General features: G+C 34.1%; 15 protein-coding genes, 1 non-coding gene and 2 pseudogenes across 24 annotated transcripts in view; 8 read left to right on the top strand and 10 right to left on the bottom strand.

Moving 5' to 3' along the window:
* LOC112700056 (uncharacterized) overlaps nucleotides 1-1619 on the top strand; it is a 2433-nt gene extending 814 nt beyond the window's left edge. The window contains exons 2-3 of the mRNA XM_025751753.3: nucleotides 1-111; nucleotides 1175-1619. The exon at nucleotides 1-111 is cut by the window's left edge and continues 438 nt beyond it. Of these exons, the coding sequence (XP_025607538.1) occupies nucleotides 1-111; nucleotides 1175-1432 (369 nt within the window). The 3' untranslated portion in view covers nucleotides 1433-1619. The remainder of the gene's footprint in view (nucleotides 112-1174) is intronic.
* A 10333-nt stretch (nucleotides 1620-11952) lies between these two features.
* LOC112700024 (serine carboxypeptidase 24) lies at nucleotides 11953-15931 on the top strand. Of its 2 annotated transcripts, XM_072200229.1 has the most exons (10): nucleotides 11953-12028; nucleotides 12180-12435; nucleotides 13494-13601; nucleotides 14069-14164; nucleotides 14252-14344; nucleotides 14454-14536; nucleotides 14611-15008; nucleotides 15102-15197; nucleotides 15358-15466; nucleotides 15587-15931. In XM_072200229.1, exons 2-10 carry the CDS (start codon nucleotides 12180-12182, stop codon nucleotides 15728-15730), a joined length of 1383 nt encoding a protein of 460 aa, XP_072056330.1. In that variant the 5' UTR covers nucleotides 11953-12028; the 3' UTR covers nucleotides 15731-15931. The 2 variants fall into 2 exon arrangements, with proteins under 2 accessions (XP_072056330.1, XP_025607535.1); XM_025751750.3 differs by lacking the exon at nucleotides 11953-12028 and having other exon boundaries at nucleotides 12116-12435.
* A 130-nt stretch (nucleotides 15932-16061) lies between these two features.
* Nucleotides 16062-20649, bottom strand: LOC112700040 (nucleoid-associated protein At4g30620, chloroplastic). The gene is made up of 7 exons (XM_025751751.3): nucleotides 20277-20649; nucleotides 19565-19719; nucleotides 17185-17285; nucleotides 17046-17085; nucleotides 16834-16905; nucleotides 16466-16522; nucleotides 16062-16369 (listed from the first exon to the last, which is right to left on the bottom strand). The coding sequence occupies exons 1-7, from the start codon at nucleotides 20365-20367 to the stop codon at nucleotides 16295-16297; spliced, it is 591 nt and encodes a 196-aa protein (XP_025607536.1). The 5' UTR covers nucleotides 20368-20649; the 3' UTR covers nucleotides 16062-16294.
* A 5870-nt stretch (nucleotides 20650-26519) lies between these two features.
* LOC112700008 (uncharacterized) lies at nucleotides 26520-30250 on the top strand. The gene is made up of 4 exons (XM_025751749.3): nucleotides 26520-28391; nucleotides 29184-29254; nucleotides 29346-29742; nucleotides 29852-30250. The coding sequence occupies exons 1-4, from the start codon at nucleotides 28272-28274 to the stop codon at nucleotides 30044-30046; spliced, it is 783 nt and encodes a 260-aa protein (XP_025607534.1). The 5' UTR covers nucleotides 26520-28271; the 3' UTR covers nucleotides 30047-30250.
* Nucleotides 30251-30888: 638 nt separating this feature from the next.
* LOC112699991 (uncharacterized) lies at nucleotides 30889-33293 on the bottom strand. The gene is made up of 3 exons (XM_025751748.3): nucleotides 32928-33293; nucleotides 32346-32764; nucleotides 30889-31790 (listed from the first exon to the last, which is right to left on the bottom strand). The coding sequence occupies exons 1-3, from the start codon at nucleotides 33055-33057 to the stop codon at nucleotides 31155-31157; spliced, it is 1185 nt and encodes a 394-aa protein (XP_025607533.1). The 5' UTR covers nucleotides 33058-33293; the 3' UTR covers nucleotides 30889-31154.
* Nucleotides 33294-34956: 1663 nt separating this feature from the next.
* Nucleotides 34957-36072, top strand: LOC112752371 (putative F-box protein At2g04810). Its single transcript, XM_025801543.1, has one exon. It carries the CDS (start codon nucleotides 34957-34959, stop codon nucleotides 36070-36072), a length of 1116 nt encoding a protein of 371 aa, XP_025657328.1.
* Nucleotides 36073-37196: 1124 nt separating this feature from the next.
* Nucleotides 37197-37979, bottom strand: LOC112699975 (UPF0057 membrane protein At4g30660). The gene is made up of 2 exons (XM_025751747.3): nucleotides 37801-37979; nucleotides 37197-37489 (listed from the first exon to the last, which is right to left on the bottom strand). The coding sequence occupies exons 1-2, from the start codon at nucleotides 37888-37890 to the stop codon at nucleotides 37352-37354; spliced, it is 228 nt and encodes a 75-aa protein (XP_025607532.1). The 5' UTR covers nucleotides 37891-37979; the 3' UTR covers nucleotides 37197-37351.
* Nucleotides 37980-40877: 2898 nt separating this feature from the next.
* On the top strand, nucleotides 40878-42420 carry LOC112699959 (F-box protein SKIP1-like; annotated as a pseudogene).
* A 1991-nt stretch (nucleotides 42421-44411) lies between these two features.
* On the bottom strand, nucleotides 44412-47477 carry LOC112699913 (protein MULTIPOLAR SPINDLE 1). Of its 3 annotated transcripts, none has more exons than XM_029287498.2 (10): nucleotides 47233-47477; nucleotides 47088-47145; nucleotides 46869-47015; nucleotides 46715-46780; nucleotides 46499-46569; nucleotides 46347-46401; nucleotides 45744-45857; nucleotides 45434-45613; nucleotides 45203-45273; nucleotides 44412-44864 (listed from the first exon to the last, which is right to left on the bottom strand). In XM_029287498.2, the coding sequence occupies exons 1-9, from the start codon at nucleotides 47371-47373 to the stop codon at nucleotides 45233-45235; spliced, it is 873 nt and encodes a 290-aa protein (XP_029143331.1). In that variant the 5' UTR covers nucleotides 47374-47477; the 3' UTR covers nucleotides 44412-44864; nucleotides 45203-45232. The 3 variants fall into 3 exon arrangements, with proteins under 3 accessions (XP_029143331.1, XP_025607531.1, XP_025607529.1); XM_025751746.3 differs by having other exon boundaries at nucleotides 45421-45613; nucleotides 46736-46780; nucleotides 47233-47468; XM_025751744.2 differs by having other exon boundaries at nucleotides 45421-45613; nucleotides 47233-47466.
* Nucleotides 47478-50683: 3206 nt separating this feature from the next.
* Nucleotides 50684-56171, bottom strand: LOC112699897 (eukaryotic translation initiation factor). The gene is made up of 9 exons (XM_025751742.2): nucleotides 55633-56171; nucleotides 54707-54778; nucleotides 54151-54252; nucleotides 53629-53841; nucleotides 53435-53532; nucleotides 52982-53069; nucleotides 52546-52896; nucleotides 52201-52446; nucleotides 50684-52121 (listed from the first exon to the last, which is right to left on the bottom strand). Exons 1-9 carry the CDS (start codon nucleotides 55831-55833, stop codon nucleotides 51087-51089), a joined length of 2406 nt encoding a protein of 801 aa, XP_025607527.1. The 5' UTR covers nucleotides 55834-56171; the 3' UTR covers nucleotides 50684-51086.
* LOC112714738 (small nucleolar RNA snoR103) lies at nucleotides 55009-55113 on the bottom strand. The gene has a single exon (XR_003159342.1). It is a non-coding gene; the product is annotated as a small nucleolar RNA snoR103 (small nucleolar RNA).
* A 19952-nt stretch (nucleotides 56172-76123) lies between the features above and the next one.
* Nucleotides 76124-77514, bottom strand: LOC140183741 (serine/threonine-protein phosphatase 7 long form homolog). Its single transcript, XM_072232609.1, has 4 exons — nucleotides 76928-77514; nucleotides 76744-76825; nucleotides 76343-76623; nucleotides 76124-76223 (listed from the first exon to the last, which is right to left on the bottom strand). The coding sequence occupies exons 1-4, from the start codon at nucleotides 77512-77514 to the stop codon at nucleotides 76124-76126; spliced, it is 1050 nt and encodes a 349-aa protein (XP_072088710.1).
* A 4504-nt stretch (nucleotides 77515-82018) lies between these two features.
* LOC112699881 (heat shock 70 kDa protein) lies at nucleotides 82019-84372 on the top strand. The gene has a single exon (XM_025751740.3). The coding sequence runs from the start codon at nucleotides 82245-82247 to the stop codon at nucleotides 84201-84203; it is 1959 nt and encodes a 652-aa protein (XP_025607525.1). The 5' UTR covers nucleotides 82019-82244; the 3' UTR covers nucleotides 84204-84372.
* Nucleotides 84373-95353: 10981 nt separating this feature from the next.
* Nucleotides 95354-96255, bottom strand: LOC112752009 (probable ribose-5-phosphate isomerase 3, chloroplastic; annotated as a pseudogene).
* A 745-nt stretch (nucleotides 96256-97000) lies between these two features.
* On the top strand, nucleotides 97001-101073 carry LOC112699865 (translation initiation factor IF3-2, chloroplastic). Of its 2 annotated transcripts, none has more exons than XM_025751739.2 (9): nucleotides 97001-97465; nucleotides 97585-97624; nucleotides 97781-97840; nucleotides 98536-98588; nucleotides 99258-99313; nucleotides 99412-99445; nucleotides 99926-99998; nucleotides 100101-100193; nucleotides 100387-101073. In XM_025751739.2, the coding sequence occupies exons 1-9, from the start codon at nucleotides 97194-97196 to the stop codon at nucleotides 100528-100530; spliced, it is 825 nt and encodes a 274-aa protein (XP_025607524.1). In that variant the 5' UTR covers nucleotides 97001-97193; the 3' UTR covers nucleotides 100531-101073. The 2 variants fall into 2 exon arrangements, with proteins under 2 accessions (XP_025607524.1, XP_072056293.1); XM_072200192.1 differs by having other exon boundaries at nucleotides 97011-97465; nucleotides 97585-97628; nucleotides 97785-97840.
* Nucleotides 101074-102350: 1277 nt separating this feature from the next.
* On the top strand, nucleotides 102351-107541 carry LOC112699822 (cellulose synthase A catalytic subunit 7 [UDP-forming]). 2 transcript variants are annotated; one of them, XM_025751737.3, is made up of 13 exons: nucleotides 102351-102665; nucleotides 102781-102976; nucleotides 103204-103403; nucleotides 103505-103604; nucleotides 103688-103799; nucleotides 103883-104149; nucleotides 104252-104597; nucleotides 104760-105023; nucleotides 105132-105344; nucleotides 105452-105662; nucleotides 105768-105964; nucleotides 106131-106484; nucleotides 106717-107541. In XM_025751737.3, exons 1-13 carry the CDS (start codon nucleotides 102591-102593, stop codon nucleotides 107296-107298), a joined length of 3117 nt encoding a protein of 1038 aa, XP_025607522.1. In that variant the 5' UTR covers nucleotides 102351-102590; the 3' UTR covers nucleotides 107299-107541. The 2 variants fall into 2 exon arrangements, with proteins under 2 accessions (XP_025607522.1, XP_025607521.1); XM_025751736.3 differs by having other exon boundaries at nucleotides 102465-102665; nucleotides 105452-105964.
* A 436-nt stretch (nucleotides 107542-107977) lies between these two features.
* On the bottom strand, nucleotides 107978-110823 carry LOC112699849 (pentatricopeptide repeat-containing protein At4g30700). The gene has a single exon (XM_025751738.3). It carries the CDS (start codon nucleotides 110754-110756, stop codon nucleotides 108390-108392), a length of 2367 nt encoding a protein of 788 aa, XP_025607523.1. The 5' UTR covers nucleotides 110757-110823; the 3' UTR covers nucleotides 107978-108389.
* A 1773-nt stretch (nucleotides 110824-112596) lies between these two features.
* Nucleotides 112597-118100, bottom strand: LOC112699776 (AUGMIN subunit 8). Of its 4 annotated transcripts, none has more exons than XM_025751731.3 (7): nucleotides 117652-118100; nucleotides 114556-116060; nucleotides 114310-114429; nucleotides 113850-113966; nucleotides 113658-113747; nucleotides 113339-113446; nucleotides 112597-112993 (listed from the first exon to the last, which is right to left on the bottom strand). In XM_025751731.3, exons 2-7 carry the CDS (start codon nucleotides 115924-115926, stop codon nucleotides 112928-112930), a joined length of 1872 nt encoding a protein of 623 aa, XP_025607516.1. In that variant the 5' UTR covers nucleotides 115927-116060; nucleotides 117652-118100; the 3' UTR covers nucleotides 112597-112927. The 4 variants fall into 4 exon arrangements, with proteins under 4 accessions (XP_025607516.1, XP_025607519.1, XP_025607517.1 ...); XM_025751734.3 differs by having other exon boundaries at nucleotides 117813-117992; XM_025751732.3 differs by having other exon boundaries at nucleotides 116150-117969.
* Between the last annotated feature and the right edge of the window lie 24640 nt (nucleotides 118101-142740).

Genomic DNA, 142740 nt, shown 5'->3' with positions numbered 1-142740 from the left:
CCTTGTACAAGCAAAATGTTCACAAGTTCTGCCAAAACTAAAGAAGTGAAATGGCGCGCTGAAATACAATATCCTTCCAAGCACCACATCGATGAGGACAACATGGCTAAGGTCAGGGACGGATTTATATTGGCAAGTGCCCCCACTGAATTTTAAAAATTTTATATATAGTATATAGTAAAAATATTTTTTTCCCCCACAAAATAAATAAATTTGATCCCATCTACTTTATTTATTTTTTTGGTTCACAATATCTATAGACAAATAAAAAGATAACAGATTAAATGGCTTTTTTATATTATAAAATATTATATTTATTATTTAATAAAATAATTAAATAAATAATATAAAAAACTAATACTAATAACCAATTCAATTCAAATCATTTTTATTTCTCAAAGCGTTGTTTCAAGTCAGCTTTTTTTTCTTTCTGCTCTCTAACTCTCTTTTTTATGGTTTAAAAGTTGTTCAAATAATAATGTTGTCATATGTTCTTCTCCTGAATATTGCTTTGCTTCACTAACGTATGAATGCGTGATTGTTGTCTCTATTTCTAAGAGTAATATTTTCCGTTCAAATATATTAAGATGAAAATTTAAGTACAATTTATTTTATGTCAGACAAAAATTTGATCAAATGAGTTAAATCATTTAACTGCTCTCACCTATCAACTTCAGGCGAAGTTGACTACACCTAAATTTTTACCGTATATTAATTTCATTCTACCAACTCTGATTTATCTTTTTATATGATTCTATTTAAGATCTTCTCGAAAGTTAGTTCATATATAAATGTGAAAAAGATTAAACTTTTATGTTCTATTGTATGTTTTTTTTTTTTATTCATGCAATTAATTTTATCACAACAAAAAAAATTATAGCCAAAGCAACAGTAGTAGTGTATATATGGTTTCATTGCTACTTTCACGAGGAATTTTTTTTATTCTGTTTCATGAATTGATTTTAAAATTGTATTTGATTAGTGAATTTGATTTTAATTTTAATTTTGTGATGTTGAATTATTAACATATTATTATTTAAATAATTATTTTATTATTTTAATTTATTTGTGAGATAATTTGAAAATTAATTATAATAATAAATATAATTATAAAAATAATTATCATGTTAGACTGATAAATTTGTTTGGATCGGTTAACGTTGAGAATGAACAGCCACGAAGAGGCCGAGGCCGGCCGAGAAAAACAGAGAAAGCAGCACCAAAGACACCATCTGGCAAAACTAGGTGCCCTGAAATAGACTATCCTTCCAAGGACAACATGGTTAAGGTTGAGAATGAACCGCCAAGAAGAGGCCGAGGCCGAGGCCGGCTGAGGAAAAAATTGAAAGCAGCAGCAGAAGTATCATCTCCTTCTACAAGTAAAATATTGAGTAGTTCTGTCAAGAATGAAGAAGCTAGTCAATCTGAATGAAGAATGCAGTGTTGCAGTGTTGAAAGCAGCGTATTGCATTTCATGTAATAAATATCTTATTGTTCTTAGGCTGTCTTTAAATTTCGTTCAAATGTTTGAAGCTTCAACTTAGCTACAAGTAACTTTTATGCAAATTTACCTATTATTCCAATACAATGAATTAAAAAAAGTTATACACTCATTAAAAGTTATTTACTGAAACTCTGTAAATAATTAGTAACTTTCTAAAAAGTGACAAGTATAATAAATGAAGGAGAATGAGTGAAATAGGATCCAAACCATAAATTGCTTTGAAAATAAGTAGTTGGGCAACTTTTGATTAAGTACTTTGTCCAAATAACATCTTATACTACCAACAATATAAAATTCTACATGCATGGATCACTGATATATATTTCTAGTTATGGTACTAAGGAAATAACACTGCAATGCAACCATTTAGTATGATGAAAACTATGACTCTGTTACAACTCTTGATCCCTGAACATACTCCATTGATCTGCAACACAAGTAAGCAAAGCCATTGGCTAATCATGGCTTCGACGAATATGAACCTTAAGTTCTGGATCTTGTCTGTTAATGAGCTCAAAGATGTATGACTCATTTATTTATTTCATTTCATGAAATAATTTAGAAAACAAGCAAGCATAACATGCATGGTAACATACACTAGGAGTGTATGGTCGATCAATCTCAGTTAGTTACTGATAGCTTTTATTATTTGAAAGCGTGTTGAACTATCAACCTTCTACTATCGCTAGCCTATTTAATTTTTCACGCGGAGGTGGATGAATCATGAATCTATTACCCATAACATTTATTTGATTCACCACAGTCAACTCTTGCTGGATATCTGAGATATATGGTCAAACCAAAGCCCCACACCCTTATATTCATGAATATTATTATTGGAAGTTAATTGAGTCAAAGAATTAAAGAACAAGCTTCTTCTTGTTTAATTATTAACATACAATTGAGAGTTAAGAATTGCTGAATAATTCAATATGTTTTACTAAATTAAAATTTAATTATTATTAATTATCAACTTCATATAAAAATAATTATATATATATAGTTTACTGAGTTTATATATTATTTCTCCTTGTGTTTTTTCTTTTTGATTACGATAAATTTGTGGATAAATTTGTTCATACCCTGGGTTGAGCTGTCCGATCCGAAATGTTCTACAGACAAAGCGACTGACTTCTTCAGGTCAGGATAACCCGACCTCTTCTCAAAGAGCTCGGCCAAGTCACAAAAAAACCCAACAAAGGACCCAAATAGAGGAACACGTCCCAAATCCAAGGGCAGCCCAAACCCGTAGAGATAAAGGCGATTCCCTTGAAGATAAGATGACCTCATTTGAAGATAAGATAACTAACTTATCTTATCTAAGAAGGTCATTCTACGCCATTATAAATACACTGGAGCACCCATGTATAACTCATACTCTGATTCTACTCAATACCTGCTTAATACCCTTGCTAACTTAAGTATCGGAATCCCTTGCAGGTACCCCCACCCTTCGGGGGACGAAGGATCAGCACTATCACCAAGTCAGACACAACATCCCTGACCAACACAAAAGATCTCGTTCGAGATCGACCTACAATTTCAGGTAACTCTCGGAACAAATGTTGATTGGGTCATGAAAACGTGATCTCATTATTCTATCACCTTTGTAATAAGTTGTTTTGATTTAGTTTTGTGTCACCATTTCCTTTATATTATTCATTATGGTTAATCCACTACTGATACGCTAACTAAAATAAAATAAAAATAAATATCTTAAAATACAAAACTTATCTCCATGATATAAAAAATTTTAGTCGATTTCCAACCATTTAAATAACTAGTTAAGTGACTACTAATACATCAGTAGATTACCTTTTACAAGAATTGCTTGAACTAACTACTTATTATATAGTTAAAGATTTTGATTAAAAATTTTCAAATTCTAAAAAAATATTTTATTCTTCAAACAAATAGTTAAAAAATAAAAAAAAATTATTCTATAATAAATCACTAATTTTACTCTCAAAATATCTAAAAATTTCTCACTCTTTAACTAGGGCTATATACACACAAATAAGAAATGTATCTATATATATGTCTATTTGTAATAATGATGATTTTCACATTGAAAAAAACGTTACTTTGGGCTCTCCCTCGTTAACAATGTAATGGGTAGTTGGGTACCATATATATTTTAGCGATAATACTAGAGACACAATTAAAAAAATTAATTTTTTTATTTAATATTTATTAATTATTATAATAATAAATAAATATTAAATAAAACAACTTCCAGTTGATTTTGAATAATTTTTTTTGTTTATCAAATAATTTTGATATTTTAGGTTATCCTAAAATTAAATAAACATAAGTCATTGTAGCTAGTGGCCAAGACTAAATAATGCAAAGCTAAAAACAAACCGGCCTTGTATGTGATTATTTCGTAAGGGGTTTTTCTTTCTTATGAAAGTTTATATTCACATAACTTCAATTAGTTGGCCGAATGCTATATACTTAATATATGTGAAAACTCAGTCAACTTCACGTGAAGTTAATAGTTAAGAGCCGTTAAATAATTTAATTAAATCATTTGACTAAATTTTTATCTAACGACTATCAGTTATCAACTTCACGTAAAATTAACTGCACTATCTGAATTTCCACCGTACCATACCCTATGCAGGGGCGGAGCTACAGGAAAAGGGGGGCAACGACCCCTCTAATTTTAATTTTTTACATGTAAATTATATGTAAATTTTAGTTTAGCCCCTTCCAAAAATTTATTTTAATATTATTTTATTATGTAAATAATTTTAACCCCCTGTAGTATTTTTTCTAATTCCGCCCCTGACCCTATGCATTAAACGATGAATTTGGCTGCTTCAATTGTTTCAGAAAAATTTAAGTGTCTTATGATGATAGTGCAATTTAGCTCTCAAACAAATTAAAGGTGGGCTCTCACTCCACCCATGTATATGTCAAGGAATCAATTAACACCTCTTGCTCTTCTTTCTCCTTCGTAGGACCATAAAGTCACAGAACAAAACAATGCTAGCTACAATAATATATAGCATCATAGAAATGAGAAATATATATATATATATATATATATATATATATATATATATATATATATATATATATATGGTGAATATTATTCTCTCCTCTATAAAGTAATATATAAATTATTTTTTTTAAAGTATCATATTTTAATTTGATGTTTATTTTAATACATTTGTTATATATTTATTAAAATATTAATTTAATTTTTTTTTATATTAACTAAATTCTAAATTAAAATATTAGTGTGATAAATTAAAAATAAAAACACAAATTAATATTACCGTGAAAATTTTTAATTTAAAAAGTTTGTTGTGTCAAATAGATCTTTAAATTTAAAAATTTATTCTATACAATTTAATTTTGAATTATATAAAAAAAAGAAAAAATTGAAACACTTTATATTTTATTTTTAAAAAATTAATGTAGCTAATTTGCAATTATTTTTTTATGAGGGTCTGAGTTTTTATTTAATTTTTGTTAGAAATTAGATATTTTGTGTGAAAAAATAAAAGAGTAATATATAACATTATTTTTCAAATATTTTTGTGAAATTTCTAACAATTTTTAATGACCCAAAATTAATTTTTTATTTTTTATTTTATTAGATAAATTAATCATCTAACAAATTCTACTAAAAATCTAAAATAAATAAATATCTATTAAAATATGACATATCAAAAAGAATAACTTACATATTATTTTAAAGAAGATAGGTATCTATATATATATATATATATATATATATATATATATATATAACATTTCTCTGAGGTATAGTTCGTCGAAAATATAGGTCATCGTCCAAAACTTTTTTCATAGAGCATATAATCGAAATTGTGACTAGTTGAACTGAGAATATAGAATATAGAATATTATAAATTATTTAAAAGACATAAGAAAAATAGTAGAACTTACAAAATTTATCATATAAATTTTCTTTTTGTTAAGGTATAGAATATATCTTTTATAAACGTACGTTGAATGATATTAATGTTATTAATAATGTTATGATGGTGTAGTTATTAAGTTGACAATAATGACATTATTGGTTACAAACAAACTAAAAAAATACACAATTAAAACCTATATATAAATAATAAAGAACAATCAAGCCGAATTTTAATTGTTATTAAAGAACGGATCGTATGTTATAAGAGTGGAAGCTGGAAACAGAAGGAAATATTTCGAAAATAAATTTTTTTAAGGTTTATTATATATATCATGATAATGCCTTGAAGGGAGATATAAATGCACAATAAAATTAGAAAACAAAAATGCATTGTATAATAGATAACTAGGCTTGTATTTGATTCGAAATAAAGACATTTTTTGTATTTTATTTAGTAAAGGCCCCGCTACACATACAAGCAAATAACGCATACAATCCTTACAAGTTGGCCCAACTCAGGTTTAATCCACGCGCACTCCCTCCCTTTAAATGGAGCGTCAATTTCACGCGCGTCACTCGAACAATTACGCTTCGAAAAAACCGCTCGTTATGGCTCACTCTTCCTCTTCTCCTTCAAAGATAACACAAATCCTCAAGTTTCGAGCAACATTCCAAACTGAAGAGACATTTGAACTCATCGCGAATAATAGCAGAAACCATCAACAAAATATTATTCAAGGTACGTTATTGTTTTACTCATCTTGTACATTTTCCACATTTTTGTTTCTGATTTCGAAATCGAAGAACTATGTTTTACTGTTCTTCTATGTTCTTCTAGGTTTTATTGATCTTCTTGTTCTAAATCTCATATAACTATTTTTACTATTCTTCTTATTCTAGGTTTTACTCTTCTTGTAAGTTCCTCTAGGTTTTACTGTTCTTCAAAGTGGTTCTAGGTTTTACTATTCTTCTTGTTCTAATTCTTATCGTAACTGATTTTTCGCTGTATATTGCTTAATTTATTGGGTGTATATGGAGTAATTTGTATGAGTGTATATGGCGTAATGTGTTGGGTGTATATGGTTGATTGTTGGGTGTATACGGCGTAATTTGTTGGGTGTATATTCCTGAACCCATATCATGTAATATAATCAACTGTTGCAACTGTTCTAATATTGCTTGTCCTTGGGTGTATATTGCTTGACATTGTAATATTGCTAGAACTTGTATATTTATCATTGTTTGAGTCAATTGAACATCATTTTGAACTGGTCTCATTAAATACTTATAAAATCGGTTTGCGTGTATGTGGTTGATCTATGGGTGTATCTGACTGATATCTATGGGTGTATTTTTCATTGCAGTAAAAATGGAAGGCAAAAACCAAGCTGAAAAAAATGTAAGAACAAATATATGTCTTCGATAAAATCAGTTTTTCATAATAGAAATATATCTAACTCTAATTTTGCTTTGTTTACAGCAAATCAAGGACCTAAAGTGTGCAACCCATCTGTTGAGTGAGAAATTCAGAAATATGAGCAAGGAGAAGTGATGCAATAAGACTGTCCAGACCATCCTCATTGTTATTGAGTCCATTTTGTCAGATAGATTCTAATGATATTGTCACTGATTAATGTAACTGTTATATACTCTTGTAAGAAATTGAACACATGGTGTAAATATATTTGATCCAATTATAAGTAAATTTTTTTTCCATAATTAAACTCTCTTTGGTGTATTCAAAATGTCTGATTTACAGGTACTATAATATGAAGTGGTGATCCAGATAGATTGGAACCCATATATGACGGTCTGCATAGAGATCTGCATAATACACCCAAACACAGACTATAAATACACCCGATAAAAAATTAAATTTACACATCTGCTGCAGATTTTAACCCAACACTACCTGAAAGCTACTTGTTGTCCACAAGACCAAAATTAATTAAACTCTCTCTAGTGTATTCAAAATGTCTGATTTACAGGTACTATAATATGAAGTGGTGATCCAGATAGATTGGAACCCATATATGACGGTCTGCGTAGAGATCTGCATAATACACCCAAACACAGACTATAAATACACCCGATAAAAAATTAAATTTACACCTCTGCTGCAGATTTTAACCCAACACTACCTGAAAGCCACTTGTTGTCCACAAGATCAAAATTAATTAAACTCTCTCTAGTGTATTCAAAATGTCTGATTTACAGGTACTATAATATGAAGTGGTGATCCAGATAGATTGGAACCCATATATGACGGTCTGCATAGAGATCTGTATAATACACCCAAACACAGACTATAAATACACCCGATAAAAAATTAAATTTACACCTCTGCTGCAGATTTTAACCCAACACTACCTGAAAGTCACTTGTTGTCCACAAGTCCAAAATTAATTAAACTCTCTCTAGTGTATTCAAAATGTCTGATTTACAGGTACTATAATATGAAGTGGTGATTCAGATAGATTGGAACCCATATATGACGGCCTGCATAGAGATCTGCATAATACACCCAAACACAGACTATAAATACACCCGATAAAAAATTCAATTTACACCTCTGCTGCAGATTTTAACCCAACACTACCTGAAAGCTACTTGTTGTCCACAAGATCAAAATTAATTAAACTCTCTCTAGTGTATTCAAAATGTCTGATTTACAGGTACTATAATATGAAGTGGTGATCCAGATAGATTGGAACCCATATATGACGGTCTGCATAGAGATCTGCATAATACACCAAAACACAGACTATAAATACATCCGATAAAAAATTAAATTTACACCTCTGCAGCAGATTTTAACCCAACACTACCTGAAAGCCACTTGTTGTCCACAAGACCAAAATTAATTAAACTCTCTCTAGTGTATTCAAAATTTCTGATTTACAGGTACTATAATATAAAGTGGTGATCCAGATAGATTGTAACCCATATATGACGGTCTGCATAGAGATCTGCATAATACACCCAAACACAAACTATAAATACACCCGATAAAAAATTAAATTTACACCTCTGCTGCAGATTTTAACCCAACACTACCTGAAAGCCACTTGTTGTCCACAAGACCAAAATTAATTAAACTCTCTCTAGTGTATTCAAAATGTCTGATTTACAGGTACTATAATATGAAGTGGTGATCCAGATAGATTGGAACCCATATATGACGGTCTGCATAGAGATCTACATAATACACCCAAACACAGACTATAAATACACCCGATAAAAAATTAAATTTACACCCCTGCTGCAGATTTTAACCCAACACTACCTGAAAGCCACTTGTTGTCCACAAGACCAAAATTAATTAAACTCTCTCTGGTGTATTCAAAATGTCTGATTTACAGGTACTATAATATGAAGTGGTGATCAGATAGATTGAAACCCATATATGACGGTCTGCATAGAGATCTGCATAATACACACAAACACAGACTATAAATACACCTGATAAAAAATTAAATTTACACCTCTGCTGCAGATTTTAACCCAACACTACATGAAAGCCACTTGTTGTCCACAAGACCAAAGTTTAGCAGAAAATCATTCCAATTCCTATCAAATGAGTCTTTGCTATGAGAGTTTCATTTTCCCTCTCTGCTACATGTAATCAATTGATTCTTAATCTCGTTTTCCTTTCTATTTGTGCTCCGAACTCTTGTAGAAAAACCTGCAACCTTGGTATAGTTCCTGTAAAATTTTCCAGCATCTTCAAGGGTGGTAAAGGTCATTCCAACCTTCGGAACAAACTGGTCATCAACAACAAAGAGGTTGCAGAATACACCATGTCAAAAACTATAAATACACCATGTCAAAACGAAGCTGGAGTTACAGAAAGAAAAACTAACGTCAATGACGAAGAACAAACCAATGAGAAAGGAGAGGAAAAGAACGATCGAAAAACCAGGGGAAGACGCGCGAGAAGAAAAACGATGAAATTTGAAAAGAAAGAAAACAAAGAAGGAAACAAATCTTTTAAATTTGGTAGTTATATAAACGCAGGATCTTTGTATAGCGCGTGTAAGTGACGTAGGAGTTGCAACGCGTTTTAGTGGATTAGGCGTTAATGAACTTGTAATAGTTACAAGCCCTAATCGCTTGTATACTAAGCTTTTCTCTTTAGTAAATTATAATAAGTTATTAAAGTCTAATTTATTTTATTTTTTTATTAAAAAATTTGAAAAATATAATAATAAAAAATTAATAAAAATAATAAAAAAATAAAAAATAAATTGTATTTTTTATTAATATTTTTATATTTTTTTATTAGAATAGATATAAAATATATTAATTCAATATCTCTTAACACAATATTTCTATTTATGTTGTATCTGCTAAAATATATTTTAATTTGTATCTTTATTTTATTAGTGTCTCATATTAGGGGTGTGTATGGCCCGGTCCGGCCCGAAGACTCGGTCTGGCCCCGAACACTTTAGGGGCTAATTTGGTGTGATTTCACCGGGTCTAGGATCGGGTAAGGGCTTCAAAAATAGATCCGATCATTATTTCGGGTTGGGTCCGAACCATGGCTTGGGCCACCCAAAATCGGCCCGATGGCCTGGTCATCATACACAATTAATATTTTGTGTTATTAGTGATGGATGAAGGTTATTCTTATGTGGAATTTACGTATTGTAAACCTAAATATTTTGTGTTATTAGTTATTATAAGACTATAAGTTAATGTTTTATGTTTAAAATGTATAAGATTTTAGACTAATTAATGCATAATATTGTGTTATTTGTATTGATTTAAATATTTGGTGTTATTAGACAATATTAGTATTGATTATGATTATGCTTTAATTTTAGTTTTTAGAAAAGAGTTGGTTATTGTTATATTTTTCTAAGTGAATTCTATCATGTCAAATAATGATTGGAGTCTTGGAAATTTGGATATTTTCACATGCTAGCTTATAAGAAGGTATCAAGGTAATGTAATGTTAACGGCCCAATTTTTACCCGATTTTTACCTGATATAATTGTGACCCCAAAAGTATATATGTTTCATCAAGTCTAAAATCGGATTTGAGTTTAATAAATAAACCCAATATATATTTTAAATCGAATTTAAATCACATCAAACACAATTTCATCCGACTCATGCACACCCTGTCACATACTTATAATAAACAAACATAACCTAGTCGATCATCATCATGATGGTGAAAACAACTAGCCAGCTAATAATATAATGAGATGCGTCACATAAATTATATTGTTCTAAATTAGTAGTTCTGAGATAGGGACAAACTAAAAATATCCACAAATCACAATGAATGCATTGTAATATATAATGTATCAACGTTCAATGGAGTGCCGGATTGTTCCATCTGTAACAAATATTATTGTCTTTTGGCATGTTTCACGTGACTTATTTAATTTATATACTTCCTTTTGATGATTACAAAGTAGGAGTAAATGCTTGTTATCTTATAGTTTGATCCATGAAAAAGAAAATAAAGAACTTGTAATAATTTGGTAATAATATAGATATAACATGCATATACATTTTATGGACCATCATTTTTTTTTTTGAAATTTAGATCTTTTAAAATAAAGAAATTAAGTAAAATAATATAATAAGAGATTAATCACTATTAAATGAAAAAGTATAGATAAATAATTTTTAATTAGTCAATTTTAAATAACTACAATTAATATTTATTGATTTTATAATTTTTAAAGAATAAAATTTAAATAATTTTAAAAATTAGGATTACTAATTAATGACAAATTAACTAATTAAGTGTTGGTTATCTAGCAAAATTCCTATTAAATTTGTAATTTTTATGAAATATGTATTTTATTATCTTAATTTAAAAATGAGTAACTTTTTATTTTATCAATTTTTTCAATTTAAAAAATATTGATTCTTCTTCTTGAATTAAAAGTATTCTTAATTTTTACTTATTTAGTTATTTAGTAGTCTTATATGTTAATTAAACCGGCTTATGTTTTAATTATTTGATGATGAAATATGATGGATTAAATTTTGCCTCCATTCTCTCTATTCTTGTATATTTTTTTATTTTCTAGCTAATTCTGATATTATAGTCTCTTCTTTAATTGAAAGAGATTGAATAACAAGTTATATGGTTGTTGTTGGAAGATTTTGAGTGGATATTTGACCTAAGAATGATAGGGTTGCAGAGGTAGGTACTATACATTATTGTCTTTCTTATTCAGTGTTATGACTATATAGTAGTAGTCAATATATCATATAAGTTGGTTGTTTTTGTTTATCAGGATTAAAAATTGAAAAAAAAAATTAAAAATACAAAATTACGTTGACACATAAAATATAAATAAAAATATTATATTTAAAAATATTAAATCAATATATTTTATATACATCTTAATAACAAAAAATACTGAATATTAACGAAATAATTTATTTTTTATTCTTTTATTAATTTTTTATAATTATTTTTTTATTATTATATTTTTTTGAAAAAATAAAATATAAAAATACTAATTTATATGTCTCTATTTCTTATGTCTTATTTTCGGTATTTTTTTTTTGTCCCATACTCAAAATCAAACGTAACCATATAGAATGCAAGTTGCAAGCATGGCCTAATTAAGCTCCCTCTCTCTCGCTCATGTGTTGTGAGTGTATCTTATTATTATAATCATAATTATTGAGGTACATATATATATATATATATATATATATATATATATATAGTGTTCCATATATATGTACTAGTAGTATTTATATTCCACACCCTTGAATACATACATACATTTGCCTTCATAGATGATGAGGATGGCAGCAATGTTGTTCTATATGATGGTGTTTGCAACAATATGTTCATCATCATCATCCATGGCAATAACAAGAGAGCAAGAAGAAGATAGAATAAGAGAGCTTCCGGGTCAGCCACGTGTCAGATTCTCACAGTTCTCAGGATATGTAAGTGTAAACAAGAAACATGGTAGAGCACTCTTCTACTGGCTCACTCAGTCTCCCTCTTCTCCCAACAACAAACCTCTTCTTCTCTGGCTCAATGGAGGTACATAAATATCTCTTTCATTCTCACCGTACAGTTATCTTCGTATGAAGTTGATAGCTAAGAATCGTTAGATGATTTAATATATTTGATTGAATTAAAATTTAACGATTCTTAACTATCAACTTCACGTAAAGACAACTGAAAGTGAATTCCTACCTAAAAATTTACGTGCAGTTATTTAGTTATTTTTATATTTAACGATTAAGACAATTGCATGTAAATTAAAATATTATTTGATGTTAATTTAATTATTTTATTGTAAATGCTATGCTACAGAACTTGGCAACCATGTCTGTTGAATCAAATGACAGCATATGCAAGTTATAACAACTAAGCAACCATATGATAATAGTAATTAAATAATTTGAATTCAACGAATTGAATGGTGAATAATGAGTAAGCCAGGCTGAAGCACATGTATGTATCAATGTATGTATGTATATATCGTTGACCGTTGACTTCTCTATCTGCTCTGGCGCACTTTGAGTTAATGTGCACTGTTCCCTGCTAACATGCACCGCCACTCATTCTGAGAACTATTATTTATTTATTTATTTATTTATTCCTTCTATCCTATTCTATTCTATTGCTGACGTTTATATTCCTCTATTTGGAAGAATCTAATCTCATTTCCGTTAAAGTCCAAACAAATAATTTATTAACCCTTTTTGTATTATTATTTGTCTTAGAAAGCAGAAACAAACAATGAACAATACAATGGTAGTAATGAGAATTGAACTATCTTTTCCATTTTGTCCCTACAAAAAAGATGCTCATTCATATACTCTCATTCACTTGGTTAAATTGAATTTAATTCTAATATATTGTTAGTATAACGTGAATAGTTATCTAAAAGGACGGATATAATTGTACGTGCTTTACACGGTTAATGTATTAAAATTAAATTTAAAGTTAATTATCATTGGATTTATAATTTTTATTGTATATAACTTATAAGCAACTCTACTTTAATTTAAGAGCGATTAATCTCTTACTTTTTCACTTTAGAGAAACTTTATCCGAAATTAGAATATTTTGTGGTACTGGATCTGGATCAGGACCTGGTTGTTCATCAGTAGCATATGGGGCATCAGAGGAAATTGGACCATTCAGGATAAACAAAACTGGTTCTTCTTTATATCTTAACAGATATGCTTGGAACAAAGGTAAATACTAAGTACTTGTTTGGGCGTCATTATTTCGATAAAAAAAATATTTTTTTTATTTTTTAGTGTGTTTGGCAAATTTTTAGTAGTAAAAGTAAAAGTACTAGAAAAATAAAAAAAAAAAATTTGAGAAGTTATAATTTACATTTTTTTAAAAGATCTTTTTTCCTTAAAAAAAAGGATGTTTTTCATGTAATAAATAAACAAAAAAGTACTTTTATATTGTTATATCCAAACATAATTGATAAATAAAAAGATCTTTTTTGATGAGATTCCCAAACATAAAATTACTTTTACTTTTCCATAAAATCTTTTAAAAAAAGATAACTCAAAAAAAGATTTTTTCTTAAAAGCTCACCCAAACAAACTCTAAATACATAATAAAGATTAATGACATTTAATTATATTATTTTCACAATAGCCTTAATTAACTAACTAATTAACTTGGTTCTGCATGCATTGTTCAGAAGCAAATATTCTGTTTCTTGAATCACCTGCTGGTGTTGGTTTTTCATACACAAATATCAGCTCTGATCTCCTAACTTCAGGGGACAAAAGAACAGGTAACTTTGTCCAATATAATTGTATGTCAACTTTTTCTAGATTCTATGTCACTAATTATGATGAAATAAATTCCGATTCTGTAACAGCTCAGGATGCACTGATTTTTCTAGTTAAATGGATGTCAAGATTCCCACAGTATAAATATAGGGACTTTTACATTGCTGGGGAAAGTTATGCAGGTATATGAAAAATAGTTATGATTCTTAATTCATATACATATATATATATATATATATATATATATATATAGAAGCTAGCTAACACTAGTATACTATGCTCTCTGTTCAGGTCATTATGTGCCTCAGTTGGCTAAGAAAATCTATGATTATAACAAAGAACATCCCAACATTATTAATCTCAAAGGGTTCATTGTAAGTCAAATTTTATATTTCATTTTTTAAGTATTATTTATTTATATACTTGGCATGTAACATGAAAACTATAGGTGGGAAATGCTGTGACTGATAACTACCATGATAGCATTGGAACTGTGACATATTGGTGGAGCCATTCAATGATATCAGATCATTCATACAAATCTATCATCAAACATTGTGATTTCAAAGCACAGAACACTTCTCAAGAATGCAATGATGCTGTGAACTATGCAGTCAACAATGAATTTGGAAACATTGATCAATACAGTATCTATACTCCTACATGCCCAGCATCACAAAACAGCACTCTTAGGCGCATAAGGCTAAAGACTACAATGTTTCATATGATTTCTGGCTATGATCCTTGTACTGAAAATTATGCAGAGAAATATTATAATCTTCCTCAAGTGCAGAAAGCAATGCATGCAAATGTTACCAACATTCCTTACAAATGGACTGCTTGCAGGTCTCTTTATTTGACTTTAAACTTTCACATATGAGAATCAAATTTCAAACCTTCTAAGTTTTCTAAATTATACACTTTTTGTTGATCCAACAGTGATGTGCTCCTGAAAAATTGGAAGGACTCTGAATTTTCTATATTGCCCATATACAAAGAGTTAATTGCAGCTGGATTGAGAATATGGGTTTTCAGGTATATATATTATGGTTTAATAACTTGTACAATAAAGAGAATTAGTACAACTCATCATTTTCTTTATATTACTATATAAAATGGAATTGGAACATTTTAAAAATGAATTTTCTGTATAATAACATGTTTTGCTACAATCTTCTTTCTGTATATAATGCAGCGGGGACACAGATTCAGTGGTTCCAGTTACAGCCACAAGGTTTTCACTCAACCATCTCAACCTCACCATTAAAACTCCTTGGTATCCATGGTACTCATCAGGTGGACAGGTAAGCCTTAACTTCTTTTGAAGCCAAAATTTTAAATATACATATGAAAAAAAAAAAAAAAAAAAAACTTTCAGGCATAAAATTTTCACATTGATGCTTGTGTTTTGGGGAGTTATCTAGGTAGGTGGATGGACAGAGGTATATGATGGACTGACATTTGCAACAGTGAGAGGAGCTGGACATGAAGTACCACTGTTTCAGCCAGAGAGAGCTCACATTCTTTTCAAGTCATTTTTGGCAGGGAAGAAGCTACCAAAGTCTTGAAATGTGTTACAGTGTTTAACTTAGCTGCACCTCAATGCATTCTTTAACCAATCAGATATCAATTTTTTTTTCCATCTCATTTGCTTAAACAGATAATATACACCTACTCATTAAATTGTAACATTTCATCATACATTTATCACATTTTAGTTATTTTAATGCAATTCAGATTTACTTGGTGGCCATCATTATCCCATGAAATTGGAGGGTGTATCAGCCAGCATAGAATTTTCATTGGTGTTATTTTTCAAATCTTATTGCCTAAGAATTAAGATCGCTAGACATTGCATCTATATCCTAAGTTCAACATTATTGAAAAAAGACAAGAATATATTGCAGATACATCATGGATAATTGATCTTTCAAAATTGAAATCATGACAGAGTCTCAAAGACAAAGGAGAAGGACATTGAATAGCAGATCCACCACTTGAAATTATATCCGGGCTTAGATGAATACTAAACAAGATTGCAAATTCACAAATTACAATCATTGTAAAATAACAAATAAGCATTCTTCTGCGTGAGATAGTTGTGGACAAAATTGAGGTTCATGTCATAATCATCACTTCATTCCTTCATTAAGTCCTGGTGGCATTCCTAGGCTCTGTGCAAGATCACTCATCCTCTCCTTCATGGCCTGCAATCATAATAAGCAAGAGCATAGTTTCCCACTTCAGTAAACAACAAATGCAAATGAGTTTCCATTCATCCTTTTTAAAATAGAGATTTTCACCTGGACACTCTTTTGGTGTGCATCCTTATATGCCTCAGTGACTAAAAGGGATACTTTCTGCAACACAAGGATATTTTTTTTTAAAATAAATACATGAGAACTTAAGGTCATATACTTAACTAGAATAGATTTTTTTTTTAATTCTTTCCAAATTCATATATTTGGGTCATAGCCTACCAATTTCTTAAATATTCTTCATGTAAGCTACAGAAAACAATAAACAATTTACATATAGAATGACTTCATATTTGTTTTTACTTTTAAAATATTGATTCCTATTTCACCACATAGTCATGAAAGAAATATGCTACTGTTAAATATAATGACAGCTGAAAGTAAACAAAATTGCAAATCAATTAATTTCTTACTTCTGCTCCCAATTCCATAGCAGCTTCAGTGATTTCAGTTCGAACAGGTTGCTGATTCCCCGATAGTGTTACCTACAAATTAAACTTCATTAAAAGGCAAGTTAACAAATGAAAACATAGTTGCAGGTTATTTCAACTGCACTCTGTGTGTGTGTGTGTGTGTGTGTGTGAGAGAGAGAGAGAGAGAGAGAGAGAGAGACCACGTGTCATACCTTTATCAACTCACCCTCACAATAACCATCAAACTCTGCTCTGTATAATTTAACAAAGACACAAAAGTCTATGGTGAATAAGTTTTTTTTTATTCAAAACAGATGGAAATGTTATACTTGTTTAGGAGGAAAGCCATACGCAGCAAGTTCTTTCTGCACTCGCACTGCTTCAACCTGGACAACCATTTGCGCCTTCTTCACAGTCTCATATAGATTTTGCATGTTTCCAAAAATTCCTGCCTAAAAGCAATCCACCATAATGTAAAGCCCATAAGTTTTGCATATCGGGATTGGTCAGAGCAGACTTACAAAAATACACAACATACTAAACAAAAGAAAATAGTCAAAATACTATCTCTGCAATTTTTGAATTCAATAGAGATTAGAAAAGCGTAAAAGTAAAGCGTTTTAATTAGTCTACATGCACACGGCGAGAAGAAGTAAGCCCATACCACTCGGAATTTACTTCATGGTACAACGAAAGCCATCAAACTTATCTAAAATCCAATTTTCAATAAGACTATTCAGAACAAGGTTTTTTTAATTGTTTACCCTGGAATTGTTTTTCGGGCCTCCCTCTAACCCTTAGTCAAATATTTCTTACCGAAGCCCCTACTGGTCCTCTACTCTTTTCACATTCTCAAACCGCCTTAGGTGAGTCACCATATTATCCCCCTAAGATGGTGATACACCTCCTTCATCTTGTTTGTAGTTTTCTCTGTCCTCGTTCATGTCAACATTCTCATCTCCACTACACTTATTTTTTGCTCACTCCCTAATATTCACTACTACATAAACAATGGCCTTTTTTAAGTGAATTCATGTCCATTTCTGTTCATCGATAGTTAAACAGCTTAAAGTATAATTGTACAAGCCACAAGGTTAACTTGTGCACTCATGAAACGGTTAAAAACTTTGGGACAGTGATGCATCTACAAGACTAACCATCAAAGCATATGACTTTTCTGGAAGTTCCGGGGTAAACATAACAACAGCATTTATCTCCCAATTTCAATGTTACTAGCCTAGTTAACATGATGAAAATTAAACAAGGAAGAAAGAAAAGCCCATTATGCTTTCGTCATATAACCATGTCCATGTGGCCAGTTGGCAACTAGTTAATCATTATCTTGTTTTAGGCATGTGAATGGCAAAAAATGTAAACAGAGAAGTAAATTGGGAAATATGGATCAAAAAGCAAAATTTGTCGCCCTGCGCGTGTTCACATTTAACATCAACAGCAAGAGAAACCTAAATTGGCTAACCAGACTTTTCTGAAAGTTCCGGGATAAACATAACAACAGCATTTATATCTCCCAATTTCAAAGTTACTAGCCTAGTTAACATGATGAAAATTAAACAAGGAAGAAAGAAAAGCCCATTATGCTTTCGTCATATGAACATGTTCATGTGGCCAGTTGGCAACTAGTTAATAATCATTATCTTGATTTCGGGATGTGAATGGCGAAAAATGTAAACAGATAAGTAAATTGGGAAATATGGAGCAAAAAGCAAAATTTGTCACCCTGCACGTGTTCACGTTTAGCATCGACAGCAAGAGAAACCTAAATTGGCTAACCAGACTTTTCTGAAAGTTCCGGGATAAACATAACAACAGCATTTATATCTCCCAATTTCAAAGTTACTAGCCTAGTTAACACGATGAAATTAAACAAGGAAGAAAGAAAAGCCCATTATGCTTTCGTCATATGAACATGTTCATGTGGCCAGTTGGCAACTAGTTAATAATCATTATCTTGATTTCGGGATGTGAATGGCGAAAAATGTAAACAGGTAAGTAAATTGGGAAATATGGACCAAAAAGCAAAATTTGTCGCCCTGCGCGTGTTCACGTTTAACATCGACAGCAAGAGAAACCTAAATTGGCTAACCAGACTTTTCTGAAAGTTCCGGGATAAACATAACAACAGCATTTATATCTCCCAATTTCAAAGTTACTAGCCTAGTTAACACGACGAAATTAAACCAGGAAGAAAGAAAAGCCCATTATGCTTTCGTCATATGAACATGTTCATGTGGCCAGTTGGCAACTAGTTAATAATCATTATCTTGATTTCGGCATGTGAATGGCAAAAAATGTAAACAGACAAGTCAATTGGGAAATATGGAGCAAACAGCAAAATTTGTCGCCCTGCGCGTGTTCACATTTAACATCAACAGCAAGAGAAACCTAAATTGGCTAACCAGACTTTTCTGAAAGTTCCGGGATAAACATAACAACAGCATTTATATCTCCCAATTTCAAAGTTACTAGCCTAGTTAACACGATGAAAATTAAACAAGGAAGAAAGAAAAGCCCATTATGCTTTCGTCATATGAACATGTTCATGTGGCCAGTTGGCAACTAGTTAATAATCATTATCTTGATTTCGGCATGTGAATGGCGAAAAATGTAAACAGATAAGTAAATTAGGAAATATGGACCAAAAAGCAAAATTTGTTGCCCTGCGCGTGTTCACATTTAACATCGACAGCAAGAGAAACCTAAATCGGCTAACCTTAGAAGGTGCGTCATCACTTTTATCGTCGTTCTCCTTTTTTCCTCCAAATAAGGCATACACTCGGAAGTTTCTACTAGCAGGTCCAACTTGTTGCCGACCGGATCGACATAGTATCTTCATGTTAAGTATATTTGCATTGGAGTTTAATTTACCTATAGAACAGCAATTGGTGAAAAACTTATAAGAACTCAATTTTTTCCACAATTTAAAGCATAGATGATACATGGATTCAAGCTAAAACCACCTTGTCAATTTTGCCCATTATTCCCTACTTTGTTTACAGTCTAATTCTAAACTAACTATTACAAAATGTGAGCATATTTTCCAAAAATTAGGTCAAACTTCAAATCTCTTATTCATAAAACCAAGAACATTTCCAGCTTTCAATTACTTGGAATAATAATAGTCCGAACCAATCTATGATAAACCAACAATTCAATATGCAATTAATTTTCAGCAGAATTACAAAAAGAAATGGCCTTTGGGGCAATATTTAGAAACGCTTCAAGTGGAAAGCAGAAGATAGACGGATACTCAATGCAACAAAAGAAACCCTAAAAACTAAGCAATTCTTTCTCTTCATGGTAACCTAGTGTGTCACAGTCAACCCAGGGAAAGGTCCCACGTAACAAGATAAAGCGAAAAAAGTTCCAAGCTTTAACGAATTTGGAAGCAACCGGAATGAAAACGAACAGAAGGGAAGACTTACATGGTGCAGCTGATAAAGGGGAAAACTTTCTGCGCCCATTAGGTGCGTGTATGTTTGATAAATGAGCAGTTAGGGAAACAGTTGATGCCATTGGTTCCCCAGATTAACTTGAATTGTGGGTTTTGAACAAGATACGATACGATACGATGATTTTGTTTTTCTTTTGTAAGATGAGTGACGGAGTGATATTGGATAAAACGGGATTTTTTTTTCCTTCTATTTATTGGGTGTTGGACAGTGAAATACAGTAGTATTTCTTTTTTTGTGTGATGACAAAAAAAAAAAATCTAACTACACATTTAAGTATTTTTGCTAATCAAGTTTAACTAAATTGGTTCAAACTCAACAAAAATCATTTTCATCATACAAGCATATATACACGCACATTTACGTAAAATATATCATTCTTCGTTCTCCTTCTCCTTTTCAGTTTTCTTCTTCTCTTCTTCCTCCTTGTCACTAATAATACCGACATCTTTATTAGTTATGATTTTCTTTAGTGCTATTATTAAATAATTTTGGTTCATTTGTGAATTAATTGATATTTACTTGATACTGCTGATAAGTATTCATTAAATTTTTTATTCCTTAAATAATTTCAGTTTATTTTTTAGTTTAATTGAAGTTCATTTGAATCCAAAAATAAATTGTATGTGTTTTTTAGCAAATAAGAATGAAATTATTCATTGTTACTTTATTTAATTGCATCAGATTTCACTCTATTTCATTCAATTAGTTCAGATTTAAATAAGCAATAAAAAAATTCAATCATCAATAAAAACACATCAAATGAATTTTTAAATCCAAATGAATCTCAATTAAACTAAGAAATGAACCGAAATTACTTAAAAAATAAAAAACTTGGTCGATACTTAACACAACATCAAGTGAATCTTAAGTAGCACACAAATTTACCGAAATTAGTTCAATTTTGAACAAACAGTAAAAAAGACTCAATTATCAACAAAAACACATCCAATTCATTTTTTGATCCATACGAACCTCAATTAAACTAAGAAATAAATCGAAATTATTTAAAAAATAAAAAATTTGGTCAATACTTATCAGCAGTATTAAGTGAACCTCAATTAACACACAAATGAACCGAAATAAATTAAGAAATAAAATAAAATTATTTAATGATGAAATCAGAAAAAATCAGAACTAATATAAATGTTTGCAAAATGTTGGTGTTATTGGTGATAATGATAACGGAAAAGAAAAAGAAAAAGGAGGAGGAGGAGGAGGAGGAGGAGGATGCGTGCACGGATTTGAAGGAAGGAGGAGAAGGAAAAGAAAACGGAGAAAGAGACGCATGATTTAAAAAATTGTTATAACAACTTAGTTATACTTTATTAAGTATTTTAGTTGGATGTAAAATTTTATTATTTTCATAATTTGTTAATCTTTTCACTAATTAGTTAGGTTCATACTATTTATCTTTTCTATCTATATTAAGAGTCTTATAAAAAGAGTAATGAAATCTACGTGATACATATTTAAAAAACTAATTATTACTTATTTTAGGATAAAACGCACAATTTAACCAAACCTAACTCAATATTACATCATTCACTCAAATAAAAAAAATGTTACATGAATCTCCCATTAGCACGTTTTTATATAAATCGAATGAGTCTCATTCGATTTGCCAACTCTCATACTAATTCGAATCAGCATAACTCGAATTACTATGGAAAAATGCAAATTAAATCTATCTAAGTCGATTTATGCATTAATGTAAGATCCCTAGTAATTCGAAACAAGCCGTTTCGATTTACCCCTGGTTTTGTCCTTATATAATTTGAATGGGGCTGATTCGAATTACCATGCATATGTAAATCGAACTAGGCCTATTTGATTTACTGTAAGACCAACCTATATAAATATGATGCGAACATGAATTCTGTATGAGAGTAAAACACAATGGCCAATGAGGATAATTTTCTAGTATTGGTGTACTATAGAGGGTCGATTAAGAAAAAAATACGTTTTGGAATTAAGTTTACTGATGAGGATCCCCTTAGTATTTTTCTGAAACTTTCAACGAGTTTTACTGAGTTTCTAAATTCTATAATCCAAAAACTGGGATTGCAAAGCATGAAACGGGTTGAAAAGTTATTTTATAGAATTCCAATTTCAGTTTTGCGGGATGATGTGAAATACGATTCGTTTGTCATAGGGAGTGACGAAAATTTGGAAATTCTATTCCATTGTCGTCGGCAGTTTCCCGAGGTCATGACCCCTGAGATGTTATGGGAACTACAAGTTATGGGAACTACAAGTTATGTGGGAACCACTTATCACCACCTCTACTATCTTTCGCCATCAAGAAATCGATATCGAGTGCAGATTGTAGTAGAGGATGTACTCCACCAAACTGTGGTAAAACCCGATATATCTGGTGCTACTCTATCATAACAAAATATATCAACGTTGTCACGCACTTCTACAATGCCGAATGTCGAGGCTCTAGTATCTCTAGATGCACCACCTGAACTACATCATGAGAGCTATACAACATCCAAGTGATACGTGAATAGAACTAGTTTGAAACATCATCATTAAATATACAATGTTCTCTATCATCATAGATATTAACTATTTAGCTTTGACAAAATACTCACATTTTCAACATATAGGAGATCTATCCTAAGACTTCAATGAGCAACTCGAGGTCCCTTCTCGCTCGCGGTCGGGTTGTGACCTGACCACCTACACCCCAAACACACGTTATCACTAAATGAAAATAACACCAAAAATTGTGATAAACATAACACATAAATAGAACACTAAATTGAAGCCAAAGGCCAACCAACGGTATCATATCCAGCAAGCTTGAAACTAGGGAACGCCAGAAGATCCATGACTGAAGCAGCTGCAATGGACCAGCTAACTTTACAACATTTCTGTTTGCCACGCGGTACATGCATCGGTATAACCATGACAGAGTAGCTGATCCCCAACTGTACTCACCCATATCCTCAAGCCTGGCTACATATGACAGCCACCGAATGTGCAGGCAAGTACCGGACTTATCGCCAAATAGCTGAGTTACTAAAAGTATCATGATATAGGCTCAGACATACCTTCTAACAGTGGTGTCGTCGGTGCCATCAGGAAGACTGCCTGCAACCAACTGCATCTTACCGTAAACTTGTCAATGTAGTTTGCAGGAGGCAAAACACCCAACAGCTCATCTAACCACACCCAAATTGGGCAACCACCCTCGATGTATCGCTCAAACTCCGTCAGGCATCCACTGACGTAATGTCCATTGATCGGCAGTCCTAACTAGTACGCCACGTCCTGCAGTGTAATCGTGCACTTTTCGAACGACATATAAAATGTGTGCGTCTTCGGATGCCATCGCTCCATGAATGCACTCACCAACAGCTTATCCAACCTAAACCAAGTCTTGTTTAGCCTCGCAAAATGGTATAAACTAGCCATCTATAAGTACGGAACGACTTTCTCATTTAGACGCATACGCTGTTGCCGTCTCATGCTCGTGATACATCGGTGAGATTGCATAAATAACATAACAAATTGTCTCTTAGGACCACATCAAAATATATTTACATAACAATATCAACTAATACATCTCTTAATCCAAAGAATACCATAAACGCAACCAAATAATGTTACGGGTACAAACACAAAATAAAATCATATATTAATCAAATTGGGCCCAATAAAAATAAATTTGATATTAATAAAATTTTTGACTTAATCCACATCACTTGAATTCTAAATAAAACAGCAAGTCAATACCCATACTTTCTTTAATAACAACCCAAATTACAACATAGATTCCAATCACTACTTTTATTCTAACTAAATTTCACTACACATTATATTCACTACTCATATTCTTCTACTTATTTATAATTACTATCCAAATTAGAACTTACTCCGTCAAACCTCTAGAAATTATTAAGTCACTAATCTAACTACTCTATCTAGTTTAACAATTATAAATAATGACTAGCGTTAAAAGAGAAAAAAAGGGTAAAACATTTAATACTATTTTTTTAAAAAATGTATGTACTAACCTCTTTATTGATGATATCATTAATATGGACAACTTCATCCAAACGGTAAAGACGGTCTGACTTATCCCCATCAACAGATTTTTCAAATATTGGAGTGTTTGGGTTGAAGTTTCTCTGGGATTTGGTGGGGCAAGACTTTTGATTTGTGATTCGAACGAGCTCAATTCGAATTCTATTTATGGGATACTCGTAGTAAATGGATGAGTCTAATTCGAATTACCATGGGCACACATCGTATATAATTCGAAACAATCCAATTTGAATTACTATGTGCAGCAAATCATGTGTAAATGAAAACAGGTTGTTTCGAATTATTATAGGCGTACTTACATGGCTAAATCGAGCTATATTGATTCGATTTATTAGGACAAGATGCATGCATGCATAAATCGAATTAGGCTGTTTCGATTTGCATGTGTCCTTATTAATTCGAATTTGGGTTATTTAATTTACTATGAGAGCAGCTAAATCGAGTGTGACTCATTCGATTTACATCGAGAGGTGATTAGAGCGATTCATGTAACGCTTTTTTATTTAGATGAATTGTGTAATTGAGTTAGGTTTGATTTAATGGTGTGTTTTACCCTTTTTTTTTCCTTAAAAATTTATCAATCCAACTTAAAAATATTTTAAAACACGTACTATCTTATTACATTTTTTACTATTATTTTAGAATATCTATCGCTTAAAAATTTATTATTATCCTAAATGTGATTTTGATATATTTTTTTAATCTAAAATTACCTGTTTATAAGTATTTCTTATTTTTAGATTTATTTTTTATATTTATTACCTCAATTACTTATAATAATCTAGTATATGAAAAATGATTTTATAGATAAATCTAAAGAACACGTATTGAACCAAAAAAAGGGAGGAAATACATGTTATTTGTATATAAATAGATTAGTGAAAAAATGTACTAAGAGAGTAAGAGTCTTAAACTCTTTAAGTTACATTATCATTAATAGCCTTGTAATACTACAACATTATTGTACAATTCTTCATCACTAACACAATTTTATTGACTTCATCCGGTAGTTTTTCTTTTTCTTTTTTATAAATATACAAGTATCTAGGGTTGGAAGTGAGCCGAGCTGAATCGAGCTAGACCAAGCTCAAGCTTGGCTCACAAAAATTGAGTTTGGCTCACGGCTCAATTCATTAACAATCGAACCTATTTTTTAAGCTCAAACTCGACTCACCGAAAGCTCATGAGCTGGCTCAAATAATAGAAACAAAAATACATAATTTATAATTCTATATCAATAAATTATAACTTATATATTTTAAAAAATATTTAAAAAGATCAATTTTATATACTGTTATCTATCAATAAATTATAAATTTTTTATTTATGTCCTACATCAAAATTATATGTAAAAAATAAATTTTAAATTTTAAATAATTAAGATCATTAATATATAATTATATAGTACCATTTCATATGTATATATATAATATTTAAAATATAGATTAAATGCATATAGGATATGTGTATTAATAATTATATATATATAATCGATTCAGTTCACGAGCTAATGAGCTGAGCTTATTCAAGTTCAAACTCGGCTCATTTAATTTATGAGTTCAATTCCAAGCTCAAGCTTAACTCACTAGCTTATTAACTTAACTTATCGAACTATTAACGAGTTCAAACTAACTCATGAGTTGGTTTGACTCACTTCCAGCCCTATAAATACCCATGCTATGAAGTCAATCCTTTCTTAAATTCTGCAAAGAAAAGCAAACCAGCCAATTGGATAAGTATATGACATAAATGATGTTTATAATGATATCACGGTAGATTTTGAAGCTGGATTTGAGCTTCCCTTGTTGACCATGACCATTGAATAGGACCTGAGAATACCAATTAACCAATTAACCAACCATGGTACATCACAACCCTGCCAATTCCAAATTAACACAACCTCTGCTTAAAGAAAATGAAATGAACTTTAATTTCAGTACTAGTAGTAATTGCAAAGAGATAGGGGTCCCCATTAAGCAGATGGACTTGGACTCTTCTCTTATTTATTCATTACACCCTTCACAGGAAGAGAGAGAGAGATGTGTGAAACAATCAAACAAGTGACCGACAATTGATTTAAAAAAAAATAATAATAATAATAGGCTCCAACATCAAGAGGCACCTTAACTAGCAGCTTTATGTTTTTTAACCTTAACTGCTGTTCTGAGTTCACATACCAGAATCTGTCTATTATTTTACAATACAATAGCAGTATAGGACTCTGCCAAAGCCTTTACCATACCCATGGCTATGGTGGGTAGAAAGAAGTATGGTTTGGTTTTGATTGGCTTCACGTTTTGTACCACTACATGAGGTTAAGAGTAAGAAACACCAACCAAATTGCCCCCACCATACATCATTGCATTCCATAAGCCATTAGTTTTTTCAAGAGAATGGTGAATGCTGATGGAGCTTTCAATTAACAGTAATATCAGTAGCGGCAATTAGGTATAGCTAGGCTGTTGTCACTCTTACTCCTCACAAAGTAGGTGCTGCTAGCATGGCATGCCATAGCATCTTTCCAATTCCATTCACCAACATGGTGCAGCACATTTATTATAATATATTAAGAGATATAAGTAATAAGATAGTGACTGTGATTCAGGTAATCAGGTTCATATAGCTGTGTTATTACTAAAATACCAAATCCATCCATTCACAAACTTTAAAGTGTGGGGGCAAATTTGGTCATTAGCCTCTATCTATATCCCTCCTTTTCCGGATCACTACCACAAAATAATGGAGCAACTGCCAAAATGTCTTCCATCATTTTTTCTTCTTTACTTGATCCACTTCATCATGAAAAGAAGGCATATTGGTTTTTTATGAGGGTGGGAAAAGCAGGGGAAAAGGGTAAGCAGGTAAATGCACATTTTCCACATATAAATATAGAATATGATAGTGTGAAGTGAAAGGCATCTTTGTTAATCATTCATAAAGGCCACCACCATGAGAGTTTCAATTCACAGACCAAACAAAGCACTCATAATTCAAACCCTACAAAAGCCTAAAAATAAGGTTCTAACCAACTAACAACTGCTACAGAATAAGCAGAGAAAAACAGCATCATCCCATTTATTTTTGCCAATTTCATTTTACCTCATCATCCTTTTTTTTCTTTTAATTATTTCTTCCAGCCCCCTAATCTTTAATTTCTTCAAAATTTCTTTCTTTCTCTTTCTATCTATCTCTGTCTGACCCATTCCTCATGTCTTTCTCTCTCTACACAGAGGCCAACAACAACAAATGAGAGAAGAAACATGGAAACTCCACGCATCCACCTCTCTCCCATCAAAAACACAAACTTTCTCTCTCATCAATGGCCCAGCTGGACCAAAATTTATGTTTTGAAAAAAAAAAACATAAAAACAAATAAAGAAAGAGAGAAAGAATGAGAAAACAAAAGGAGAAAGGAAAAGAAAGAGAAGTTTAGATGTGTTCAAATGTCCTCCAACCAAACCCACCTTACACAATACAACATGGCTTTCTTTCTTTCTCACTCACACACTCAACTCTTTCTCTCTCATCAAACTATGTTCCCCGAATTGCCCTTCTGCAAGACCCCAAAAAAATCCCATCTTCATCACTGGTCTTCCAAAAGATCAATTTTTTTTTTCACCGAGTTATGTGGGCTTTTTGGGGTTCTTTGTCTTGGTCAGAGATTTTCACAGAGAAAACAGGGAAAGCGAGAACCTTCTTACCTGTTCCCACCCTCTTCTCTCTTGTGCCTCTTTCCCATCTTTCTCTTTCTTTTGCCCTCTTTTCTTCTTCTTCATCTTCTCTCTCCTTTTAATTTCTCTGTCCATCATCATCTTCATTATCACCCACCACCGCCCCTATCTTCTTTCTCTCTTTCTGCTTTTCATCTTTTGTTTGTAGCTGTATCTCGGTCTTCTCTTCCTTGATCTGATGAAGAAGATGAAAGGGGTTGTTGTACCTATGGAGTCTTCTCGTTATGATGTGTTTCAGGATCAGAGGACCAGGTTGAGGCACCAGAGTCTCTTGCAGGACTATGAGGACCTGCAAAAGGTGACATCTTTTCCTTTAACCTTTTCCAAAAATTGGAAATTTAAATTGTGGGTTTTCGTTAGATCTGGTGTTTCGTTTGGTATCCTTGTGTGGCCTTTGGTTAATTTAGCTTTAGGGTGGTTTTGTGTTGGGAATTTTAGGTTTTTGTTGGAGGGAACATTAAAAGGAACCGTCTATCTATCTATCTTTTGTTTTTATTTTGCTTGTTTGAATAATTTGTTTAGACTAAACCTGTTTTTCTGATTTGATGGGGTTATGTGTTTTTAACTTGATATATATATCTTAGTTTGGTTACCCCCTCCTTCAAATTCCTACAAAACCAAGATTTTTGGTATACTTAGTCTTTGATTCCCATATGCAAAAATTCAGAGTATTTTTGTAAACAGTGTAAAAATGTAAAAAAGTCTTATGTAGCAGTATGTTCTTGTGTCATTCCTTAAAGCTATTGGAACATGTTCATTTTCTTCCCCTTTGTTTGTTTTTCTTTTTGGGTTGGGGTGGTCCTTAAGCTTAATTTGCTTTCGTTTTGTTTGATCAAATACCATGTTTTTCTATATGGACTTTGAGCTTACATAATCTTGACCTTATTAATTGTTTACTGGTTTCCTCTTTTTGAAACTGAATTTGCTTAATTTTGTCAAAATAATTTAGATAGTTGTTGTGTTTGTTTTTCACCTTTTCTCATGCTAGTCTCTTTTTTAATTGCCCTACAAGATTTATTTTTCATAGAATAATCTTGAAAACTTTCTTATAAAATTATTCTCATACATATTATATTCTTAATATGTTCAGGACACAGAAGCTATGAAGAGGAAATTGGAGGCCACAAAACAGAAAAAATTGATACTATCAGCTGAAGTCCGGTAATGTGTTGTATTGCCTCTGAGTGGTAGTGGTTTTTCATTTCTTGCTGTTTTGTATATATACTCAGCAACAACACTCTTGCAATTGCAGCTTTTTGAGGAAACGTTACAAATACTTACTGAAGAACCCTTCACCAAAGCCTCAACAAAAGCAAGTAGTTTTGCAGACACAAAAGGTCAAAATGCAAGCTCCAGTTATCCCTAAGGGAAGGAATTACAATAGGAAGGAATCCACTTCGCGTCTCGCAAATGCTTCTCCGATGAACCCGAAAGAAAGGGTTTCCAACGGGGTTGAAGTCTCATTGCCAAAAACATGCCATGTGTTTGATTTGAACCAGAATGCTAGGACTTTAAGTAGAAAAGTTGCTTCTTTCCATGCTCCTGCAACTGCGCCGGTGCTTGACTTGAATCATAAAGATAGGATTCACAATGGGAAGGAAGCCTCAAAGAAAAATATGACTCCATTTTTCGACCTGAACCAAATTTCGGTAACTAATTTGCACATGCTTTGTTTAAGTTATAAGTCCCCTTCCATGTTTGATTCTTGCAGACTAATAGTTTCATCTTTTTTTCTCTCTCTCTTTTAATGATGTGCAGAGAGAAGAGGAGGAATTACAGGACAACAGTGAGCCCATGGTAATTGAAGAACCAAAGAGAAGTACGCAACGAGTTGTAGGCGACGAGCAGCAGAATGATATCATGCTTTCAGCCTGTAGAAACATTGGAGACGGATCGAACAGAACAGGGAAGAGGAAGATTTCATGGCAAGACCAGGTGGCATTAAGGGTTTGATCTTAAGAATAATAATGCTAGGCTGAATTCCTACCCTTTGGAATGTTTAGTCTTCCTTTATATGTAGCATATTTGGTTACATTCAACAAAAAAACATTTCTAGTTTTATGCTTCATTTTGTAAAGATAAAAGATAGCATACAGGATCATGTGTTAAAATATATATATATAATATTAGATGAAATGGAGAAGTTATTCTCAGAAATCATTCTTCAGTCTTCACATTGCAAATAGTCCAAGACTGGATTTGGAACCACTTGGTGTGTAAATGGTGTTTTTAAGCACTTAAATGTTAAAACTGATCCTTTGGGTAATTTTTAAAGTAATGGCAGTACTTACAAAGTAGAGTGTTACAGCAGATACATAATGGGGATTTTAAGCAATTACTAAACTTGAAAATAAACAATGTGAGAGATTGCCATCTCATTGTTTCTGTCCTTTCTAGTTCAGATAAGAAGTTATTTCTCAAATCAAATTCCACCCTAGTAACTGTCTTGGTCTCATTATGCTTAACAAGGGGCCTTACCTTAATTTGATGCAATAAAGGCTATGATGTTGGCGTTTAGGCACAATCATGAAGTTGCTTAGAAATCCCGGAATAGCATGGCTTGTTCACATGGCTGAGGCAGCATTTAGAACACTTTGGAATTTGTACATTGAACGTTTACTCTCTTGTACATTTAGATGCTAACGTCCAAATACAGCAGAGAGTGGAGTCCCTTGTTAACTCCAACTACCAAGTTTCAAGCCTCTTGATCAAGTTTGTAACAGTTAATTTCTACCTTTTTTACTTTCCGGAAGAAAATGAGCTTTTTTTTGGTGGTGTTCCAACTTGAAAGATAATTGCAAAAACAAGGAAAGAGTATTTTACTTAGTAGCAATACGTTAATGTCATGTACCGTTTCCCTGAACCAAATCATCTGTAGTGATCCAAGTTCCAATTACATTACCGAGTTAGTAAGAACTTAATAATATACAAAATGACATGGATACCATACAAGTAAACATTTGCAACTTCAAATTTTGCAGCACCTTGGATGTGGTTAGAGTTCCTGTCCCACTCTCTCCATTCATCACTGAACAAACTGTGAACTTTGGCTATTCTGTTGTTATCTTTGATCAAATTGACAGGAGCTTTTTGTGATGTCGGAAGATGCGGAACTCGAATGGTTTGCGCCAAGTTTCTTCATTTGGTTCAGGTGCTTTTTCCCTTTCAAGTGGTCTTCCATCACAGCTTCTGCCCAAACTCCAACCTGACACGTTTCACACCAAAATTTCGCGTGTATTTTCTTTAATGCATTTCTTCTCTCCGCTTGATCACCAATGGTGGTTGTTGTACCATTCTTATTCTTCAGAGGTTCTATATTTTGCCTGTTCTGCTCAGGCTGCTCCTCTTTTTTAGATTCTACTCTAGCTGTATCAACCATATTTAGATTCTTCACCTGCTGATCTGCTTCTGCGCTTGACCTTGATATTGTGGCAGCAATGGATGCAGTAAACTCATTAGACTTTCTTCTCTTTGACGACGCTGACATGTCGGTGCTCTTACTATTGTTCTGTTGTCTCAATGATGCTTCCTTGGCCTTGTGCTTCCTACCCTGAAGATGTGCACTAAAGACTCCCTGATTTGGAGCACTAACCTGACATAGCGCACAACTCCACACTTCCTTGGGTTTATGATGCTCATCAAGCCGGGGTATTACAGCTTTCTGCTTTCCGGAATGGAGAGCTGGGTTTGGCTTGCCCTGCAATGGGATAATCAAAAGTAACATGTTCATTCGTCAATTAAGAGCTTCATCACCAAATACATAGAACTAACCTTGAATAATCAGCACTCATGAGCTAGATTGTTTAGTTTTATCACCTCTTCAACTTGAGAAATTATAAGCACCAGCCATAACCATTTTTTAACATGTCAAACCCCCTTTTAACATAGACTTTCAACTTTTCACTTTTGCACCATAATTTAATTACTGGCATATTTTCCAGCTGACAAAAAATCTAGAAACCATTAATTGACTAGTTAGTCAACTAAGCCAGCACACTTATCCGAATACAATAAGGGTACATTTGGTTGGGGCTAAATTGATATGGAAGTTTCATGATGAACACAAGGTGTAATTTTATACATATATTTTATTCATGAAAATTTCCACCAAAACAAACAAACACACCATTGAAAACTTTATTCTTGACTTGAATAAGGAAGATATAAATGCAAGGAACCTTGTTCACATCAAACACAAAATGAAAAGTGAGATATAAGTATATAACAGAAGGGGTATTTAGTCCACACTTACCAGTATGATCACTTTATCCTTCTTGCTAGTCTCTTCAAGACAAGGCTCTATCTTCACAGGAGCCATTAGTTGCTGCAACTGTTGTGATTTTGGTGGGGCAAATGTACTATTAAAAGGGTTATTCAAACTCATTGCCACTCTCTCCTCAACCAAGGATCGACGCGGTGGCGGTGGCGGGGGCGGTGGTGGTGGTGGTGGCCGCAGCTGCACTGATTCACTCAGATTTCCTCTCTGCATTGGAAGAATTCCCAACAATGCTTCCAAGGCGAGCTCCCTCCTCACCTCAGCTTCAAGCTGAATCCTCCGTGCAACGCCGCTGGCAATCATTTCTCGCCGTATCTGCGCCTTCTCCAGTTCCCGCATGGAGTCTCCGGCAACCGCATTGGTCAGCGGCATTGAAACCATGTTTAGAAACTCACCTTAAATAGAAAACAGTTTCAAAAAAAAAAAGCAAACTTTTTTACGTTTCTAACGCGAAAAAGGAGCTTCCTTTAGAATCAACATGCTACCTAGAACGAGAATATAAACACAAATGCATAGAAAGGAGGCGTTATTGAATAAAGAAAAAGACTGAAACTTTACCTCGCAACAATCGGTCGGAGTAGACGGCAATGGCCGGAGAAGGAAGGGGAGGAGGGAAGGCCGTGTATAAGGACTGCGTCGGTGGCGGCGGCGGCGGCGTAACCCCAATAGCTCGGTGGTTGAAGTCCATGGAGGAGAATGAGTTGTGGGTTGAAGAAGCAGTTGAGTTTGGAAATCTGGATTTTAAGGAGGGTTAGGAAAATGTGATTGCTGATTTTGATTCTGATTCTGCATTGATTCAATTAGTGTTCTCATCATGACTCTAACTCTATCAGAATCGTATATATGAATCGAAAATCATGATGCTTCCAAGGTCCAAACTTTTTCCCTCTTTCACATGCTACTCTTTCATCTTCCCAATTACATAATTATTACCAAAATCATAACCGTTATTATTTATTGGACTAAATTGACAAGTACATCACTTTTTGAAATGATGCAAATCTTGTAATAATCCTATATTTAAAAAAAAAATCAATCATCGAATCAATTAAATATATGTTAATATATAAAATATAAATAAAAATATATAAAACAATATAAATATATAGTAGTTAATTTTAAAGAGATATTTTAGTAATTTAAATTTAAATTAAGTTGTATTTAAAATGATAAGTTTAATATTTAACAGATTAAAATACTCTTATAATTAATTCTTAAAAAAATAAAAAATCTTTTAGGTTTAATTTAAAAATATTAAAATAAGCTTATATGATTAATTAATAATGTTTGAATGTATGAGTTATTAGATATTTAGGGTTGATTTTAAAAGATTTATATTAAAATTGATTCAATTCAATTTAAATCATATAATGTGATATAATATTATTATTTTATTATCATCTTTAGAAATTTTTAGGTGAAAACTCAAGTATAATTAACTTTATGTGAAGTTGATAGTTGAGAGTGGTCAAATAATTTGACTGATTTGACTAAATTTTTATCCGACGGCTTTTAATTATCAACTTGACGTAGAATTGACTGCAATTGAGTTTTCACAAATTTTTTATTATAATTTATTCGATTTATAATATTACTCAAAGAATATTTTAGTCTTTTCAAATTAATTAAAATAATATTTTAATTGGTTAATATATGATATATTTTTAAATTTAATGAATATTTAGAGTAAAATTATAAATTAGTGAATTTAAATTTAATTTATTTACTTATTGATTATATAGCAATAAATGTTCAATTTTGTAATTTTAATTGATTACATGTTCAATTTTGATTGTTGCCAACTAAAAAGAATAATTGTTATCTTTAGAAGAGTAAAGTAACTTTTTAGGTGTAGATTTTAAAATATATGATTTTTTTATGAAGCAAACGAAATTTATTTAATCTTTAACGGTATTCAACCATTTTGGTGTATATTTTAAAATATATGATTTTATCTTTTTATATTCAAATTAAAAATTCTTAATATAATTCAACAACCTTTAACTTAAAAGAGTATTTTGGTTTGTTTAGAAACTAATCCTAAAAGATTGTGTTTTTTTTTATATATATATTGAAAAAAAGATCTTAGTCCGTTTGTAATATACTCAAAAAGATATTTTAATCTTTTTTCAGTTAATTAAAAAGATATTTTAGTATGAGAATTAATGTGTAATATATTTTTAATTTTAATTAATATTTAAAAAAATAAGAAAATATAAATTATTGGGTTTAAATATTATTTTTTTTTAATTTATTAATGATATAACAGTAACTGATGCTAACTAAAAGGAATATTTATTGCTCTTAATTATTTGGGATGTTGGAGAAATCAGCTTTTTTTAATATTAAATTAAATTAACAATTTTAATCCTTAGAGTTAAGACTACTCAATTCTTTCTCCTATATTATTTACGTGCTGAATCTTTAACAATATTTTATCTTATTTAATGAGATTTTAAATTTTAATAAGATATTAGTTTCCTATTTTAATGTAGATACCTGAGTCTATTTAAAGTTTAACCCTCAGTTTTTTTCCATAGAATCAAACCGTGTCAAGAAAAGAACAAAAAATACTACTCACACTTCAATGGCTTCTCTTTCTCTCTCAGTTCCCTATGCCATTCTTCCAAGCATTCAACAAACACACCTTATTGATGATGATGATGATCCTATAACTGTTGACCGAAGCATCTTCAATTTAGCAGAGAAGAAGCGTTATGAGTGGAAGAACATGTTGAAGGATCATGTTGGAGCATGGTGTATTGGTTCTTCTCATGGTTGGATTGGATTTTTGGATCAGAATGGAGTTCCATTCCTTCTAAATCCTTCTTCTTCTACTACCATTAACTTACCACCTCTTCCCCTTTCATTCTTGCACCCTCTCACATATTCTTACTTTGCTGAACACTTAAGGAAAACCTTCATAGTCAAAGCAATCTTGATGTGTTATTCCTCTTCTTCAAGCTACACTCTTGCTATCATATATGGTTGCAACTATAAGATTGCTTATTGCAACTCTACAACTTGGGTTGAACTCTCTAATGATAGACAATCTTATTGTGATATTGTGTTCAGCAACAACCATCTTTATGCCTTGACACAAGATGGTTCTATTGAAGTTTGGAATATTTCTGGGCCAATTCCTACAAGATGGATTTTTTTAACACCAACTATGGAGGTGAATTATGAAGAGGAGAGACCATATCTTGGAGATAACTTCTCAACAAATTTGTATTTGGTGGTATCTGGGGAAGATATCCTGCTGGTAAAAAGGTTTATTGGGAATTTTGTTAATGATGATGGGTTGGTAGTAGAAGAAGGAGATCTTTTATCCTCTGAAGATACACAACCATTGATTTGTCCTTATAGAACAAAATATTTTACTGTTTATAAGCTTGATATTGAAGACAAGAAGTGGAAAAAGATGAAATCTTTACATGATAAAATTCTGTTCTTGGGTGCTAATGAATCTGTATCAATGGATGCTAAAGCTTGTTTGGGGTGTGAAGCAAATTCAATCTACTTCACAGATGATAGATGGGAAGAGATGAATTTGGACTACATGTATGGTGGGCATGATTGGGGTGTTTTTAATCTTCAAGAGAAATATGTTAAGAGCCTCATGCAATGTGCAGATAGGATTGATCCTCCACCAATTTGGGTAGTTCCAGTTCCACAGGATTGTAATAACTTGCATGCATAAAATGTTCGATTATGCTATATGCCTATATCTGATATCCACCCTTATCTTTGTTATTCCATTGTAATTTAGGATTTGTCATTTAGAATGATATGGTTCTATTGTAATTAATTTTGTTTGTTTCTTCTCTGACAATTCAAAGAATCATGTTAAGAACTTAAGATTCACTAGCTTTTTTTTCAGTGCATATGACACATTACAGTATATTTTTTATTTTTTTTTTTCTGGGCAAAGTCTTCTATGGAGCTTTCAAGAAGAGTTCCATTAGATGGACTTGTCAAAATAATTTAAAACTGACCTATCTCAATTTTTTATATTCGCAATTTCACCCTCTAAATTTTCTTATTCTATTTACAAATTTAGCACCTAATTTTCCCTAATCAATTCCCACAAATCAAATCTGCAACACCGAATTCTACCTCACAAGTCACAGAAAATTTCAGCTCTTGGTATAAGAATAGTAAGAAAAATAATTTCTCCCAGTGTAAAACATCATGATAGGTCTAGGAGAGGAAAAAAAGAAAAAGTTACTTAAAAAAATTGAGAATTTTAAATTTCCCAAGATTATATCTGCTTGCAAATTTTCTCAACAGACTCTGATTCAAATGAGCTTGGAATCTTGGAATCTCAAATATCATTTCACCTTTCAACAAGCCAAATATTAAATTGGGAAAAATCAATAACACCTAACAAATTACTAAGACATTTTATTCAATCCCTATCCACAGAGTTCTAAAAAATTGTTGATCTGATCAGCACCTATAACCAACACCAGAATCACAAGATACTATCCCATTCAATTCCAAGAATCGTCCATGATGGACTTATGGTGGTGGAGGTGCTCTGTGGGAGTGCATGAATCGCCCTCACAGGTTGTTAATAAATTCCTTAAAATTTTGTTGCCAATAAGTGAATATAGGATAGTGAGATGGGGGAAATTCATAAATATTTTAGAGAGCTCCATCCAATGAAGTTCTCATAGAGAACTCTATCAAATACTTTGTCTTTTTTCTTTCCTCCTAGTAATCTATTCTGGTCCTTTTTGGTAGAAATCTGTGTATTATGTGTTACAAGTAATCACCTTTTCTTTTTTACTTCTAATTTGAAGAACATCATAGCAAACTGAATAACAGTGTCAAACATTATAACTTGAATAAAAAGCTTGTTCTCACATAAATGATATATAGATAAAAACAAATTTAGTGTAGTTCCATTTCAGATTGAGATGCAACACAAGGGTACATAAAGGGAACAAGGGGACACAACCCCACATTAATTGGTGCTAGTATTGTGCATAGAGAGGGCGCCTATACTCATCAAAGTACTGATCACGATCAACAAAGACAATGGCATAAAGTGCATAAATTATCCCAGGGATATACCCTAGAATAGTCAACAGCAAGCAGATGATGAATTCAACCTGCAAAAAATATGCATCCACTATCAATAAATCTACAAGGGAAACACACACAACCAATAGAGTAATGGTAGCATACAACTCCAGATTGATCAAATATTATACCAACTGAAAAAAAATTCCCATTTAACTGAAAAATAACTACTTTCAAGTAGCTAGATCAAAAAGAGATAAAAACAATGATACCCAGAAGAAAAAAAAAGAGAAATTTACTACAAAAACAGTGAAAATAAGTAAAAGGGTGTTATTATCTGATCCTAGAAGTCCAGATCCAAAGAGAAAAGATGTGGCGAGAGTGAGAAATGGAGACATACACTGCAGCAACCATGGCGGAAGCAAACACCGAGTGGAGGGAGCAAGATGGCGATCAAAATCTCGCAGCAAATTTCACATCGGGTTGGCATTTTCCTCTGACTCTGATAAGCTTCTCTTCTTCTTGGTTGAATGGATTGGGGTTTTGGAATGGAAACTGTTGGTTGTTATTTGATACTACTAAGTTTAAGTTATATCAACCAAGATCCAAGATGCCACGTGTTACACGTGGAGATTCATGGTTTGTTTATATTATTATTAAATTAAATGGAAAATGTCTACAAAGGCCTTCAAAGGCCAATGGAACTTTTGAAAGATTAGATTCGTACACGTCCAAATCCAAAATCTATATTTGGAGAATTTTAAAATTAATATAAAATATAAATTTAAGAATAAAGGGATAAATAAATCTCTCAATATTTGTATTTTTGATAGATTAGTCGCTCAAAAAAATATTAATAAATTTTTTTAGAATAATACATGTGAATACATTATTTTTAAATTAGTCTTTATAATTAAGAATTTAAAATAAAAAAATTTATTAATATATTTTTTAGAATTTAATCTACTCAAAATATAAATTTTTAAAGATTTATTTATTATTTTATTTTAAATTTAATTTTAATATATTGTTAATATAAAATAATTTTAAGTGTGTTCAATTACATAATATCACACCAATTAAAATAATTATTTTTTAATATTTATACGAAAAGGATGAGTCACAAGAATTTAACAATTTTAAAAGAACTAAATATTTAACTAAGAAGGAGTAATCATCTTAACCGCTAAGAAATGTTTAAGAAGTCTTATACGTTACCCATAGCATTTTTTAATTTATTTTAGAATTAATATAATTTATTATTTTTAACAAATAATTAATTAATAATATTTAAAAATATTAACTAAAATATAATATTAGATTGCTAATTAAAAATATTGGTGAATACAAATTAAAATTGCTAATTCTTAAATTTTTTTCTTATTTTAATGTCAAATAAAAAATAATTAATTAATTAAATTAGTCTAATAAAATCTAATTAAATATTTTAATTTTTAATAAATTTTTAAAAATTATTTATATCTAACATATTAGTTCTTCATTATTATAAAAAGAGATTCATTTTTATTTTATAATAACATTTTTTAAAATTTAATTCTCTTATAATAAAATTTATTAAAAATTTATTTACCTAACACACTAACAATTAATTAAAAATAGAAAAAATGACAAATAAGTTCCTAATCTTTTATTCCGCAAACATTTTTTTCTTCAAATATTAATTTCTTAAAAAATTGGACATCTAGGTCTCTATTAACTAGGGTCTGTTAAACTCAACAAAAAAATCTAACCTGGACTCCCATTGAATTGACCAGGCCGTTACGATGTTCTACGTAGAGGTAGAGTTTTTAAAACGGTACGTAGAGGTAAAGTTTTCAAAACAGGAACAAATTAGTCCCCCTCCTTCAAAACGACTTCGTTTGGTGAGTACCTCTTTCCTTAAGGATCATCTGGTCGATGAAGGGGTTGTTTGTTGGGATTTTTGTTCTTGTTCTTCTTTTTTTTGGGTCGAAGCTTGTTTTTCCTCCTCCAATGACGGATTTGGCACCAACACCACCACAGACGGTGGTCAAATTCACTCTTACTTTCAATTTTCGATGCCATTGGCACAACAATAAAATCAGAAGAACAATGGTCACTCCCGACAAATACTTCCTCGTCACCGATCTCCCTGTGAATCATCATCATCTAATTCCTAATTTGACTTATCATTCAGTTTTAGAATGTTGAAAAAAAGCACTTTCATAATCAAAGTCTTTAAGTCCCTCAAAACTTCCGATCTAAACCTCAAGTTTCAGAGCTTCTACACTCAAAACTACCCAAATTCTTCTTGTTTCTATGAATTCATGCCATAGTTATCAAAATTATGTAATTATTTCTTTTCTTTTTTTTACAGGTAAAGTTAGATGCTCAAGTAAAAATGTTCGTTTTGAAGTTGTTATTCTTGATGGTGGCATATGTTCATTTGCCTTCACCACTATCTCAACGTATCACCATCTTTCTTCTTCTTGGGATGGCGCTTGAGGGTATTCATTATTTAAATCTTTGAATTTAGAAAATTAAAAATTTGTAACAATAACAAGCAAGAACATAGGTGGGAGAATGGTTGTGAAAGTTGCAGCAATGTATAGTGGTGATAAGAAGGGACGAGTCTTTGGAAGGGAGAGGTACTATTTAAAATGGCGTTGTTTTAAAAGAAAGAAGACTAATTTGTCATGTTTTAAAAACTCTCTCTTTCTGTAAGATACTGTAATGACTATGTTAGTTTAATAAAAGTCAAGTTAAATTTTTTTGTTGAATTTAACGGATCTTATTTAATAAAAATTCGATTTTTTAAGAAGTTTAAGACTTAAATATATTTTTTAATCTTCAAAAATAAAATGTTCGCAAGACAAAAAATTAAAGACCTACTATATATTTTTTAATCTTTCCTTTATCCATTAGATAATATTTCCTTAATATTTTTAGTTAAAAAAATTCCTTTATCTTAATATAATGTGCTTCGAGTATAAATTTTATTTTTTTTATGCAATAAAAGATATATCTTTAAAAAAACAGTTATCCAAAAGAAAGGAACTGCCCCATAAACATCGCTTGTTATTTTTTATGTGGGAGAGAGAGAAGTGTATAACAAGAAGCTGTGAACAGAAGTGTGTTTCACATTGGTATGGGATGTACAAATCGAATGCACCGATTTGTTTGTTTTAATTTTTTTTCAAACAAACAATCACAAATCGGACGGTCTGATTTGTGAATTCGAAAAAAAAAATTTTTAATGTTGAAATCGGACCGTCCGATTTTTATTTTAAAAAATAAAAAAAACAAAAAATACAAAACGGACCCTCCGATTTGTAATTTATTTTTTTCTCCAAACAAATCGGACCCTCCGATTTGTAATTTATTTTTCTCTTCAAACAAATCGGACCGTCCGATTTAAATAAAACACCATATAAAAAAAACACCCAATCTTCCAATAATAATGTATTACACATATATTTAAACAATATAAAAAAAAATTAGCCCATAAACATAGATATCTGGAAGAGAAAGACAGAGAGAGAGACAATGGAAGCCGACGCAGAAGAACAAAGCAGCGAGTCAGGAGGACCAGACTGGGCCGAGTTGACTCACGAGTGCCTCACCAACATCTTCTCCCGACTCACCATCCAGGACCGATGGCGAGGCACCATGCTTGTCTGCAAGTCATGGCTCCGCGCCTTCAAGGACCCTTCTCTTCACACCATCTTCAACCTCGACCCCCAATTCGACCCTCCCCCGAGCTTCCCATCTGGTGGGCCCCTGATTTCGAGCGTAAGATCGATTCCATGCTTTCTTCCGTCGTCCGATGGAGCCATGGATCTCTCACCGAGATCCGCGTTCGTCACTGCTCCGATCGCTCTCTCGCTTTGGTCGCCGAAAGGTGCGAACTTGCCTCTCAATTTGGATTCCCATTTCCTTCAATTGTTTTTCGTTTGGAGAGTCATGGATAATGGTAACCGTATGCATACTTCTGTTTTCTCGTTATTTTGTATTTGGAGGTTCAAATTTTCGTGCTTTTAATTGTTTCATGTGGATTTATGATTTGATTGTTGGAAACTTGAAATTGGGCATGCTGTAATTTACTATTTTCAATAGTTTCTTATATGGTGGTTTCAAGTTTCTAGTTCAACATGTGAAGCCTTACCTTGGTTCTTGCTGCTTGCCTGCTTTGAATATGATTGAACTGCGTTTCAGTTGCCCAAATCTTGAGGTGTTGTCGATCAGGAGCTGCCCTCATGTTACTGATGACTCTATCTCTAGAATAGCTTTGAGGTGTCCAAAGCTTAGGGAGCTTGATGTCAGCTACTGTTATGAAATATCCCATGTTTCATTGGCGTTGGTTGGAAAAAATTGCCCCAATCTTAAGGTTCTCAAGAGGAATCTCATGAATTGGCTTGATCCCTCTCAGCACATTGGGATCGTTCCGAATGAGTATCTAAATGCTTGTCCACAAGATGGAGAATCAGAAGCTGCCGCCATTGCGAATTCTATGCCTCATCTAGAGTCTCTGGAGATTAGGTTCTCTAAATTATCAGCTAAAGGCCTTAGTTTGATATGTGAAAGGTGTTCAAACCTTGAGTTCTTGGATTTGTCTGGGTGCGCTAACTTAACCAGTCGAGACATTGTGAATGCAACGCCCAATTTGGCACACCTAAAAGAGATTAAAAAGCCAAATTTCTATATTCCCAGGTCTGTCTTTCACACTGAAAGGTATGGGCATTGGAGATTGTATGATGAGAGGTTCCAAACAGATGTTTTCCGAATCTGAGCATCGAAGAAGATCAGTACAAAAGGTTAACTTTTTTAGTCAATCTTATTTCTGTTGATCTATGGTTGGTTCCAGTGGAATTTCTGCAGTTATTATCATATGTTTCTTGTAGGAATTATGATCTGTGTCTATTTAATTCCTATTATTGGTTGTATTGTATCCCGCCGTAATGTGCTTTCTTTAATGTATTATATAGAAGAACATTGTCTGAAATTGATATAATATATTACCAAATAATGTTGTTCTTGTTTATACTAATTTTTTTTCACATATTCAACTTTCATCTTCATAGAATGAGTTTTCTAATTTCTCTCTCACAAGTTAACTTCGCTCACAATATAATACACTAGCTAACAGCAGGAACACATTGTATGACTTAACTGGAATTAAGTGGGGGCTTAAATCCTAAGTAATGGTACCAATGTAATGGAGAATAAGTTTAGGGTCTCAGAAGAAACGAGTAATGAGGAATAATCCCAAAATGACATAATTGAGTGCAGCCATGAAAAAGGATGGAGGTTTGATTGAACAGCTTGCACTTCTCCGGCCACTGCGTGGCTGATTTGTGGTCTTTGGCACCGTAGAAGTATAACCTCCTGCCTTTCCGAACCGCGAAGAACTTGTTTCTTGGACAGCATGCTGTACTGGTGATGTTCTTTGAATGCCTAGTTTGCTTGATTCGATGATCATAGCTGTGTCTGCATCAGATGTGCTCCCATACTTGAGGATGTTGAGGAAAATAAAGACAAATAAAAGTAGTGGTTTGCTCATATTTGAACTTGATTGAAGGTAATAAATCACTAATAATAATCTCTGTTAAGTAGGCAAATTTAAGTTGCATTGTTGATGTAGGGTGCACTTGGATTTATAGGGACCAAGCGATACTGCTTAGGAAAAGGTTCTCAAGTGGCTGTTTCTGAACTTTAGGAATGAGATTCCTAATTAAACAAACCATTCCTGGGAATAGTAGTGAACTCTGCAACATGAGATGACAACTTATTCTTTTAGCACGGCACGGTTTGGTGGCAAAAAAAGTAAAGGGATAAAGAGGAACCTTTCGGTTACTTAGTGGACTTTTAAATTTTGGCAGAGATTAAGATTAGATTAAGATTTTTTATTCTTTTTGTCGACAAGATTTTGGTCCAAATTAAATGAATACATGTATAGCATAAACTAGCAAAGAAAAGGAAAAGAAAAGAAATGAACGGAATTATGATAACACATGAAGAATATAAATGAGGAAACAAATGAATGATGACACTACTACTACTACTACATGAAATTGAGGAATGGGCCAAACAAAAGAGATGTGCACAGAATGAAGCCGTATTGCAACATTGATATTCGAGTTCTGATTGCTGAGGAACGCGGACCCCTTCTTCTAGGACGAGGCGAAAACTTTCTGTTTTGAGATAAAAAGTTGTGGTGTGTCGGTACTAGACTCTCGTGTGAAACAACTGCACTTAGTGATGCTTCTTTCTGGTTGATTTCATCTGCTGAAGTTAGTAGCCACAGTGAGAATAGCACCAAAGCGACGAAGCAAGCACAAAGCATGCCTCTTGTGTGCCTCATAGCTGTGCCTTTTGCCAAGAAGCTCCAATACAGTGCAAATATATATATACATGGAGTGAATACCCTTTTTTTTTTGAGATACTTGGTTATTATAATTTATGCAGGTAAAATAGGGCTAATTTTTTTTGTTATGGAAGTAGAAGTAGTGATATACTTTAACATTGTAACTTTTGGTGTTTTTTAAAACTGTGGAAGTACACAAATCGGAGGGTCCGATTTTTGTACCTCAAAATTTTTAATTTTTTTAACACAAATCGAACCGCGATTTGTATACCTCTCACAAATCGAACGGTCCGATTTCTGTACCTCTACAAAACAGACCGTCCGATTTCTGTACTTCTAATAAATCGGACCGTCCGATTTCTGCTTTTCTAGTTAAACAATTCCACATTTGAGTATAACACCTCAACAATCCACATTTTAAAAAAATACCACTACCACTCCAATATTTAAAATAAAAAATTCGTAAAATAGCAATGTATCAGGTTAAAGCTGCAAATTCCAACTTTGTCCGGAAAATCTAAATAAAGCAATATTGAAGAAGCAGAGTTTTCTAATACGTATCTAATACCAAAAACAACTAATAGACGGTGCACGTATTGATAAAAAAAGAAGTATGAAATACAAGGCATAGGCAAGCAAAAGCAGTGTAAACAAAAGAAAAGGAAAAGTTTGAATTGTAAATACAACCAACTATAACTTTTGTATTGAAGAAAAAGACAGTGGCCAAAAGTAGCGAAAACAATGACTAGATGACAGTGATAGATGCCGATCATTAACACATGAAAATCCATCCAGATCCAGTAATGCTTGCTTGTATAGTTTATTCAATGTTTAGGAACCATACTCCTTCCATTTTCCATCTATAACAACTTTTCCTATATGGACCACGAACAGGGTCACCAATCACCATATTACAACATTATATTGAACCAATGGTTAGTGGAGCAAGCTATTGAAAATATCTTGTTTAATAAGCTTCTGAAGAGAAGCCCTGCCAAATTGTTTTGCCAATTCTCCGGTTACTCGGTCCATATAGAGTACATACAGTCCATTTCTACTTTCCAGAAGTTCTAATGCTTTTTTTGCCTGGATAATTGATGACACCCAATCTTCAAGGAGCACTGTGAAGTGTAATGTCATAGTTACTAGTTAGTTATAGTTGTTATAATTGGTTTATCTTCTTATTACAATCAATCAGCAAGACTTCATAGGGGAAGAATATGTGTAGGAAAATACTTGAACATTATCATTTTTTTATGTAGAATAATAATAACAATTTTGTTAAGGGCGTTTGTCAAGACTTTTAATATAGAAAGATTTTATTGCAGAGTTAAAATTTTTAAATTTTCAAATTATAGTGTATTTATTGCAAAAAGAAAAAAATAAATAAAGTTTTCAATTGAAGTAAAGGAATAAGAAAACCCTGCTAATAATAAACATAGGTAAGACTATGGTGTACCTTTATCAAAATCTTCAGATTTTGACCACTCTAATAAGTAATCTGACACCATGAACTCGATGAGTTGGATCCTGTCATCCATAAAAAAAAAAGAAGACAAATGCATTAGCCTTAAAAAACACTTCCTCGGGCTCAACCTATATTGAACTATTCGTAATAGTTAATGAAATTCAGGGTTACGAGTCAAGAATGCTAACATGTATTTGCATAGAACTTACATTAAGAACATACTTTCATGCATATCAGGAAAGGCATCATCAAACGGATCAGAGAAAAGCAAACGATCGGCTAGCACCAAAATTCTCTGACAAACTGAAAGTATTGCCCGCTGGCCGATGTAGCCCTCACTTCCAAGTTTACGAATCAAATGCTGGATACAATACTGTGCATTCGCATCTGAGTGTTGAGATCCTAGATTAAATTATTTAAAAAAAAAACAAAATGCTAATCAATTAAATGACCAAGGCAAGAAAAATTAAAGATATTACACAGCTACAAAAGTTTAGCAAAAAAGGGTAAGCAAATCTAAAAGTACTGATACCATTTTCCGACAAGGGCAAACACATCTTCCTAACCAAACGTGTAACTAGGCTGTTGATAATTCCTTCGATAAGTTCCAGGTTCCTCCCATTAGATAGAAGATTCTTTAATGTAACTTCAGAAAAAGGCATAAAATAATCTTTAGTGAGGACAATAAGGATACAGGATTGTGGGTAGTTCGTAACATGATAATCCGAAATGAAGCCATAAAAATTTGAATGAAACATAATAAGCGCTCAAGATGTCAAAATTTGACACTAATCAGAAGTTTGCAAGAGTGGGAGACTAGCCCAGTGTACGGGCTTGCATGAAGTATTGCCAAATACAGCTGAAATTAACTGATATGGCTCATACAGCTATTCATTCACAGCCAATATTCATTTACTTGATGCATTTCGTAAAACAAAATACGAACTGGGCTTTCCTTTTGGAGACAAATGAAACCCCACAGGAAGCCACAAATTATGTATAAGAAAAATTTTAAAAATAGCAACCTAATAGAAAATATTGATCCCATACAGGAACTTAATTATAAACGCTTGCCGTAAATTATAAGTATCTAATTAAAACAAGTTGTACACAAACATTGAAAAGCACAGAATACCCAATATAAACTCTTCAGCTTGATGTGCCAGGTTTGCAAACTTGGAATCATCCACCTAAAAAAGAAAACGGGAAGAAAAGATTTGTCATTCTGTGTAAATAATAAATGCATTGAAAATAAATGGTTAAGTGAAGCACTATGACAGGTGATACAGAATCACAAAGGTCCACAAGAAAGTCAACAGAGGCCTTAAGCTGTTCTGTTTCATCCTCCTCCGTTAAACCTGTAGTTTCAGTTTCAAAATTGAAAACAAATTTAGTGCGACTCGCTTTCAAATTCTCAATATGGAAGTAACACCATTCTTGTTACAAATAATGAAATGTGCCTTTAACAAGAAGCTGTTAGAGTGTTGCTATGTAATAATGTACCTAAAGTAAGTCGCTGCTTACTTGAAGAAGATGAACCTACTCTTCTCCTTCTTTCCTTAAAGCGCACTACAAAAAGCAGATTTTCAAGACCAATGGTTCATTGAAGATCACGGTGCCATAACGAATAAGATGAAAGTGATGATGATAGCGAAACCTTGTCTAAGAAATCTACGGCGAAGAACATCGTTGAATCTGGCGTCAGAGCCACTTCCATGCTGATTAGGGTTTAACTGTCCCAAATTGTCGAAGAAATAGCACTTACAAGAAGCACTAGCGGGGAAGAGATCGCAGTGCGAAGCATCTACATCAAATTCCAGAAGCTCCTAATTTCAGTAAGCGCGTCGTGTGTACATGTGAAAGATGGAAATCGAACCTAGAGCTTCGTTGAGATCTTCTCTGAGCCTCAGGATCTCTTGCTTTCTTTCCTTGGCCTAAGATTCCAAACACACAAATAGAAATAAAGACACGGAGAACGCATCGGATTCAGAAGAAAAAGAAGGTAGTGATTCGTTTCGAACCTTTCGCTTCCAACGAAGGGCGTCATTAGAAGGCGCACCAGGCTCGTTATTGTTATTCAGAACCTTCGATCGGAGAAGCGATATCGCCACCGCCAGCTTCAGCGATTCGTCATTCCCGCCTTCCTTCTCTGCCATTTCCATTTTTTTTCGTATTTAACACTTCAATGTAATTGTCCAACATGCTCTAATTAAAAGGACAAATACGTCCTGATATTTTTTTTGGCTTGACATTTTCGTCTTCGAAGAAGGGAAAATACATTCAAGTCTCTCACTCCTAAAATAAGTGGACATTTATATCCTTTCATTGAACTCAGGCGTTTGGATTGAACGAAAAAGTATGAGCTGACAGAGGTGGCGCTGACATGGCCGTTACGAAAGCCACGTAGCAGGGAGCATTTCGAAACAGGACATATAAGTTTTTGGAAAGAAAATTAAAAGGACAAATACGTCCTGATATTTCTTTTGGCCTGACATTTTCGTCTTCGAAGAAGGGAAAATACATTCAAGTCTCTCACCCCTAAAATAAGTGGACATTTATATCCTTTCATTGAACTCAGGCGTTTGGATTGAACGAAAAAGTATGAGCTGATAGAGGTGGCGCTGACATGGCCGTTACGAAGGCCACGTGGCAGGGAGCATTTCGAAACAGGACATATAAGTTTTTGGAAAGAAAAAACGACGCTGTTTTTGTAACCTCTCCCAATCTTTTAAATTTCTCTGCCCTTTTCTTTTTCCTTCAGTCTTTTTTTCCTTCCATTCTTCTTCCTCGGTCCCTGCCTCGATTACCGCTGCACAACCGCGCCTCCGTCAGCCACCATCAACGCCGGCAACCTTTTCCTTCCTCTCTTTTGAGTAGCTGTTGATCCTGTGAACGATCCTTAAGAGTATCCATCTCATCCAGCATGTCATCTCATTCTCTGTCTTGGCACTTGATGTTCCTGTAACGTTGATCCATACGACGCTCCAACTTGTCTAGTCGGGCCATAAGCTTGAGCCCTAACTCTTGAGTCATGAGACCCTGAAAACCGGAAGGTGGTGCAGCTGGTAATGAGGTAGGAGGCTATGGTGCTGTAATAGTAGGCTGTCCCTCAGATATCGGGAAGTTAGATGCGTCTTCTATCGGGACTCCCATATCGGGATCAGAGAAGAGACCAGCGCTCTCCTTAGCTGGTTGTTTCCCTTTCCCAGTTGATTTTTTTTCTTTGGCAGGTCACAAGCATCTCACAAGCAGGACCTCTACACAATTCATACTCATACAATTCAACCATTCAAAACTATACAGCGGTGGAATTGAATGAAGAATGAGTGATGCACATTGACAGAAAAACTGAAGTTGATAAATCTCAAGTAAAAATTTAAATATACATGTGGCCATTCATGTAATTCACATTGCAAAAAGAGATTGAATGAAGAAGTACACATTAAACATCAAAGCATCACACAAACACTCTTCAAAGATGAGTGGAAATAAGGAATATGAAGCAGCTTAGTGAAATATAAGAATAGAAAATCTCAACTAAATAGAGAAATGACAAGCCAAGGTAGTGATTAATTGGCCTTGGCAACATTCAAAGCGAAAAGCGTGCATACCATGTCAATTAATCAAAGTGAAGATTGAGTTTTGAAAACAAAACTTTTCTAAAATTCGGCAGCATCTTAGTAGTACATAGTACAATTTCAAAAGTCAAACAAACAATGAATTCAACAGTCAATTATAGGTAGAGAGTGTAGATCAAATAATCAAGTCTCATTGAATCAAAATTGAAGTTCAATATGCATTAAGAACTCAACATCACTAAGTAAGAACAAAAGCACTAGATTCAAGAAGCAATTCTCATCGAGTTCAACAATTATATCAAAAGTAAGCTACATAAAACCTAACAAAAGTGCATCATTGAATCAAAAGAATTAGTCCATTTTAAAACAAAGATGTGGCATCAGACAGCAAAATGAGCACATAAGAGTTCATTGTTAACCAAAATAGTCAATGAGAATTTACACAGCAACAATGTAAAACATCAATCTAAACAATTTTCATTAACCAACCCTGATCCTAACAACTCAAGAACAATTGAACAAACTAAATATAATGAACTACAAACAGTGATTGCACAGACAGCAGCATTAAGCAAGCAAGACCTAATCCACTATCCATGTCAGATTCTCTAACAACCTAATGTAACTAACTAATCTAACCTAATTGAAATTAGCTAAACAAAACTAACTAAACAATATTAATTAACTAATTGCAATAACAGAGTGAATTAAATAGAGAGAAAAAAGACCTGGAAAGCACAGGGGTGATAATGAGAGAGAGAGAAAATGATGGTTGGGCCCTAGTAGCGACGGTGGTCCGCCGGTAGAGAGGCGGCGGCGGGGCGGCAGTGGGTCGCCGAGAAGGTTGTTGCGGACGAACGGTGGATGGAAGGAGGGTGAGAAGAGAGAGAGACTAATGGGAGTAAGGGAGTGAGAAAGGGAAGAAGACGCGAAAAGAGAGGAAGGAGGAGGTCGCTGGCGTTGATGGTGGCTGACGGAGGCGCCGCTGTGCAGCAGTGATGGAGGCAGGGGCCGAGGAAGAAGATTGGAAGGAAAAAAGGACGAAGGAAGAAGAAAAGGCAGAGAAATTTGAAACAGGATTGGGGGAGATTACAAAAACGGCGTCGTTTTTGTCTCCAGGGACTTATATGTCCTGTTTCGAAATGCTCCCTGCCACGTGGCCTCCATAACGGCCAGATCAGCGCCACCTCTGCTAGGTCAGATTTTTCCGTCCCGTCCAAACGCCTGAATTCAACGGAAGGACATAAATGTCCACGTTTTTCGGAGGTGAGGGACTTGAATGTATTTTCCCTTCCTTGAGGACGAAAATGTCCGCGAAAAAAAAAAAGTTAGAAACATATTTGTCCTTTACTCTTCTTCTTCTTCTTCTTCTTATTATTATTATTATTATTATTATTATTATTATTATTATTATTAGATACTTTCATTTCTTATAATAAACATTTTTCTCATGCGAGTATTTTCTTGTATATATAAGCAATTCAATTCTAAGCAATTTTACAGATCAAATCCTCAATAAATTTTCCTTCGAGCTTCTTTGCGCTTCTTCAACAACGTCGTCGTCATCGTGATTGTCGTCGTCATCTTAAAACAAGAATTAAAACAAGAAAAAGAATGAAAACAAGAATTAAAACAAGAAAAAGAATGATGCATACTTGCGCCTTTTTTATTGGACTTGTATCAACTATCAACTTACTTAGTTAAACTTGCTTACAAAAATAATATAATTTGGCAAACGATTTTCTGGTTTGATATCATATCAAAGCTTAAATATTATTGATTGTTATTGATATTGTTTTAGGCCTCAGGAAATTAAGGCCGTATATAGGAACGAAATAAACACGTTATAATTTATTTGGGAAGAAAACAATTATGAAAAATTACAAGGATGGCAGGAGGAAATAACGACAATGATATTTATGAACTGACGAGTTTAACAATTACTCTTGTAAAGAAAATTAAAAATAAAATGGAAACTAATGAAATACAAAAAACATTTGGACCCTGTAATGGGCCATTTTCTCTAGGAGAAACAAAATCCGTAGAATTTATGGTTTTGACTGTTCCCTCAACAAATAAACACCTCTACGACATCCCCAAAAAGACCAAAATCAAAATTATACAACTTGATGGAAAATACCTGATAATTGAAACTCCACTTTTATAACATAGTGCAATACAAATGCTCTTTAACTCAAGTGTGAGCGTAAAAAGGGTTGGGAACTTGAAAGTAGTGAAACAGGGAAGAGATGTTCGTCCAGATACACAATTTGGTCATGCATAATCCCCATCAGGTTTCACTGGAACAGTCCCCGGCATGCGTCAATATCCGACGCTTGTGATTCTAACACTGCTTGCCCGGATGCAGAGCTGATGACATGCATAGCGCTGTCGAATATTACTTTCTGGAACCGGTCGTCTTCCACCTTCTTAAGTACCTCCCTCACCACCTTAAAGTCCAAACCTCCAGCCAAAATCAGTCTTCCTATTATCTCCCCAAAATTGTTTGGTGCTTTAGGCAAGTCTATGCCAATATCATCAATCATTGAACCAAATAACAAGCAACCAGTTCCTATGTCTCTAGGCACAAGGATCTTCTTCATCAAAAGATACTCGATAAGATTGGCAACAGGTTCAACGCAGGGTGGGCTTTTATCCAGAGCAAGAGAAATGGCTTCCTTGACAAACTCTGGGTGGTAAGCAGGTGATTTTAGTTCCTCCACACACTGCAGTGCCTCGTCCAAGAGGCGAACACTGAAATATTCTTCCAGAAGAGACACTGTTTTCCGGTGAAGATCAGCAGTATCCGATTTTACAACTGGAGCCTGTGCTTTCTCAGAGGACACGGCGGGAGGAGCGGCTTTAACAGGTGAAGCGACCTGAGGTGCAGGCTCAGAACCAAAACCATAATTTGATGGACGAGCAGGAGGTCCACCCCCTCCATGCACTAAGGCACTATTTCTCATAAGACCAGCACTTCCTTGAGGTAGATACTTAGAGCTCAGGGTTGATGACTTGGAAAACATAGGAGACTGGCCACGTCCTGCAGTTTGAGCACCTGAAATGTCACCTCTTGGAATTGATCTAGTCCTAGGCATCTCCCAATTATCATTATCAATTCCAGGCATCCCAGGCATCTTCCTTGTCCCAGGCATCCCAGGCATCAAGCCCCCAGTGCCAGGTCGGGCAATGGGGAAGCCCCCAGGGTTGGTATTTCCAGGAACACCAGAAACTACACCACGGGGATTTCTGATACTTGCAGTAGCACCTGGGCGCAGACCAAGATTCTTTTCGGCCTCGGAATGAATTTCAGTGATGGTCTTAGCTTTCACCTACACAAGTAAACATCGATGCTTAATATGTGCCTTCAAAAGTTAAGGCATGTATATACAACAAGTTGTTTAAATTTACCTCTTCACGTCTTGGAACCCAATTATTAGAACGCAAATCTAGAACGTCGCGAACCATGAACCTCAGACGTGGTGCAAGTTGGGAGTTTGTGCTCAACTCTTTCAACCGGTTGAAGTAAATATCATTTATCCGCCGTGATTTTGGACTTTCATCGAGCTGCTTACCAATGGTGTTGAAAAATTGACATATAGCTTCAACATTTTCCTCAGCTGGACAGATCTTGCTGTCAGGAGGTCCTAGAAGCTCCTGTTCCAAATAACAGTTAACCAATCAAACAAAACTTGATATTACACCCCAAAACAAGAAATAATATTACATCAGTGAAGTCTCAAGTCATGCTAGAACCTGAACAATGTGATGGACAATCTTTTCTGGAACCATTTTTTGCTTCAGCAGCTCTCCAATTAAGCGGATGTTTCCAAGGGTACGAAGCTTGACAAGTCTCTCCTTGTCACGGCGCTCCATCTCTTGATCAGGAGCAGTCATTTGCCTAAGTTCTTCCCTCAGCTTATCTGCACCTTCAAACGCCTCCTGGCAGATATTCAAGAGTACTCGCTTAAAAGTGATTTCTTTCCCACCAGGTTCATCTGATGGGAAAGGAGGCAGCTTTTCATTAAGATCAGAACAGAGCTGAGCATACATGGGGCAAAATGTTGGCTCTAGCACTGCCTTATCAAATATAAGCGAAATGACCCCCTGCATTTACAAACAAAGTTAATTAGGAACAAGTAAACATAAAATGTTATTACAACAGCAAAATTAAAAATAATTAAAAAAACACCTTGAGTATGTCAGCTGATGTTATGCCTGCATCAATCAACTGACCCTTTAGAAGATCAAATTTCTCAGGAGTCAACTTATTTAGTATTCTGTGAAACAGTTAACAACATTAGTAAGTAGTAGCACAAGCCACACATTCTGAACTCCAAACAAAGTTTGTGTAAGTGATTAAATTAAAAATAGAAAAGATAACGATACTTAGAAGCTAATTCTATAGTTTAAGCAGGAAATAAGTAAATAAAATTATCACAACTAACAAACATCAAACATGATTTGTTTCACATTTAATATATGATGATTATCCCTCAAATTGTTCCTTGGTTCAAATTACTATTACTAAGGTGTGGAATTTAACGGTAATGCATACACCGCAATTAAAAAATCTACATCGGGTTAACGTCAATGGATACCCACTCAAATATCAATAAATATTAAGATGATAAAAATATGTTACCCTTTAACAGTCTTCAGGACACGATCCTTTTCAGAGAGACTTCCCCTTCTAGCGGACCATGGCACCTCAGCCTTGACCAGAGTAGGAGAAGGTCCTCCCTAAATTAATACAAAGATTAAAAAAATTAATTATACAATACAATTGGTCAAGGAATAAAGGATAAGGCTTCAAGCACTTGTGTCTTTTTATATTACCACTTGGTTAGATGAGATGTGTGCCCTTGCAAACTGAGAATTCAGTTGGTCTTGACGATTAACCTGACTAGTATTGCCAAACTCCCTATTCTCCCTGTCCCTGAGATTATCCCAGGACCTCTCATCGGCATTTGCAGGAGGAGGCTGCCCAGACCGGCCACGCCAGTCACGATTGTCAGGTTCAGAGTATCTATTTTGAAATTGAGGTGGAGGCTGCAGAAGATAATTCAGGCCTTATTAAACATATTAGAAACTAGTATATTGAAAATGATCCAAAATAAAATCATATATCTTAACATGATACATTTACAGCAGCAGTTTAAAGAATAAAAATAGCACTTGTGATGCACATGAGTTTTTTTTTTTCAAATTCATTCATAAATCTACATATTGTATCAGTATATTCATCACCAACAATAACTAAAACCGAGCTAACTTCATCCATCAATTTATCAGAGAGGATGAAAGAGGATTGGAACCTCAGAAAGTTACACACAAATAGAAAACAAAAAAAGCACTCACGTTGTTCTCTGAGCGTCCCCAACTTTGATTTTGATCCTCACCAAAAAGTTCAGCTTCAATATCTTGTTTGATCTTCAAAATATCATCAGGGATTTGAACAGCCTACAAGTAATCAGACAGATGTTAGCACACAAATATAAGTTATATGACAAAAGATATACAAGTCGCACAAAAACTGAATTATGCTGCCATTTCAACAGTATCATTAGAGCAAATAGACAAATTATGCAATGACAAAAGGCAGGTATGTATTCAGCAAGAGATTTCCACCAAAAAAAAAAAAAACGACAGCTGTTAATTATTAATTTAGTCAAAAGGTATAAGTAAATTAATAAGAGATCATAGAACAACACACCAGGAAATTTATCCACAAAAAGAGAATGAAAAAAAAAATGTAAGAGACCAATCCAACCACCAGTGATCAGTGTTGTCAGATAATGTTGATCAGACACAATATTTTGCCAATAAGCAACAACAATATTGTAAGATGGCTATTATTAATTTTAAAGCACAAAACTCAACACAGTACTTAATCAGAAAAAAATATGTCAATTACCTCTCGGAGCTGTAAAAGCTGATCCCTGGTATAACGCACCCGCTCGCGACCCTCAAATCGTGAATCTCCAGCCTATAAAACAGAGCATTTGGATTAAAAGCGTCTACCACAGTACATGGTTATATAAAAAACAGTCAATCATATAACTCACAGGAACACAACAAGAGGAGGTATCAAAACATATAATCAAAATTAAATGACACCAAGTTCTATACATGTATATCACAGTGAAAATATCATAATAACATTCTATTCACAATATACAAAATGGTGCAGCATAAACCAAAATCGCCTAGTAAATTCCATGTACGTGGGTCCTTTATGGACAATTTGAAACTTAGTCAAACCCACCTAAAAGCCCACAATTTACTTTTAGTCCATATTTACAGCAGGTACACATATTTAGTGGCCCACCAAGAATTAGGACATTCAACAACTCATGTTGCCCTAAATGGCCAAGTCCCTAGCTGCTATACACTGAAAAATCGCAGTAAAACTGAATTTGTTTAGTTCTTCACTGTTTTAGTTCTCTGCAGAGCTCTCTATGGTATTGCACCGGATGATGTTGTCACACAAATTAAAGAATATTATTTTCACAATCCAAACCTCAACACACAAAAAAAGAAAGCAACTTGAACATTGATATCAACCTAATTAACACAGGATCCAAAAAGTGAACAAGAAATAGAATCTGAAATAACGTATTGGAAACAAATATCCAAATAATCCTTCCAGCACCATGACAAGACACATTCAATGTCACAACGGAAACACGAGAGGAAAAAAACAAAGCAATCAAATTTGTTTCGGAAAAAGTAAATAAATGAAGAAAGAGTTAAACTTTAATGGAAAGCCTGCAGAATGAAGAGGTGAAAGCGACCGAAAAGGTAGATCCAGGGGAAACAGTTAACGATTGGAATTTATACCTTGATGGAGAACGCTGAAGAAGCGCCGCCATGGGGGCGGAGGAGAGGAAGATCGCCGAAGGCAAGGGAGGCAGAAGTCGTGGAGGAAGCAGAAGAGGAGGAGTCGAATCGAGGAGCAAGGAACCTGCTACCACCGCCGGAGCCGCCGCCTCGACCACCACCAGGCCTCAAGCTAATCACCGTCTGATCACCTTGCTGCATACCTCAGGATCTCTCGCTTCGAGATGAAATCTCCGCCGTCAGATGAATAAAAAAAGAGACGATAGATTCGACGAGCGAATCTGAGGGCTCAAAAGAACCAAAAAGGAGAACTTTACGAGATAGAGAGGAAGAGAGAGAGAGGAAGGAAAGGTTAGGGATGAAGAAGGATAGATAGAGATTGGGATTGGGAGTGTGTTGGGATATTTCTCTCTCTTCTGCGGAGTGAGAAGAGAAGAGAGAACTGCGTGAGAGCGTGAGAGAGAAGGAAAGAAAGAACGAAGGGGTGACAAAAAACCCTTATTACGAGTGAGCGTGCGTACAAACGTATAGCGTACCGTATGTCAAAATCGATTTTATAATTATTTTAAGATTTCAATTTTGGGAAAATACTTTGAAATTAGGTTAATAAAGATACAAGATAAAAGATAAACGGAAATTGAAGTTACGGCCTCCTTAGGGTTTGGATTTGGCGTCTTGCTCATTTATATGTACCGCATACCGTATAGTTCCAATAGGCTAAACGTATATACTACGTATTATAGAGGTGTCGAAGAGTAAGTGGGAGTGGGCCGGGTGGTCAAGATACGGCCCACAATAGTGATTGCTTTTTTTTTCAATAACAGTAATCTTGATCCACCTACCTTCCATTGAGATTTGTTATTTGTTATAAGATTTCAATCTAATTTTAAATCTGACTCTTATCTTTTCTTATTTTAAAATAAAATCTTATAAATTATATCATATCATGATTCAATTTTAAATATAATCAATTAAAATTTCATTCAAATTTAGATATTATTTTAAAATAAAATAATTAATTATTTTTTATTCTCATTTAATATTTTTAATTATCATATTCTATTTAAATTAATATATTTATTGATTAAATTATTTTTTAGCAAATATTATAATACTCGTTAGTATGTAAGTGTGAAGTTTAACACTAAGCAAGTAGTAAATTGGTCAAATTAAATTTACTAATTAAAATTGGCGTCTATCAACGTTCTTTAATAATCCGTTTTTTTTGTGTCAGATCCGATAGTATGAAGTAATATAACTTTACTAAAAATTCAATAAGAACAAAATATTAGGAGTGTACATGGCTCGATCCGATCCGAAGACCTGACCCAGTCCCGAACATTTTAAAGGCTAATTTAGTGTTATTTTACCGGGTCTAGGGTCGGGTAAGCGTCTCAAAAATAGACCCGGTCATTATTTCGGACTATGGTGGGTCAAGGCGAACCCCACTTTTATCCGACCCATGTGCACCCTAAGAGAACTAAAAAGATATATATGTTTTAAATTAATTTTAATATTATATTATATTAATTATAAGTTTATTGTTTTATTTTTAATCACACTTGTTGAATTAGAAAATAGGTCAAAGAACCATCAAATTAGAATTAATGGACAAATTCAAGTTCAAATATAGATATTAACTTTTTGGTAATAAGTTTCTTCTTTATAAATAAGTGCATCATAAATAAGTTTCTTTACAAATTATTGTTAAAGCTTTAAAGACCCGATTTTCATTTAATTTGGACTCGATATAGTTGTGGCCCGAAAATATTTAGGTTTCATCGGGTTTATGACTGAATCTGGGGCAGAAATTCAGTTTCACCCGACTGATGAACACCCCTACAAAGTATAATCATAAAGATCAAACTCTTTATCGATAGTTAACGGATTTCTTATTAATTAATCATTAATTCTACAAGTATTTAAATCATATCCAATATCTATTCGACTAGCATCATAGGACATTAGGTGTCCATAATCAAAGTATGATAAATACATTTTTAATTACTATGACAGTTGCAAGTCAAAGAAAATTCTATTTTTATATTCATCTTGAAAATATTTTATTGATAAATGCGATAACTATAACTATTAGGAATTCTCAAAGTGAATTAATTCAATAGTCAAATCTCTATATGCACCATCTATATATAATTTTTAATAAATAAGATATATCAATCTTCATCCAATGAAAATCATTACATATATATTGGTCTATCCGAATTATTAATGTCCCTTTTAATAATCCTATAATTAAGAACAGTTTAATTTATATTAAAAAAGACTTATCTCTTACTATTATGATCACTATTATAAAAGACTTGTCTCTTTATACTTTTTTTTCTTTCAATTGGGTCCTTGAACCAATTTTTCTTTTAATTAGGTCCTCTTGACGGCAAACATTACAAAAATTGTTAAAAAATAGTAAATTTACCATTATACCCATAGTTTACTCTTTACGAATCACTCATTCTCAAAATCTAATTCTCTTCTTCTTTCCTATCATTTCTCCTCCTGTGTTTTTCTCGTACCTTGTAAACATGGATACAAGCCAACTATCTTTAGAAATCTCTAACTAACAAGCAAAACAAGAAAAACACAAGAACATTGTCTCCATTGTTCACAAGCTCCAATAGAGATATGCACCTCTATTCACAATCCTAACTCACTCTCCATTAGAGATATATGTTCATTGAAGCTGCCTCTATTCATTCGTGTAGTTGTTAACGGATAAAAACGGCATTCTTATCCTACCTCTTATGGATCCTTGTCTCTCCATCTTGTCAGTTTCGATTCTTCAACGCTTAACTGGGAATAACTCTTCCGAACCCACCTTCTTCTAAAATAAAAGAAATGAAAAATTCCTAAAAAAATTGCCTTTAGATACCCTAATTGTGCAAATCTAAAAAGATAAGCGATACTAGAAGATTTTGCAGCCAATCAAAAATTAATATCACAATTAGCGAATGAAAACATGGAATTCGATTTTGAAATTAGATGAAAGTGGGAAATGGAGGAAGCAGAAACAATAGGAGATTGGAGGAATTCTGGTTTTTTTAGGGGGGAGGTGGGCTCAAAGACAGCGTGAGGCAACATTGGAGAAAACAGAAATGAAGGCGGTGGCTAATAGTGGAAGGAACGACATAAATGAAGTCAGTGACCACGACAAAGATGTACCGGAGTCAGCAACGACAGCAGCAGCTTTGTAGGCGTCGGAGACAACAGAAGTGACTTCATCGGTGGCAGTAGCAGCGGTCGAGGATGAATGACAGCTTCCACAACCATGGAAGAAGACATATGCGACAAGCGGAAGGATGGATAGAGTGAGCGAAGAGATATTGAGAAACCATGTTTGGCTTCGAAAATGGAGAATTAAAAGAGAAAGAGATAGAAAAAAGGGAGGAGAGGGCTATATTGTCATTTTGAAAAAAAGAAAAGGATTATTTTATGGATTCGATGGTATCTTTAATTTAGAAACAGAATCTTCCATTAATCTAAACGTTTTTGTTACGGTAAGGACTATATTATCAATTTATCATGGGCATGAGGACGACGTTAAATAACTCTCGTCAACTACTTTTTATTGACTAAAAATTCTATTAAGACAGAAGAAGTTTCGTTTTAACAGTTGTTATCTCCGTGATGATTTTCTAAAAATAGATATGTCACTATCGTTAATGGTTTACAATAAGCACCGCTATTAAATTTTACATGATGAATTGACGAAAGGACATAACGTGTCTAACAATTGCTATTATAAAAGATTTAAGTAATACTTTTTTTTCATGGACTAACTAATCTAATGGAGATGGGTTAGAGCGGAGATGGAACTTCCAATGGAGGCAAGAGCTATTCCAATAGGAGTCGTATTTAGTGAACCAGTTGCATGATACTTTAAAACAAGTCAAACTTGCTTGTGACATAGATGATAGATTTGTGTGAAAATTTGATAAATAAGGTATATTTTCTACTAACTCTTTTGTGCAGGTGTTGCATGCGGAAATGATTCCAGATGATATAGCAAGTTACAACTTTACTAGGACAGTTTGAAAAGGTCTAGTTCCACCATGAGTTGAGCTGTTTGTCTGGTTTTCTTTGACTGGAAGGGTGAATACGAAGGAGAGGATGAGTCGGTTTGGAGTGGTTAACCAGGAAGATGTTGTATGTGTATTATGTAATAAAGGTGTTGAATATGGTGACCACTTGTTTCTTTGTTGTGATTTTTCTTAGCAAATTTGGTGTGCATGGTTGTCATTTGTTGGAACGCTAAAAGAACATTTTCAAAGTTTGACTGAGCTATCAACTCATAAGGAGGAGTGCAAGAGATGGATGGTGTGATTCTGTGCAATTATCTAGAATATTTGGCAAGAAAGGAATAGAAGGATTTTTTAGAATAAAGGAAAAGGGGTTGACGATATTATCCATCAGTCCTTTATGAACTATAAGGAGTAGTTAGGTGCGGATCCCTTTTGTTATTGATGGCAATGCCGAAGATGACAGGGGGATATCTTTTAGTGTTCTTTGCTTTGGTTGCTTTCTTTTATTTGTTCTAGGTTGGTTCTCTTTGTTGTCTTCATATGCTCTACTTATTGTGTTGAGCTTTTTCTTTTAAAAAAATCTAAAATTGAAATCGTCAAAGACTTAATTGTCATTTTACTCGTTAAACAACCTAATGAGTTATATCATCATTTGTAAAGAGAGGTTGTTCTTTGATACTCCTCCACAACCTCCATGGATGTTGCAGTTATCACTTCAACTGTAAAGTCCTTATCTTCGAATACTTTTTGGTTGCGTGGAATCCAGATCTTCCACAGAAAGATGGCTTCCAAAACTACGCTTCTCTTTTAATTGGGATATCTTTAAGGCTGCGTTTCGAAGGGAGACTGAGACCGAGAGACTAAGACTGGGAGACAGAGACTGAATTAAGTCTTTGTATTGTGTTTAGTATAAAATGTACTGAACTAAGTTATGTCTCATTATTATGTTTAATTAAAATAAATATAAAAATTGAGGAGCGAATTTGGAATTTAAAAAGTTAAATGAATATATTTTTAATAAAAAATATTATTAAAGTTTCAGTTTTCATCTCCAAAATTTTAGTCTCCTGTGTCCCCACTTTCTGGAGGTATGAGATTAAAATTTTGGAGACAAGTACTGAAATTTTAGTTATAGTCTTTGACCACCAAATACAATACTAAATCTCACAACCTGTTTGAAACTTTTTAATGATATAGAATTGAATTGAATTCCAGCGTTTGGAATGAATTAATAAAATTACAGAATTGAATTGAATTTCGATGTTTGAAATATTTATCAAATGAATTAAAATTTTATAGTGGACATCTTTACCCTCTATTAATGTAACATTATATGAAATAATTAAAAAATTTATTTTAATTAGAACATGTATGTACAAATGCTAATAAAAATCTAATATTAAATATAAGTGTCATTCTACCCTATTTTACTTTTGGATTCTAGTTCTTTTGCTAGTACCATTTGTTCTTTGAGAGTCTTTAAAAAATTTTGTACTTTAGTCTTATTGATACTTAAAGAAAATTTGTTATTAATTTCTTCTACTACTTTTAGATAAGTTTCTACTGAAAATGCTCTATTTTTCTTTTGTCTCTTATTCTTTTGTATTTTGATAACTTCAACTAACAAACCACCAATGTTTATGGTCCATCTAAAATATGCATCTGGTTCATTTCCATTTTTAACATCAATAATTTTTTGACTATACATATTGTTACCTATTTTTATATCCATAATAAATTTATATCATAAAATGCACCAATAATTAAAAATATGACATATTAAAAATAAACAAACGATACATAAACTAATTGTCATTGCATAAACAAGTAATAATTCAAATGATACATAAAACTCAAGTTTAATACAAAAATATTTAATAATATAGTCTCTCAAAAAAACTTAAAACTCATTTAATAATGTAATTGTTCTACATTTGTGCGGCTATAGAGTCTCTCAAATTTTCTCCCATTCGTCCATCTTCACCTCTAACAATTTTAATATTTGTAAAATTTCGTTCAGGTGTACTATTATTGAGATCCCTTTTAACTTGTGTAATAGGTGCTTCGTCTAGATAAAAATTCATTAAGAAGTTATGAAGAATGCAACAAGTTACAACAATTTTGCTCACAGTGTTTACATCATATATAGCCATTTTTGCTATGATAGAACATCTATTCTTCACAATTCCAAAAGCTCTTTCAATTACATTATGCAATGATGATTGATGAATGTCTTAAATTGAATAACTCTTTCGGATTTTTAGGAGAGTGTTATGAATATTCTTTTAAATGAGTACTTCGATATGGAGTGATAAAACTAGACCTCAGTATATATCTAGCATCTGTTAAGTAAAATTTACATAAAAATAGAATTTAAACTATTTACTTAACTAATACTAGAAAAATGCTTATTAAAAATAAAAAAATTACTAGAAAATTAATATCTTGAGAAGCAATTAGATTATCTTTCCTACGTAGTGCATTATTTAAAATTCGTGAATCCGAAACCGAGCCCTTCTACACAGGCATCACATAGGAGAATGTTAAGTCAAATATACAAGCTGCCAATATAGTAATTATCGGGCAACTTTTCTTTCATCTATATTTTGACATATCTTCTTTTAAAACTTTAACAAGAATATGTGTTCCATTTATAGCATCGATACAATTCTAAAAATTTTAATGAAAATTAGTGATATGACCATTTCAAAATACAAAAAATATACAAAAAAGTAATAAATGAATTTTATTTTTAAAAAATTACCTTAAAATATGGATAGAGTTTTTTTTATAAAGAATTTCTGATGGAACAACCGTACCATCTCGTTGAACTAAAAAATGATTTTCAAGTGTTATTATAGCTTTAAGAACTTAGTGAAAATGACGACTGATTGTTTCAGTAGATCAACGAAAAAAAACTTCTTATTCAAATACTTGTTTTACCACTTAAAATTATGTAAAACTTTGCAATTTGTTCCTCAAAACAGTTATATTGGATATCTCTAAAAAGTTTTATTTCACGATGTATACCAACTAATTTCTTAAAAGCATCATAACTCATATGTATTATAGAACGTGGGTTATAATATGCTTTTAATTAAGTTATCAACTCCTCTCACACATGATCTCTATTATATCACTGAGATTGAGCGATTGGTCTTTTAATCAGAGACATATGCTGCTTTCTATATTGCATACAAGTTAAATAATCTATATAAACAACTAAAGCTAAGATTTTTGTTTCGTCAAATTCATTCATGTTACACCTACAAGTATTTCAAAAAAATATATATATAAACATACGCAACGTGTTCAACAGAATCAATGTTTAAGTTTGAGTAGAAACAAATATATATAAATAAGCATACATATTACATATACGATGAAGCAAAGCACAAAAAACACATCTCTGGAAAGGAAAGAAGAGCAATAGTTTAAAGTCTGAATGTGATATTATCTAGGTGCAATTCATATACAATGAAACAAAGAAATACATACCTTATCGATGAAGCACGTTTGCCCGGAAGGAAAGGAGATGAAGCACGTCTGCACGGAAGTGAAGAAGAGTGGAGGTGCTGTTGGGAGGTGGAAAATTTTAAAACTAAGTGAGTAAAAAGAAAAGAAACTAGATTAAATGGATATTTTGGACATTTTATATTTTAAGTGAAATCTTAATAAGATAGAATTTCAAATCACACCCAATTAGCTAGATAGGAATTGATTTTGGGAGAAAATAATAAAATTGAATTGAATTCTATTTAAACTAATTTATTTATTTTTTGTTTCAAACGCTAAAATTTAATTCAATTCTTGTGAGAATTGAATTTTAAAGAGTTTTCAAACATCTTGTCAATCTCTCAATCTCAGTCTCAGTCCCCATCTAAAATATTTTCATGAATTTCATCCATCTTCTCCAGAAATCATCAGTTCCACCAGGAACAAGGCAAGCTTCTAATTCAACCTTTCTCCAAACCTCTTTTGCTAACGAAGATTCAATTAGGCGGACGATTCACTTAAATAAAATGTTTAGAGAAATATCTTACCAGAATACAACTTTGGAAAATGGAAGACGCAATTGCAACTTTCACTAATTTATAGAAGTCACTACTGGTAGCAGTGGTAGCAGCGGATTAGAGTAATACGTAAACTACTATTGGTAGCCGCAATTTACGGGAAATAGGGTGTCTGTAGAAACCGCTATAGGCAGCAGCAGTTTATGTGTGTTGTGTTGCTTGTTCATAAATTGTTGGAGACAGGCGCGGTTTACGTTCAAAGGGCCTATAAAACCGCGATAGCTAGCCACGGATTCTTCATTTGGGACGGAGTGTTAATATTGTTAGAGGGAGGAAATTCTAGAGAGAGAGAGGAGGACTTTGGGAGCAAATTCGAATTTTCTCAATGGTGACCTTCAATTGGACATCATGGTAGATGAACAAAGCTTGCACCGACTGAATGGCGTTGTCCACATTGCCGGTGCCATTGTCAATGAGGTTAGCTTGTTCTTATTTTTCTGAGTATTAGAATTTGTAAAATAGAATATAGTACGTAGGGTATACGAGTTAGAATTTATAATTTAATTTTTATAGTTGAATATTAGACTTTGGAATTTAGGATCTAAAATGTAGGGTATGAAAAATAAAATATATAATTAATATTTATAATTTAGTATTAGACTTTGGAATATAGAATGTAGTATGTTGTAGCGTATAGGACATCGACAATATCATAACTTAAGATTTATTAATAGGGTGTTAGATTTGATGCGGATGGAATGTTAGACTTTGTTGTGATTTTGTAATTAGAGAGGCTACGGATGTTATTTATTGTTTATGCATGTATGAAGTAGAATAATTTTTAATTATTTAGTGTTATTGCGTTTAGGGTTCTTTTTAATTGTTTAATTATGTAATTTTAATTATTTAGTGTACTTATTTAGGGTTTATTTGTGTATCAAGAAGGGTTTAATTACGTTGTGGTTATTTTTATTGTATGGTACAGTCGAGTAGGTGTATCTATAACGTTTAGTGGCAACAAAATATACCCATGCATGAACGGATTATAACTTATTTGGAGAGGGCTGGTTTGTATCACTTAGCCAGGTTGAACAGACGTTGTTTTCTGGTTGGATGAGCCTATGGTGAGAACATTCATTGAGAGGTGGCGTCTTGAGATGCACACTTTTTATATGCCTTTCAGAGAGTGCACCGTCACACTGCAATATGTGACATTTCAGCTTGGGTTGTCTGTCAATGGGAAGGCCATTATTGGGTGCCTAACTGAGTTTAAAAAATTCATGGAGGGTGGCCGACCAGCTTGGGAATGGTTTTAGGAGTTATTTGGTGAGCTGTCACCGCCGAATAAGGTCAAGCAGATGATAGTCCACTTCACATGGTTCCATGAGAGGTTTAGGGTATTACCAACTGATGCGACCGACGATATTGTTCGCATATAGGCACGTGCCTATATTATGATGTTGTCCACTCAGTTATTTGGGGACAACAGTGCGAACTGGGTTCATATTCGGTGGTTACCTTTTGTGGCGAATATTTATGACATATGCAGTTATAGTTGGGGTTTCGCTGCATTGGCATGATTGTCGATGCATGTATTGGGTGACGAACAGAAATGTCACCAACTTGGCAGGTCCTCTCCAGCTGTTATAGAGTTGGATCTTATAGCGGTTTCCCTCTCTGAGGCCACATGGGTTTGAGGATTTTTCATTTATGTTGGCATCCAAGTATCATTTATTTGTTTCAAGTTTATAATATGTCGTGTTAAACCTTCATCTTACCACTTACTATAATTTAGGTGGGCAACATACTTACCACCAAATGATGGGAAGGAGCAAATGGTTATACATTATCGCGTTGCATTAGATCGATTGAGCGCTCGAAATGTAAGTTTCATGTGTGTGGTTGGTTCTTAAGTGGCGGTTTACCATTCTGACTGTATATAATTGGTGTGAAATTTATAACCCACAAACTGACCGGCAAGTGCACTGGGTCGTACCAAGTAGTACCTCAAGTGAATGAGGGTCGATCCCACGAGGATTGATGGAATAAGCAACAATGGTTAAGTGATTTACTTAGTTAGACAAACAGAAAATGGTGTTTGAGTGTTCAAAAACATTAAACAGTAATTCAGAGAATCAGAAAAGCAAGCAGTAAATTGATGTGAATAATATATGGAGAAAACAGTTAAGGTTTCAGAGTTATCTATTTTCCGGATTGACTTTTCTTACTAACTATTTTAATCATGCAAGATTTAATTCATGGCAAACCATATATGACTAAACCCTAATTCCTTAGACCTTTTTAGTCTCCTATAAAATTCATCAACTGCCAATTCCTTGGTCAATTAATTCCAATTAGAGTGTGAAGTTTAATTCTAGTTATTCTGCCACAAAAATCCTAATTATCCAAATATAAGAAGATTATATGTCACATATCCCGTTAAGTCCAAATAATTAGAATTTAGGAAAAATTATTTTCAAGCTGTTGTTCAAGTAAAGAGCTTTTCCAAGTTATACCAGAACTCAATTAGAAAGAGTGTCATACTTCCGTTCCACCGAATTTCATAAAATAAAGAACGAAAACAATTCTTGAAATATAAATATGTAACATAAATTAAATAGAAAAAACAAGGAACAGAATCAATCCATACAATAAACAGAGCTCCTAACCTTAACAGTGGAGGTTTAGTTGCTCGTGGAAAAGAGTGAAAACTAAGATTCTGGTAAACTGTGAATTTTTGGGATGAGATGGAATAAAAAAATTCCAGAAGAGAAGTTTTTTTTTCCTTTTATATTTAATCCAAATTAATTTAAAATTTATTTTCTAAAACTAAAATAATATCTTTTCCTATTTTAAAATAAAATAAAAATTTAATCAAAATTAATTAAACTATGCGTGCAGCCTTTGGAAGAAGATTGGGGACCACTTGCATTATCAGGATCCACGCTGAACTTGGAAATTTCCAAGTTCAGCGTGGAAGAAGCCGTATTGCTTCCATGTGTTTCTTCTGAATCCACGCTGAACTTGGAAATTCCCAAGTTCAACGTGGTGGCGTATGTACTTTCTCCCTTGTGTGCGTGGATTCCGCGCAGAACTTGGAGGACAAGGCCGAACTTGACTGGATGGAGGGTTAGTGCTCCACGTTGAACTTGGAAAATTCCAAGTTCAGCGTGGAGTGGACATCATCAATTCTTCATTTTCTCCATTCTCTAGCCTTGGCTTAAACTCTGCGAAATTTGTCTAAAATGCCACCTGAAATAAACAGAATTACACAAGACTCAAAATATTATTCATAGTGGCTAAAATATATTAAGTCTTGATTAAACTTAGCAATTCAAGTGCAAATTCACTAGGAAAAGATAAAGAAGATGCTCACGCATCAATAATATTCTAACGCACGAGGGTGTTGAATTTTTAGATTGTGTGGGAGCCTTACCCTGCCCTCGACGTACTTACTGGGATTCATCCTGAGATACTTACGAAGAAATATTGTCGGTTATGGCGAGCAGTTACTAGCTTGATATATTTTTAAAAGTTGCAATTGCGTCTTCCGTTTTTTAAAATTGTATTATGGTAAAATGTTTCTTTAAATATTTTGTTTAAGTGAATTGTCCCAATTAGGCAGTGAATAATTATTTCCTCCAATTTGTCACACCTTTAGAATACATCAACAACGGCAACCATTTGCTGTGGAGTCTTCATTGTGCGAGAAGTTCATCATGAAAGGCATTTAAAAGAAACTCTTATTTTTGGTGGATATTAGAGGTCCCACAACCGAAAAAATTATAAATTGTACCCATAAACTTTACGAACGCTGACAAAAGTACCCATAGAAGACGGAAAGTGACTTTGTACCCATGAAAGGCTGGGTCTGTCTGTCGATAGTACCCGGATGTCATTAACTCGTTTGCTCCGTTAACTTAAAGGCCAACATGGCACGTTAAGTGCTTACCTGGCTATGAGACAACAATCTGATATGTTCAAGCATGTTGTTACCGTTATAACATCACTCATTTTCCTAATTTATCCTCAATTATTTCCCAAATTTGAAATTGGAAACCCTATAATGTTTAGGAGAAGCATAGGTAACCATTGTTCTTCGAATGGAAGCATCAGCGGAGAAGGGGCTTCGTCTTCCAAGAGGGGTGAAGAGAAGACTTTGTTTGGGAGATGCTTTTGCGGACAGGATATGGTGTTGCTACAATCTGGAACCTTAACAAATCCTAGGAGATGGTTTGTTAGGTGTCCTCTATGGAAGGTAAGTCTTTTTGTTTTTATGCTTCTGTTTAGGTTAACTTATTGTGAACGATTCCTTATTCCTCCCTTTCACGTTACAGACGATAGATTGCGAGTATTTTGTATGGGTGGATGAGATTGACGGAGGCTGGAAGGGGGATTGGCAAGAGCCCTTATTAGAAAAAATCAAGATAGTTGCTGTGCTAACCAAGAGGTCAACATCATTAGGCAAAGAAGAGAGATTTAAGAGAATAGTGTGAAGATCTTCTTAAAGATGGGGAAGCTCCAAGATGAAATTAGAACTATTAGGTCATGGATTATAACAATTTTCTTTAGTTTGTTGATTTGTGTAGGCTTGAATATGCTCCAATTAATCAATATGTAATTGTGCGTATGGTGTATGTTGTCCTGGGTCTTTTTGTGGCTATTTGGTTTCAATGATGATGAACTTTAAAACTCTGTTAATATCTTCACTTGTTGTGGAAAAGTCAAGTTATGTTATGACATTAATGTCCATAATTGTTAATGTATTTGATATCTGTGATATTGGATGTAACACAAATTTGACAAAACAACACATAAAAATGTCGTGAATTGACAAATCTAGCCAGAAACTCAATATTGTATACTAAATAACGAAAATATAACCTGAAAATAGAACTAAATAAAAGAAGTTCATTCCATATGTTATAATAAACCTTTAAATAATTTTAACATAAGCATTTATCAACAAAAGCCTCAAAATAAGTCTATGAGTTTGATGTGAAAGTAGCAAATCCAAATTACTTAAAAGTACCAATACAAACCATGAACATGAAAGCATCAAGTAGTGCAATATAAGCACTAGGAATAAGTTACAAAAAAATCATAGTATCAGAGTTTTAAAGCTCTCATTACAGTGAGTCATTGATCAAAACATAAAGTCACACTAGAAAATCCTATTTGTTGGGTGTGGAGTTACTACTGCCACTAGAACCCCCCATCGTTGTTGCCACTTGAATATGCTCATGTTGGTGGGCAGAACCTAGGTACTAGTCATCTGTCTGCTGTTTGAATTGTGGATGGTGGAGTTGGCATAAATTGCATAAATCTTGTAGTGGTCCCTCGACTTACACCATGCATTATTTGTCTGGTAACTCTTGGAGGAGGTTGGTTAGTTGGTGGTGTAGGAATAACATGAGAAGGTTGTGGTGTGGTAGGCATTATGGGAGTAGGTTGTGGTGGGGCAGGTCTGAGGGGAGAAGGTTGTGACGGTGGTGGCCTCTTAACGTTTCTCCTCCTAATTAGTCGCTTGAACATGGTTGGCTTTATGATAGGTCTAGATGGCACATGTGCAGTAGAAAACCTGGAAGGTGGAAGTCTTACTGCCATAGGTTCTTCAGAAGGGTTCATAGAGTTCACCACATCAACATTCACCTATGTACGATAATTACATTAAGTCAAATATTTAGTGCAAGATAAATTTATTTTCATGCTAATAAGTGGAAGAAAAGAGTGAATACAAAAAACTTACATTAGGTGAATCTGAAGCTAATGCTTCAGCATCTGCAGCCTCTAAAGTTTCTTTCCAATATATCTGTTGCTCCCTGGCAGCATCCTCATCAAGATCATCAATAGCCATACCTTCAGTTGTTGTTGCTGCATCCTGATGCTGACTACCACTACCTGCTGCAGCTCCTCCGCTAGCCATAGCTTCTTTCTTCTTGTCACATCCTCTGTTGTTATGACCAATATGAGAATACATGAGCAATTTTTATAATTTTAATTTACAATGCAAGTTCCGAGGGCAAGTATGCTCTTTAACAAAGGTTTTGATTTGACAACTCACCGAATATAATCTCTTGGCACAGTAAATTTGCCATGGGCAGTTTTCATCATAGAAAATGGCTTTTTGCATTTAGTTGAATCAACCATTGAAAAAAAATACTTCTCCCAAGGTTAATATTGAACTTTCTTACGGCTTTCTTGAACTATTGCAGAGTCTTAAACTCCATTTCAAGCTCCAGCTTCACTTCCTTAATAGGTGCATCAGCATTGCCCTGTGGAAATGATCTTCCTTAGTCATCCTCATCACTTGCAATGCTGTGGAGGTCCTCTGACTCATAACAATGAACACCAGGTTCATCATCTGAGTATCCCCCCATCTACCTAAATGAATACTGATGGAGGTTGATTCAAATCTGTATTAGGGATAAATGTTTGTCTAGTTGGATGGAGTCTCTTAGTAGATCTCCTTATCTATTTTCTCCTACTTCCTCCAGTAGCTTCCTCTGTGTTGTTATTTTGTGTTTCTAGAGCATTGACTATGGTAGATGGATTGGTAGAAGGAGTGTTAGTTGGGGGGTTGGCTGTGGTTCAAGCATGGTTTGGGAGGAGGATTGATTCTGTGGTAAAGGGACATATTAGATGAGCAATTCATCTTATGGATTGTCAGAGTTAAAGGGTGGTTCTGTGTATGTTGATGACTTTGGTTGGACATTGTTTTCAATGTCAAACTGCACAGATATGTCCCCCAAGTTTCCATGGTCAAGAGGAATAGATGTTGCTAGACGTGTGTTTGGTGTAGCAGATTCTTCAGATACAGGTTGTGTAGGGGACTGCACATTTGGTTCAGGGAGTTGGGAAGGTGTTTCTAGAGGTTGGGAGGTGATATTTGGTGGTGGTTGTCTGTTCATAAGGTCCTCAAAATTCTACTTGTCAGGTTCAGGTATGGTAGCCAAGGCTGATGGATTTGGGCTGGCATCTGATTGGGCCTTATTTATAACATGGGTCTCTTCTGCACTTTGGGCCTCAGTTTATAATCCTTCCGTTGGAGAGTTCTTCCAAGACCTTTTGCCTTCTTTGGAGTTAGAGTTCTCTTAGCACAAATTTTCCTCCTTTTTCTCAGTTGGAGAGTTCTTCCAAGACCTTTTGCCTTCTTTGGAGTTAGAGTTCTCTTAGCACAAATTTTCCTCCTTTTTCTGGAGTAACATTAACCTCACCAGGTGATTTTACACTACCTTCGTCATTCGTATCTATAACATCTGCTTGGCTGATGGAGTGCTCTGTGTATAATTCAATGCTATGCCCATTCTCCACAGTAGCTTCATACATCTTAACAATATCCATTTTAAGTCGCAGAAGTCTCAAATCACCATCAATTTCCATTCCAAGCTGTCGTCAATAGAAATCAAAGATAATTGGATACCCAATGCCTTTCAGTAGGTCACTATTGAAGAAGTCATTCAGGTATCCACGTTAACTCTATCCACCTTAGTTAATGGTAATCAATGGCTAAGAAAAGAGGGGGGTTGAATCTTAGCTTCATTTTTTCTGAGTATTACTTTTACTTTTTCAATAGACTTCAGGAGATATTTTTACTTTTGTCTCGTAACAAGTTGAGAGACATTTTTCATTTTATCTCATGAGTAACAGAAATAGAAACAAAGCAGAGAAGAAGAAATAACACCAAATGTATCCTGGTTCAGTTACTTGGTGCAATGTAGCCTACATCCAGCCTCCATCACAACAGTGATAAAATTTCACTATCTTTAACATATTACAAACACCAATTATTTTCCTAGGATCTATCCAATTCTATCAGGGACAAATCCATATTCTAACCCCAATCTGAATTTGACTTGGACAGAAACCAAGATTTCAATAGCAAAGTGCTAACCCAACTTGCAATGGAACAAGTCCAGATTCTATCTAACCTGAACTTGACTAGGACTCAAACCTAGCTTTTAACCGCAAAGTGCTAACCCAACTTGTAAGGAAATTTCCTCAGGATCATGACAACAAAACAAAAATGCATATAAAGAATTTCTGAGATAACTATGGTTTTTCTTTAACTTTCTACTTTTTTTCACTCATTGAATTTTCCTTACAAAACCTCACATTTTGCCTTTTACTAATGAAACAAAGACAGACTAAACTGAGAAAAAAATATTCAATGAAATCCATGAAGGAGAAGAATAAACAGCTCAAAGAGCTATGGGAACCCAAATGTGTGCTCTCACTCCTTATGTTCAACCCTTGGCCGTTCACCCTTAATATAGAAGAGTGAAGCTTCCAAGATTGAATTACGTTCAACCCTAGCACTATCTTCTCCAACATCAGAGTAGCGGCGGCTTCACCAGAGGAGAGAGAGAGATCGCCTGAATCCGTTGCATGCATCTCTCTCATTCTTTTTCATCCATCTTTTTCAATCTTGGTCATTGATCTTGACTTTGGCCCCAATAATTGATTATGAGCGTTGATGTGGTTCTGACCCAAGATAGCTTCAGGGTTTCCATTTTTGCTTCTACCCTTCTTGAGGTTCAGATGCTATCTTCCTCTTGGAGGAACAAAAATGGAAATAAACTTTTATCAATTTAGATCTTCTTCCTGACAAAAGCGGATTGCTTCTTTTCTTGGCAACAAAATCTTGAAGCCTTTTTTCAAATCTTTTCTTTTGTAGAAAACATCTTTTTGAGCCTTTCTTCATAGTCTTTTTCTTTTGATATCTTCTTTTATCTTCTTCTTTGATGATTGGCGTGATTGAAGGAGAGATGAGAGAGAAGAAAAGAAGAAATAAAGCTTTTGGTGGAAGCATTAAATAGAATTAAACCAAATTGCATTTTCACTTCTATTACCCAAAATATAATGTAACGTGTGGAGCTTTCAAAGTACATTAAACTCAATTGAATTTTAGCTTCCAGTTACCAATGCATAAAGACTTTGACAATTTGAATTCCCTTTGATCTATGACCATGGAACGGGTTACTAAGGCTTTGAGCCATTTCCTTCTTTTCTTTGCATTTTAATTGTTTAGCCACTTGAAGTGAACAATTATTATTGGGCTAAGCTTGTTTAGTAACCAAACTGGACTCTCATCACTTGGGTCTCTTCGGATCTTTCTCTTTTAATATTCACCCACTATTTGTGAAATAACATTTGTGTAAAGTTGGTCATTCAATAATCAAATTGGGTTTGATTGCATTTTAGCCCAATATTAAAAACTAATTTGTTTCCTGCATACTTGAACAAGAATCATCAAACAACCTATTGAAAATTATTAAATAAAATACTTAATAATAATTTTAATAACTTCTTAATTTATATTTTAATAATATTTGATCATTATATAAATTTTCCAAACTTAACATCAGTAATTTCACCTTGTATATAACACAACTTGCCATCTGACTCCCTTTTAAGTCTACCTTTATGGTGTATCACTAACATGATATGCATGGTAGTAGCCATTTATGTGAATAACAATATATATATATATATATATATATATATATATATATAAAATCATATCTTCTAATATTACCCAACATCCAAATAAATAAATCATCAAAAAGTGAATAAACCATCAATAAACATAATCAGTTTATAACATTATCCAACACCCAATTTTTTTCAAAATTAAGAAGACATGAATAAAACATCAAAAAATGAATAAACCATACAATACACCTACTATTTTTCTAATTTTTTTAAATTGAAACACAACCCTCCAGTGACAAACTCTATGTGATCAGTGAAACAAAAAAATCCTAACTTCAGTTAACAATTTCATGGTGTACGAGTTCAGTGAAAGAAAAAATTAGTAACTAAAATGAGAAATTGGGCACTAGCACTATAGGAAGATGACTTACCCCTCACTGTGGGAGTGACGACTATCTTCCAATCGTCTTGACACACCCATGCCACGAAAGGATCACTACCGGACTACGATTGTGGATTTTAGAGTGGCCGTCTTCAACCTTCATATCAGTTTTGTTGGAGCCTAGTAGGTGGTTCACGTCTCTCTCTGCTAAGGCATGCAGAAAAGTAGTAAGGAAGAAAATGGAATGGCGCGAAGTGACCTCTAACTTCTCTTCTCCCTTTCCTATATCCACTCGGAACGTTCTTAGAAAAATAAAAATTAAAAATCAAAAGACAAGTAAGCACTAAATGTGTCATGTTGGCCTTTAAGTTAACGGAACAAATGAGTTAATGACGTCTGGGTACTATCGACAGACGGATCCAACCTTTCATAGGTATAAAGTCACTTTCCAATTTTTATGAATATTTTTATTAGCGTTCGTAAAATTTATGAGTATAAATGATAGTTTTTTCAAAATCTATTCTACAGTGATTTTTTCTATAATATTCTAAAAGTTAATACTTGATCGAATAATAAATATTTTAAAGATATCGTCTAAATATTTTTATATATTTAAAAAAATATTAGTAATATTAGAATCATTAAAATAATAAGTTTTTTTAAAATATAGTTTTTATCTTGATCTTTTTTATAATATAAAAAAGATATTTAAAAATAATATAAAAAATGTGTTATATATTGAAAAATTAATTATTTATATAAAATATATATTAAAATTAACACTAAATCAGTAATTTATATACAATATATATTTAAAGTAAAATATACGTTAAAAATATAGAAATTACATGAGTATGCAGTATGCCAAAGTGGGTGATATTTTTTGATATGATTTAGTGGTGTGAGTTATGCTGCATTATGATCATTAAGGGGGAATTACACTGTTATGACGGCGTTATTTTTAGAAATTTAGGGAGGAAGAAATCGGTGGGTCCGATTTCAAGGAGATAGAGGAGGGAACACAAATCAGTCCCACCGATTTGTGGAAGAGAGATGAAGGAACCGATTTGTGTAAGAAAGAGATATCAAATCGGACCCACCGATTTGTAGGAGTCCTATTTTATAAACAGATAGCATAGTAATTGGACCCACCGATTTCGGGAAGAAATTTTTTTTTTAATACGGGAGTGCACCAATCGGACCGAGCGATTTGTGTGGTATGCGGTTGGTGGGTTCGATTTGCCTGTAACTGCTTACATAAAATGAAAAAAAGATCATAGAAGCCTCATTTCTTCATCGCCGGTCTCAGTCTCAGCTGATGTTCTTCCTCCTCTCCTCTTATTCTTCTCCGTCATTCTTGTAAAAAAAAATTCAGTGAGTGTGAGAATAGGCAAGTACGTATACTGATATGGATGACAGAGTTGTGTTGAAGATTTATTGTTACGGACAGATTTTGTTGCAAACATATGAAGGAGTTCAATTTGTGTGTGAAAATCCAGTAAATATTGTTATTCCGTTCACATTGTCATTTGAGGAATTGAAATGTGTGATTTGTGAGAAGATAGATTCACAAAGATCTAGAAGAGTATCCTGTATTTTGTACAGGTATCCTTTATATGTGTTTGGTGGGTTCGTTCAATTTTAGACCAAGTACGTGACGGATGAAGCGAGTATGCATGAAATGTTTTCAATGTATATGAAAAATCGCCACCGAATGTCTTATATCGAGTTGTATGTTGAGTTTGAGTAATCTGAAGCGGACCGTAACATTGTGTTGGAAGATTATAATAGTGAAAGCGAGGATGAATTTGAAAGTAACTATGAGATCGTTGGTCAAGGTGAAGACAAAGATGAAGCTGGCGGCGCCATGAACACAGATGTGGCGGCAGTTGCAAATGCACTAGCAAACTCGCATCTGTTTCAGGAGCCTTCTTTCATGCGGTCGTTGAATTTGGAGGCTATGCATGCACCGGAGTTTCCGCAATATATGAATCCAGGTGCGTAAAGCTAGATAGCTGTATGAAACTCTTAAGTAGCAGATCATTATGTCAGATAAGTAATATATGTGATATGTGGATAGTCATTTGTGAGTATAGCATTTGGTTTTTTTATTAATTAATAGTTCTTTGTTATGAGTTATAATTAGTTGTTTTTTACGTAGATAGAATAGCGACAAAAAAGACTATTATGATCTTACATGGTAAAGTGTGTTTATTAATTTAGTTGTAATAAATGATTTATTACTGAGTACACAATAAAGAATTTATTATTTTTTATGTATGTAGTGCTTCCTGTTGTGGCGGATGGTGAGTTCACAGTGAGGATGGAATTCAGTTCAAGGGAGGCAGTAATTAAGGCAATGAAAGATTATACCATCCGGAGAGGTGTAGACTATCGGGTATATGATTATCCCACCAGAATGTGCTTGATGGTCGGTGGGAATGTCAACATAATTACCTGAATGTGAGTGTTGCGATCCCGATGCCATGAAACCAAGAAGATGACTGAATGAAGTTTGCTCTCGATACTCAAATTGTGGACCACCCAAATACTGTTGCTGTACTGGAACTGACGCTAAAAAATAATCACACGGATGCGTCTCAGGAACATATGGTACAAAATACTCAACCCCCTGGTGTGGCGGTTTTGCTGGCGGTAGTGGTGGAGGTACCGGAGCCGGTTCCGGTTCCGGTGTCGGTGGTGGTGGAGGACCTTCTGGATCCTCTTCGAATACAAGGTTCAACAATTGCAAGTGGTCACCAAATGCTCCTCGGTACCAATGCATGTAAATTTTCAATGGATAATGTAAATGCACCAAGTCATCAGAGAGAGTGTGACTATACCGATTGGTCCACTGCATCACCCAAGAAGAGTGGGTATTGGCCCAATCTTGATTCTTAGGCCTAGTTAGAACTTTGCCGTGTGATGCACCTAGATTCTCTGGTTGATTAGGAACACCCCGTGTCAATCCAAATTGCCTCCTGACTCTATCAGATGCATGCCACTCGATGCATTCAAAAGATATAAGTGGCACTGTGGCACTCCAGATAACCGAATTATGATGGATGTCTAAAGGAATCACGTCTGGGTCGATGTTTCCAATGCCATAAGCCTGCCAAACCAACTGGACACATCGAACCAGTCAGATGATTACACAACAATTAATTCACTAAACAAGTATATCGGTAGGCATAGTTTTCACGGTAGATTTTACAATTAATTCACTCCAGATTTTACAACATACATGTTCTTTTTGTAGATCGTCCAACAACCTCCGGTAGTGCGCAAGAAAATTATATCGGTAGGCATAGTTTTCACGGTCCCAGCTACGCCACGTGCCATCGGACAATCCATTAGTTAACTAATCTTGTGAAAAACATAAAACAATTTCTATCATTTCTTTCAATGCATTCTTTAATCAAACTTACCTGTTTGCAATTGGAAACACTCGGGGATTGCTGGGAATAGGCGCTAGAAATGGTAGCCGGATCCAAGCCCAAGTGAGTAAGAGTGCTAATGGACCGTCCAACTCCTTGCAGTCGACACGAGTTGCCCTACACAATGATCTATACAAGTGTGCCAGGCATGCCGAACCCCAACTAAACTGTATGATCTGACAAAAATTACGGAGCAAAGGTAAAAATTTCCAATGAACAGCTGAACTTGACTTATCTCCAAACAGAACTGTCCCAAATAACAACATTATGTGACACTTTACATACATCTGAATATGCACAACATCATTCAACACTATACGATCTCTCAAACCCCTAAACCATGTTAATTTTATAAAGCTCCCTCTACAGTCCGTCTTCCTCGGTGCAACTCCAAGTTGGTGCAAGCACTCGGCTTTCAATGCCTCAAAACTACTCATGGTCGGTCCTGTTACCGGAAAACCATTTGTCGGCAGACCGAGAATTATCGCCACATCCTCCAAGGTCACGGCACACTCACCAACTAGAAAGTGAAACGTGTGAGTTTCAGGCCGCCATCTCTCAATCAGAGCATTAATCATTGCTGACTAACATGGAATAAATCCAACTTGAGAAACATAATAAAATTCAGTCTTGCGTAAGTGTGACTCAACAATTTGGTTGTATGAATCCAGCGGCTTTAAATGATCACACAGCAACATCCGTGAACCTTACAATATCACATTTCCACTATAAGTCCCCGTATAATATAACTATATTCTCAAAAACCCAATTATCGTTACATGTCCATTATAACTAATTCCAGCATAATTGCATTTCACACATACGCAGTAAATCTATTATACAAAAATATTTCAATCATATTTATTACCTTATAACAAAAATTATTTAACCTTAACTAACTAACCAGAATAATTTCACGACTGATAAACTATTTATTCGTAAAACAGCATACTAATTTTATTATTGTTATTATTATTATTCATAAAACAGCATACTAATTTTATTATTATTATTATTATTATTATTATTATTATTATTATTATTATTATTATTATTATTATTATTATTATTATTATTATTATTATTATTATTATTATTATTATTATTATTATTATTATTATTCATAACACAACATAATAATTTTTTAATCTAAGTTTAGTTACTACTAATTTATTGTCTAAATTTTAATGAATTAAAATTTATTTATTAATGATCATAAATAAAATAATTTATTAAATTTTAATTATTAATCATAATAAATTATTAAACTCAATTACTACTACTAATAATAACTACAATCTACTCTAAGGGAGCATGTACAGGATCTGATTTCATTAGTTCATTAACTATAAAAAAAACTAATTATTATTATACAGCTTACCATACCATACCATATCATACCATACATACATACATACATACATATATACATATATACATACATACATACATACATGATTAATTTTCATTTTAATTTCTATTTCTAACCACCTAATAATAAATTCATACACACATATATGAGTTAATTAATCTCTACTTAATGCCATTACAATATATATTGCAAATTAAATTTAATATTTATCACTATTATTATTATTAAATCAGATTATTAAAAAATAAAAATTTACATAATTTGGATCTCCAAGATAATTAACAATACGAAGCTCTAGTTAATTTACTTCTTTAATTTTTGGTCTTCTTGGCATTTTCTTTGAATTCTGTTTAAAATTTATTGTGGTCCAACAATGGTGTGTAGCAAGAAAATGGTGGGGTTGAGGGTGTTGAAGAGAGGGAGACGAGAGTGAAAGAGAGTGAAAGAGAGTGATAGGGATACAGATGAGGGAGAACATGAGTCTTTTGTACCAAGGGAGTCACGGGCAACCAAGGGAGGCAACTGCATGCGTGACGCATGGCCAAGGAACACAAATTGGTGCCTTCGATTTGTGCACCCACCCGCCCTGAAATTGGTACCTCCGATTTCCTTCCTACCCGTCGGTGCCACCGATTTCTGCTACCCAGCCGTCACAAATCCGTGAAACACCAATAATTCCCATATCGCTGCTATACTCCATCGATGGGTTCATATCAAAATTAAAAAACTCTGCCAAAGTTGCTATTGCTTCATTGTTTATCAAGTTAGCATATCTCTTTATAATATAAGAAAAAATATAGAAAGTCAATGTAATTAGTATACAATGTGTATAATAGAGATATTTTTATAATTAAATTTAAATGATAATTAAATTAATTAATTATTATTTATTTTTAATTTTAAATTTTTGGGTGTATTTTTATTCTGATAAGTTTTGCATAATTCAAAATTCTTCCTCTTCCTTCTTCCCATCTTTTGTTGCTTCTTCTTCTTCATCTTCTTATTTCATATTCTCATAATTCTTCTTGAGAGAAAAAAATAAAAAAATGCATAATGTTACAAAATCAATAGAAAGAGAATGAGAAAAAAAATGCAGTAACAACAACAATAGTAAAAAAACGACGTTGAAGATGAAACATGTAAAGAAAAAGGAGAAATGCAAAGAAGAAAAAGAAGAAGAAGGAAGAGGAGGAGGAGGAGGATCGCGGAGCGCACTATGGAAACCATTGAGTAGCACCCGTATTGACACGCTCGTATGGATGAATGTATTTTTTGTTGAGTTTGACCCAACTTATATGACTTGTAAAATAAAATGACCTGTATGTGTAACACTTCTCTTTTAAAATAACGAACAGTACATCTATTATTGCAGCTATCACTTCAACTGTAGAGTCTTTATCTTCGAATACTTTTTGGTTGCGTGGAATCCAAATCTTTCTTAGAAAGATGGCTTTTAAAATTATGCTTCTCTTTTAATTGAGACATCTCTAAAATTGTATTTGGAGGAGAGAATAAGACTGAAATAAATATATTAAATTGAATTATATCTCATTATTATGTTTAATTTAAAATAAATATAAAAATAAAAAAATAAAATTAAAAATTAAAAAATTAAATAAAGATACTTATAATAAAAATATTATTAAAATTATAGTCATGTCTAAAATATTCATATTTTTAAATTTTAAAAATACTAAAAAACTAAATTAAAATTTTAAAAACAAAAACTAAAATTTTACTTCCATCTTTAACCACCAAACACGATAATAAATCTTAATATTTTAGTTTTAGTTTCAATCCCCTTATGAATTTCATCAATCTTCTCCAGAAATCATCGGTTCCATCAGGGCCGGGACAACGCAAGCTTCTAATTCAACCTTTCTCCAACCCTCTTTTGCTAACGGAGATTCAATTAGGCAGTGAATAATTATTTCCTCCAATTTGTCACACCTCTAGAATACATCAACAAATGCAATCATCTGCTGTGGAGTCTTCATTGGGCGAGAAGTTATTCATGAAAGGCCTTTAAAAAAAATGTTATTTTGGTGGATATTTGAGGTCCCACAGCCTATTCTACAGTGATTTTTCTGCAATATTCTAAAAGTTGATCGAGTAATAAATGTTTTATATATATATTGGTGGATTATATTTTTATATATTTGAAAAGATATTAGTAATATTAGAATCATTAAAATAAATGATTTTTTTAAAAAATAGTTTTTATCTTGATCTTTTCTATAATATAAAAAAGATATTCAAAAGTAATATAAGAAATGTATTATATATAAAAAATCAATTATTTATATAAAATATATATTAAAATTAACATTAAATCAGTAATTTATATACAACATGTATTTAAAATAAAATATACGTTAAAAATATAGAAATTATATATGTGTATGCGGTATGCCAAAGTTGCTATTGATTTATTGTTTTTCAAAGTAACGTACCATATATCTTCTCTTTTATAATATATAATTAGTGACTGGTTTTTAATATAGACATAGCATTTTTCAAACTAACATTTTTTATTTCCGCAATGTAGGCCAAAGTTGCTACTGATTCCTTGTTTCACCATCTTCTTCATCCATAGTCCTCTCTTTGAACAAGTGTTTCAGAAACACTATCAGGTACATCCACGTACACCCTATCGCAACACTTTATCCTCCCCACGTGGTTCATTCAAATCACCTTCCTTCGCAACACTACTCTTCACTTCGCCCTCATACACCTCACTTCCCACATCATCATCATATGCATATGCACTTACTAGTCTCTTTGGACTTTTGGTATATATATTTATCTGTCCCCGTAAATTACCAAATTAACACTAGGTCCTTTGCCATTTGTAAACAACAATATTGGCACGTACCCTAAATTCCACGTCATTAATTTTTAGTATTTTTATCATAATTTAATTAATATTAATATTAAATTATTTTTAATAAATAAATTTTATTAATTTATATATATATATATAAATTTTAAAAATATAAATATAAATGATTGTTAATTAAATATTAATAAAAAATAATAATATTCTAATTACTTAATAAAAAATCATCTACATAAAAATGTTTAAAATGTATTTTTTAAGATATTTTTTAAATAATTAAAATTTAATTTATATAATTAATTAAATTGTATTATTTTTGTCAAAATTAGACCAAATAAATCAGTTTGACCGAAAAATTAATAAATTAAATTTTAAATTAATCTAAACTAATACTTTTTATAAAAATAATTATAATACCTTTATTATAAAAAATAACTTTTTATATATATATATTTTTTAAAAATTTTAAATTTTAACTTTTCTTTTCTCTCTGCAAATATAGAATTAAAATTTAGAATTTTTGAAATTGATATATATAATAAGAGAATTTTAATAATTTTTTATAATATGAATATTATAGTATTTTTTATAAAAAAAATATTAATTTAAATTAGTTCAAAATTTAATTTATTAATTTTTCGGTCAAATCAATTTGTTTAATCTAATTTTAATTAAAATAATATAATTTAATTGATTATATAAATTAAATTTTAATTATTAAAAAATGTATTTTTTTTATTTTAATAGTCATTTTATGCGGGTGGCTCGTACTTAATAATATTCACATTTCCACGTCAACGAGAACCCATCAAAAAAAATACCCACCTTTCCACCGACTGCAATATTCTGGAACCCCATCAAACGCTCGAGAACCCTCTAGCCACCTCTGATATTTCCATTTCATAACCTCGTACTTTCTCGAATTTCTTTCTCAAACTCCTATTATAAAAACCACCTCCCCCCCCTTCTCCCTCGTTACTGTTAATAAAAATAAAAACTAGTCTGCAACCAAAAACTTGCTTCATTGTTTCTGACAGCTCTATTTTTTCCCCTTGAATTTGAAGTTGAGGTTTATACTTGATACTTGATAGTTGAACATGGCTACAAAGGAAGGAAAAGCCATAGGCATAGACCTAGGCACAACCTACAGCTGCGTGGGGGTGTGGCAAAACGACCGCGTTGAGATCATCCCCAACGACCAAGGCAACAGAACCACCCCTTCATACGTTGCCTTCACAGACACCGAGCGTCTCATCGGCGACGCTGCCAAGAATCAAGTCGCCATGAACCCTAAGAACACCGTCTTCGACGCAAAGCGCTTAATCGGTCGCAGATTCTCCGACGCGTCCGTACAAAACGACATGAAGCTGTGGCCGTTTAAGGTCATTGCTGGTGCCGGTGACAAGCCAATGATCGTCGTGACGTACAAAGGAGAAGAGAAAACTTTCGCGGCGGAGGAGATATCTTCCATGGTTCTGATCAAGATGAGGGAAGTTGCGGAAGCGTTTCTTGGCCATCCGATCAAGAACGCGGTTATAACCGTCCCTGCTTATTTCAACGACTCTCAGAGGCAGGCCACGAAGGATGCAGGGGCAATTTCGGGATTGAATGTTTTGCGGATCATCAACGAGCCAACCGCTGCTGCTATCGCTTACGGTTTGGACAAGAAAGCTTCTAGAAAAGGCGAGCAGAACGTTCTCATCTTCGATCTCGGTGGCGGAACCTTCGATGTTTCGCTCTTGACAATCGAAGAAGGGATCTTCGAAGTGAAAGCCACTGCCGGAGATACTCATCTTGGTGGCGAAGATTTTGATAACAGAATGGTGAATCATTTTGTTGCGGAGTTCAAAAGAAAGAACAAGAAGGATATTAGCGGCAACCCTAGGGCTTTGAGGAGGTTGAGAACTGCGTGTGAGAGAGCTAAGAGAACGCTCTCTTCAACTGCGCAGACGACGATTGAAATCGATTCTCTGTACGAAGGGATTGATTTCTATGCAACGATCACGAGAGCGAGGTTTGAGGAATTGAACATGGATCTGTTCAGGAAGTGCATGGAGCCGGTGGAGAAGTGTCTTCGTGATGCGAAGATCGATAAGAGTCAGGTTCATGAAGTTGTTCTTGTTGGAGGATCTACAAGGATTCCAAAAGTTCAGCAGCTTCTTCAAGATTTCTTCAATGGTAAAGAGCTTTGCAAGAGTATCAACCCTGATGAAGCTGTTGCTTATGGTGCTGCGGTTCAAGCCGCAATTCTGAGCGGTGAAGGTGACGAGAAGGTTCAGGACTTGCTGCTTCTCGATGTCACGCCGCTCAGTCTTGGACTTGAAACCGCCGGCGGAGTCATGACGGTTTTGATTCCGAGGAACACGACTATTCCAACGAAGAAGGAGCAGATTTTCTCAACATACTCTGATAATCAGCCTGGTGTTCTAATCCAAGTGTACGAAGGAGAACGAGCGAGAACAAAGGATAACAATCTTCTCGGGAAATTCGAGCTGACCGGAATCCCTCCGGCGCCGAGAGGAGTTCCGCAGATCAATGTGTGTTTTGATATCGATGCGAATGGGATCTTGAATGTTTCAGCTGAGGATAAGACGGCAGGGGTGAAGAACAAGATAACGATCACGAACGATAAAGGAAGGTTGAGCAAGGATGAGATAGAGAAGATGGTTAAGGATGCAGAGAGGTATAGGGCAGAGGATGAGGAAGTGAAGAAGAAGGTGGAGGCGAAGAACTCTCTGGAGAACTACGCTTACAACATGAGGAACACGATAAGGGACGAGAAGATTGCTGGGAAGTTGAGTGCTGATGATAAGGGGAAGATTGAGAAGGCGGTGGAGGATGCTATTGAATGGTTGGAAGGGAACCAGATGGCGGAGGTGGATGAGTTTGAGGACAAGCAGAAGGAGTTGGAAGGAATATGTAACCCCATCATTGCTAAGTTGTATCAGGGTGGTGCTGGTGGTGGTGAAGATGCTCCAATGGGTGGTGCTCATGACATGCCTGCTGGTGGTTCATCTGATTCTGGTGCTGGACCCAAGATTGAAGAAGTTGACTAAACAAGAAGCATCTTGACTTTATCTTTGTTATATGATTAAGAACTCATAGCGGTTATGTTCAAAGCTCGTTATTCAGTTGTTTTTTCTTCCCTTTTTTTCGGTTAAAGTTTCGCATCTAGTAGTGTAACAGTGATGTGTTTGATAAATAATGAAAAATAATTTTTTTTTCTTTTCTTTTCTGATATGGAGCTAGATAAACAAGATCTCTGCTACAAAAATTAAATTCGTTGAGAACTCAAAATACTTTCAGCGAAGATTTTTGCTGAATTTTGATGATTTAACATGTAAGCATGAAACGAGGATTAAGGATCGAATTACAATTTGTAAATGAAATTATAATCAATGTTACTTGCAAACTGGAGAACGAAAAGATTCTCAGAACAATAAACTGTTAATTTGTCAGGAACCAACTAGGGTCTAGCTAATTTTTACCAACTTAAGACCCAATTTTTGTCAATTTTTTAATGGATTGAATTTTGAAGTAAAAAATAAGTTGATATGTATGGAAGAGGTTAGTGCATCGTATGTAGTAGTAGCGAGCAGTTCCTTCCTGGATCGAGAAGCTTGAGCAAAAAATTTCCCGATACAGATGGAGGCGCCTATAGTGTTGCCTCTGGCTTTGTTTCTTCCGTGAGGAAAGTATATAAAGGACTTTGAAGCTCTAGGATATTTTTTGAAATAACAAAAAATGTATGGGTGAATTTGTAATATCAAAAATTTGAATTTAGATTTTCTAAAATTTGAATTTTATTTTAGAGAATAAAGTGTGATTTTTTATTTTTAAATAATTTTTTTATATTTATTTTTTATTTCATCTATAAAATAATTTATTACTCTCTAAAATAAAATTAATTTTAGTCAAATTCTAAAAATTTATTTAGATACCATCCTTTCCTTTTTTACTCTTTCTCGCCTACTAGCTTCATCTCCACCTCAATCCGTTATCCTCCGACTGACGCTTCAATTTCGATCGGAACTACTTCGCCAACCTTCTCTCATCTTGCTTCTGTCTCATTGTCTATCTCAACTTAGATTTCATTTTTGTCAACGACATTTTCAAACTTGTTGTCACTCCACTTTTCAATTCGCACATCTGAGTGACGTAGCATGGCCTGCCAGAAATATCTGCGGTGAGCAATCCACCAAGGGTGACATTTTTTTTCTTATAAAAATGTTACTACTCCACTAACCCAAAAAATTGTGACAATCACAAAATTTGTTCATTTTTTAGCTTCATGATTCAAAATTTGATTTATTATTTTTAAGATTCGCTCATCACATTTTAATTTGTTTATTTCTTATAGGCTTGCCATTTCTGTATTCACCTTCTTCCTTTTTTTCAAGAGCAGACCCATGTTGAAAATAAGTAGTATCAAGTATCAACACATGGTAATTTTTTAGTGGTATTAGAATTTTGATTTTTTGTGTTTGAATTTTTATTCTTATTTTCTTAAAATTTGTGAATTAATAGAATTAATTCAAATTATTTTTAAGCATGTGATGTATTATTTCCATTGAAATAGTTTTCTAATAAATTAATAGTTAATTTATTTTAATTATTTATTTGTGATTAAATTATCATTCTTTTAGAGCAAGAGTACGTACTCTGTACTCAGAGAGAATGAGCGAAGGAGAGAGCGGGAGAGAGCGTTTGAGGGTGAAACACGGTGAAGAAGATGGCCATGCCATCGAAAGATATAAGGGGGAGAGTGTGGGAGGGTTTGCATCAGGTGTAAAGGAGGGATCAAGTAAGGGCGACCTTAGTCCTAGGGTAACTTCCAAGATTTCGTTCCGTGACAAGGTTATTGGTTCTACGGTAGCCACAGGGATAAACCGGGCTGAAGCTCTAGATGAGGATTCCATGGCAGTGGTCACTGGAAAACAAGGAGATCCTATGCCTCCAAGAGTTTGCTTCTCCGAAGAGGCTAGGAACATCCTTTCTGAACCATACAAGGAAGCAATTGTGATTAAGGTTCTTGGAAAAAACCTTAGTTACACGGCAATGTTTCACAAACTGAAAGGGGTATGGAGGATCACCGGTGGATATGAAATCTTGGATGTGGGTTTTGGGTACTTCCTCGTTAAATTTGATCGCATGGACGATCGAGAGAAGGTTTTACTAGGGGGGCCATGGATGATCTTCGGTCACTATATTGCGGTCAAGCCATGGACACCGGATTTTAAACCTTGTGAGGATACCTTCGGGGAGACTATGGTTTGGATTCGAATCTCTGGTTTGAGCATATGGTACTATCATGATAAAGCCATGATGAGAATTGCTTCTGCTGTGGGGAGACCAGTCAAGGTGGATCTGGCTACTAAGTTGGCAGAGAGGGGAAAATTTGCTCGGGCTTGCGTGCAAATTAATCTTGGTTTGCCGGTGGTCCGGAGTGTGATTGTCGATGAGTTTGAATATAAGGTAGAGTATGAATGCTTACACCTTATTTGTGACAAGTGCAATTGTTTCGGACATCCAGCAACTGACTGCAGAATGACCTCAATAGAGTCAGAAAGGATGGATCGAAAGGAAACATCAGTGACCGAGACGGCGGCCCGAGTGGTGCAGCCACAGGAAGCCTCAAAAGAGAAAATTTTTGAATTTGGATGCAATCCCAAAGAGTCAGTGATAGTTGCAGAAATTGGGGAGGAATTAGATGATACGTTGCATAGGAAGGAAGTGGGGTCCCAGCATTTGGAAAATGAGGCTGGCTGGACCAAAGTCAGCGGTAAAAGGAGAGGAAAATTGAGCCAATCAAATAAAGTCCAACAAACCTCTAAGGACAAAGTGCCGGTGCGCTCAAATCAGAAATTTGACCAGAACCGTGACTTTGGGCTACGTATGAGAGGAGTCGAATCAGGGGTGAAGACCGGGTCGGTTAGCGGATCTAAGGCACGCATGGCATCTTCCAAACAGCAAGGGGTGAAGGGCAAAGCTATCTCCGTTGCGGTGCCGACTTTCACTGCCATTATCAAAAACGGACACAAGAGGTTGCGCCCTTCTTCTTTGCAGAATTCGCCGTCGACTCCGGACTGCCTTGGCGACACCAGCAAGCAGCAAATCGGTGAATTGGAAGGGTTGTTAGTGGAGGGACACAGACAAACTGGGCAACAACTGGACAAGGACAAGCAAGTCTCAGGGGGATATAATGGTGGATCTTCATCATCTCGTTAGGGACTTCAGCTGAGGTTGGTCATTTTACAATACAAATTGTTTTATGGATTATTTAGATTTAAGCTTTCTATTTTGGAATATTAGAGGTGCCTCTAATAAATTGGCCCGGGTTCATAGTAAGGAGTTAGTGAATAAATTTCACCCTACTTTTTTCATTCTGTTTGAAACCCATATTGCTTTCGAGAGGATGAAATCTTTTTGGAATAATCTAGGTTACCAGGGTGTTGGTATTGTTGAGGCTAATGGTCATAGTGGGGGTATCTGGGTTTTATGTTCAAATTCAAATATTTCTGTGAGAGTATTGGATGTAGTTGATCAATGTATCAGTTTTGAAATCACTATGGGCAATACATCTAGTTACTGCAGTGCGGTGTATGCTAATCCGCATATACATCGGCGTAAAGAACTGTGGGGTGACTTGACAAGGATTGCTAATATGATCCACGGACCTTGGATTGTGTTAGGGGACTTTAATGATGTTCTGTGGCAGAGTGAAGTTAGAGGGGGGCAGTTTAGACTTGCCAGAGCAGAACAATTTGCGGAAATATTAGAGGATTGTGGGCTGTTTGATATGGGGGCTATTGGGAGAAGATTCACTTGGTACAGGAAGGTGAAAGGTGGGGTGCAGGTGGCTAAGAAGCTTGATAGAGCAGTCATCAACCAGGACTGGCGACTAATGTTTCCGGAGGCTTATACTGAGGTGCTGGCGCGCCTTCACTCTGATCATTGCCCATTATTCACTAGGTGCAAGATGGCAAAGAGGGCTACCAAGGGCCATCGTCCGTTCAGATTCCAGGCTGCGTGGATGACTCATCCTCTTTTTAGGAATGTTGTTGATACAGCTTGGAATAGAGGAGCTCCGGATGTAGTCAAATGTTTGTTGGAGGTTCAAAAAGAGGCAACTAGCTTCAATAAAAAGGTTTTTGGTAATATTTTTGTTAAGAAAAGGGAGTTGGAGAGGCTTTTGAATGACGTCCAGATTACTCTAGAGAGTCGGGAGGATCAACAGCTTAGGATAAAAGAGCAAGTTTTGCATCAGGAACTGAATGCTGTCCTTCTTCAAGAAGAGCTGTTGTGGTATCAAAAATCTAGAGAACAATGGGTGAGATGTGGAGACAGAAATACAAAATTTTTTCATCTGCAGACAGTTATCAGGAGAAAGAGGAACAAAATCCATGGGTTATTTTTGGAGGATGGGTCTTGGGCCACGGAGACTACGACTCTAGAAATGGCGGCAAATTCTTTCTTTCAAAAGCTCTTTTCTACAAGGGAGGATATTGACCTGGACGCCATGGGGCCTTTTCCTTGTCCGTCTCTTAGTACTGAGGCTTGTCAAAAGTTAGTGGAACCGGTGACGTCTGAAGAGGTTAAAAGAGCTGTGATGACCATGAGTTCGTTTAAAGCCCCAGGGCCAGATGGATTTCAAGCAATTTTCTACAAAGAGTTCTGGGACTCTCTTAGCAACGATGTGTGTGGACTGGTCAAGCGAGCTTTTGAGGGTGAGCCAATGAATGCGGCTATTTTCGATACTCTAATTGTTCTAATTCCTAAAGTGGAAGTTCCCTCTTCCTTACGGGAGTTTCGGCCTATTAGCTTATGTAATGTAATTTATAAAATTGTCACAAAGGTTCTAGTTAACAGGTTCAGACCTTTCCTGTCGGAGATCATTGGTCCTTTGCAAGGAGGGTTCATTCCAGGAAGAGGAACCACAGAGAATATTATCATTGCTCAGGAGATTATGCACTTCATGAGGAACACCAAGTCTCGAAAAGGGACCATGGCATTCAAGATTGATTTGGAAAAAGCTTATGACAGGGTAGACTGGCGTTTTTTGGAAGCTACTTTGGTCCGGTTTGGGTTTCCAAAGGCTACCATTAATCTTATATTGAATTGTGTGACTTCCTCTTCATTGGCAGTTTTGTGGAATGGGAACAGGCTCCAAAATTTCAATCCAAAGAGAGGGTTGAGGCAAGGAGATCCTATGTCTCCTTATCTATTTGTACTCTGTATGGAAATGCTTGCTTGCTTTATCTCTCATAGAGTTTCCCAAGGTTTGTGGAACCCAGTTGCGGTTTCTAGGAACGGACCACGACTCTCTCATTTGATGTTTGCAGATGATCTTTTGCTTTTCTGTCAGGCATCAAAAGCTCAAGTAATAGAGGTCATGCATTGTTTGGACTTGTTTTCTAGAGCGTCAGGTTTAAAGGTAAATCTTCATAAGTCAAAGGCCCAGTGTTCCAAGAGGGTGTCGGAGAGGAGAAAAGAGGTTCTCTCAGGGGTCTCTAACATCCGTTTCTGCAATGATTTGGGTAAATATCTGGGAATTAACATCGGTCATGCCAGAGCTTCCAGGAAGACGGCTCAGGAGGTTATTGAAAAAATTTCGAGAAAGCTCTCCAGTTGGAAAGGACGCCTACTAAATAAGGCAGGGAGGCTTTGTCTTGTTAAATCGGTTATGACCTCTATCCCAGTTTATGAAATGCAAATTTCTCTTCTCCCGAAGTATGCATGTAATAAAATTGATTCCTTAATGAGACAGTTCTTGTGGAAAGGCCAAGCGACTGGAAAAGGGCTGCCTCTGGTCAGGTGGGAGGTCGCCATAACTCCTAAAAAGGCAGGAGGATTGGGTATTAGGGATACTTCCTGTGCTAACATGGCGCTTTTGGGAAAGTTGGTATGGGATTGTCTAAACAATAGTGAGAAGTTATGGGTGCAGGTTTTGAAGCATAAATATCTCAGGAATCAATCTGGTATGAACGGAAACAGTAGAAATTCTTCATCGGCTACCTGGAAGAACATTGTTAGTGCCTATGAGCATCTCAAGGAAGGGCTTCATTGGAATATTGGAGATGTCCACAAATCAGTTTGGTATGATGAGTGGACTCCTTTTGGTAAACTTTGCAACCTTGTTCCTTATGTACATATTTCTGAATCAGATTTCATGGTGGCTGACTTGTGGAAAGGGGTGTCTTGGGAGGTTGATAGTCTTACCACGCCTATTCCGCATGAGATTAAGCAGTTTATTTGTGGTCTGAGATATCCTAGTTCGACTGAGTTGGAGCCACAGTGGGAGTGGTGGCCTGCAGCATCAAAAAAGTATAGTGCAAGGGAGGGTTACAGATGGTTATTAAAGAAAGCATTAAATTGGAATGCCAATAGTAATTGGAACTGGTTGTGGAACACAAACATTCCAGAGAAGTTCAAATTTACTATGTGGCTTGGCTTACATGATGCTCTACCAACTGAGACCTTTCGATTCAAGCGGCATTTAGCTTCTTCAGATATGTGTAAGAGATGTAACAAGGCGCAGGAGACTATGGAGCATTGCCTTAGAGACTGTGAACGATCAAAGGCAATTTGGTATATGTTGGATCCTAGTATCCTGGACTCGACGACTGGTACTGCTCTTGAAGAGTGGTTTCGGAAGGCCTTGGCTAACAATGAGGCGTCCTTTGGTGCAGGACTTTGGTGGGTATGGAGACATAGGTGCAATGACATATTCAATACTGACAACCCTTGGACAGACCACAAGGTTGTTGCCTTGGCCAGAATTACCGCCAAGGACTTACAGGTTTACAGGAATCGAAGCAATGCCTTTAGGTCTCTCCGAAATTGCCTGTGTTGGGAACCACCGGTAGGTAATAGTTTTAAAGTTAATTGTGATGCAAGCTTGTATATGGATTCAAATTTAGCGGGATTTGGGTGTATTATTAGAGATTCTAAGGGAGATTGGATCTCGGGCTGCTCTGGAAGCATTCCCCCTTGGTCTATAATCAGATGTGAATTATTTGCTGCTTGGAGGGGGCTGGTTTTAGCTTGGGATTGCGGTTTGAGGGATATTATATGTGAAACGGATTGCCTTGACATTCTGCCCATCATGCATGAGCTTACAAGTGGGTATTCATCTGAAGTAACAGATTTGGTTCACAAGATTCAGGAGCTTTTATCTCGTCCTTGGCTTGTTCACGTTGAATGGGTGTCCCGAGAAGCAAATAGAGCTGCGGATTGGATGGCTAAATATAGTGCCAAGAATAACTCTAATCATGTTATTTGGTCTGAGCCTTGTGTTGATCTTCAACGAATCATCCGCTCGAATTTAGGATAGTTTTTGCTTTGTTTCTTTCCTTGTTTAGACACCAAAAAAAAAAAAATTATCATTCTTTTAATATAAAAGTTATATTTATAATAAAATATTTTGTTTGATTTTATTTATATATTAAAATTTATTGTGATTTTGATCACAATAAAAAGAATAAGATGCAAAATATCTTTTATTTTGTTTCTTATATATATAAGTGTATATATAAAGGTCAAATTTGATTTGATAATTTTTTAAGGCTAAACGTTAGTACATGAAAAATCAAATTTTGATTTGATTGATATGTTTTGAACACTATAATTTTAGAAATTAGTTTTTCTAATGTTCTTGATTATAAAGAGCAACCTAACAACCAAAAATTTTATTTTCAAGATAACAATCAGTATATACATTTGATGTATTAGGGATTTAATTTTATATTTTTCCTAAACAACCTGGGAGTAAAAAATTTAATCTATGAGTACTGATGAAAAATTCTCTAACAATAGAGATAAATCCTAAAAGTTAGGAGATTGTCAAACAAATAAATTTATCTCTTGTTTACAAGGAGCAACCTGACAACCAAAAAACTTGTACTCAAAGATAGAATTTATTTATGCATATAATGATGTATAAGGAGAGTTAATTTTATACTCGAACCTAGACAACCTAGGGATATAAAATATAATTCAGTTAAATAATTGTCTGACAACCAGATAATTATTTGAGGTTATAATTGTATATGATACAATTTAATCATATTTATTTAGAATAGGTATGAGTACAAATTTGACAATCAAGGTACTCATCCACGATTCTAAATAATTTTGCTAGAAATATAGATTTCTTGATTTACTTTTATATTTTAAATTTTTAAATATGTCCATCTTTCGTGTGGCATACTTGAAAGTAATAAATTGGCTATACATTGAGAATTGTTCTTATGTATAAAAGGATTTCATGGACATGATAATCCTATTAAAATAATATTGTCCAATAAAATTGATGATGGAATAGTCAATACTTGTGAAGTATCTAAAATATTATTTTACTATAATATAGGTTGTTTTGACAATCAAGAGTTCTAATTTTAAAGGCAATATACCCATTATTTATTATTGAACATCTTGAAAAGATGTATGGTGTCCCAAATAAGATAGTATGACTATCAAATATTTTATTTAAACTAGTGGGAGTATTGGGCAATATAATTTGAATTAAACAACTTTAGAAGTTGGAATGCCATTAGCCAAATGGTTTTAGCAAGAATTGTTCTTACAAGCAATTTTAGAGATTTATTTTGTCACAAACAATTTATAATTGGCCCTAATATGATTAAGGTTCGTGGTCTTTTTGAAAAAGTTCAATATAAGTATTGAGAATGCGTATCAAACTTGTTCTTAAGGGTTTGTTTGACCAATAATAAAGATATTGAGTATTTTTATTATAAGAGCTTAAAGTAAAATTTCTAACATCTAATTGATATTCTATTGAATAGAGAATAAGATTCTCTCAACGCACAAATATTAGTATTTTATGTACTCCATCATGTTTAAAGAAACATGGAATTTGATTTAGCTAAGGATCACTGTTTGTTAAATATTTGGACTACGTTTTAGAAATGTTACTAAATTAACAAATTTCTCACTAAATTAATTTTTTATCCATATGAGATATGGAAAAGGCATAAACTGAAACTCAAGAACATTAGAGTTTGAAAATGTCTTTTATGTATTAAGAGATTGCACAACAATAAAATTGATATTAGGTTCGATAAATGAGATTTATTGGTTATCCTAAAAAAATAATGAGATTATTTTTATCACTCCTCTTATGACAAAGTGTCTGTGATAAGGGGTTAAATTCTTTTTAGAAAAGAAATTCCTCCTAAAGGAAGATACGGTGAACAAACAGAGGATATACTTTCTCTTAAAAGTATAAAATGTTTGATCGTCAAAATAATTTTTTGAAAAAAGTAGCCTATTTGTATAATGATACAATTATATAAAGATAGATCTAATGGTTACTTAGACTTTTTATAATCATGTTCAATAAGGATTGTCTTTAAAATAAAATTATACACTATTGTAGTGAGAGATTTCATGTTTTAAGAAAATGTGATATTTATTATGCACTAAGTGTATTTTACAAAAGGTCAAGCAAACATGCTCAAAAGTTAAGGTGTTTAAGGTCAAAAGAGTTTTGATAAACACAAATGTGCATTAAAAAATTATACACATGATTGATTGGCTCTAGTGCAAGTGGAAGATTATTGTGATAGTAGTATGCCCAAGATCCAATCTATCATGATTGGCCCTCGTACAAGTGAAAAATTGTTGGAAATAAGTAGTATGACCACAATCCAATCAATCACGTGTCAAATAATTTGTTATTATTATTATTATATTAAAATGTTAATATAATAAGATCCTTGATTAAATTTAGAGATTTATTATTGCGATAGTGATCATAATATTGAGAGATAAATCTTTTATAATTTAATCTAAATTGTTCTTGGTCATAGGATTATTGAAAATGATATTAATAATCCGGAAAGATCAATATATATATAATGGTCTTCATTGGATGAAGATTAATAGATCTCATTTATTAAATTATATATATAGATGGTGCATACATGGATATGACCATTGAACTAGCTCATTCTGAGAATTCCTAATGGTTATAATTACCGCATATTTGTCAATAAGATATTCTCAAGATGAATATAGTAATAGAGTTTTCTTTGACCTGCAACTATCATAGTAATTAACAACGTATTTATTATACTTTGATTCCGGACACCTAATACCTTAGGGTGCTAGTTAAATGGATATTGGATATGATTTAAATACTTGTAGAATTAATGATTAGTCAATAAGGAATCCGTCAACTCTCGGTAAAGAGTTTGAGCTCTATGATTATAATAACTGAAATGAATAAAACATTGGCAAAGGGGATTGAATGAATAAAGAAATAAATTTCTTATATAATGTTATTCTATTTAGTATGATAATAGTATGAATAACTTAAGAAACTCATTTCTTCATTCATTCAATCTCCTTGGCCAATGTTTTATTCATCTCAGTCATTATAATCATAGAGCTCAAACTCTTTATTGAGAGTTGACGGATTCCTTATTGACTAATCATTAATTCAACAAGTATTTAAATCATACCCAATATCCATTCAACTAGCACCCTAAGATATTAGGTGTCCGGAATTAAAGTATAATAAATACGTTGTTAATTACTATGATAGTCGCAGGTCAAAGGAAACTCTATTACTATGTTCATCTTGAGAATATCTTATTGACAAATATGCATAATTATAACCATTAGGAATTCTCAGAGTGAACCAGTTCAATGGTCATATATATATTGATCTTTTCGGATTATTAATGTCCTTTTTAATAATCTTATGACCAAGAACAAATTAGATTAAATATAGTGCAGCGCGAGGGTAGTAGCTAATATGAGGACATCAAAGAAAATATTTCTGCCAGAGCCAATTGTGATGATGCTGAATGTAGGAGGATCCCTAGCAGAGACTCTCTTCTTCGAAAGAATGGTTAAAAAGGAAGGAGAAATTTTGAAAAACTAAAAAATGAAGGGGTAAATGTCTTATTTTTAGTTCTTTCAAAAACAAAAAAATGGGGTTCTATTTGTAAATATTTTTACTATGGTTAATGATACTCGTACACAAAAGTAGAAGTAAGGAATCCGTTGCCTCTTTTTCATATTAAATAGATATTTTTTAATGTATTTTTCGAATTTTTTGTATTACAGATGTGATATTTCTATTTTTTTTAAGAATTATATGTTTTTTTCTTAAATTCTATAGCTGGACATTTCTTTTGTTAAATATTAGGATTTTTTTATGTTAAATAGATGTTTTTTTTTATATATTTTTACAATTGTTTAAAAACAGCCCATGCTCCACCATTCCTTCTTCTTTGAACAACTCCTGTACTTTTCGCAAAACTGCACCACCTCCATCGGCATCGCAAGGTCACTCTTTCGAGTCCTGACACGAGTTTTGTTTCATCAACCACCACAATGAACTTGTTGAAGGTGGCCTCCAGCAAGGAAAAGTGCTACCGCGGTCTTTTACAAGGTTGAGGTCGGGTCCACCTCATCGGCGCCGTCGATGACGAGATCGAGGCGGAAATTGTTGTCGAGGACAGAGAGCGAAATTTCGAGAGAAAGTGCCTGTTCCTTAGTGCGCTTGAAGGTAGGGACGCCGATGATGTTGGAAAGTTGACCGGTGGAGAGGAGATGACCGGACTTGGCAACGACAAAGTGGCGGTGGAGCCGGTGCCAAGGGCGAGGACCATGTCGGACTTGATGTACTCGACAGCTTTGTCGGTGGCAAACTTCTTGAGGTCGTCTTGCGTCAGGGCAGGGGTGGAGAGGGCTTGACGGTGAGGGAGAGAATCTCTCTGTGTTGTTGTTGGAGTGCGCAGGTTAATATGGAAGAGATGGAGAAGATTTTTATAGTTTTTGGTTAGGTTTACTTAATCAGTTTCTAATTATTTAAATTTTGAATTTAAAAAATTTAAAATTAATTATTAATAATTATAATTAATTGAGTTGTTCAATTCTTGGTTGATTACACATTTGGTTTCCTATACTTTTCTAAATAATATAATAAAAAGTTCTTTAAATGGAGATATGAATAATGTGAATAATACTCTTAGACTCAACAAGACAATAACCATAAAAATGCTCATTCGCTTTTGAAGCCTGCAAGGTGCTCGCCTTTTTGTCTACCTTGCCGCACCAGAATCTTCGTTCCGCCATTGTTTGACGCCGCATCTCTGGCCAAGTCTCCACCGTTAGTCTTCGTTCACTCTATTAGTACATACTAAGTTAGTATATAGTTAGAGTTTTATATAAGATACTAGATGATTCTTTTTATGTACATTGGATGTTTTTTTTATATCGAATATAAAATTTTTTATCTATATAATTGGGGTGTTTCATTTTTTACTATACTAGATGTTTTTTTCAACGCGCATATCGCATAAGAGCTCTTTCCGACGGCAGCGACGACCTATGGAGGCGGGGATGAGATGCATCAGTACAATGAGAGAGAACAGAATGTAGTGTGAATGTGTGTTTAGAAAAAATTAGGTTCCCTAATCCTAATAATTATTCAGATTAAAAAATCTGATTACTCCTAATAAATTAAAAATATGATTTTCAAAATTAATTTAACATTTTTTTTAATTTGTTATTTACGTTGTAGTGTTGTCTTCTTATAATTTTTTTATAATTAATTATACGATGAAGAATTTAATTTTGATGCGTAAAGTGTTTTATCTAATTAAGTTCGTTATTTTAGATAATTATTCACGCGATCAATATAAAAAATAATTATTGTTATTAATGTAGTATTATGTAATTAGATGGATAGAGTTATATATTTGGAACGAATACATGCTTGAAAGTATACCCAGAAGTGATATAGGGCGGAGGGAATAGGTTCAGCCCATGAAGCAATTATGAGCCCAAAGTAAGGGGATTTACGAAGCCCAGTTTAAGAGAACGATACTGGAGCAAAAATTGTGGATAAGAGAGAGAGAGAGAGAGAGAGAGTAGAGTGAGTGAGAGACTGAGAGAGGACCCCAAACGAAATGATGCGCCAAACTTGAAGTTTTGTTTCAGCTGAATTCACACTTGACCTTTGTCTCAAAATCTTCATCAGTGTGGAGCAGTGAACGAAGAGGAGCACCACCATGGCTGGTATAACCACCAGCACCGCCTTCCCCTTCCACCACCTCCATACTCGACCCTCTCCTCTTCTCTCTTTTTCTGATTCCAAGCTCTTCGGTCTTCCTATCTCCAATCCCAACTCCCTCAAATTCGATTCTCCTATATCTGCCTCCTTCACATCCTCCCCCTACGTTGCCGCTCGCTACGGCGGTTCCCGCTCTTCCGACTACAACAATTTCAGGAAGCGCCGGAACGATTCCGACGACGACCAAGCTCTCGATTTGTCCTCTCTTAGGTTTCCATCCTCACTCTTTCCTACTATATTTTTGTTCTCTCACTCTCATACACAATTGCCTCTGGAATTTCGCGCTCAATAACTGCTTCGGCTTCTTTTTTCTTTTTTTTTGGAAATAGTTCGAATTCCGTGAGGCTTATTGACCAGAGCCAGAATATGGTTAGTTCTCTCGTTGCATTTAGGATTTGAATTCCGTTTACTCAAATTATCTCTATAGTAGTTAATTGGCTACTTTGGCTTGTAAAGTGCTTTGAGAAGAAAGCGACGCTTGAGTAGTGATTAATCTGGCATTTGAAGATGTTTTTGTTTTTGTAGGTAGGAGTAGTGTCTACCAGTCAGGCCCTTCAAATGGCTGAAGATGCTGAACTTGACTTGGTGTGAAGCCTTTCCCTTTATTCGTTATTTATTTGTTTAGGGATTGGTTGGGTGAAAAAGTTTGCTGTTGATTTTTCTTAACTGAAATACTTGAATGCACTTTGTCCTATCAATTGAATTTAATGTCAACTAAGGTAGCATTTGGTAGAGGGAAATAAACAATAATGAAACAGAGAGAAATAAACCTCAATAGATCTCAGTAAATCTCAGTATTCTGTTTGGTATAAAGTGGGAGATAGAAATTGAAACAATAATGAAATTTTAATTTAATTTGTACAAAGGGATTGAAATTAATTAATTGAAATGAGAATATTTTATGTATAAAATGTTATTAAAGTTTCGGTCTCCGTCTCTAAAAATTTCAGTCCCCTATGTCTCTACATTTTGGAGGTATTGAAATATTAAAATTTTGGGGACAGAGATAGAAATTTTAGTACCGGCCTCTGAGCCAATGAACATGATATTGAGTCTCAGTCCTCTAATCTTTGCAATGTCTTAATTTGAATGTGATAAATGATTTAAGATGTTTCACTTAGACAAGTTTGCAGCTGGAAGCCTGGAAGTGATAGTGAGGTGTTTGAACTATTTGAATTTGGTTTATAATATTTGATTTGATTCAGTGGACCATTTAATTTTTTAATGGGGGTTGGTTAAAATGTTATACTTCTGACGTGAGCGAAACTTATTTTATGCAGGTAATAGTGTCCCCAGATGCAGATCCTCCTGTTGTTCGCATAATGGATTATAGGTATGATCTCCGTATGTTCTTAGAAAGGCTGTGCTCTTTATTTTGATTTTTTTTTTTTTCATATCAAAATATTAGTGGCTATTATGTATGAAGTCATTCAAAGACGTGACCATATCTGTGTCAATTTTAAATGTTCGGACATCTGTTGATAAATTTAGCAGTCAATGACATGTTTCTATGCGTAAGATCAGATAATCATTAGTTGGGTCTGCATTTTATAGACAAATAAACAAATTTGGTTTCTCTTGAGGCAAGGGCGACTTGGGAGTAGTGGGGGAGCCAGGTATACAATTCGCATTGAACTTGTGTATAAATGTGATATGTGCTTCTGTCTGGTACTGTCAGAACATTCGATTATAAAAGGTCACTTTTTCATTAAGACTCGCTCTTCATCTATTCATTTATTTTTTGTTGTTATTTTTTTTTCCTTTTATTTTTTGTTTTGCGGGGGGATATCATCACAAGTCACAATGAGATTGAGCTATCAGTAATGGAGAATTGGCACATATATGTAGTTGTTTCATGGAAGTGTTTTTGACTGTTGAGAGAGAAGAGAAGGGGAGAGGAAGGGGGGTGGGGAAGGGGACTTAAGTTACTTTTCCACCTACCTACTTGAATTATATTATGCTTTGAGGATAGTATTTGAATAGTTTCTCCCTTGTTTTACAGTAAATATAGATATGAACAACAAAAGAAGAAAAGAGATCAGCAGAAGAAAAGTGCTGGTAAGCATTGTAGTAGCTGGACTATGATGTTTTCGTCGAATTTTGTAAGAACTCGGAGCAAATAATTTATTACTGACAAAATGATCTTTTAAATGTAGCCAGTCGGATGGATTTGAAGGAGCTCAAAATGGGGTAATTTCCTAGGCTAGGAGCCTAGATAATCCTTCTTTACTTTTATTATCTCAAAGGGAATATTTGGCAATAGAATGTTCTGGATTTTGTTTCTCAGATTTCCAAATTATATTATACTCTTTCATGATTAGATCTGGCATGTGATTTATTTGATTCATTGTCCAATATGATTTCATGCTTTTGGACTTGTATTGATTATGATGAGATACACGAAGAGGAGTTTGTATAATTGTGATGCCCAAAGATATGTACAATATGGTGCATCTTAATCCTTAAAAATAGATACTCCTAAATGATTGGCATATCATTTTAGATCATAAAGGTTAAGCTATGTTTTAATTTTTGAATCCTAATGATAACATAAACTCAATTAGACCAGTGGTAGAGATTGGTTTTCATTTGCTGGGTTAGTTTTTAGTTACATGAGGTATTGTGCCTTTTTCCTAATTTCTTTCTTAGCTTTGTCTTTTATTTTAATAGATACAACATTGATGAACACGATTATTCTGTGCGTTTGAAAGCTGCCCGAAAATTCTTGAAAGATGGTGACAAGGTATATTATATATGAATTATTTATCCATGCCTTATTATTATACATAGAAGAGAAAGTATATTATATTCAAATTATTCATATCTTTTGGATCACTTCATTCAGGTAAAGGTCATCGTGAATCTTAAAGGTCGTGAAAACGAATTCAGAAATATTGCTATTGAGCTTATTAGACGTTTCCAAAATGATGTTGGGGAGGTAATGACGCTGATTCACTATATCGTACAATTGATGTGTGAATGTATGCTAGAAGCCTAGTATATCTTTGTTGGAGATTGGATTTTCGTGAATTCATTTCAGATTCTTTGAAAGATGATTTCTTTGAATGGAGACATGATATTTGTTCCAACTTGAATCTTATATCAAAACCACATCTCTGGTTGATGTGCAGCTTGGGGCAGAGGAGGCCAAAAACTTCCGTGATAGGAACATTTTCATAATTTTGGTTCCAAATAAAGCCGCTCTACAGAAAACCCAAGATCCACCAAAGAAAAAAGACAAATCCGCAGCAGATGAAGTCTCTGCTAGTGTTTGAAACTCTGCTGCGAGTCTACTGTGAAATGAGTTGTGTGCAACATATATTTTTTTGGCCTGGTTAGAATATGTATGTGTTGTATAGCGTATAATCATGAGCAACAATGACACATTCACCAGAACATAATGGTAGAAGCAGCCTTATGTTATTCAATCCATTGCATGTCAACTTGGTGATTACTCATAGGAAGCTTCATCATACCATAAGGAATTATGGGAAATTGGCAGAGAGAACAGAACGCCAATTTCAGGCATTTATGCCTATGCCAGCATGGTATCTTGCAGTAGCTGTTTCAGGGTGCTGCTTATATTTTCTGTAGTCGTAGTTGTAATGTTTCTATTTCGAGATGTAGATAATGCAACCTACGTACCTAACGATTTGAAGGTAACGTAGTTCTGAAGTGCTTACGTTCCAAGGTTGCTAACGTGTTACATATTTGACTCGTATAAGTAATCAGAACCTTGTCCTGATAGCAACATGTTATTTTCATTTAATAATTGACGCCAAACCTTTCTTTGGTTTGGTGCACGAGATTAAAGTTTACATTTATTTGCATATTAGATTAGATGCGGAAATTTAAACAGAACATTATGGTTTGGTAAAATGGAGATTACAATTTCAAGCAGTTACGTCTCATTTATTTTTATACTTTTTGGTATGTTATTTTAAAACTTATATATACTATTCAATTACTTAGTGTTTTTTCCATTAATTTGTTAAAAACATTGCTCGATTTATATAATGGGTAGCTTTTCTAAACTTCCACAAATGTATGGCTTACACTATACGTGATATCCATATAATTTTTGTTAAAAATGTTAAAATTGACAGGCAGTGTGACTTGCAATAAATATCTGCTAAAATTGAAGAAGATAAGTGATCATAGTAAGGGCTGTTTGGAGGTTGATAACTTACCTTTTTTTTTTTACCTTATGAAAATGTATAGTATTAATGTCTTTGGTATAATTTTTAAAATTAAATCGTAACTTTCTAAAAAATTATTTTAGTGTTTATAGAGAAGTTAAAAAATTTTTTTTTTATAATAAATTTTTTTTTATTACTCTTCTCTTAAAATAAATACTGAGTTAAAAAACCGAATACAAAATAACTTATTTATAAGTTATTTTTAATGAGCATTTATTGTTTAAACTATTTTTTCAAAAGGAGTTTAATTAAACTATTTACTCAAACTCGGCCTAAGTTTTTTAAAAGAACCGAACATCAATCATTAATACTTTTATAAAAAAAAATATATTTGTATAAAATTTATATTTAGAGTGTGAAATGACTAAAAATATATAAGACAAATTTAACTTTTTTACTCTAATAAAAAAGTAGAGTACTTTTACAGTCATATATCCGTTTAGATGATCTTTCAGATAATGAATTTAAAAATTAGTTATTTTTATTCATATAATTGTCTATATAAGTTTTTTTATTATTAATATTTAAAAATTAAATTCAATAAAATAATGTGGCATTTTTTTTTGGTGTATTAATATGTGTTGATTTAATAAAGTTTTACTAGTGTTATAACTGATCTCTTGTTTTCTTTTTCACATTAGTAATAGTATTACTCTGTTGACTTGAACGTCATATAGTTTCTATAGGTTAGTTGGTTGAATCCTCCAAATAGTTTCCTATTATATTCAACTAAACCAAACGTTAATGGCTTAATGCAGAAACTTCATTGTAGTTATTGTATTCCTTTTCGAATGCTGACATACCATCCGTTCGCAGCAATGGCTCCCTCCTACTTCTTGCCCACTTGTTACGTTTGCAATGTATGATTTCTGAACAACCAAACAATAGAGTCAGTCGTTGGAAAATGACTCAGAAAAATGGTAGTTGAAAGAAAAAGGAAGAAGCTTAACTTCAAGGCAATGGGGACCCTGCAACCAATTAGCACCATCTCTTATGTGGACACATTAGGTGTCTCATGTGTGTGTGTGTGTAAAGAGTTTAGTTTCCCTTCATAAAATCTCACCACTACATTCTTGTTTTTCTTCCATTGTGTCACCCTGCATTGTCTCCTTCACTATAGTCACTACCAAATCGATATGGAAGCCAGCGCCGGACTTGTCGCTGGCTCTCATAACCGCAATGAGCTTGTTGTCATTCATGGCCATGAAGAGGTAACAGATATCTATGACATTGAAGCTACAAAAGGAGTTTAATTGCTGGTTGTTTTTCATCAAACAGTTTTGATTGATATATGTGTTGTGTTACTGCTATGTCCTTTTCTTGCAGCACAAGCCTTTGAAGAACTTGGATGGTCAAGTGTGTGAGATATGTGGTGATGAGGTGGGACTCACGGCGGATGGAGACTTGTTTGTGGCCTGCAATGAGTGTGGTTTTCCGGTGTGCCGGCCGTGCTATGAGTATGAAAGGAGGGAAGGCAGCCAACTTTGTCCACAATGCAAAACCAGATACAAGCGTCTCAAGGGTAACTAGTTAATGAATTAAGATGTTACATTTTACATTTTTCCATTCTCTTTTACTTGTAATTGTTACTTCTTGATAATTGATGTATTTGAATACATTGATTTTATGAATATACTAAGAAGTAACAATAACAGATAACAGAAATTAAAGGAAAACTTATACATGTTTTTTGTTTGATTTGTAAATTATTGTTGTTATGTTCTAATCTAAAGTTGGCCATTATATTAGGGAGTCCAAGGGTGGAGGGAGATGAAGATGAGGAGGATGTGGATGATATTGAACATGAATTTAACATCGAGGATGAAAGGAACAAGCATGACCATTCTGCAGAAGCCATGCTGTATGGGAAGATGAGCTATGGAAGAGGTCCTGAAGATGAAGATAATGCTCAATTCCCAGCTGTCATTTCTGGTGGTCGATCTCTTCCTGTAAGATGTTTGAACTTTGAACTATTTCAATAGAAAATAAAGCCTTCTTATACAATTATTCAACTCATACAAATTCTAACTTTGCTTGCATGAATATGCAGGTGAGTGGAGAGTTATCAGCAGTGGGATCTCATGCTTATGGAGAGATGTTATCTTCTACATTGCATAAAAGAGTGCATCCATATCCAGTTTCTGAACCTGGTAATATATCGGTTACAATTTGGTAATAGTAATTGTATAAAAAAAAAGAACAAAAGTGTATTAAATGTTATGATCCTAAACAGGAAGTGAAAGATGGGATGATAAGAAAGATGGATGGAAAGAAAGGATGGATGATTGGAAACTTCAACAAGGCAATTTAGGCCCTGAACCTGATGAAGATTTTGATGCAGCCATGTATGCTTCTATAAAAACATTCCTCCAAGCAGTTCTTTGATTTAACTTCAATGAAATGATGGCAATTATGCCAACTGTTGCAGGTTGGATGTAACAAGGCAACCACTATCAAGGAAGGTACCAATTGCATCTAGCAAAGTGAATCCATATAGGATGGTGATTGTGGCGCGGCTTGTTATTCTTGCGTTCTTTCTAAGATATCGAATTCTGAACCCGGTTCATGATGCACTGGGGCTATGGCTAACTTCCATTATATGTGAAATCTGGTTTGCTTTTTCATGGATCCTTGATCAGTTCCCTAAATGGTTCCCAATTGATAGAGAGACCTACCTTGACCGTCTTTCAATCAGGTAACGATATTATTAGATAAAAGATCATTTATATGTCTTTGTTTAATAGCTTAACCTTTTCAGAGAAATGATTGCGTGACCAAAATGTTGTTCATATGTTAGGTATGAGCGTGAAGGTGAACCAAACATGCTTGCTCCTGTGGATGTGTTTGTGAGTACTGTGGACCCTATGAAGGAACCTCCTCTTGTTACAGCAAACACTGTTCTTTCAATCTTGGCCATGGATTACCCTGTTGACAAGATATCTTGCTACATTTCTGATGATGGTGCTTCAATGTGTACATTTGAAGCCTTATCAGAAACTGCAGAGTTTGCTAGGAAGTGGGTACCATTTTGCAAGAAATTTTCCATAGAACCAAGGGCACCGGAGATGTACTTCTCTGAGAAAATTGACTACCTCAAGGACAAAGTGCAACCAACCTTTGTTAAGGAGCGGCGCGCAATGAAGGTTAGTACTAAAATTACTAGGACAACACAGACAAAGATGGTTAAGCATCAGATGAGACACTTAAAAAATATTAGTAGTTGTGAGGAACAAAAATGGTAGAACCTTTTTACATTATTACAAAAAGACTTCAAGGATTGACTCTATTAATTGTTTGTTTGATAGAGAGAATATGAAGAGTTTAAGGTGAGGATCAATGCACTTGTGGCTAAAGCACAGAAGGTTCCTCCAGGAGGGTGGATCATGCAGGATGGGACACCATGGCCAGGAAACAATACTAAGGATCATCCTGGTATGATTCAAGTATTTCTTGGCCACAGTGGAGGCCATGACACTGAAGGAAATGAGCTCCCTCGTCTCGTCTATGTCTCCAGGGAGAAAAGGCCTGGTTTTCAGCACCACAAGAAAGCTGGTGCCATGAATGCTCTGGTAGAGTTTTGAATTTTGAGCAGCAGTGTTATTTACGTGATGTCCAATTTCACCTTTATGAGCCACTATTTCACTTCACTCTTCTCTGATGATTGCCGCGACTTCCAGATTCGGGTCTCTGCTGTGCTTACAAATGCTCCTTTCATGCTGAACTTGGATTGTGATCACTATGTCAATAACAGCAAAGCTGTCCGAGAGGCCATGTGCTTTTTAATGGACCCTCAAACTGGGAAGAAAGTCTGCTATGTCCAATTTCCTCAGAGATTTGATGGTATCGATACACATGATCGGTATGCTAACAGGAACACAGTTTTCTTTGATGTAAGTCACCACAAGATTCTCAGCTTCAGTAAGACATGGCCTTTTTAAAAAGCACTGTCTTTGCAGAATTCAGATACTTAACTACTTTCACTTCTTTGTGTTTGCAGATTAACATGAAGGGATTGGATGGAATTCAGGGTCCTGTATATGTGGGCACAGGTTGTGTATTCAGGAGGCAAGCTTTATATGGATACAATCCTCCAAAAGGTCCTAAACGTCCAAAAATGGTAAGTTGTGACTGTTGTCCATGCTTCGGAAAGCGTAAGAAGGCAAAGCATGCAAAGAATGATGCAATTGCAGAGGCTGCAAACCTTAAAGGTTCTCATTTTTCTCTATTCATTAGTCACTACTATTTGAAACTAATTTATATCCAAATTGGTTTCCCTTTACCTATTCTAACCCCTGTCACATGTCTCTATATAGCAATGGAGGATGACAAAGAGTTGCTCATGTCCCAAATGAATTTTGAGAAGAAATTTGGGCAGTCATCTATTTTTGTGACTTCAACTTTGATGGAAGAGGGTGGTGTACCTCCTTCATCAAGTCCAGCAAGCCAGCTTAAAGAAGCCATTCATGTAATCAGTTGTGGTTATGAAGATAAAACTGAATGGGGAATTGAGGTAAATTCTATTTTTAACAAGGTTATCAAACTCGAGTTCACCAAATAGATAAACTTGAAATGTAAAACTCAACTCCTCGAAAACTCGATTGTCCTGAATATCTTACTATATTCACATTTAAGAATAAAAGGAACTCATCCAAGAATTTTGCTTTCCAAATTTGCAGCTAGGTTGGATCTATGGTTCTATTACAGAGGATATTCTAACAGGTTTCAAGATGCATTGCCGTGGTTGGAGATCCATTTACTGCATGCCAAAGAGAACAGCATTCAAGGGTACTGCTCCCATCAACTTGTCAGATAGGCTTAACCAGGTGCTTCGTTGGGCACTTGGATCCATCGAGATCTTCTTCAGTCGCCATTGCCCGTTATGGTATGGCTACAAGGAAGGGAAGCTAAAGTGGCTTGAGAGATTTGCATATGCAAACACAACTGTCTACCCATTCACATCCATACCTCTGGTTGCATACTGTATTCTTCCTGCTGTCTGCTTACTCACTGACAAATTCATCATGCCGCCGGTAACAATTTTTGAACTATTCACTTCAATTTAGAATGGAGTTAGACATGACATGATTCTTGAATTTTAACATGCATAGTTTCATGTAATTTTATGTTATCTTCACAAAAGCACGAGACATGACATTATATGAATGCTAATAAATATATAGTAGGACTTAATCCATGATAGCTAAAAAGCTGAAATGCTTCAATCGTCAAAAACTCACATTTTATTTATTGCTTATGATTCAGATAAGCACTTTTGCTGGTTTGTACTTTGTTGCTCTCTTCTCTTCAATCATTGCAACTGGCATTCTTGAGTTGAAATGGAGTGGAGTGAGCATTGAAGAATGGTGGAGAAATGAACAATTCTGGGTCATTGGTGGTGTATCAGCACATCTCTTTGCTGTCATACAAGGTCTTCTGAAGGTGTTGGCTGGAATTGACACCAACTTCACTGTCACATCCAAGGCTGCAGACGATGAAGAGTTTGGAGAGTTATACACCTTCAAGTGGACTACTCTCTTGATTCCTCCAACTACAATCTTAATAATCAACATTGTTGGGGTTGTTGCTGGAATCTCAGATGCAATAAACAATGGTTACCAATCATGGGGACCTCTCTTTGGAAAACTCTTCTTCTCCTTCTGGGTGATTGTCCATCTATATCCATTCCTTAAAGGTTTGATGGGTCGGCAAAACCGCACACCTACCATAGTTGTGATATGGTCAGTGCTATTGGCTTCCATCTTCTCGTTGCTCTGGGTAAGAATTGATCCATTTGTGACGAAAACTAAAGGACCTGATACCAAGATGTGTGGAATAAACTGCTGAAGATTAGTGTTCCCTTCATAGTATTCTTTGGTGACCATGTTGATGGTGTGTGCAAATGCTTGATTTTAAGGTATAATTTGTTAACCAACGAATGTAGATGCACATGGAGGAATAAGGAAAGACTGAAAGCTATCAAGTGCAAGTGCAGTTTTGTCGTTCTTGTAAATGTACTACATATAGCCTTATGTTTTGGCTTAAATTGCTCAAGTATTGGAAAGTAAATGAACTTTACAAGTTTACCGATATATCGTGCAAATTAGTAGTACACTGATCTTCAATCACATTCATCTTTTATTGAATTATAACCATATTTTTTTTCACAATCATTAAACAGAATGCAAAGGCAGTAGCAAATATACCTGATCTACAAATTGGTTTTGAATGATTTGGGCTCTGGAAACTGGATTTTTAGTTGTGTAACGACATGTGAATCAATTCACTCCATGGAAGATTTGAGCTTGAAAATCAACTGTTAAATTTTCTAATAGGTTTAAGATTACATGAATCTCTTTATCAGAAAGCAACAACTTTCTATAAGCAACAATTTTCTTCCTTCATTAAACAAAGGAGAAGCACTGAGCAAAATATTTAATTTTGCAAGTATATAAGGAAAAGAAAAGATTCTTTTGGTTGCAAATTCGTTAGAATTATTTCATATATTCAACAGCAGCTCCAAATAGCAAATTAAAAAATTGAGAACACTTGATGACTAGATAAATAGTGAAACATGGTAACTTACTATCAACTCCGTTACAATAGTACAGCCGAGGAGGATATCAGCCTCCTGCATGGACAAAAAGAATGCAATGCTAGTATGTGTCTCTAAAAGATACAATGACTAAGACTGCTTGATACAGTAAACGGGCTTGTATGACGTTTAGGTGGAGTACAGCAGCAGACAAGCATGATAGAACTTAGATATCACTCAATTTAACTTGCTTCAAAAATATTTCAAGTGATCAACTCAGTGTCATGCTGCTCAAGTGGGGTGTCCGCATCGTATTATTGTAAGGTAAAACATATGAAACTAAAAGCTCAGGTGATGCTTCTGCCCCACTTAGTTTAACTGGTAAACAATTATTCATTCAGATTCACCAATAATCGCCACAAGAACAGACACCATCTTTGAAGTGGTGGAATCTGTTAGCATCCCTGACTACAATGACTCTTTCTGTGATCTTTGATATATATTTAGTTGCAGTATGACAATCTAAACAAACCCGGAGATTCTTGATGATCCTGATCTCAGTACCAGGTTCAGTTGTAATAAGAGCAAAAGCAATGGCTAACTTCTCACTGTGAACATTAACCATGAGCTCCTTTTCTTCTTCTTCCACATCATGCAAAGCAGTGACTGTCTCCGAACGGTATCCAATTTCCCTCATCTTGCTAGTTAACTTCTCCAGCATTTCATAGATAGCAGTAGCATGAGAATGAGATCGATCACCAGATACAAATACATGTGGGGTCCCATGAATCTCAATTAGAGTGCAACCAGGAGTCTTTGCCAGTTTTCTTTTCTTCACTCCTTCTCGTATTGAAGCAGCCTTTGGGAAGTTTCTCTCTACCGAGTATATATTAGAGAGCAAAACATGGTATCCAACACTCCCTGGATCCAATTCAAATAGCTTTTCCGAAGCCATGCGGGCCATATTTGTGTCTTTGTGAATCATGCAAGCACCAAGCAATGTACCCCACACTGCAGGACCAGGCTCAACAGGCATACTCCTTATAAATTCTAAGGCCTTTTCTAACTGCCCAGCTCGCCCAAGAATGTCCACCATGCAGGCATAGTGCTCAGGCAGGGGTTTGATCCCGTATTCATTGACCATAGCACGGAAAATTTCATCTCCTTCTCTTACCAAGCCAGCATGACTACAAGCATACATGACTGAAAGAAAAGTAACACTAGATGGTTGAAATCCTAAATGTAACATCTCATTAAAAAGCTTAAGCGCTTCATGCCCGTGTCCATGGAGCCCATAACCAAAAATCATAGTATTCCATGTGACAGTATTCTTTTCACTCATCGAGTCAAATAGTTGCCATGCCTCTGATATGTTCCCACACTTAGCATACATGTCAACTAGAGCAGTGGAAACATAAATGTTTGGTTCAAGATTTTTGCTTTTGATCAGCTCATGGACCCATTTCCCAAAACTCAGTGCTCCTAGTTGAGCACAAGCTGAAAGGATAGTTGTGATTGTAACTGGATTTGGAGCAAACTCAGTCTTCATCATCTCCTGAAAAAGAGAGAGAGAGGTCTCGGTTAAACCATTCTGAGTATAACCCGAAATCATAGCATTCCAAGCAGCCACAGTTTTCTCTGGCGATTCATCAAATAAGGAGCGTGCCAAGTCCATTTCATTGAGCCTACTGTACACAGTTGTGAGTGCGGTTGAAACAGACGGATGCGAAATAGTACCAGATTTCACACAAAATCCCTGAATAGAGGAAGCCAAATGAAGATGACCAAAGGGAGAAGACACTGGAATCAAGCCAACCATAGTGCTTGAACTCACCCTCTGACCAGAAGCAAGCAACTCTCTGAAAAGCTTCACCGAACACTCAACCTCACCATTGCAAGTAAACCCAGAAATAAGAGCATTGTAAGACACCAAGTCAGGCTTATCGATCATCCAAAATAACAACCTAGCAGTGTCCACATCCCCACATTTCGAATACAATGAAACCAAGCCCGTAAGCACATAATCAACAGAATGAAACCCAATTTTCATAGCCAAACACTGAATCCCCATCCCAACTCCCAACTCCTTCAACTCAGCAGCAGCAGGGAGCACAGTAGACAATGTAGTTGAATCCAACCTCACCCCATCTTCAACCATGTCCCCAAAAACCTCAATAGAATCCTCATAACAACAATTCCTCGCCAAGCCATTAACCATAGCGTTCCACAAAACAGTATCTTTCTCAGGCATTCTATCAAACACCTTTCTAGCATACCCAACACGAGAAAACTTGCAGTACAAGTCAACGAGTGCAGAACCCACAAATAGGTTGGGGGCCAACCCATCAACAATGGCATGCGCGTGCAGCATCATCCCGTGCTTCTCGTCGCGGGAACCAGAAGCGGCGTTGATTGTGAAAGCGTAGGTGAAGTTATCAGGGGAAAGGTTGATGCTTTTGCGGAGGCGGGAGTAGAGGGAGAGAGAGGTAGAAGGGGAAGCGTTGAGGGAGAAACCTTGGACGAGGACGTTGAAGAGGAAGATGTCGGGTTTGGGGAAGGAGAAGAAAAGAGAGAGGGCGTGGCGAGGGGCGCGGAGGTCGAAGAGGCGCTGGGTGAGCTTGGTGACGGTGGCAATGTCGGAGTGGAAGCCATTACGGAGGAGCTGAGCGTGGAGCTGGAGGAGGTGGTGGATGGTGGCGGAGTTGGTGATGAGTGAGAGGAGGGCGTTGCGGCTCGGCGGTGTAGACAGCTCCCGGTGAATCATCTGCATCTGCACTCCAATTTCATCATTCCCTTCTTTAACAAAACAACGGATCTTTTTTTTTTTAATCCTAAAAGAATGGTTATAAAATAAAATATTTATTTCTTGATATGCTTTTTTTTTAAAAAAAAAAATACATTTTCAATAGTACCAATACATTTAAAATGGTAACAGTTTAATTTTTATTTTTCAATCTAATTCAATTTTATTTAAAAATTTATTATTTATATTTTATCAATTTCAATTTATTTTTTATTCTAATCTGCTTAAAATTATTGTGGTTTGGTAGCATCAAAATGTTTAACTTCGTGCTATTTTTGCCTTTGCTGCTCAAATCCATTCTTAATATATAAAAGTAGATATATAAGCATGCACCACATTATTTTTGAGACATTTCTTTCTTTCTACTAATACCATGTCAGCAACTTACTTGGCACAACTTTAAAATCAACCATTCAATTCTTGTCAAATCAACTATTATTTCTAAATCATAAAAAATAAAATATACAAATAAAAAACTAAAAAAGAGAATCCAATAAATTTGTAACCTACGAATACATTGAATTCATATTCTTATATTATTATTTAGTATATCTTACCGTTATAAACAATGCAATAAATTTATAACCTCAACAATTAATTTATTAATTTTTATAAATAACCCACTAAAGTAATAAATATCCATATTACAAATGTCATAATAATATTATTAATCATAATAAATTTTACGTTATAAGTATTTAAGTTTCATATCATTTAAACTACATATATAAGTCTCTTATCACTATTCCTTCACATAATATCAAATTTAGCACAAAAAATTTATTTCCATTTCAAACTTACTCAATAGAACATCATTCTTTCAGAGCAGAACGATTAGAAATCGAATAACTATCCAAGATCTAATGGCCATGCAATGAGAATCTAATGATCAGGTATGACAAAAAAAATCACAACATGCATCATACATTCATACCTATTCAAATACCATATACCTAATGATAACATAAATTGAATATTAGAATAGGAAAAGATCTTCACAATTTTAGCAATTATAAATAAAATTGATGACAAATTAGGATGGAACTATGTTAAATGTAAAAGAAACAACTACATTTCTAGCACATGTAATCAAACACCATAATATCCAACAATAAGGTAACTCTATATACTTTTTATAATCTCATCTATCAAATTATTAGTTGCTAACCCAATACTTATTTTAGGTTCATAATTCAATTAAAGGTTTCAGATCAAAGTGTTACAACAACTTTTGTATTATTTGATGGCGATGCAAAAAACTTATTGGGCTTCAAATCTAATTCAAAAAAATAATGACATTGAAGCACCACCCCATCAAGAGATTAAAGAGAAAGAAAACCATACAAATTCAAGACACATTTTCAGAAGAAGAACATACATACAAAGATGAAACCAAATAACACAATAAAAAGTGCATCAAACTCAACAATTTATAAAGAACATGTCTTCACAAAAACCTACGACAAAAAGAAGAAAGTAGCAACTCTAACAACCAACAAAAAAAAGGAGGACGAGTGCCACATAAGATTACTAAGTCCATCAACTAAAACTAAAACAAATGTAAAAATCAAACCACCAAATAAAAATGTCACTTTGTATAACTCCAACATCAAAATCTTTTGTACTACAAATTATTTAAAATAAAATACCTTTTAAATTTAACTTCAATTTACACATATTTAATTTATTTCTACAAAACATAATAATTTTTAATATTTATTATATACTGTCATTAATTTACCGTCCCGCCTATTGCGCGGGTCTCATTCTAGTATGAATTAAATGCAAACTATAGTGCAAAAATGGGTTGAACTCAATATAACTCTTTTGCTTTGCATTTTCTTTCTCATTTGTCCTGATACAAAATTACAAGTGGAAGGCTTGGTCGCCAGTGTTGACTAAAGAAAGGAGAGGAAGATAATAATGGAACAATATGAATTCCAACATATTTGAGTGAGACAAAAAAGGGAAGGAGCCTATTTAAACATAACAAAAATAATTTACAAGGGTAAATAACCTGAAATAATTATATAATATATTAGATATACTTATACTATTTGGCTGCAGCCGCAAGAACCAAGAAGTGTTGTTAGCTTAGAAGTAGGTCAAGCTAATGCTTGTTTAAATTCCAGCATTTGTTACTTATTCACCTCTAAAACTTGCTTGATTTGCATGAGATGCGTCCGAAGGCTATTTTCCTCAACCTGATTTATCCAAAAAATAATTAGACTAGCAACACAATGATGATGATAACCATGAAACGCATTATTTTCGTCTCATCAAATGCTCATGAACAATTTTACATGCAAAATATTTCTCTCAAACTGTCTTGATGAAAGAAACTAATCAAACTAATCCACTATGAATTTGGAAGGATCTGTCTCCATTTTATCTTTGTATACTACATATTTTGGTTGATAACTATGATTGAGAACTGAGCCACATATTTTGGTTGGCTGTTAACTTATTTTCATACTCAACATCATAAATTTGAGAGATTTTGTTGAGTACAATGTTGTTAACTGTTTAGTATATACCATGACTCTCACCTGCATAGCTGCTGCAAATGTTAGTAGCGCTTCGCATTCATCAAGCAAGGCCTTTTCCTGTGCTGATACGATAGCAACTTCAGAAATTAAATTATTCATGGCCTCCACCTATGATAACATAAAAACAGGTATAAATGCCTAGAATATTGCATTTGAATACGAAATGTTGGAAAAATTATATTGACCATCAGATACTAAATTAAACAGTAATACAATAAATGGAGGACAAGTTTGATAGTAATGTGTTAGCCTAGAAAACAACAGGACAATAGATGATAAGGTGGACTAAAACAGTATAACTCTAGATAAAGTAAGTCACCCGTGAAAGCGAAGGGCATATTGCAGATCCCATTGCTTGCATGACATCAACAGCTGAACAGATAGCAACTTTCAAATGCTCAATATCTGCCTGAAAAGGTGTAATGTTATTATTGTTAACTTGTTATTATCGATGCATGCATCTCATCCGGTCGTCCCAGGTATCAAATCAACAAACACAAACCAGGCATACCTTTGCCCCTCCAGTCACTGGAAGACGAAGAGTGCTTGCCTCGAAGTCTTCTATAGCCCCAGATACAGCATCAACGTGATCACTTTCAAGTGCAGCCCAATCATCAAGGTAGGTCATCTGCTTCAAACATAGTTAAAGACCCACATCAGAACAATATATCACCAAGTATTGATAAGTTGAACTAAGTAATGAAGGGAAATAGGATTACACTTATAGGAAGTGATATAATTATATCAACCGCTAATATCAATAACATGTAATCAGAGACTAATAAAAAACCTATATTCAATATACAGGGGCATAGGGCCAATATCTGCTGTGCATATTTGCTTAACTCATAGATCACCAACTATCCAAGTCAATCATGTAAAAAATTTAATGAATAAAAAGTAACTTGAATGTCCCTAAAAAAAAGTGGCATGTGGAATCATAACTATTTTAGTCATCACAGAAGCATTACTTGATCATTCAAAATAGAATTCAGCTTGAGCTCGAGCCGCAGCTGCTGGAGATTGATCCTCTTCCTAATAATTGATTCCCACATAGACAAAGTAGTGCTCCATACATCATACAAAGTTCTCTGCATCATTGTTGAAAGATTTTTGTAAAATCATGTAAGCAAGTAAATTGACGTGCACAATCCTGTACATAGCATAAGAACTACACTGCAAGAGTTTGCAAGCTTGTGAAAGAGAGCAAATCATACCTCCACAGTTAAATTTTGGATGTAAAGTGCATCCTCTGCTCTTGCATTGACAAATCTCCATTGCAGGTATCTGTTGTACATAAGTCGTAACTGGTGAGCATCTTCTATGAAGGCTGCACTCTTTTTCCCTTTTTTAAAATCAGCAATAAAGCTCATAACTGAAGTTGAATTGTCAGATGGACTGGTAGGACTGTTTGGCCTAATTTGAGATGGACTAAGCCCTCTAGAAAAAGGAGTTACAGGAGTTGATGGCCTCGACCGAGATGGACTGAGACCTCTTGAACCAGGAGAGGATATCACCGATGTCTTAACGGGTGAGGCAGGACGCGACAAGGACAGAGATCTGACTCCAGCAGTTGACAATCCTGTTTTATCTGCCGGAGTTGTAGAAACGGGTCTAAGTGATCTTAATAACTGGAGGCGGTCATCAGTTGATTTCATCTGGCTTCCTGTCCTTCCGCTTTCACCAAGCAATGACAGCCTTCCAGCATCATTAGAACCTTTTTGCACGGGCTTACTTGTTTCGCCTGGTAGAGACAATCTTCTCAGCGAAGGCATGCTAGTTCCCGAGGCCGAAACTTCACTCGATAAAGACAATCTTCTCAGCGATGATACACCAGTTTCTGAAATTGGAGTGCTCAACTTTCTTATCGTGGTATCAGCATGATCTATATTTCGGTTTAATGAACTAGGCAATACCTTCCCACCTACTCTACTTGGCCACCGATGCTGATCTATCAATCGAGAATGCAGACCATCAACTGGTTTTGAATTCTCTGATTGATCAGTGGTATTCTTCCCTTTAAGAGGGCTCCTAATTCTCTCAGGAGTAGCCTTTCGAGGAGTTTCAGCCTTCTTGTGAGCCACATTGGAAGCAGGCCTCAATGTACGATCAGAAGGGCTAGTAACCGGCTTCTCTTTTTCTTTCTTGCTGACAGGTATCGAAATGGTATCAGACTGGAAAGAAACACTCAAGCTTCGCATTGTAGAAGGCCATAGGGTCTCTGGAAAACGGCTACCAGCTGCCTGTCTGGATGATAAATGTACATCTACAGATGAGTCACTGACCGGTGTGGAAGGACTGCGTGGGGAAGAGGGAGTAGCCGGCCTCTTCCTCTCTGCTGAGACAGGCCTCTTTGGTAACGGTTTGGGTGATGCAGGAGTAGTTCTTGAGAGGGTTGGAGATGGGCATCGCCGGGGAGTAGAAGTTGGGGATGCTGGAGAAGGTGATTTATACCTTGAACTAACTTCCCTTGTTGCTGGAAGCCTGGTAGCGAGTGCATTGAACTTTTCAGCTAGAACCAAGGGTTGTCTTCGAGTCTCCACAGCTCGGAGTTTCCGTAATGCTTGATCTGATTCATGTACATCCATCCACTCTATCACAGTTAGACCACATTGATCTTAGTGTTCATGAAACTCGGCTAGATATAGCAGCTTTGGCAATCAATGGAATAAATGAACAGCACAGATTATCCAGAAAGAAGATCCTTTCCTCTGCAATAAATCTGCAACAAATGCAAAGAAAGTTAAGATACCCCAGATTGGAAAAGAAAAAGGAAACCAGAGAATAAACCCATAAACAAAAAAAGTGTACATCTTTACAGAGACTCTGATCTGTTAGAGAACAAATTTGAGAATCGTGTGTGGTAAACGCAAGTGGGTATGTTTTTGTCATAAAAAATATCCTGAATCCAACAAGATCAGGACACGGCAAGAAGAATATGGAGAGGGAAAACAACATTAGTTGTGATGGATGAGAGAAACTAGCGGAAACTGTCTCAATGTGCATTTAACGTTTTATCACCAAACTTTGGTTACAGTTTAACTGGAGAACATAGCAAGAATTGCAGGGATGGGAGGGGGGTCCCCTTGGAAATTGGGGATACTGGGAAATGAAATGGAATTATGGGGGGGTGTAGGATAAGAAAGAGGTAAGTGCGTAGGGTAAGAGGCTTTTATTTTTTTCCCCTTTTGTCTTTCTCACGGGAGTGCCATGGTCGGGTGGGTTGGCAATGGGTTCTCTCCACATAAACCCACTCTGTCCCTATTTCCTCATCTCTCTCAACTCCTTTTCATGAAAGGGAATTCTATGAAAGTGATGCCATAACTTGCAGGGCCAATAATAAGTGCCTATTTCTATTCCTATCTATCTTTCAAGCTCAAACACAGTAACATTCTTCCCTTTCTTCCCAATTTGACTCAAACACTAATTAGTGGTAGTTAGTAGTTACCATATATATATGACAACTTACTGTTTCATGAGTTTTTTGTGCCTAAATTTGCAGAGAGAATTCTCAAATAGAGAATGTAAATTGATGTGTTTTGTTTGTAATGCTATGCACAGATACATTATATGGGTTTTGTTGTAAGTTGAAGTATGAACTAGCTGGTGGTAATGTTTGGGAGATGGGTAAAGACATGGACATCCACGTGCAGTGACGATTATTGTCCATCCCCATAAACACTTATTTCGCAAACCTAACATGATTCACCAGAATCAGAATAAAATAAAATACTTCATAAAAGATTGATTGTGAGGTAATTTCTTTTTTGACCATACCGAATAATTATTTTTTAAAGTACTCATGAACGAATATCTATAGAATGGAATCCCAGAAAAAGAAAAAGAAAAAAAAAGGAACCATTTTAACCTGGAAAATTTGGAAAGAAACAAAGGGTTCTAGGATAGAGATCCATGACAGATGTCTGGATTGACAGGTTCATGTCTCTCTGTCTGAAGACACGTTAAGTGTTTTCACTGTTCATCTAATCTCGCAGAACGAATACAAACACTAGGGTTCATCGAATCCTAATTCCTTCAATCATTAAAATTAATTTGAACACTTTCTCTAATTTCGGAAATTCAAAATCCAAAAAAAAAAAAAATCAAATAACTCTCTCTTCTTCTTCTTCTTCTTCTTCTTCTTCGAATTCACCGAGCATGAAACTTGATCAAAAACCAAAATCTGGAGAAATCCACGCATAACGCGATAGTAGACAAAGTGATCTACGTAGAGCTAAGAAAACGAAAAACAGAAGCTCCGAAGAGGAAATTAATCAGAACACAATTGATTTCAATTTCGATGAATTTCTCACCTTCTACTGCTAAAAAAACTTGCTCTGATCAGATAATCTTTATTTTCTTCCTCTTCTTCTTCTTTCTTTTTCGTTTTTTTTTTCTCCTAAAATTCAAAAAACAAAAGCAAGATGCGAAAGGAGGATCCAAAACGGAATAAGAAATGAGGTGCAGATCTCACGAAGGTTCGCCGGAGACAAACGGAGAAAGGACAGCCGGTCGCCGGAGTTCAACTTCGTCGGCGGTGGCAATTTTGTGATTTCGAAGAGAAAGAGAGGGAAGGAGAAAGGGAAGAAGAGAATTAAAAAGAGGAAAAATATAAAGTGATGATTTCTACTGAAAAATAAAAAAAATAAAAGAAAAGAATTATAATATTATATATTACTGTATATTTAGGTTAATAAAATAATGTAAACGGTTTTCAGTTGGAAAGAAAAAAGGAGGGAGTCGGGACGGTTGTTTTCGCGCCACCTACTTTTAATTGATTCTTCCGCCTTATGCAGTAATTTAATTTAATTTATAATTATAATTATTTTTGTACTTTTTGTATTAAATGCGTGATAAGTCTTTTTGACTTACAAGTTTTACAAGTTGCTACACATGGGCCTTTTAATGCGTTATTCAATCGTTTCCTGTTTTCAAAGCGCTACACTCACCATGTATTATGAACGATTCTTCTTCTTCTTCTTCCTCTCCTTCTCCCTCTCCCTCTCCCTCTCCCTCTTCCTCTTCCTCTTCCTCTTCTTCTTCCTCCTCCTCCTCCTCCTCGTCCTCCTCCTTCTTCCTCGTCCTCTTCTTCTTCTTCGTCTTCTTCATCTTCTTCCTCTTCTTCTTCGTTTTTTTTTTCGATTTTCATAATTTCTGAAATTAAGCTTTGAAATCGTTTTGAAAATAATGGAACTTCAAAAATACACCCAAATGATTACAGAAATACACCCAAATGATTACATGAATTCACCCAAAAGATTACAAAAATACACCCAAAAAATTACAAAACTACACCCAAAGGATTTAAGAAATACATCCAAAATTCGTTGAAGTACACCTTATGCATAATTCAGAACTCTTTCTCTTTTTCCTCTTCATCTTCTGCTGCTTCTTCTTCTTCAAAAACGATTTCAGAGCTTGATATCAAAAAACAATAAAAATCGAGAATAACGAAAAAAACAAAGAGAAAAGCACGTAAATGAAGAAGAAGAGGAGGAAGACGAGAAAGAAGAACGTGCAGCAAGAAGAAGAAGAAGGAGAAAGAGAAGGCAAGAAACGAAAGAAAAGAATAAAAAGAAGAGTAAGAGGAAGAAGGACGTGCAGCAAGAAGAAGAAGAAGGAAAAAGAGAAGACAAGAAACGAAAGAAAAGAAGAAGAAGAAAACGAAGAGAAAAAAGAACGGTTCAAAACGTGTTTTGAGCGTTAGTTTTAATTGGACTTGTAAGGCTTACAAGCCTTAATCGCTTGTATGCGAAGAATTTTTCTAATTAATAATAAATGGTTAAATTCGTCTCTAAAAAATCATTTATTTTTTAAATTAATTTTAAAAATGAATTAATCAAATTCGCCTTTTAAAATTTTAAATTAATCGCATTAGTCCATCTGTTTTTTATTCTACCGTGCCAAAGTTGGTTAATATGGTATGTTAAATGATTTTACTATTAGCAGGATAAATTTATAAAATTATATCAAATTAAAACTTAATTAAGGGACTAACTTAAGGCATTAGAATCTATCAATTTATAATTTATTTAGTTTAATTTTATAAATTTATCATGTTTATCACCGCCAATTAAGGCTTTTAACTATGTATTATGTGTCACTTAAAGTATTATATCAACAAATTTTAACACATTAGTAACGGAAGTCATACAAAAACTACCATGATTAAGTTAAAATTTTTAAAAGACAAATTTAATTAAAAAATATTTCAAAAATTAATTTGATCATTTACTCTATAATTTATTAAAGTTAAATAAAATAATTAATATTGATATTAAATACCTGGCTTTAATTTATATTGAATACTTGGCTCTCATCGGATATAAATTGATATTAAATAATAAATATCACTGTGTGAAAACAACTTTGTCACATTATGCTGCGTTTAAATATCCTTCTCATCTCAACTCTGTTTTTAAGGAAAAATTTAAAACAGACGTAACATGTATTAATTAATACTTGCCATATTTTATTAATAAGTTAATTAATATATTTCTTTATCATTGACGTACTAGTGCTATTATCATTTGCCCTTTTTTTTTCAAAAGATAACATTGTAAGATACGTCATCTATTTTTGTAAATGAGAAAAACACAATTATTATGTAAAAATTGCTCCCCTTTTTTTCAGATTTTGAATTTCTTTATTGAAACTATTTGTTAAACGAAAATAAAAGTACAAAATCATGCTTAACTCATTGCTTCCCACTAGCTTGATTTACAATGTTAAGTAGACTTATGTTACAATCAAAATTAGGTAATACTTGTAAAATCATGGGTATCAATTCGGACTAATAATTAATACGTGAAGGTGAGGAAAAGAAGTTTTTATTGCCTCTTTTTAATATTCATTTTTTGTTGAGTGAAATAATGTAGTAACATTTTTTGCATACTTTTTTCTCTCTCTCTCTTAGTACGTTAATTATTTATTATGTAAAAATAAAACTCAATAACAAATTTTATTACTTTTTTAAATGTCAGATTTTTCAATAAATTTTAGGTCAAATTCAGGTTAATTTTTTTTTGTTTTTTGTAGTATTCATATCGATAGAGTCAGAGATTAAAGTTAAAATTTGTCGTTAGGCAATAAATTATTACATACACAAAAATTGAATAAACTGCTCAAATTGTTTAAATTTAGGGTTAATTAACTACATAACTACAAGCTATATTTCTTATTAAGGGTAAAATCTGACCCACCTATTTTAACATCTAATTATTACCTTTGCTTTAGAAAAAGAAAAAAGAAAAATAAAAGCTGCAGAGAATAATTCAAACCTCATATGTGTTTAAATTATTAGTTTCTATATATGGCTAATTTTTTTTGTACGATGTTGACATGTGAGTTATACTGAGTTATGAAATATTGGGGAGATATACATGATTGTGATGGCGTTTAATTTTTTGTTTTAGTAGGAAGAAATTAGACTGTCTGATTTCATTGTAGAAAAGAACACAAATCGGACGGTCTGATTTGTATGGAGCAGAATTTGTGGATACTGAAATCGGACCCAGGGCTTTCTGCTAGTACACAAATCGAATCCAAAATTTTCAGTACCTCCAATCGGACAATCCCATTTATCTTGCGCAGTCTTCATACCCTGATAAAACACCATATACGTTCATAACTCTGCTATACACCAATCCCTCTCCATATTAAAATTAAAAAGTTGTCTATATATATTGCACCAAAATATGTACGTACCATAGTAGTTATGAACTATTAAATGTAGAAACTTTCCATAAAAAAAATGCACCGTGTTAATTTTCATGTCGATGAAAACCTACTATATATAGCGATGCATTCTTAATTATTAGAACTTCAATAATGAGGATCATCTTAAATGCAGAGTCTTTCAACTATTTAAGTATTTTGATAACGGCCTGCTATACATACAAGCAAAAAGGTTCTACAAGTTTTACAAGTTTTCAGTCCACACTTCATTCATATGCGCAATCATCTCTCTTTGAATGGAACGTAAACTACACGCACCCCACTCAACAGTTGCTCTTCCCAAAATAACGCTCCTTAATGGCGCATTCTTCTACTTCTCCAAGCCATTCGAAGAAAACACAAATCGTCTGTTTTCAAGCAACATTCCAAACTGTAGAGATAGGACTCGTCACGAAAATTAGAACTCTCCATCAACACAACATAGAACTCTCGATCAAGAATCTCCAAAAAAACGAAGTTATAATACTCAAAGTATGTTACGTTACTATTTTACTCATGTTGTATATTTTCCACATTTCGAAAACGAAGTACTACGTTTTACTGTTCTTCTACGTTCTTCTAGGTTTTACTGTTCTTCTTGTTCTAGGTCTCATTTTACAGCTTTTAATGTTCTACTTGTTCTAGATTTTACTGTTATTCTTGGTTCTAGGTTATTCTGTTCTTCTTAGTTGTTCTAGGTGTTACTGTTCTTGTTGTTCTAGTTCTTCTAGTAACTGCTTTTTGGGAGTATATTGCGTGATTTGGTGGGTGTATATTGAGTATTCTGTTGGGTGTATATTTCTGAACTGATATACTCTAATATAGTCAATAGTTGCAACTGTTATAATATTTGCTTGTCCATGGGTGTATATTGCTTGACCTTGTAATGTTGCTTGACCTTGTATGTTAATGCATGTTTGAGTAATATCTGACTGATAACTATGGGTGTATCTGACTCATATGTATGGGTGTATCTGAATCATATGTATGGGTGTATCGTACTGATATCTATGGGTGTATCTGAATCATATGTATGGGTGTATCTTACTGATATCTATGGGTGTATTTTTCATTTCAGAAATAATGGCAAGCAGAAACCAAGCTTCAAAAAATGTAAGAATAAATATATGTCTTAGATGAAATCAGTTTTATATAATAGAAATATATCTGACTATAATTTTACTTTGTTTACTGCAAACCAAAGACCTTAAGTGTGCAACACATTTGTTAAGTGAGAAATTTAGAAATATGAGCGAGGAGAAAAAAATAATAGTTAGAGATTTGGGATTTGGTGGTCTGATGCATATCCCTCCGCTAAGGGTGCATCACCAAATATTAAGGGAGTTGGCTAACTCCTTCAAATTAGGGAAAAACAGACTGGAAACCGGCTACGGTTCATTTAAAATAAGACAAAAAACAATAGGGGCTGCGCTTGGCATCAACGCGTCAGGTAACTCGCTAAAATTATAGGTGTATATGAGTCATATTCAGTTGTATTTCAATTGATGCTTGGGTGTATTTGAACTGATTTTCACACTATGTTGTTTTTCTTTTTGTAAGAGATCTATTTCCTCAAAAAGTCAATTATAAGGATCTTTCTGAAGATGACAAACAAATTTTTAGAAGATTCCAGGGTAAGACCCTAAAAAATATGACAGATGAGATGATGGCTATTGCCGTTGATAATGAACAAGATCGCCTCATGTTCAAGAGGATTTTCATCCTCTATATACATATGGCGTTCCTGTTACCAACGACAATAAACAAAATCTCACATGTGCACCTGACCCCAATTTTCAAGATGGACACAATAACAGAGTGGAACTAGGGAGGACATGTTTTGACTTTTATCATCAAAGGCATAACTGATTACAAGCTGAAAAAGAAAAAGGCAATTGATGGCTGCCTCTTTGCCCTGATGATAATTTACTTTCATCTATCAAAAAATAAAGACAAGAAGAGGGCAGAAAGACCTCCAAAACCCTGGATTGCCAACTGGACTAAAGAGCAGTTGGTCGAAAGAATGAGGGTAGAAATGGAGGAACATATGGTAAGTGAACAAAATATCTTGGGTGTATTTTATTTACCTGAATGATGCTAACTAAAATTTCTAATGTTTCAGGGGATTGTAAAAATGGTTGAAACAAAGGAAAAAATGAAAGAAATGAACAAAAAACAAAAAACAAAAAAAAGGAAGGCAAGTTCAACATCATCATCTGAGACTGAAACAACTCAAAGTGACCATTATACCTCTAAGTCTGAGACTGAAGAAGACTCAGAGGATTCAACAAGAAAACAACCCACCCGAAAAGTCAAAAAGTAAGTAACATACTTGGGTGTATTTTGTTTCTACATTTGGGTGTATTTTATTTCTCTATTTGGGTGTATTTTGTTTATCAAGTTGGGTGTATTTTGTGCATTCATTTGGATGTATCTTGTGCATTCATTTGGTGTATTTTATCCCTTTTAGAATGTTTTTAAATAATGATTATTTGTCTTACAGAATGGAGTCCAAAAAAAGAAAGAAGATTCAGGAGGATTCTGATTCAGAATCTGAATCTACTGATAAGTAATGTTCTGAAATTATTACTCCTTTTCTTTGGATTTATTATCAAGATTTCATGTATTAACAGAGTGTCTCTTATTAACTAATAGAAGCGAAGAATCATCGCCAGTGGAGAAACAAAAAACAAAAAAAAAACTTAGAGAACACCAAAAAAGTAAACACTTCTTTGGATACTATTTTGTAATCAAATTAATTTTGTATTTCTGATTCATAATTGTTTTTTCCCTCCAGGACACAATCCAAAAAGAAAAAGGTCGTTGTTGAAGATTTATCTCCTGAGCAAGCTCAATCCTATCATGGGTACAGTACTTTGTAAGCTATATTACCGTATATCATCAAAATTATATTTGTTAACATGTTCTTTTATGCATGTACTGTCAGATCTGAAATTGAAACTGGAGATTAAGATGAATTCTTAATGGAAAATAATGAAAAATCTGCTGCAGAGGGGTATGTCTGTTGGGGTGTATATTTCAGATTTTAGGGGTGTTTTATTTGCTAATAATTGTTTCTTGTTTCGCAGGGAGAAACAAGTTGACCTGCGATCGCCGGAAGGTCATTATATCTCATATGAAACGTAAGAATCTTTATTTGATAAAATCTTGTTATCATGATTTAACAGTATGGTATTTTTTGTGAATAACATGTACTCTATTATGTTTAGAATACTGGACGTAAACTTGGAAAGTGATGATCCTTCCTCTCAAGGACACACAGAACAAAGTAGCGTAAATAAACCGGCAGAGAGCGTGTAATTTCTCTTTCAAATAAATGTTGCTTTTATTCTTTTATTACCTTCTACTTCTAATTCTGTATATTTTTTTTAGAAAAAAGGCCTTTATTATTTTATTCGAGAAAAAAAGGCAGAAAAAAAGCAAAAACTGCAAGTATGTAAGTTCTCAAAAAACAAAGCCTGTCTTTCTTTTAAATTGTTCGGGTGTGAGGCAGCTGAAGAGAATATGATGGTTATGAGGGAAGAGACACCGTCCGAAGTGCTTGCGATGTGAGTTTTTCAAAAATATTTCAACCTTATAACCTTTTTATTTTCAAAGGCATTGTTAACCTTTTGTTTTTCTTCTTGTTTAGAGTTCCGATTCAAGTTTGTCTACCACTGTCCCAAACCTGAGACAAAAAATTAACCAACCCCTCTGCTACAAATTGAAGGAACTACAAAAAGGTAAGAAATAGTGTTGGATGTATATTTGGTTACAATTTGGGTGTATATTGCCCCTGTTGGGGTCTATATCTTCACGATTGATCCATGACTAGTTTTTTTAAAAGCGTGCAGCACTCCTGAACCCCCCCAACAACTTGAAGAAAGCACACCCACGCTTCCGCCAACTCCATCTAAAATGTAAGTTGATCAGAGTAAAACCAATGTTTGGTTATCATCCGTATATTCTTATTCTTATAATACATTATACATGATCACGCAGTAATCCAGCCCCAGAAGACGCTGCTGCGATGATGATGATGGCATGGAGAGCGTCGTATGTTCCTAGAATAGATCCGATGCCATCATTCAGCTTTGGCTCGACTGATTCAAGCCAAGAAGAAACAGCAACGCAGGAGGGAGCGTCAATGCAAGATGGAGGCAGGGCAAAAACACCAGAAACACCAAAACTACTAGAACAATTAGGGGATCTGGTACAAAAAATTGTAAGTGGTGGGATGTCAACAAAAGAAAAAAGTCCACAGATTCCAAAGGAGAGTGGAGCAAAGAGTTTTGAGAAGTTTGAAACTCCTGCAAGGATGAATGAAAATAGTTCTGACATGAAAGAGAAATGCTACCTCTGGACTTTACAAGTGAAGACCGACGCAGATGGGCGAACTAATGAATTTGACAATGTCTGCAGACTCTAAGCCCAAGATATATACACTTTGTCAAAAGTCCACCTTGCATCACTCACACCTGAATCGCATATAGAAGCTGAGGTAATATTACAATAACATTAATGTTTTTATCACCAAAATTAACTTCAATGCTGATTGATGTAAAATTGATTTTGACATCTTTTTCTAGATTGTCTCTGCCATGTGCTTCATCCTAAACCAAAAAAAGATTCCAAGGTTTCAAGAAGAAGTATACTGTCTCCCCCCTGATATTGTGGTAAGGGGTGCTTCAACGAATTTTGGGTGTATTTATTGCATTTCTTGGGGGTATTTTCTGTCTTATATTGGGTGTATTTAATGTGTTCATTTGGGTGTATTTTCTATGTTCAATTGGGCGTTAGTTGTTTATTCAATTGGGTGTATTTTCTGTATTCATTTGGTGGTTCATAATTTTTGCAGAACATGGCCATTATAAATCATCCAAAAGGGGTATTCTTACAGCCTACAACGAATAAGCCATTCAAGGTGGAAGACTATCCAATGTTTATACCCTTCTTGGACCTTAAAAAATTAGCATCGCATCATTATGTAAGTTTTCATTTCTAAAACTTCTTATTACCATTTTTTACTTATGTGCCAAATAAATTAAAACAGTGTTCAATCTGAACATATTTCAGATTTTTGCACCTGTTTGCCATTCAGACCATTGATGGTTATGGTTGGCTGATACAAGAAAGCAAAAATTTTATATACTCGACCCATATCACACGAAATCTCCGTCTGATGAGAGAACTGCCCTGAATACATTCATTGTAAGTTGGTTCTGTGTTCTGTATTTTAATAGTTGGGTGTATTTCTGTTCAATATAAGGTGTAACTTTGTGCTCCTTTGGGTGTATCACTTTATTGAAATTATTCATGTATTACTGATTTGTTTTGTGTTTTAAGGAATATGTAATTTCACGAATTAAAGTATATGCTGGGGCGCACCTCTGAAAACAAAGGACAAGGACAAGGAAATTGAACCACCATACCTTAATATCTTGGGCCAAAAGACAAGGTATAAATCTTTCACTCTGAAAATTAAGCTTTTCTATGTGTAGTTTGTGATTTATTTTCTTTATTTTCAGCTATGACTGTGCTATCTACGTAATGAAGTGGCTTGAGATACTTAATCCAGCAAACATTAATAGGCGAAAGTATGAGTGGGAGAATTGGAGCCAGGTGAATGTGTTTAAAAGTAAATAACTCTGTATTAGATTTCTCAATTAACATGGTTGATTAAACAGAATATTCTTTTTAACTGTAGGACGAGGTGGACCACTTTAGAGTGGAATATGCTTCCAGGATTCTATTCCATGACATGAATCTAGACAAAGCTGAAGCTATTAGGGGAAGTAATGCAATAAGACTGTTCAAGCCATCCTCGTTTTTATTGAGTCCATATTGTCAGATAGATTCTGAGGATATTGACACTGATTAATGTAAATGTTATATTGTCCTGTAACAAATTGAACACATGCTATAAAAAATTTTCCAATTATAGTCTAGTTTATTGTAAAATTTCTTTCAATAATTAAACTCTCTCTGCTGTATTCAAAATGTATGAATTATAGGTACTATAATATGAAGGAAAATATCAAACCAAAATATACACCCATAACCTGACATTTTTTACACCCAAAGAAAGTTGAATATACACCCAAAAACCTATCCCCCTGATGCTTTATCCCTAAAACCCTGAACCCTAAACACTTAAAACCTAAACCATAACCCCTACCCCGTAAACCCTAAAACCCTAAACCCTAATACCTAAAACCCTTAAACCATTGTAAAAAAAAAACAAACAGTATTTTATAACATAAAAACAAGATTCTTTTATCATTAAACTTTCTCTGAAATTCATGGATCTGGGATTTTACTGTTCATGTTCTTATTTACTGTTGTTAATGTTCTTATTCACTGTTCTTTTTGTACATAAGAAACAATACTTTAAATCTGGAAGTACAGGCCGTTTAACCTTGTTACTCAAAGGGACTGTAGCAGTAAGACCCTGGAACTCGGGCAGTAAGGCTAACTTGATGATGTCCCCAAAAGTGATAATGGTCCAAACGTAAGAACTCCTGGTGGCTATAGATTTAAAGGTTTATAAAAAAAAAAGAGTTAAAAACCCAGATTCAAAAATTTGAGTGATAGTTTAGTGATAATATATATGTTCTCTCTGAACCAAAGGAGGGCCATGATATCAGATTTTATGTAATCATGTCTAAACTCTTTCGCTCTCTCTCTCTAGACGCCTTTCCTTTTCTTCACCGTCCTCTTCTTCCCCCTCTCCGATCCATTCCTCTTCCAATCCTCTCACTGAGAAAGTTACACGTCCTGAGGAACTTTCCCCCAAACATAATATCTTTGAAGAAGAAGTTTGCTTCGAAGATATCAATCAAGCCATTGACAATTGGGAAATACCCAAAATCCCACAAGATGGGTTATATTTTCCTGATGATAACAAGAGAAAATCTGATTATATCATCAAAACCGCTGAAAATAATATTCCTCTAGGACCCGATTCCGGTGAGGAATTCCATCTCCTGACTAAACAATCTGTTAGAGAACATGCCCGTCACTACAGATATCTTCACATAGGGTGTGTCCAAGTTGCAGTCAAACCACTCATCCGAGAAGGTTTGAATGCCTCTATCCTCATGTGTCTTAGAGACATCAGACACAATGACTTCCAAGACTCCTTAATCGGAACTATTGAAACAAGTCCAGGACATGGTCCAGTTTACTTCAACTGTTTCCCAAACAAGACGGTCAGCCTGTTAGACCTTAACATTCTTGACTCACTTTTCCTAAACATTCAAATTCATGGTCTTAACATGAAAGAAGGTTCTATTCCAGCCACTTTAATCTATAGGATTCAATACAAGGTCATGAACACTTGTAACTCTAGAGTCCTTCTTAAGTTCCAAGATCGTGAAACCACTTTGTTTGTCACAGACATGACAAAGGCCAACGTTATGATCCCAAGGCTCATAAGATGGGATGAAATTGACCTCCCACAATCATGGTCAATTGACCGAGCCATTCCAACGCAACTTAGACAAGCACCTCTTTTATGAGAAGTAAAACAAGATGAATCAGGGAAAGTAGAGATTTTCTTTGATAGACGAAACTCTTTTTCTTCTAGATCTGAAGCAGGAACATCAAATGATTTTGCTTCAGCAAGAAGATCTTTTTCAGTAACTTCCCAATCTCAGTTTTCAAAAATGTCGAGACCAGCCAATTCTAAAATACATATTTCCGGATTACAAAATAATTCAAGCATTTCTCAAGGAGTTTACCAAGAAGATGATGGTGATGTAGAATTTGAAGTTGAATCTTCTATTCCATCCCATCAATCTCCAACATATTCTTCTTTGAATGGTAAATGAATAACACAGAATTTACTATAAACAGAGAAGCCTTACGTAAAAACCTTAACTTTAAAGAGTATGACCTCCAAAGAGAATGGTATTTACGTACTTATACAGCTTCTCAAATCTCATCATTCAAAGAAAAATATTACAAATTTTTAAATGATGTTAGATTGCATATTCCTTTTTTTGAATGGTTTCATGCTTATTCCATAAAAAACAACATTGAGTATCCTTTTAAAAATAAACAAACTTCATTTTCAGCAAATGTTATTTCAACTTGGAAAGTCAAAGATGGAAACTTAGTTAGATCTGAGTTTCCTCCAAAAGGAGCTTTTATTATCTCAAATACGGAAGGACATAATCCTGTTATGGCCTCTCCTTTTAAAACAAAGAATGTGGATGAAGCTGTCGCCCCTAAAGATATTAAAAATCTTATTGAACAATCAAATTATACCAACAAATTTTTACAATGCTTGGGTGACAACCTTTCATCTTCAGGATCTACTTTCTCCTTGAAAAATATTTCTGAAGCATCAACCTCTAAAAGTATTGAGAAGCCTCTTTTTAAACCTTTCAAAATAAGTAGCAAGGCTAAGCAAAGTCTTAAAACCTCCATTTTAAAACAACAATCCAGTGATTCGGAAGTTATTCAAAAGATTGACCAACTTTTGAACCGTTTTACTACTATCCCTGAAACTCCTACAAACTCAGGTGAATCTACTTCTCGTATTCAAACACGCTCATCTAAAGCTATTAATGCCCTCGGACTTGAGTCCAATGAATCTTGCTCTGAGCAAAGTGATGATTCTGGCAAATCATCCCTTAAGATCAGCCCCATTTTGACCAACTCCCTAACCAAGTGGAAGGGTTTAACTAAACCCTCTACGTATGGTTATAATCGTGTATCCGCTCCAGATCTAGCTCTCGAAGAAAGAGAACTAGGTTTTGTTAGCTTCAATGCCAATAATGTCTATGAATGGAATATAGATGGCAAAACGGAATATAATATCATGAATATGCTCCAGCATATGACAATGGTAGGCACAACCTATCAAGCAGCCCATGATACCTCTGAAGAAGCTATAGCCAATGTTATTGTTTCGGGGTTTAGTGGCCAACTGAAGGGATGGTGGGATAACTACCTTTCCGATAACCAAAAACACTCAATCTTTTCTGCCATAAAAGTCAACGACCAGAACGAACCCATCATTGGTGACGACGGGGAACCTATCCCCGATGCTGTTAATACCTTAATTTTTACCATAGCAAGCCACTTCATTGGTGATCCATCTCTTTGGAAAGACCGTTCTGCTGAGCTGCTTTCCAATCTCAGATGCAAAACTTTGTCCGACTTTCGATGGTATAAAGACACCTTTCTTACTAGGGTTTATACCAGAGAAGACAGTCAACAACCTTTCTGGAAAGAAAAATTCCTTGCTGGACTCCCCAAATCCCTTGGAGATAAAGTAAGGGACAAAATTTGTAGCTTAACCCCTGACGGAATAATACCCTATGATGAGTTAAGTTATGGCCAACTCATTTCTTTTATCCAAAAGGTTGCCCTAAAGATTTGTCAAGATGATAAAATTCAAAGGCAACTTGCTCGTGAGAAAACTCAAAATCGTATCGATTTGGAAACTTTCTGTGAACAATTTGGTCTTCCTGCTTGTCATCCGAGGAAATCTAAAAGACCTTCCAACCGAAAAGTTTTTAAATCTAACCCTGAAAAGAATTTTAGAAGATTCAAAAAGGGTTTTCAAAAACCTAAAAATGAAACAGGTTTCCAAAAGAATTTTCAAAAGTATCCCCAGAAAAACCCCATTATCTGTTACACATGTAAAAAACCAGGACATGTTAGTAAATATTGTCGGTTAAAAGGAAAGATTAATAATCTGAACCTTGATCCTCAGATTGAGGAACAGATTAATAATCTTATGATTGAGAGTTCAGATGATAACTCTGGACCAGAATCTTCTGATGATAATATCAACAATATCCAAGTTGATGATGTTGAGTCATCCTCAGATTCAGATATTAAGCAAATTAATGTTTTATCCAAAGATCAAGATCTCTTATTTGATGCTATCGAGGCTATTGACAATCCAGAACAAAAGAAAGACTTTCTTTTGAAACTAAAAAGATCTTTACAAAAGGAGAAAAAACCCAAAAATTTAGTCCTTAACAATAAATATGATGTCAAACCTATTTTCAAAAAATTAGAAAAACAAGTTATTCGTCCCATAACCATTCAGGACCTCCAAACTGAGGTTAACAATCTTAAGAGAGAAATCCAGGAAATCAAAAGAAACCAAAACGATCATCATCTTATTCTCTCGCAATTAGTACAAGAAGAAGAATCTGGTGATGAGGATCTTGGTTCTCTTTTAAACCAAACTGAGTGCTCTAAGGAACAAGAAAATAAAATTTCTAACGACAATGAGGTAAAACAAATTTTGAGAATAATAAATGTATTCTCCTTCATGAAGCATCGTGTTAATGTCCGAATTGTCGTTAAAGATTTTGTTTTTGACACCATTGCACTCTTTGATTCAGGTGCAGATTCAAACTGTATTAGGGAAGGTCTGGTCCCCACAAAATATTTCGAAAAAACTACTGAACGCCTTAGCTCAATAACGAGTGAAAGGCTAAGTATCAATTTTAAAATAACCAATGTCTTTATTGAAAAGGGAAATATCAGAATTCCCACCGATTTCATCATAGCAAAAGATATAAAAAATGATGTAGTTTTGGGGACACCTTTCATAAATCTATTGTTTCCATACCTGGCAGATTTTCCTGGACTTACCTCTTTTGTAGGAAGACAAGTAACTTTCTTTGAGTTTCTAGACTCACCAAAGCAAAGATCTCTAAACCTAATTGAATCCAAAACCAAACATATTTGTTTTCTAAAAGAAGAAATCTCTTTCAAAACCCTTGAATCACAGCTTTCACAACCAAAGATTCAAGAAAAAATAAAAAAATCTTTCAAATCAAATTGAAAAATCTATTTGTTCTGATTTGCCTCATGCCTTCTGGGATAGGAAAGAACACATAGTTGATCTTCCATATGAAAAGGATTTCAAAGAATAAAAAATTCCTACAAAAGCCCGTCCCATTCAAATGAATGAGCAGCTTTTGCAGCATTGTCAACAAGAAATTAAAGATCTTTTGGATAAAAGATTAATCCGTCCTAGCAAAAGTCCTTGGTCTTGCTCTGTTTTTTATGTTAATAAACAAGCTGAAATAGAACGAGGAACTCCCAGGCTTGTTATCAATTACAAACCTTTGAATCAAGCTTTACAGTGGATTCGTTACCCCATCCCAAACAAAAAGGATTTGCTTAATAGATTAAACTCAGCAAATATTTTTTCAAAATTTGATATGAAGTCGGGCTTTTGACAAATCCAAATCACTGAATCAGACCAATATAAAACAGCTTTTACAGTTCCATTCGGGCAATATGAATGGAATGTAATGCCTTTTGGTCTGAAAAATGCCCCTTCTGAATTTTAGAAGATCATGAATGATATTTTCAATCCATATTCAAACTTTGCAATCGTTTATATTGATGATGTCTTAATTTTTTCCCAGACTCTGGATGAACATTTCAAACATGTTAAAACTTTTATGTACATCATCTAAAAAAATGGACTTGCTGTTTCTAAACCAAAAATTGTTCTTTTTCAAACAAAAATCCGATTTCTTGGTCACATAATTTTTCAAGGAACAATAACTCCTATTGAAAGATCAATTTTGTTTGCAGAAAAGTTTTCAGATTATATCCTTGATAAACCTCAGCTCCAGAGGTTCCTAGGATGTCTCAATTATGTTTCAGATTTCATCCCGAATCTGAACAATCTCCTTAAGCCCTTCCATGATAGGCTTAAGAAAAATCCCCCACCTTGGACAGACAAACATTCGGATATTATCCGATTTCTTAAAACCAAAGTCCGCAATCTTCCATGTCTTTACCTGCCCATTCCTCATGCATTCAAAATAGTAGAAACTGATGTATCAGATTTAGGATATGGTGGTATTTTAAAACAAAAACTGCATGATAAAGAATGTATCATTGCATTTACATCCAAACACTGGAATTCTACCCAACAAAAATATTCCACAATCAAAAAAGAAATTTTAGCCATTGTCTTATGCATCACAAAATTTCAATCCGACTTACTCAATCAAAAATTTTTAGTCCGAGTTGATTGAAAATCAGCCAAAGATGTTTTACAAAATGATGTAAAAAATCTTGCATCAAAACAAATTTTTGCCAGATGGCAAGCAATTTTAAGTGTCTTTGATTTTAACATTGAGCATATCAAGGGTAACTCAAACTCTCTCCCTGACTTTCTCACACGTGAATATTTGCAGGGAGATAACCAAGGAAAAGATGCCTAAAAAGGCAACATTAGCCTCGGTAAGAGGCAGAGGTATTCGCCTAGCCCTTCCTGGGCCGACTAAGAGATCTGGGTCAAGTACCCCAACTGGGTCATCTACCCAACAACCTTCCCCTATAACCCAAGAGCCGACTGGGTCATCTACTCAGATCACAAAAAATGTAGTTGAGTCATCTACTCAACCCCCAAGTAGTCAAACAGCCAAACAAACAAAGGCAGATTATGCCTTCCCAATCCAAACCTTGTTGGCCTTACAAGATGCAGGCCTTACAAAAGTCCATAAAAAATCCTGGGCTGACATATGTGACAGCTCAGATGAAGATGAAATAGACCTTACCAAACTTATCTCACAGATGGCAACTCAAAAAACCATTTGCAATGATCCAAAAGGAAAAACAATTGCCCAAACCATGCCACCTCAATCAAACCCAACCCAGCCTGTTAAGACTCAATTAAAACAACCAACCACATACATTTCAAAAAATAAGTTCTCATCTGTCCTTCTAATGGAACCTGAGTTTTGGGAAAAATCACCTTTTAAAGTTATTCCTAAAGTCTTTCCATCAGGATTCCATTTTAGACCAACAGCCTTGAACAAAACCAGACAGTTTTATGAATTCATATTAGTGGATTCAGATTCAGTCTCAATAAAACATTACAAAGATCCTAAAGATGTCACCAACATAACTCATTCAACCATTCAAATTCTAAAAGTACTCACCCCTAATCAATTTGGTAAAAACCCGAACAATACAAAAAAATTCTCTAATCCTTATGACCCGATAGGATATTCTTATTGGGATTATGTGGATGCCTGGACAAGAGTATTTTGGTTACAAAATAATCAGAATAGACATTCGTGGCTCATTTATTTCAAGAAAAATACCAATTATCAATTCCCAAATTGGTTCTCCCAATGGTGGGATTACTTTGGTCCTCTACCAGAAATCTTGCCCCCACCTGCCGATGAGGGGTTCAAAATTTTCACCAAAAAATTTGACCAACAGGAAACAAGCATTCCTGCGGATCTTTAATTTTTCTCTATTTTCTCCCTGGCCTGGGTATTCTCATGGCAGTACAGGTACGACAAACAAGAACATCCAAAAGCACCACCTATGCTTCAAAGGAATGCCTTTGTAAAATGGTGGTCTCAGTTTGATGCCGCCATGGCTCATCCAGAAAAAGTTCGAAATTGGTTCAAAGAACACCCCAAGTTCACCAAACCATTCGACCATGAAGAATCAGTATTCCTCAACCACAAAGCCCAAATTGCAGCAGCCCTTGCAGGGGCCCAATCAAAAGAAACCTTAGCAAGACACCTTCAACAAATCATGCAGATGATCGATGAAGACAAAAAACACAAAGATGATCCTACTCCCTCAGAAGAATCATCAAGTGATTACAATCAAAATGAAGACGATTGCTTTGGAATCAATCTAGGAGAAGATTAGATCTTAAGCCAAATTTGCAAAAAACAAAAATATATCAACTTGTACTGTACCAATAGTACCGGTTAACATAACCGGCACTGTAGAAACAGTAATTTTCTCAACTATAAAAGGAGGCCCTCCTTTCATTGTAAGGCACCCTTTTCATTTTACAAAAACATAGAGAGAAGTTAGTGAGAGACGCTCTGAGAGTTCCCCTTGTAAGCTCTCCAGCTCTTATTCCCTCTTCTCCCTTTTCAATACATTCAATAAAAATCTTTTATTCAGTTCTTTATTTTAAGTGTTTCCATATTTACATTTCTGCAAATGCATATGTGTGCGGACTACCGCCACATCTAACTACATATCTAACCTGCATATGCGTGCGGACTACCGCCGCATCTAACTTCATATTTATTTCTTTGCTCTTACATATATCATACTGCATTCATACTGACACCTACCTCCTTCTTCCCCTTTCCCTCCTAGATTCGCTTCGGGCCATCTGGTATATATATATATATATATATATATATATATATATATATATATATATATATATATATATATATATATAAAGAAAGGCAGCCAAACATGGAATTCAGTCACACTTTTCTATTGGTTCGGACACCCTACACCTATATATATATATATATAATGTGAAATACAAGAAAATTCAGAAATACACCCAAAAGAATAATGCTTTTATACCCATATTCTTTAACTATACACCCAAAGAGTTTTTCCTACTGCTGGTACTCTGAACTGATAATTCATAACACGTCGTTGATATTGGCTGGAATTTGAATGCACCACTGATGCAGCATCAAAGAGGTTTAGCTGAATATAACAAACTCACATATTAGCTAAACTATTAACGAGAAAAATAAACTCAATCACCACATATTTAAAGAACATCACTTTTACCTCGTTTAAACCTTTCGTTTTCTTCTTATTTGTGGCATTTGCAATCTGTTTCTTCAACTTTGAACGTAGCCTATTTTTTGGACGTCCTCTTGTTCAAATCCTTGGAGGGCTTTGAAGCTCGTTAATGGATTCCAAGTTGGCATCTTCGAGAAGATGTGCCCTTCCTTTTGACTTTTAATGATTCCATCTCAACCATGACGTTATCGTACGCACGGTGTAGAATTGCAGTCAGCTCCTCCGATTCTGATGTAAATTCGCAAATATTTTGCGAACAAAAAACCAGTTGGTCAAACCTCTTGCTTCTTGGCTCCAACAGTGGCTCGTCGTGGCTGCTCTTGATGTGTGTGTGTCGCCTCTTTACCTTCTTGCTCCATCGTTCCAGTATATATCTAGGTGACACATGGCTTACTTGTTCAAAGCTTAACACGCTTCGTGCGTGACGGCATAATATCCCTCTTGACTCGAATAATAAGCATTGGCATTTTACCTCGGCTGCTACTGAGTCGTAAGTAACCACAAACTTGTTGAATATTGAGTTGGAAACTTGTTCTCCAACTTCGTATACTGAATAGCCTAGAGAAGAATTCGTTAATCTAGTGATGCAATTCGCCTTTCCTTTGAATTGTGCTTGGACTTCCCTAAACTTTTGATGAGTGTACACATATTGAAACTGAGCTCCATTGAAGATTTGGTTGCACATGGTATGACCGTATGAAAATCTGCAACATCTGATTCTCTCTCTGCTTGCTCCCTAGTGATGGCAAAGCGGGCCGGCCCGCCCCAACTCATCCTGCCCCGCCTAGGCCCGCCTCATAAACAGGGCGGACCGGCTTGCCACGCCAACTAAAATGGGTTTAAAATACTAGTCCGCCCCGCTTTATGGCGGATTGGCGGGTTGGCGGGCTCGCCCGCTTGACTCATTTTTTTTGAAAAATAAAATTCATTAAAATTAATCAAAAAATAATAATTAAAAAATAAAATACAAATAAAAAATAGTCAAATTATAATATAATTTTTTTACTATTTTTTTGAATTTTAAACTACAATAAAATTGTTTAAAATAATATTTGTCAATAAAATCATCTTTATTTTAAAAAATAAGTTACATAATTTGAGCATATATACGAAATTGTAAAATAAAATAAATAAAGTTAATAACTAAAAGAAGAATAAAAACAAAAAATGAAAAAAAAAGTGTTTAAAAATTCTATAATTATTAATTTTATAATAGTAACCACTCTTTTATTTAACAAAAAAACAAAAATAAAAAGTTTCGGCCCGGCGGACCGGCCCACCCCGCCCCACCAAAACCCGCCAATTTGGCGGTGCGGGTTTGGCATTTTTTTTAAATTTGGCGGACTCCAAATCCTAGCCCGACCCGTCTTTTTTAGCGGGTTTAGCGGATTGGCCTGGCAGGCTCGACCCGTTTTGCCACCCCTATTGCTCTCTACTTCCGAGGCAATTCTCGTATTGTTTGACAAATTGAATAAGCGAGCTATTCCGAGTAATAAACTTGTTAAAAAATGAATGCATGCTCTCGCTCCTTTGTGTGTTTATCATCCCTGCCCAGAAGTGGTGATCCAAATAGATTGGAACCCATATATGACGATCTTCATAGAGATCTGCAAAATACACCCAAACACAGACTATAAATACACCCGAATAAAATTAAATTTACACCTCTGCTGCAGATTTTAAACAAACAATACCTGAAAGCCACTTGTTGTCCACAAGACCAAAATTCAGCAAAATTCATTCCAATTCCTATCAAATGAGTCTTTACTATGAGAGTTCCAAACAACTTCGCTCATTTCTTGTTCAATTTCTGCATGTCCCATGTACCATTTAATTTGCTTGGAATCTTCTTCATGATGTGCCAAATACACCAACGGTAAATTGTTGTTGGCATACAGGCCTCTAAAGCCCTTTTCATTGATGCGCATTGATCGGTGAGAAACCCTTTTGGAGCATTTCCTCCCATGCAATGAAGCCAACATTGAAATAACCATTTGAATGATTCAATTTCTTTGTTTTTCATCAAAGAGCATCCAAGAAGTGTTGACTGACCGTGGTGATTCACCCCGACAAAAGAACCACAAACCAAATTATACCTGAAACAAATTACCATAGTGCAGAATGGAAATTCATTACGTACACCCAACAAATACTTTGTATACACCCAAAAAACACCCAATATACACTTCTGAGACAGATTCATAAAAAACTTTAATTTAGCATCATAAACAGGGTCAGTTTATTACCTGTTTGTATTGTAGGTGATGTCAAATGAAATAACATCTCCGAAATACTCAAAGGCAGCTCTACTTCTAGCATCGGCCCAAAAAGCCAGCTTAATCGATTGATCCTCCTCGAGTTCAAGCTCAAAAAAGAAATTCTTAATCTTCTCTTTCATTCTTAACAAATATTTTCCGAATTCCGTTGCATCTTCTTGTTCAGAAACATTATGCACTTCTCCCGTAATGTAATTTCTCACATCCTTTTCAATAAAATTTAACTCGCGATGACCACCAGCAGTCGCAACAAATGATTGGTAAGTTTTGCTTGGTCTAATACCAGCCTCTTCATTATTCTCTATTGTACGACGAATGGACATGCTTAGTTCCCTGTGCTGTTTGATCATCTCTGCTTTACTTGGACAGCAAGGGTGTGAATGATCCAACACAACCTTTGAAATGATCCAAGCACCAACATCCTTTAATGTGTGTATATAAATTCTTGCAGGACAGTTTAAATCGGCTGTCGGATTCGTCTTCTCGATCGAAGATATTTTAGATTTTCATTTTTCCTCTCTGCTACATGTAATCAATTGATTCTTAATCTCGTTTTCCTTCCTATTTGTGCTCCAAACTCTTGTAGAAAAACCTGCAGCCTTGGCGTAGTTCCTGTAAAATTTTCCAGCATCTTCAAGAGTGGTAAAGGTAATTCCAACCTTGGGAACAAACTGATCATCAAAACAGAGAGAAGCTGCAGAATACACCATGTCAGAAACAAAAAATACACCCAATCATGTCTGATCTAATACAGCAGAACGACAACAACTCAACTAAAATAGTAAGAAACTGTTTATCAAGAACAAAGAGAGGCTGCAGAATACACCATATCAAAAACAAAAAATACACCCAATTATGTCTGATATAATACACCCGAACGACAACAACTCAACTAAAATAAGAAAAAAGCCATAAACTATAAATACACCCAAACTTTCCCAAAAATACACCCAAAAAATTCTGATCTACACCCGAGCGTCTGCTATAAATTGCAGATAATTAATCCACAGATTTATGTTCACGCGTTAGTTTCACAGTCAATGTTCACGAATTATTCAGCTACACAATGCTATACAAATAACTGCAACAAAATTCAGAGTAATCGTATGTAAATTAAACCTAGGAACTTTGTTAGATTCAAATTCATAATACATTTTGCCCTGATTCAGCTGACAATCTGAGGTTGAATCATCCATTATCTTCAAAACGAGTTCAAACTTTGATTTCAGAAAACAAAAAATCGAATAGAAAACGAAGCTGGAGTTACAGAGAGAGGAACTAACGTCAATAACGAAGAACAAAACAATGAGAAAGGAGGGGAAAAGAACGATAAAAAAACCAGGGAAAGACACGCGAGAAGAAGAACAAGCAAATTTGGAAAGAAAGAAAACAAAGAAGAAAACAAATCTTTTAAATTTGGTAGTTATACATACGCGGAATCTTTATATAGCGCGTGTAAGAGACGTAGCAGTTGCAGCGCGTTTTGGTGGATTAGGGGTTAATTAACTTGTAATACTTACAAGCCCTAATTGCTTGTATACAGAGCTTTTCCGTTTTGATAAAAAAAAGGGTATAGGTTTGTAATTTTGTATATTATATATTTAATTTGCGTAGAAAAATAAACTAAATACGAACAACTTAGAGTATGTTTGATTTTTATTTTTATTTTTTTTTTATATTTTTTGTGAATTTTGTGGAAAAAAAAAAAGAAAAAACAGTAAAAATTATAGATTTTTTTCACTCCGTATTTTATTTTATTTTTTTCGCACAATTTTAAAAAAGAAACCACTTTAATAAAAACATTAAAAATGTCTTTTTTTAAGACATCAAACATATCATGTTATTATTGGACATTCTTATTAAACCGGTTAATAATTTTTTTATTATAAATTAGAATAAAATCGGTTTATTATAGTAACAATAATAAATCTATTTGTCTGCATTATAATTATTAGACCCGATTTGATCTGATCGAATTATATCATCTAAACTGAATATCTTTAAATTTTTTGATAAAAAAAAATAATTATATCCGTGATTTTTTATTTTTCGGATATTTAAATTCCTACAAATTTAAAAATACAATTAAATCTCTAAAAATAAATTGGGTTTATTATTATTGTTATAAAAAAAATCGGTTTTATTCTAATTTGTTAAGAAATTAAAAAATAACCGATTTATTAATACGTCCAATAATAATGCGACATGTAAATATCTTTACAAAAAATATTTTACGCATTTTTTTTTGGAATATTCCCTTTTAAAAATAGAAGATACTATAAATAAAAAAAATACAAATACAAATAAAACACATCCCTAAATTTCACATTATTACAAGTTATAAATTAATCATTTATGTTCTCTAAACACTTGCTACTAATAATTCACAAAGCTTTTTTTATATTAAGTTATTTATTTTTTACACGTTGTCGTATATCATTAGTAATAAGGATATATATTTTATTTTTGTTATAATTTTTCCAATATTAATCAAACATGTAGTAAGGATATATATATATATATATATATATATATATATATATATATATATATATATATATATATATATATGTTGGGCAGAGTCTTATATTTCGAGTTGACCTAAAAATTTGATCGAGAAGGGTACGCCAAATTTATTTTAATAATTATTATAGACAACGAAAAGAAATTATTTGGATCATTTTAGATGTTGTATCTATATAAAGAGAATACGTATTAGAATTTAGAAATTTATTATTTCCAATCCATGTGACCTGTTATTAGGAATGTGACAAGCATCGTTTTTAGCACGATTCTTTATAGCAAATTGGAAAGAGAGACATATGCTTTTATTTGGAAATTTCATCGTCAAATAATTAATAACACTTATTATTAGTTTTTGTCTTTTCTTTTGTATATCCCAAATTCAAAACCATGAATGAAATTTTCTAGAATAGCTTTGGTAGTTTCTTGTCTCCTTTCTCCTATATGGTGGATCAAACCCTCAACCACTATATATACATGTTCATATATAATGATTCCGCTTATTAATTATCCTTAAACTTTTTCTCATTGATTAAAAATTGAAGTAATTTTTTTATCCTAAACAAATTAAACTTTAGTTATTTACTTATTTATTATATTTTATATTAATAATTTAAATTTAAGAATTATAATTTAAAATTTAAAATTTAAAATTTAGAGTATTTTATCTTTTTGTTTCTCTTTTCTTTTCTTTTATTTTTAATAATAAATTAATTTTTAATATTAAAAATAACATATATAATAAAATAGTAATATTATTAATTTGTGAGTGATGGTATCCAATTTCTTTTAATTTGTTACCTCTCTCTACCGCCCCTCTCATATTAAATATATATAGAATATTGTGTAATTTAATTGAAAAACAAATATAAGATCCATTTAATAGAAAAGTGAAATATATACATAAATAATAGGTAGTGTTTGGAAGAGAGACGACAGAAACTGAGAAATAGAGATTGAAAGACAGAGATTGAAATAAATTTTAGTATTGTATTTGGTGTAAAGTGAGAGACAGAGACTGAAATAAGAATAAAGCTCTAATTTAATTTGCATAAAAAGTAAAGTTAGAATTAATTAATCGAAATAAGAGTACTTTATGTATAAAATGTTAATTTTCATTCCCAAAAATATCAGTTCCTGTATCTCTACTTTTTAGAAGTACTGAAATATTGAAATTTTAGTAACAAAGACTGAAATTGTGCGTTCTATGGTACCTATTGTGGTACCATGACTATGGTGACTACAAGAAGTTGGCCAATAGAGTGTAGACACCTAGTTTGAGTATATAAATGTTGACTTTGAGTTACTATGTATTAAACATGGTAAAAAGATTAACAGTTAAGGTAAATATTCTAAAATAAATTTAAAATGCTAAAAAGTTAGGGAAAAAATAGATGTTAGCACGCACATCATCCATGGATCCAGAGTTATTATATGAGTTAGGGTTTCATAGGTTTGGGAACACCGATCATTATAGCAATTATTGGCTATTCACATCACGTTGTCTGTGATCCACTCGAAGAAGAGGAAAAGTGGGAAATCGGCGTTGACTCATAGCTAAAATTTTTTAAATTCTAAATTAACGGAAATATATTTAAATTTACGTATGTAGCTGCAATTTTTGAAAAAAAATCTACAAAATTTAAAAAATAGTGCTAAAAAGAATCAACAAATTTAAAAAAAAAATAATGTTAAAATTTAAAAAAATAACAATCTAAGTAAAATAATTTAAAATTTAAAAAATAACAACCTAAGTACACTCAATCTAAGATTTAAAAAATAATAACTTAAATAAAATAATTTAAAATTTAAAAAATAATAACCTAAATAAAATAATTTAAATTTTAGAAAATAACAACTTAAATATAACAATCCAAATAAATAATTTAAAATTTGAAAATAACAACCTAAGTAAATAATAATTTATAATTTAAAAATATAAATCTAAAAATTTCTAGTGACGACACCTAAGAAATAAACTCTCAGACTCAACGTATGAGCGCCACGTCAGCATATGAGCTCCCCTATTTGTATAACAGCCTAAGTAAATAATAATTTATAATTTAAAAATATAAATCTAAAAATTTCTAGTGACAACACCTAAGCAAATAAACTTTCAGACTCGACGTGTGAGCGCCACATCAGTATATGAGCTCTCCATTTGTATTACTATAAAGATAAAATTCTTTCTAAGAATTTACAATTATCAAAACAGATTTTAAAATTATTTAAAAATTTCAAACCAATCATTTCGATTACAAGAATCAAGTTGAAAGGAGATTGTATTGTATCACAAAAGAG

This window comes from Arachis hypogaea, chromosome 1 (assembly GCF_003086295.3).
Source record: "Arachis hypogaea cultivar Tifrunner chromosome 1, arahy.Tifrunner.gnm2.J5K5, whole genome shotgun sequence".
Taxonomy (NCBI): domain Eukaryota; kingdom Viridiplantae; phylum Streptophyta; class Magnoliopsida; order Fabales; family Fabaceae; genus Arachis; species Arachis hypogaea.
Note: the sequence above shows the minus strand (reverse complement) of the source record. Positions and strands in the feature narration are given on the sequence as shown.

Coding starts and splice junctions, on each gene's coding strand:
- LOC112699865 (XM_025751739.2), top strand. CDS start 97,194: ATGGCTGGTATAACCACCAGCACCGCCTTCCCCTTCCACCACCTCCAT. Junction 97,466..97,584: donor CTCGATTTGTCCTCTCTTAG/GTTTCCATCCTC, acceptor TTTTGGAAATAG/TTCGAATTCCGTGAGGCTTA. Junction 97,625..97,780: donor TTGACCAGAGCCAGAATATG/GTTAGTTCTCTC, acceptor TTGTTTTTGTAG/GTAGGAGTAGTGTCTACCAG.
- LOC112752371 (XM_025801543.1), top strand. CDS start 34,957: ATGGCTTCTCTTTCTCTCTCAGTTCCCTATGCCATTCTTCCAAGCATT.
- LOC140183741 (XM_072232609.1), bottom strand. CDS start 77,514: ATGATTAATGCTCTGATTGAGAGATGGCGGCCTGAAACTCACACGTTT. Junction 76,826..76,927: donor GTGTTTCCAATTGCAAACAG/GTAAGTTTGATT, acceptor CACGTGGCGTAG/CTGGGACCGTGAAAACTATG. Junction 76,224..76,342: donor GTGATGCAGTGGACCAATCG/GTATAGTCACAC, acceptor TTGTATTCGAAG/AGGATCCAGAAGGTCCTCCA.
- LOC112700040 (XM_025751751.3), bottom strand. CDS start 20,367: ATGGCATCAACTGTTTCCCTAACTGCTCATTTATCAAACATACACGCA. Junction 16,523..16,833: donor CTATGGAATTGGGAGCAGAA/GTAAGAAATTAA, acceptor CTTGTGTTGCAG/AAAGTATCCCTTTTAGTCAC. Junction 16,370..16,465: donor CACACCAAAAGAGTGTCCAG/GTGAAAATCTCT, acceptor TTATGATTGCAG/GCCATGAAGGAGAGGATGAG.
- LOC112699975 (XM_025751747.3), bottom strand. CDS start 37,890: ATGCCAACCCGATGTGAAATTTGCTGCGAGATTTTGATCGCCATCTTG. Junction 37,490..37,800: donor TCCGCCATGGTTGCTGCAGT/GTATGTCTCCAT, acceptor TATTTTTTGCAG/GTTGAATTCATCATCTGCTT.
- LOC112700024 (XM_072200229.1), top strand. CDS start 12,180: ATGATGAGGATGGCAGCAATGTTGTTCTATATGATGGTGTTTGCAACA. Junction 14,345..14,453: donor TGCTGGGGAAAGTTATGCAG/GTATATGAAAAA, acceptor CTCTCTGTTCAG/GTCATTATGTGCCTCAGTTG. Junction 15,467..15,586: donor GGTACTCATCAGGTGGACAG/GTAAGCCTTAAC, acceptor GGAGTTATCTAG/GTAGGTGGATGGACAGAGGT.
- LOC112699913 (XM_025751744.2), bottom strand. CDS start 47,373: ATGGAAATGGCAGAGAAGGAAGGCGGGAATGACGAATCGCTGAAGCTG. Junction 46,781..46,868: donor CCGTAGATTTCTTAGACAAG/GTTTCGCTATCA, acceptor TGCTTTTTGTAG/TGCGCTTTAAGGAAAGAAGG. Junction 46,570..46,714: donor TAAGCAGCGACTTACTTTAG/GTACATTATTAC, acceptor CTGAAACTACAG/GTTTAACGGAGGAGGATGAA.
- LOC112699776 (XM_025751731.3), bottom strand. CDS start 115,926: ATGGATGTACATGAATCAGATCAAGCATTACGGAAACTCCGAGCTGTG. Junction 113,967..114,309: donor ATTCTATTTTGAATGATCAA/GTAATGCTTCTG, acceptor TGTTTGAAGCAG/ATGACCTACCTTGATGATTG. Junction 113,447..113,657: donor TATGCCCTTCGCTTTCACGG/GTGACTTACTTT, acceptor ATGTTATCATAG/GTGGAGGCCATGAATAATTT.
- LOC112699991 (XM_025751748.3), bottom strand. CDS start 33,057: ATGGACTTCAACCACCGAGCTATTGGGGTTACGCCGCCGCCGCCGCCA. Junction 32,765..32,927: donor CTCCGACCGATTGTTGCGAG/GTAAAGTTTCAG, acceptor TTTCTATTTAAG/GTGAGTTTCTAAACATGGTT. Junction 31,791..32,345: donor AGGATAAAGTGATCATACTG/GTAAGTGTGGAC, acceptor ATCCCATTGCAG/GGCAAGCCAAACCCAGCTCT.
- LOC112700008 (XM_025751749.3), top strand. CDS start 28,272: ATGAAGAAGATGAAAGGGGTTGTTGTACCTATGGAGTCTTCTCGTTAT. Junction 28,392..29,183: donor ACTATGAGGACCTGCAAAAG/GTGACATCTTTT, acceptor TAATATGTTCAG/GACACAGAAGCTATGAAGAG. Junction 29,743..29,851: donor TCGACCTGAACCAAATTTCG/GTAACTAATTTG, acceptor AATGATGTGCAG/AGAGAAGAGGAGGAATTACA.
- LOC112699897 (XM_025751742.2), bottom strand. CDS start 55,833: ATGCAGCAAGGTGATCAGACGGTGATTAGCTTGAGGCCTGGTGGTGGT. Junction 54,779..55,632: donor CTTCAGCGTTCTCCATCAAG/GTATAAATTCCA, acceptor TCTGTTTTATAG/GCTGGAGATTCACGATTTGA. Junction 52,897..52,981: donor CATCAGCTGACATACTCAAG/GTGTTTTTTTAA, acceptor TTGTAAATGCAG/GGGGTCATTTCGCTTATATT.
- LOC112699822 (XM_025751736.3), top strand. CDS start 102,591: ATGGAAGCCAGCGCCGGACTTGTCGCTGGCTCTCATAACCGCAATGAG. Junction 102,666..102,780: donor TCATTCATGGCCATGAAGAG/GTAACAGATATC, acceptor CTTTTCTTGCAG/CACAAGCCTTTGAAGAACTT. Junction 105,345..105,451: donor GGAACACAGTTTTCTTTGAT/GTAAGTCACCAC, acceptor TTGTGTTTGCAG/ATTAACATGAAGGGATTGGA.
- LOC112699849 (XM_025751738.3), bottom strand. CDS start 110,756: ATGCAGATGATTCACCGGGAGCTGTCTACACCGCCGAGCCGCAACGCC.
- LOC112699881 (XM_025751740.3), top strand. CDS start 82,245: ATGGCTACAAAGGAAGGAAAAGCCATAGGCATAGACCTAGGCACAACC.